The sequence below is a fragment of the Carettochelys insculpta genome, chromosome 29 (genome assembly GCF_033958435.1).
Source record: "Carettochelys insculpta isolate YL-2023 chromosome 29, ASM3395843v1, whole genome shotgun sequence".
NCBI lineage: Eukaryota > Metazoa > Chordata > Testudines > Carettochelyidae > Carettochelys > Carettochelys insculpta.
The window spans coordinates 3,528,933-3,658,094 of NC_134165.1; the positions used below are offsets into that span (position 1 = coordinate 3,528,933).

The 129,162-nt window shown below is 60.6% G+C and overlaps 4 protein-coding genes across 11 annotated transcripts; 1 reads left to right on the plus strand and 3 right to left on the minus strand.

Moving 5' to 3' along the window:
- Window positions 1–4,518: 4,518 nt before the first annotated feature.
- On the minus strand, window positions 4,519–31,369 carry SLC25A23 (solute carrier family 25 member 23). Of its 5 annotated transcripts, none has more exons than XM_074980345.1 (10): window positions 30,969–31,369; window positions 27,200–27,326; window positions 22,196–22,283; window positions 21,591–21,702; window positions 16,488–16,646; window positions 15,885–16,037; window positions 15,456–15,563; window positions 14,754–14,921; window positions 14,033–14,183; window positions 4,519–4,676 (listed from the first exon to the last, which is right to left on the minus strand). In XM_074980345.1, the coding sequence occupies exons 1-10, from the start codon at window positions 31,161–31,163 to the stop codon at window positions 4,624–4,626; spliced, it is 1,314 nt and encodes a 437-aa protein (XP_074836446.1). In that variant the 5' UTR covers window positions 31,164–31,369; the 3' UTR covers window positions 4,519–4,623. The 5 variants fall into 5 exon arrangements, with proteins under 5 accessions (XP_074836446.1, XP_074836447.1, XP_074836445.1 ...); XM_074980346.1 differs by lacking the exon at window positions 4,519–4,676 and adding an exon at window positions 11,548–12,838; XM_074980344.1 differs by lacking the exon at window positions 4,519–4,676 and adding an exon at window positions 11,548–13,411 and having other exon boundaries at window positions 30,969–31,368.
- Window positions 31,370–40,164: 8,795 nt separating this feature from the next.
- On the plus strand, window positions 40,165–50,472 carry CRB3 (crumbs cell polarity complex component 3). 3 transcript variants are annotated; one of them, XM_074980351.1, is made up of 5 exons: window positions 40,165–40,237; window positions 43,172–43,228; window positions 44,290–44,537; window positions 47,424–47,470; window positions 48,044–50,472. In XM_074980351.1, the coding sequence occupies exons 3-5, from the start codon at window positions 44,462–44,464 to the stop codon at window positions 48,245–48,247; spliced, it is 327 nt and encodes a 108-aa protein (XP_074836452.1). In that variant the 5' UTR covers window positions 40,165–40,237; window positions 43,172–43,228; window positions 44,290–44,461; the 3' UTR covers window positions 48,248–50,472. The 3 variants fall into 3 exon arrangements, with proteins under 3 accessions (XP_074836452.1, XP_074836453.1, XP_074836451.1); XM_074980352.1 differs by lacking the exon at window positions 43,172–43,228 and having other exon boundaries at window positions 40,208–40,237; window positions 48,044–48,130; window positions 48,916–50,472; XM_074980350.1 differs by lacking the exon at window positions 43,172–43,228 and having other exon boundaries at window positions 40,208–40,237.
- A 70-nt stretch (window positions 50,473–50,542) lies between these two features.
- DENND1C (DENN domain containing 1C) lies at window positions 50,543–72,569 on the minus strand. The gene is made up of 22 exons (XM_074980343.1): window positions 72,456–72,569; window positions 71,359–71,423; window positions 68,961–69,004; window positions 68,401–68,450; window positions 67,525–67,644; window positions 66,957–67,026; window positions 66,731–66,811; window positions 63,213–63,266; window positions 62,428–62,538; window positions 61,933–62,033; window positions 60,779–60,824; window positions 60,186–60,287; window positions 59,465–59,590; window positions 57,820–57,921; window positions 56,998–57,088; window positions 56,558–56,598; window positions 54,944–55,015; window positions 54,356–54,412; window positions 53,411–53,545; window positions 52,957–53,003; window positions 52,256–52,469; window positions 50,543–51,742 (listed from the first exon to the last, which is right to left on the minus strand). The coding sequence occupies exons 1-22, from the start codon at window positions 72,470–72,472 to the stop codon at window positions 50,795–50,797; spliced, it is 2,694 nt and encodes an 897-aa protein (XP_074836444.1). The 5' UTR covers window positions 72,473–72,569; the 3' UTR covers window positions 50,543–50,794.
- Window positions 72,570–80,113: 7,544 nt separating this feature from the next.
- Window positions 80,114–118,391, minus strand: TUBB4A (tubulin beta 4A class IVa). Of its 2 annotated transcripts, XM_074979442.1 has the most exons (9): window positions 118,252–118,391; window positions 116,596–116,955; window positions 110,350–110,507; window positions 109,399–109,679; window positions 107,064–107,121; window positions 105,514–105,690; window positions 85,241–85,349; window positions 84,492–84,602; window positions 80,114–81,759 (listed from the first exon to the last, which is right to left on the minus strand). In XM_074979442.1, the coding sequence occupies exons 2-9, from the start codon at window positions 116,789–116,791 to the stop codon at window positions 80,702–80,704; spliced, it is 2,148 nt and encodes a 715-aa protein (XP_074835543.1). In that variant the 5' UTR covers window positions 116,792–116,955; window positions 118,252–118,391; the 3' UTR covers window positions 80,114–80,701. The 2 variants fall into 2 exon arrangements, with proteins under 2 accessions (XP_074835543.1, XP_074835544.1); XM_074979443.1 differs by lacking the exons at window positions 105,514–105,690; window positions 107,064–107,121; window positions 109,399–109,679; ... (1 more) ...; window positions 116,596–116,955; window positions 118,252–118,391 and adding an exon at window positions 91,047–91,187.
- Between the last annotated feature and the right edge of the window lie 10,771 nt (window positions 118,392–129,162).

Consider the following 129,162-nt stretch of genomic DNA (forward strand, 5'->3'; position numbering starts at 1 on the left):
CTCAGTGCACCGAGACTTGTGTAGTGATTTCTTTGCACGGGTGTGTGCAGGGTGCGCACCAGTCGGGGTTGCATGGATGCTGCAGGGCGCTGGGGCATTGGACCAGTGGGGCTGAGGAGGGGGTAAGGAAGAGGGAGACTTTTCCCCTGATTGGGGGTTCCGGATCCAGGCTGGAGAGGGATTTGGCTGAGCGCTGGCGAGGGTGATGCAGGTGCTTGTTCTGGTGTCAAGGCCTCGGGCACCATCCCTCGGATGCAGCCAGAGGGCAGAGGAGACAGTGCTGTGCCCCCAGCCCCTCCTTAGAGCAGAGCCTCACAGGGCTGTGTTGCAGATCGAGGCTGAGCCCGGGGAGCTCCAGGCTGATGTTTCAGGGTGAGAGAGGCCCAGAGCCCCTTGCACCCTCCGTCTCGCTCAATAGCCCGGTTGACCCCAAAGATGCCTGTTGTGTGTCTAATGGAGCACCCTGTCAAAGCGTCTTCCACCAAGTGTTAGCTGGCAGAAGGGCCTTGCTTAACCCCCCTGGGAGAGGAAGTTCAGGGGCTGCCCCACCATGAGATTGCTATGTCAGGCCTAGACCAGACAGTCGGTTGCTCCCCGTGGCTGGGGTCATGCCTAGTTCCTGATGACAGCTAGAGCAGCCCCTAGGCTGCTCGAATTAATGCTCTATCCTCTGAGTCCCCCCCCAGCAGCATAGAATATCCATAAGGCAATACGTTCCTGCCCTGCCCTGCCCTGCCCTGCCCTGCTTAGGAGAGCTTCCCACCAGGTGGGTTAGGCCCTGCCACCTGCAGAGCGGAGCGGAGGCAGGAGTCTCAGAGGGGCTGTATCCACCCACTGTGTTCTGCCTTAAAGGGGCCTTAACTTAGAATCAGCCTCAGCCTTAGCTGGCCTGTACAGTACCAGGACTCAGATCCTTTGGAAAGGAGTTGGGTGTGTCTGGGGTGACGCTGAGCCCTCGCTGATGGCCCAGACGTGCTGTGCCACGGCTGCTCTCATTTGTAATGCTCAATCCCCCCCACCCCCCGCTGCAGGGAGAACTTCAGTCTCTCCCCTGCTGTGATTTCTCCCAGGGGAACGAGGTTCCATCTGCAGTAACTCAGCTCTCCTGGGGCCGCTCGCGTGGCTTTCTGGGTAGCAAGGTTGGGATTTGGCTGCAGGCAGCAGCACGCCATCCCTCCTCATTCCTGCAACGCAACGCTTGGCAGGTTGCTCCCCACCCCCGTGAGAGGTTTGGACTAGAGGCACCATGAAGTTGTTGCGAGGTGAAGGGGAAATGCAATCTTTAAAAGCTGAGCAGAGGCCAAGTTCTTACTTCAAAAAAAAAAAAAGTGCCTTTTGAAAAAGCCAAAATAGCGACTGATCACTTGCAATGCACCCCCGCCTTTTTCCTCCATCTACATGTGGAATAAATTTTGTTGCATGCACCAAGGCAGGTGGCTGCCCAAGTACACAGCTTACAGGGAATGCTCATCACCTGTCCATAGCTGAGCCCTAGCTATGAGAAATGGCTTGTTGAGCTCCATTCTCTATTCTTCTAATCCAGATCCCACAGATTCCTTCCCTGCCACTCCCTCCCAGAGGTGTTAGAGACAGGCCCTGAGTTCCAGGCCAGGAGGTCTCGTTAGATCGTTCGCTCTGACCCACTGAATAGCAGAGGCTGTGAAATTTCAGCTGGTTACCTGTCTTGAGCCAAAGGGACCCACGCCAGCTTTGATATTAAAAGCCCAAACGCAGAGGGATTTAGGCAGGATGGGGCCAGGGATGGCTTTTTTGTTCTGTGTTTGTATCGGCCTGGCCCACTGGATGCAGGACTGGGCTCCGAACCATGACCGTGATATGCCTAATAAAGAATCATAATGCCTTTGAAAATCACAACCCACCCGTCTTGTGCCTTTGATTAATATATACCCGGGTGGATCTTGGGCTCACCCCAGGATCTAGGCAGTCTGCTGTGTGCAGGCCATATGCAGCTCATTGGGGTTCTGTGGGGGGCCTCCGAGCCATTTGGTTTACCGGTGCCCATGGCAGGGTTGCCAGCTGTTGTCGATTTCTCTCTGCGTGGGGTTTTTCCCATCGGTGTTATTAAAGTGACCCACAACGTAACGCGAGGCCCTGTGAAGTGCGGTGTGTCTGGAACCACTGCCAGGCAGCCTCGCCTGCGGGAATGCGGGAGCCCAGTGCCGGTGCTTCTACAGTTTGAGCTACAAGCAAGCTGGCTCTCAGCTAATGCCATCGTGGAAACTCGTTCCTTCTCTCTGTCACTGGCCTAGGTGCCACGACAGCCACCAGCGACCCACGGGGCGTGAGTTACACACGCTGATTGCATGCAATGCTGTGTGCGCTTACAGGGAAATGCACGCGCCAGCAATTCTCGGCACGCCAGCCCAGTTAGCAAAACTACCCTGGCCCAGGAGCCCGGCCTGGTTACAACAGCCTGGTGGCCCACTGCCATGGAGGGCCATTCCTGGGGTCCTCTCAGGAGTCTAGCTTGTCCCTGACGGGGTTAGACAGTATATTTCTATGCTGGTGTAACTGTGACGGCCTCAAGCTCTGAGAGCCAATGGGGGAGGCTAACAAGAAGTCCTGCGGCATCTTATAGACTCACGGATATTTTAGAGCATGAGCTTTTGTGGGCAAAGAGACACTTCATCAGATGCATGAGTTGGAGGAGGGGGAAGGTTTCCAGAGGGGTATTTAAAGAGGGGAGTCCCAGGAGGAGGGGGGGCCAGAGCTGACAAGGTCTATTCAGCAAGGTGGAAATGGCCCAGTATCAACAGTAGGGAAGAAAGTCAGATCAGACGGGGGGATGTGAGCCTCTGTCAGAGTCTAATGGGAGAGGCGACCTCTTTTATCAGACCTACTTCCTTTGGTGAAAGAGAGGTGTCAGGCTCCACAGAGCTGTTCTGTGGACCCTGAATGCGCCCCAAGCTGCGGGCTGGTAGAAAGGTATGTCCATGTTTCTAGCATTTCACATCCACTTCTATTTTAAACACAGGTTTTGTTTTTTTAAACCCCATGTACATGTTCACAGTTGCACAGAAGAAGGGGTTTTAAGAATTGTTTTTTAGCTCTTGACTTTGTCACAGGGTGGGAAATTCAGCTGCTGGGCAGAGACCAGACGCAAAGTGTTTCCCGACAATTGCCTTTGAGGGGCAATCAATTAAAGCTTTGAAGCGCCCTCAGAGCACAAGCTGGCTAAATACAGAAGCAGCTTCCCCTCCCATGGTGTTCACACCTCCAGATCAACTGCTGGTAGTGAGCCTCATCCTTGCTGACTGAGCTAACCTTCTTATCCCCACCCTTGCTCTGGCTTATTTATACCTGGCCCTGCAGATTTCCAAGACCAGCCTCTGAAGAAGTGAGTCTGTGCTCACGAAAGCTCATGCCCAAAACTTTTCTGTTAGTCTATAAGGTGCCACAGGACCCTTTGTTGCTGTTACAAAGCACAAGCTGTCAACGTCACACAAACATCAAAAAAACCTTTCCCCTCAAGTGGAAGTGTCAGAAATGCTCAAGCAACATTTTTTTTAGATCACTTTGCCCCGCTGTAAGGTTCAATGTGCGAGGGGAAGAGTTTCTTTCCATTTCTCCAAGCAGCGCACAGTCAACCTGTGGAACTCCTCGCCGCAGGATGTTGTGACAACCAGGACTTTCACGGGGTTCAAAAAGGAGCTAGAAGATAACTCATGTTGGGTTGGTTTATCAATGGCTAGTAGCCAAGATGGGCAGGTCTGGCACGTATAAGGTGCCACAGGACTTCTTGTATTTGTGGATAAGGACTAACACGGAGACCCTGCTGATACTAACTGTTAGGGTGTTTAAGCACTGGAATAAATTGCCCAGGGAGGTTGTGAACTCGCCATTGGCGATTTTGAAGAAGAGCTTAGACAAGCGTCTGTCAGGGATGGTTTAGCTGGTGCTTGACCCTGCCAGACGGGCAGGGAACTGGCCTCAATGCCCTCTCGAGGTCCCTTCCAGTTCTAGTGTTCTGTGAGTTTAGTGTTAGCTTGCATGATGGCGTGCCCAGAAGGTAACAGCTCCATAAAACAACGGCCTTTTCCGATTAAAAATCCGGTCAAAATTCCCCTTGATTTTAAACAGAAAAAATCTCAGACCGATGTAAACCAACAGCCTGGTCCGTCAGTGGGCCCGGCCCAGCCTGCGTCTGCGGTGTTGTGCAAACGATGGAGGAAAAAAAAATCCATCACAGCTGGAAACACGATGGGTTGTCCTTCAAGGGTGGGATTGGCACCCACAGCGCCGGTGTTAATTCCTCCAGCCGGCTGCTTTTCTTTTTTCCCCTTTCCAAAGAGGGCAGCGTGCGGGAAGGGACGTACCAAACTTCTAATTCCCTGGGCGTGTGGGTTTCCTCCAAGCAACTGCTTCCAGAGGAGCTCTTTGCGGGAGGTGGGGCAGATCAGCAGGAAATCTGCTGGCAAGGTTGTGGTCATATTCATGGTCCCACGGGAAAAAAAGTGCTGTCTGCCAGGCTAATGATTTCTTGGTGTTTATTGTGCAGGGATGGGGCGGGGGTGGGGTCTAAGCTAATGAGGTGAGTTGTCAGTAGGATCAGGCTAATTAAAGATGGGCAGCGTTCCAGGAGCTGCTGCCTTTTTGTGCTGCTCACTTATGGCCAACGTCTTGGACTCTTTCCGCCGGGGACGCAAAGGATGTGTCTGAAAGAAAAAGCAAGACAGCCGGTTCCTTCAGAAGCCTAGAATCCCTGGGCTGGAAGGGACCTCAGGAGGTCACCGAGTCCAGCCCCCTGCCCAAAGCAGGATCAACCCCGACTAAATCAGCCCAGCCTGGGCTTTGTCATGCTGGGACTTAAAAACCTCCAGGGATGGAGATGCTACCACCTCTGTAGGTAACACATTCCAGGGCTTCACCACCTGCCTGGGGAAACAGTAACAGGGAGGGAGCTGTGCGAGTCTATACACTATCAAAACAAAAAGCAGTCAAGTAGCACTTTAAAGACCAGCAAAATAGTTTATTAGGTGAGCTTTCGTGGGACAGACCCACTTCTTCAGACCAGAGCCAGACCCGAACAGACTCAATATTTAAGGCACAGAGAACCAAAAACAGTCACTATAGGGGCTCATCTGCATACTTGGCTTAATCTAATTCTTGACCTTCCCCGCCACCCCTCCACTCTCTGATTTGCTCACCTTGATTATCTTTTTCTGATTTGTCCTCCTTGCTTACTGTTTTTGGTTCTCTGGCTTAAATATTGAGTCTGTTCTGGTCTGGCTATGGTCTGAAGAAATGGGTCTGTCCCACGAAAGCTCACCTAATAAACTATTTTGCAAGTCTTTAAAGTGCAACTTGACTGCTTTTTGCCTGAGGAAACAGTTTTTCTCTAGTATCCAACCTAGAGTTCCCTCCCCTGCCATAGCTTGAGCCTATTGCGCCTTGTTCTGCCATCCACCACTACTGAGAACAGCCGCTCGCCATCCTTAGGGAAATGAAACCCAGGAGAGCGCTAGCCTGAGCTCAGTTCCTCCCGCTCTGTGCCTCAGTTTCCCCAACCAAGGCTCTGCGAACCCTTCCCTTGGGCTTGTCTGTTTCGACTGGAAGCTAGAGCTTGGCTGATGAGGGTGTTTCTGCTTTGCTGCAAAATTAGCCCCCCGCCCCCCGCATTCAGGTTCATCGCTGTGAAGAAACCATTTCACAATTCTCAGCAGAGGCAGGCGGATGGGGCAGGGGTTTGCGTTGGCTCCATCAGGACGGTGGCTTATTTTAGCTGAGGGTTTTTTCAATTGTTAGGTGAAAAAAAAAACTTAAATGGAAGGAAGTAACGCAACACCCAGGCGGGACGTTGTGCCGTGTTCTGCCTTTTGTTTTTCTATGCAAAAAAAAAACACCCAGCCCCTGTGTGAACAGGAGAAAGGGTCCGGTGTCATGGAATCAGCGTGTGTGGCTGAAAAAAATATTCCAGCCCTAACAGTTCAACCAGCTTCATTGGAAAAGCTTTGGGGCAGAATGGTTCTTGACTAGGTAACTGGGCAGTGCCCGACACAACGGGGCCCTGATTGTGGTTGGGGTCTGGGCAGTGCCTGGCACAGTGGGACCCTGATCTCGGTTGGGGCCTGGGCAGCGCCTGGCACAACAGGGCCCTGATTTCGGTTGGGGACTGGGCAGTGCCTGGCACAGTGGGACCCTGATTCTGGACAGGATCTGTGCAGGGCCTGGCAGAACAGGGCCCTGAATCTCAGTCAGGGTCTGTGCATTGTCTTCCTTCCACCAAGCCAGGCCCTTGAGCAGGACAGAATTAACTCCCCTCATGTGCTCTCCCGCACAGCCCCTGCTCTGTGCAAATGACGCCACCACTTGTGAGTCAGTTAATAATTTCCAGTGCATCAATGTGGCCACTTTCCCAGCCGGGGGTTGGGGCGGGGGAGCCCACGTGCCCAGGACGGCGCCTGCTGTTAGAATTTCCTTTGGCAGGAACCTGGCTGAGCCGCCAATGCAAATGCAGCGGCAGCAGGCCCGGGAGCGCTGCTTGTCTCGCTCGGCAAAGGGGCAGGCAGGGGCGGCAAATATTCAGCAGTCTGCATGGCCGGGCACATGCTGGACCGTTCTCTGCAGCACACGCCGCTGCGCCTAGGTGTCCTGAGGGCCCCCCCCTTTTGCTGCAGGAGCTGCTGGGGGTGGGCTTGGCAATGGGGGGTGGGGGGTGACTGGGTGGGGGGTTGGGAAGCCCAGGTCGAAACCAATCAAAGAATTCCAGGCCAGGCCAGGGATCTGCAGAGGGTATCTAGGCCAGTCCTCTGCATTCATGGCCGGACCGAGCACCAGCCAGAGCACATCCCTGACAGGTGTTTGTCTAACCTGCTCGTCTCTGGGGGTTTTTTTCATCCACGGCTCTCAACGTGCCTTAACCGAAAAAAGGTCAGTGCCATTAAACCTACCTGTTAACACAGGGAAACTGAGGCACGGGACGGGCACATGACAGCCCCACTGTCATCCAGCCGACCAATTGCAGAGCTGGGCACACGGCATGGATTCTTATTTGGAAATGTTGCCCTCTTGCCTCAAGGAAGCGGAAGGCTGGTCATGGACGCCCCACCCCCCCTTTGCAAAATGAGGGCTCTGAGGAAATTGAACTACAATGCCCAAGAGGCACAGTGGTCAGTCTCCACTTTAAGGGAGACCGTGGTGCATCATGGGACATGTAGTCTGGCTCATAGAGGCAAACAGGAGCATGAAGAAGGTGAACTATAACTCCCATGATGCACCACAGCTGCAGTGCTATGTGGAAAACTTCACCTGGGCCTTTCTCCAGTTCAGTGAATCTTTTCCTCAAACAACCATCCAACCCCTTCTCTCCCCCCCCCCCCCGCCCCCCCGTCATTTTCTTTCATGCAGAGTCCAAGAAAAACTCTCTGGGGGCAAAACTTTCCAGTTTCAGCCAGGCAGAAACCCAGACAAGAGACCCGTTACTCTGTGACCACAACCAGTTGTATGAGCTGGACAGTTCCTTACACACGCGCCCCACCCCCTCCCCCGGCCCCCAGCGCTCATCCCCCCGAATTCCAAAACACAAACAAAAAAATCCTTTTGCAGGGAAAAATCAAAACCTGTGCCTGCCCTCGCTGGCTGTCAGCCAGCAAACGTGTGATGGCCTTTGGCGCATCATAAGAACGGCCACACTGGGTCAGACCAACAGCCCGGCAAGCCCAGTGTCCTGTCTTCCGGCCGTGGCTAATGCCAGATGCCCCAGAGGGAAAGAGCAAAACTGGTTGTCATTGAGTGACCCCCACGCCCGTCATCCATATCCAGCCTGTGACAGACAGAGGCTAAGGACGCCATTCCTACCCAGCCTGGCTAACAGCCATCGATAGACCGAACCTCTGTGACTTTATCGAGCCCTGGTCAAGCCCTGGTCTCCACAGCCACCTCTGGTGAGCGGATCCACATGGCACGGCCCTGGGTTGATCCGGGAAAAGTTCTCCGCTCAAGCTGGACCATGCCCAGCCCAGTAGTCCTGCAAACGGGGTCGCTGTGGCGGCACAGACTCTGGGGTGCATGTGCCGGGAGGGCGAGGGGCTTTGCTGTGTGAGTGGGGGTGGGGGGTGGGGGGGGGTGGTTTACCCTGCAGCAGCTCAACAGGGCCCGAGATGCCAGTGGAGAAGGCTGCCCCATTGCACCGGGCCACTGGGTGCCCTCGGGTGGCCACCCCCATGCTGGAATGCTAAACTGCTGGTGGGGTTGTGGCCCCATGGCGCTGCCAGTCTGCCCCGTGCTGGCTGCATTCATTTGGGCCTCTTTGTGCCTGGTCCCCGCTTGTTAAAGTGACACCGCCCCCCCCCCCCCCGGCAACAGGCCAGGCACCGTTCTGCTGAGCTGAGAGTCGCCAGGGACATGTGCCTACAGGGGGATGGCTCATGGGGGGGGGGGGGGGGGGCGCCCCCTCCTCCCTGTGGCTCTGCTTTGCACCAACATAGCCAACATTGCAAGGATGATGGGGGTTGTGCCTCAGTGGAGCTGCCATGGTGGGCTTGGCAAGGGGGTCACTGGGGGCTCATGGAGCACACCGTGCCAAGGATACTGCTTTGGGTGCCCACTGAGGGTCATGACTCCCGCCCCCCCCCCCGCACCACCACCCAGCTAATGGAAAGGGTAAGCGCTGAGTTGTAGCCTCATGGCAAAGCGATGCACTGCCTTACTGTGTGTCATAGCCCCTGTAGTGCTAACAGCCGAGGGAGAGTTCCCTGTGCGTGACAGGCCACATACCAGCTGTGCACTTGCTGAGATGTGCATGCGATGCCCAGCGTGCCCTTCGCATGCCCCTTTCGGGGGGGGGGGGGCTAACCACCCACACACAGTCTGGTGCACCTGGCTGGCACATAGGTGGCCTCGGCTTGACCCTACCTCAAGCCACGTCAGGGTTATTCCCCACCACCCCACTTTGCAGGCTGGGGGATACTGAGGCACGGTCCGAGCACAGCGATGCAACTCAAGGGCTCGGTGGCTGGAATCAAACCCTCATCTTGTTTCTTTCTCAGCCAGGCAATTGGATGGTCTCCGTGGGAGCAAACCTGGCAGGCTGGTGTGGGGCGGGGGGGGGGGGGGGCAGCCATCTCTAGCTCCTGTGCTAATTCAAATCTCAGCGGCTCCCAGGCACCCGAAGGAGCCTCCCCCGTAGCTGGACTGACAGAGGAGGCAGCTTGATTTCTCGCTCCCTGGTGCAGGAACACCCCTGGGTGTCACACTGCCCCCTACTGGCCTGACTGCCAGTGCTGGTACAAGCTCCACAGCCACACGGCCCCGGCCCTGTACAGACCTGTGGTGGTGCCACCCCATCGCCCCAGCTAAACAGACACCTAATGGGCGAAAGGAAAGGTAGCTCAGGGGAAACTGGGGCACGGACAGCCTGATTAGTCCAAGGGCTGGGACGGGGTGGCTGCCCCGGGAGGGGTGCTGGGGCCTTGCCAGTGAAGGGGGCTGCGCTGATCCATGGCTCTGTCCCCGCTCCCCCCCCAGTGATGGAAGGAAGAGGAAAGCTTAGAAAACTTTATTAGCTCGTTTCTCTTTAACGTGGCAGCGCCCGGGGTGCAGCGCCGAGCACGGGGGCAGAGCCCAGCCGAGCCGAGATGGGGCGGGCGTCCTGCAGGGGCCTGGCTCCGTTCGGGTGTCAGCCGTCCTCGGGGTGTCGCTGGGCGGCCAAACTCGCCCTCTGCCCCCACCCCCAAGGGCCCCGGGAGCTCACAGCGCCCTCTACTGACCAGGGAGCCGTTGCCCCGTGGGAAGCCTGTTTGCCCCCTCCCCTCTCCTTAACCCTTTGCAGCGCTCCTCACACCCACCTCGAGCGGGGCAAGGAGAGAGTAAATCAGAGTAAAAGGCTGCTCAGTCCCCCAACTCTACCAGCCGTGTCCTGCCCCCTGGGCTCCTTCCCCATCCCCGTCACACCTTTCCCAGGCCTCAGCACCTGCTCCTGCCTTCCCGCACCGGCTTTGGCGCAGCATTTTGCACCCGCCGCCCTGTGTACACATCCCCCCACTCTCAGTGCAAGGAGGGCGGGTGCCCTCCACCCCCCCATGCACCCTCTGCACCTAATTCCTGCGGCTGCCTCCCCCCGCCCCCCCCCGCCAAATGCTCGCTGATGCCATCTGTCAGGCAGACTGGGCACAGCACTTTGGGAGCCTGTAGTTAGCAAAGGGGCCTGGGTTTGGTGGCAGGTTTGGTCCCAGCCTATGATCAGGAGGAAGGTGCTTCACCCAGACTTCTCCCTGGGGTTGTGCTGGGAGGGCTCATTACTTAGATCTCTCTCCGCCTACCTTCCCAAGCACGAATGGATCCTCCCTGAGCTGGGACTGCGGGTGGGGCACTGGGGGGCCAGGCCCTGCTTCCTGCGTGCCAGGGCATGGTAGCCCCCTGCTCCAACGCCTCTGAGCTGCCCACATCAGTGCTAACAACCTGAGAGACTAACAGATTGTTTTGGAGCACAAGCTCTCCTGGGCAAAGACCTGCTTGGGCAGATGCAGCTGACGAAAGGGGTCTTCGCCCTCGTTTGTTCAGGGACAGACTGACACGGCCCCCCCCCCCCCGATACGCATCCGTATCAAGAGTAAATACATGGCTTGTGGCTCGGGATCAACTTCCCCTGAGCCCCGACACCTCTTCCATTGCAAACCAAAGCCCGAGGCCGGGCAGAGGGATCCCTCGCCAGTTTCCCTGGTCTGTTCGTTCCCTCGGAAGCACCTGGCACCAGGCAGGGCCGGACGACGGGATACTGGGCATGATGGACTGTAGGGCTCACCCAGTGTGGCTGTTCTTATGGGCTAATCAACCCATGTCCCTGTTCCGCCGGGGAGTCTAGGGCACCCCTACCTCTCGCAGGATTAATGCCGTTTGTAGCCCCTATCTCAACCCCTGCTCATTGCCTTGGCTCCGAGCTGGCGTCAGCAGGCCGGCCGAGGGGCAGGCCGGCCCAGGACGTGTGCAGAAAACATCCTCATCCAAGGCTGGAGCTGCGGGTAGATGCTTCTGCGGTGGGGTCCAAGCAGCTTCTGCAGGGCCCATGGCAAAGAAATGGTTGGACAGCCTGGTGCGGGCGGGGACCGAACACACACTAACAAAGGAATATTAGCCCTTGTACCTTCTGTCTGTAGCATCTCCCCTCCCTGGCATGGGGCGGGGGGATATTCCCTGCCTCAGTACATGGGGAGGAGGCGGCCAGAGAAAACCTGACAGAGTCCATCAGGACGCCAAGTTAAATCCATCCCGAAGCAAAACAGGCTGGTGCTTCCCAGAGGGGGAGCCCCACGGGGGGGGGGTGCTGCCCCACGGGCTGGATTCTTACTGCAGACTGTGGGGGCACAGTGAGGGATGCTGCCTTAGAACAGCTCATGCGCCTGGGGCTGGGGGGCAGAGGGGTGTGCGGGTGTGTGCAAAATGCTGCCCCCCGGCTGGACCCACTGTCTCTCCCACCAGCCATGTGCATGGGGGGAGCTGGGCTTGTATATGCTGCCCCCCCTGTGGAGAGAGGTGTGTAATGGGGGGAGGCTGCTGTGTGCCTGGCATGCTGCCCCCTGCTGGAGGGGAAGGTCAGAGAGGCTGGGGGGTGCGTGCCCCGCGCTGCCCCCTGCTGGAGGGGAAGGTCAGAGCGGCTGGGCGGTATGTGCCCCGCACTGCCCCCTGCTGGAGGGGAAGGTCAGAGCGGCTGGGCGGTGGGTGCCCTGCGCTGCCCCCCTGCTGGAGGGGAAGGTCAGAGCGGCTGGGCAGTGGGTGCCCCGCACTGCCCCCCTGCTGGAGGGGAAGGTCAGAGCGGCTGGGCGGTATGTGCCCCGCGCTGCCCCCCTGCTGGAGGGGAAGCTCCCCCAGCTGCCCTGGCATTGTTACCTGGGGTAATCCGGGGCCTGGCTTTGGCTCCATGGGGCCACGAGCTCTGGCTGAACCCCTCCGGCCAGTGAGCCTGGGAGGCTCCCAGCCTGACCCATCCCCCAGCACTCCTGCGCCCACACCACTCAGCTTTTAGCTAGGCCAGCCCAGCGGTGCTGCATTCATCATGCCACAGCCACGCCCTGCGCCAACCACCTGCCCCGGGCAGTTTGGTGTGTGCAGGGCTGACCGCTGAGGCTGTCTGGCTTCCCTGGACAGCTGCCAGGGCCAAGGCTCCTTGCCCCCCACCTAGGCAGCGGCACAGAAACAGGGGGCGGCAATTCACACGAGCTCAGGCTTGCTCTTGGGAATGGGTGTTTCAGGCTGCAGCGCCTTGCGGGGACCCAGTGCAGTGCCTGGGTTGGGGAGAGCTGCAGGGGTTTCAGCTGGGATCTAGTAACACTGCTTGGGGGTGTCCCTCTCTGCAGAAGGGGGGCCAGTGCGGTCCAGGGGCATGGCTAGGGAAGCGGGGTGGCTAGTGGAGGGCTCTCCGGGGGATGCAGTGACTGCACTGAATCAGGAGGTGCTGCTGGAGGGATCCAGTGTCCCTGCTAAGTTGGAAGTGCTGATTGGACGATTCTCCTTGGGGATCCAGTGCTGACTGGGGGAATCCAGTGTCGGTGCTGAGGCGGGAGTGTTGATTGGAGGAGTTTCCTTTGGGATCCAGTGTTGGTGCTGGGTGGGGAGTGCTGACTGGAGGAGTCTCTGCTGGGATCCAGTGTTGGTGCTGGGTGGGGAGTGCTGACTGCGTCTCTGCTGGGATCCAGTGCTGATCAGAGGGATCCAGTGTCGGTGCTGAGTGACAGATTCTCCATTGGGATCCAGTGCTGACTGGAAGGATCCTGGGTCAGGGCTGAGTCAGGGGTTCATTGGAGGAGTCTCCACTGGAATCCAGTGGCAGTACAATGTCAGCCAGTGCTCGGGGGCCTGACAGTGGCCGGGGGCAGCATCGCCCCTGGTGCAGGGAAAAAGTTGTGCATGGGTCACACGCCTCCAGGAGCGACGCCCCCTCAGCAGAGCTTGTGGGCGGGGGGTCTTGTCGAGTTTCCGCTTAAAATCAGCCTAAACCTCAGCCTTGTTCTAACCCCCCCAAGCCCCCCCGGGCTGCTCACTGCCCGCACACTGCACGGCAGAGCTCGGGGCAGGGGTTCCTCCAGGGTTTGGTCCTCTGGAGCGGCTCAGTCCTGCTGGCCTCAGATGGGCAGGGGTTGGGGTGCAGCTGAGCTCTCGCAGGGTCTCCCTTCACCCCCCTGCAATCCACGCCCCCCGGCCCCGCTCCACAGCGAGGGGCCTGGGGACGGGCCTGGGGTGCTGGCATCCTTTGCCACGCCGGGGCAGCGGGCTCATCTGGAGGTCACGCCCAGCGCCTGCTTCATGTTCTCGTAGACCACGTAGCTGATGCTGACGGCTGGGATCACCTTCATGAAGTTGGGGGCGATGCCCCGGTACAGGCCTAGCACCCCCTCCCGCAACAGGATGTGCCGGAAAAGCCCCAGCATGGTGGGCTGAGGGGCACCCTCAATGGAGGCTGGGGGAGAAAGGGTCCCGGTCAGGCCCTGTCAGAGTCACCCTCGCTGCACCCCCCTAGCAGGGTCGGCGGTCTGGTTGCACTCAGGCTAGGGAGGACCCCAAAGAATCTCCCTGGGGAAGAGACACCGCCCCCCATTTTTAGGGAACTTTGTCCCAGTCTGGCTCTCAGCACCACTGGGGGATAAAGCATGAATTAGAGCAGCCCCGAGGCTGCTCTCACTGACGCAGGGAGCCAGGTGGAGGGCCCCAAAGGCATGGTGCAGCAGGTGAGTACCAGCCGTGCAGCTAGCTGGCACAGGGACAGCTCACTCGGCATGGAAATGCAGCTGCCTCTGGGGAGAAGCATGACGGCCGGGCACGGAAACGTTGTACAGGGCTGGGGTGACCCCAGAGATGGAGAGGAGCCAGACCAGAACAGCGGCTGCTGGTGGTCCCTGACTGTCCCTTCCTGCCTGGTCCCCGCTGGTCCAAGGTGATGTGCTCCTAGCTCACAGAGCAGCTGCGTCAGCTAGGGGGTCTTGCCTGGGGATGCTCTGAGAGGCCTTAGGCTGTGCCCACCCCCATGGCATCTGCACCATGGCCCCATCCTTGCTCAGTGCAGGCCCCCCCCCGATCTCACCTTGGGCTTGCATCCGGGTCCTCACCAAGGCCAGGGGGTAGCTGGCTATCTGCCCACAGGTGCTGGATATTGTGCCGCAGGCCAGGAGCACCAGGATGCCTGGATCCACCGTGTTCTTGCTGTATTTCTGAAGCCACATGTTCTTCAGCGTCTGCAGGCAGGAGAACAGGAGAGCTGAGGAAGGGGTGGATGGGTGCTGGGGGCGGGGGGCTTCAGCAGAGGGACGGAATAATGGGTGGCTGCTGGAAGACTGGGTGGGAGGATCCCTGGGTTCTATTCCCAGCTCTGGGAAGGGAGTGGGGTCTAGTGGTTAGAGTGGGGGGGGGCGGGGCCAGCTGGGAGGCAGGACTCCTAGACACTGTGCCCAGTTCTGGGAAGGGAGTGGGGTCCAGGGGTTAGAGCTGGGGGGGGTTCTGTCTGGGAGGCAGGACTCCTAGACACTGCGCCCAGCTCTGGGAAGGGAGTGGGGTCCAGGGGTTAGAGCACAGGGGCAGGTCTGTCTGGGAGGCAGGAGTCCTAGACACTGTGCCCAGTTCTGGGAAGGGAGTGGGGTCTAGGGGTTAGAGCGGATAGGGGCGGGGCTGGGAGACAGGACTCCAGCGCATGACAAGTGTGTCCATTCTCAGCCGCCTCCATCCAGTAGTGGGGGGAGGAGCCTATGAGCAAACAAGCTCCGCCCCTCCCATCTGGTCCGGAGACCTGGGCACCTGTGGGCGCTGACCTCGTAGATAGCCAGGTCGATGCCGGCATAGGGGATAATGCCCAGCATGTTGGGCAGGTAACCCTTGTAAAAGGCCCGGATTCCCTCCTTCTGCAGGATCTTCTTGGCGCAGTCCGCCATCCCTGCGTACTGACCCGTCTTCCGCAGCGTCAGCCGGGTCTTCAGCACCTGGGGGAACAGGTTCCTCAGCAACAGCGGTGTAGGCCGGGGGCCTTGCCCACCTCTGAAACACAGCTGCCTCTGGGGTGGGGCGCAACCACTGGCAAGCAGCCACACAGCACTGGCTTGCCCAATATTGAAAGGCAGCCACCTCTGGGGTGGAGCAGGACCTCCACTGAGTCACTCCACTGAGTGCACAGGTACTTATCCCATGACTGCAGACTCTGATCTTTCCTGGTCTTCAGTGGGTTTATCCTCAGGCAGGACACAGCGCCTGCTTCTATTATCCCCATTGTACAGCTAGAGAAACTGAAGCAGAGAGGCTGAGGAACATGCCCAAGGTCACACGGCTGGTCAGTAGCAGAGCTGGGGCCAGCTATCAGGTCCATTGAACGGCAGGTCTGTCCTTTAACCATTCCTCTGAGGACTCCCTGCAGGCCCTGCTTTCATACAGGACAGGAGAGCTATCAAGGTGGCAGGGCTGTAGCTGCCACCCTGGATTTGTGCCTCCTGGAGGTGCCTCTGCTTCTGTGGGAGCCTTACCTCCATGGGGTAGATGATTGTCTGAGCCGTGGCACCAGCCAGGGAGCCGGCCACAAATCTTTCCTGCACCCGCAACGTTTCCTGCTGCCCACGAATCGCTCGCTTGATCTGGGACAAGAAACAGCAGAACAATCGCTGGTGCCTGGAGGACTTTTCTAGTTTCCAATCCCCACCCCACCTTCTAGTGGGCAAAAAGTCCCAGGCTGGAGGTACTGGAGCGGTGGGCAGGCGGAGGCTGTCTGCATTTCGATGTGCTTGGACATAGGCCTGGGAGCCAGGACTCCTGGGTTCTGCCCCCAGCACTGGAGTCTAGTGGATTAGGCTTGGGGAGCTGGGAGCCAGGACTTCTGGGTTGCCTCCCTAGCTGGGGGAGAGTGTGGACACCCTGGCGTCCCCCTGCAGGTCCATGCCCCCACCCCCAGCACCCACCTGCTCATAGGCCATGAACTTGATGGCAGACTCAGGTGCAATCTTCAGTACGTTGATCCCGTTGCCACGCCACAGCGAGCGGATACCCCCTTCCTGGATCATCCCTTTCAGCCCCCCAAACACATTCATGTTGTTGGTCTTGGAGGCATGGACCTGTGCCAGAGAGGCTGCAGCATCAGTGCCTGGGGAAGATACTCTGTCTGGGGCGGGCTGGAAGCCCAGCTTCATGGAATGCAGCTGCTTCTGGGGTGGGGCCCAGCAGCTGGTTAAGAGCTGCACAGCGATGTTGTACCAAGCCTGCGGATTCGGAGCTGCAAGGCAGCCACCTCTCAGGTGGGGCCATCAATTGGGCTCACCACCTATCTCTAAGCTTCCATCCTTTTGCAATGGGGTGCTCAGAACTGCATGCAGAATTAGGGGCTGCATCTCTGTCCCCTGCCCCTGCAGTGGCAGCCTTCAGCCCAGGGGCTGTTATATTCCATGCCTGCAGAGGCCCACTGGCGCCACTACATGGTGAGGCCAGGCCAGGCCAGGCTGGTGCATAAGGCCCCTTCCCAAGAGCGGCAACCAGAACAAGGACTTGGGAGCCTTTGGTTTACTTGCCTGCATGAAAACTTTCAGCCGGTCCAGGGGGGCAGTTCCGGTTCTGGAGACGGCCCCCGCCATGGCGCCGGCGAGGAGCTGCTTCCACCACATCCCCGTCTTTTTCTCCTTTTCGGAGAACTCGTCAGGCACTGTAAGGCACTCGCCGATGTCCAGGACCTGCCCAGAGAGGTGGGGTGTGGGGCAGTGGATCAGAACCCAAACCCCAAGGACAGTACAGAGCCTTGGAAGGAAACACCCAAAGGGCAGCACCATTGAGCTGTTATCAGCTGACCTCAAAGCATTTTACAGGAGGCCAGTAACCTTACCTGCCTTCTGCAGGTGGGGAAACTGAGGCACAGCAGAAGTGTGCGCGGGTGACTTGCCGAATGCCACCCAGCGAGCCAGCAGTAAAGCCAGAAACAGAGCCCGGGGGCCTGCGTCCCTGCCAGGGCTCCAGGCACTGAGCTAGGGTACAATTCAGCAGGGTATGATCCCTCAAGGGACCTGCTGCCTGGTGCCTGGCACGGCCGCTAGAGCTGGGCTGATGCCACTTGAAGGCAACAGCAGGAGCTGAGAACCAGCCAACTCCTTTCACGCCTGCCAGCGGATGGCGATGCTGCTTGGGCCTGAAAGCCTGGAGCTGGATTGGAACGGGCGCACCCTAGCGGGGAAAAGCCCCATGGACAATTCCCTGCCCCCCCCAGTTACTGGGCCCAGCCAAGGAGAAGCACCCACACGCTCTGGCTCTGTGCTCCCTGGCAGCCACCCCCAGGCCAATGGCGGCTGATGGGAAGCCATCTACACCTGGTGGGGACCAGGGTGGCAGGTGTGATGGAGTGGGGGGGTGCGTGTGAGAGAGTCAGGCTGGATGTGCTAAGGGTGACCCCCTGGGGCTGTAACCTAAGCTGGCAGGTAACACCTCTGATCCCAACAAAGAGAAGGGAGGAGCTGAGCTGGGTTTGAATCAGAAGTGGCAGTTAGAAGCGGGGAGAGAGAGGGAAGGCAGCCAGCCAGGCGAGGGGGGAAGCTACACCCCAGAGGGGCACCCCTGGGGCTCCTCTCCGCAGGGCGGGTTGGAATGACCGTCTCTGCCGGCTGCACTGACACCTCTGTGCTGAGCTGGGCCACTGGCGCCTCATAAGCTTCCTGTTCTACCTGCTGAGTGAGAGTCACTCCTGCCTGCGGACAGGGCGCAGAGCTTGGGGACCCTGAACCCCATCACACAGGGGAATCTGTGGCCTGATTGCATTACAGGGGCTTGGACCCTCGAGCAGCAGGTGAGTCCAGGGAGTTCGGCGTTCCCTGTAAGCTGAGCGCTTGTGTGGCTGTCCTGGGGGGATTCAGGTACCGTCCAGCTGATTGGCAGAGCGCCCCCAGCTGGCAGTGAGCATGTCTACAGGTGGTGCAGCGCTGCACACTCGTCGGTGCACAGAACAAAATTTATTCTACCCAGTGATGGAAGCTATTAGCCAGAACCCTGCCTTTGACCTTTGACTCGTGGCCATTGGCTTCTGGGCCTTCCTTGGGAGTTACGGGTCCCTAGGCAGCACTATTAATCTGGCACCTCTGTGCCGACAGCAGCCGGGGAGAGCCCCCGAGATCTTAGAGATGGGATTTTACAGCCTTCGGCAACCCCCCAGCAAACCCGTTTTAAAACTGAGATCTTTAACTACGCTCCCGTCGATGAACGCGAGTGAATTCGGAAAGTGACAGCGTAGACCTGGCCTTGGCAAATGCAGTTCAGTGGCTCTGTTCCCGCTCGACTGGAGCTTGCAGGGGCTCAGGGTCTGCTAAGACGTCCGGCAGCTTTTCCACTTTTCGCTTAACTGGATCCTCTCGGGAGGAAGCCGAGCTGCAGAGCAGGGAGAGGCCGATTGGCGGGCGGATATTAAGACCCGGGGGTGCCCCAAGTTTTCGGGTGCCCTACCAGCTGTGTCTGTCTGGGTAAGCACAGGGGCAACACGTTGGGGTGCCCAGGGGGTCACATGTACCGCCCCAGCAGCGTGGCACTTTCGGGGGCAGAGGTCTGCAGGGGCGGAGCAGAGGAGGGGACGGAGCAGGGGTGGGGCAAGGGTGGGGGTGGGCAGAGCAGGGGAGGGGGCAGGGCAGAGGTGTGGGGCCAGTGCCCCCTAGAAGCCCCATCAGTCACCACTGGGTGCTTCCCTCCCCATACTGCTGTGCCCCAAAGCCGGACTCTGACTGGTAGCCGACATAATTCACCGGCGCGATGTGGCTGTGAGAAAGCGAAGCCGGGCCTGTGGGGTAGGAAGAGGAGCATTGGGGGCAAGACACAGGACGGGATTCTCACTTGCAGGGCTGGTTCCACCTCGGTGGGAGCACAGGACCCGGTTCTGGGCCCCACGTTGCAGGAAAGAGGCAGGGCAACCGGAGAGGGGTCAAAGAGCGATGCAAATATGAATGTGCTGGAGAGCATGAGCTGCGGGGGATGACAGAGAACTGGGAAGGGGCTCCCCGTTTAGAAGTACTGCAGAAAGGGATCTCACGGCCATAGCAGCACACGAGCTGCGTATGAATGAACAGTGTGACGCTGTTGCAAACTAAAAATCAAACCTGATTCTGGGCTGCACTAACAGGAGTGTCCGGAGCAAGACACGAGAAATAATTCTTCTGCTTTACTCTGTGCCGCTCAGACCTCAGTTGGAGCCCTCGGAACAGTTCTGGGCTCCACGTTTTACGAAAGATGTGGAGAAACTAGCAAGGGGCTACAGAAGAGCAACTCAGGTAATTAAAGGTCTAGAACCTACGACCTGCGAGAGAAGATTCAAAGAATTTGGTTTTGTTTAGTTTGGAAACAAGGAGGCCGAGGGGGGACGTGAGGGCAGCTTTCAAGTACCTAAAAGGGTGTTGCAAGGAGGAGGGAGACAAATTGTTCCCCTTGGGCTCCGAGGATGGATGAGGAGCAATGGCTTTAAACTGCAGCCAGGGAGGTTTAGGTTGGACGTTGGGAAAAGCTCTCAACCTGTCTGGAATAAATTGCCCGGGGAGGTTGTGGAATCTCCAACGCTGGAGATATCGAAGAGCAGGTTGGGTAAATATCACTCAAGAAGGGTCTAGGTGGTGCTCGGTCCCACCGGGAGGGCAGGGAACTGGAGTCGATGACCTCTCAAGGTCCCTTCCAGTTCTGGGATTCTACAAGCATGGAAGGATTTAAGCTGTCTCTATTCCTAGAAGCAGGAGTCTGCTCTGGGCCCCAGAGGGGGGCCCCATTATATACGACGGAGCCCCCTCCAGTGGGATTAAAGAGCCAGGTGTACCCAGCCCTTGGGAGGTCCGTGTGGCTGTCTTGTGCCCTGGTAACGCATCTTCCCAGGACCAAGGGGGCGTGCCAAGTGCCTTGCAAATGGCTGGTGCCATCCCCATTATATACGGGGCATAGGCAGCTGGTGCCTGGGGGAGTAGGCCAGGGAGGGCCACCCAGAGGAGAAGGGAGGTGGCATGCAGGGGCACCCCAGTTAGCAATTGAATTTTGGCAGGTGCACCCCCAGAGTGCTACCACACGTCACCTGTCATGTGGGGAAACTGAGGCACGGAGCAAGGGTGGGTCTCACCCCCCTACTTCGAACCCATTAAAGTCCCAAAGATCCTCACAGCCACACACATAGAACCAGGAACCCTGGCACCAGGCTCCCTTCTCTAACCACTAGACCACCACTCCCCTCTCAGAGCCAGAGACAATGGCAGAGCTGGGAATAGAACCCTGAATTCCAGCCTCTCCCTGCTCCAATTCACTAGACTCCCGCTCCCAGCTCTCAGAGGGGCATGGGAGATCAAACCCAGGAGCTGGGACTCCCGACCCCCCACCTCTAACCACTAGACCCACTTGCCTTCCCAGGGCTGGGAACTCAAGAGTCCAGCCTCCCAGCAAGCCAGGGAGTAATGTGTAATGAAGGAGAAAGATGACGCTGCGTGAAAATAACCATGTCCTACCCTTTGGGGATGCCCCAGGATACACTCCAAGCCCGGGAGGTGCCTCTGTTCAGCCTCCCACATCCGGGCCACCACCCGGAGCCCGCTGACGGCAGACCGGCTCACATCCACTGCATCCCCTGCAGCCGACGAGGGCTCCTCCATGGCTGGGCGAGTGGCAGAAGGGGAGAGTGGGTGGGGAGGGCAGGCAGGCCATAAAGCCACCTGGAAATCCTTCTAATGAGATTAGGGGGCTCGGAGGTGGAGGAGGGACTTGGACAGATGCCTGTAGCTCAACCCTCCTTTTGCTGTTATTGGGAGGGTAAACTGAGGCACGGGGGTGCACCTGCCAAAGGTGACTCATAGCAGCATTTGGGAGGTGCGCTGCCCCCCCCACGTCCCCACTAAAATTCCCCCCTGCCTTCCCCCTCCCTGCATCGCCTCCCCCGCCAGCACCAGTCACCGCTGGAAACAGACACAGGGAGGGGCAGGGCTGCCCCGCCCCCTCGCCGCTCTAACCACTGGACACCGCTTCTCTCCCGCTGCTGGGGGCAGAACCCAGGAGTCCTGAGTCCCAGCCTTTAGCTCCTGTGCTGGTGTGACCCACCCTTGGCTGCCGCCTGTAAATCAGGTTTAAATATAAACGGCAAATCTCAACCTGTGCTGATCACTGGCGGAGATTAGCCCTGCAGTGAGAGAGCTCTGCCTGCACCCGCCTCCTCCCAGCTGCCCTGGCCTCCGAGTGCCAGCTAAGAAGGGGGCAGGTCCGCTGTGGGGCTGGGGCAAAGGGATGGGTTGGGTCCCGGCTCCCTGGGGAGAAGGTGGGGGTGTGGAGCTCCATTCCCTGCCCCCTAGTTCTAACCCACTAAACCCCACACCCGTCACGGACACACAAACAGAACCCAGGCACCCCAGCTCCCAGCACACGCCGCACAGAGCCAGGGGTAACACCCAGCAGCCCAGATTCCCAGCTGCTCTCCCCTCCCTCCCCTGGTTGGGATCCAGCTTGCCGGCCGGTCCCAGCCCTGCCTCCTGGCCTCCGGGGAGGCTGTGGGGCTCAGCCAAGGGCCTGGAGATACATCGCAGCCCATTGCTGGAGCGGCGAGAGGCCCTGGTGGCGAGCGAGGGAGACCTGGGACTGTCCGGGGCAGGGTCTGGGGTCCCAGCCGGGGGCTGGCGCGTGCCCCTCCTCACCATGGAGTGTTTCCAGTAGTGGACGACCTCCTCCATGTTCTCCAGCGGGTTGAGGATGAAGTGGTCTCGCCACTCGTGCCAGTCGATGGTCATGGTGCCGTCCCTGTCCATGCTGGCAAGCGGGCGAGAGCCACAGCCGGGGTGAAGGTCACTTCCCATGCCCCGTCTCCCACCCCCCGCCCTGCGCCAGCGCTAGGGCATGGGCGGCTGGGCAGACGCTCAGCCACCGAGACGGGAAACAGGTTTTATTCTCACAAGGTCACAGGCAGGGGGAGCTGAAGCAGGGAATTATTTCCCCCATCCCCAAATCAATGGCAGAGCTGGGACTAGAACCCAGGAGTCCTGGCACCCGACCCCTTAACCATTAGGCACCACTGCCCTCCCAGAGCTGGGCACAGAACCCAGGAGCCCTGGCGCCCGGCCCCTTTAGCCACTAGAGCCCACTGCCCTCCCAGAGCTGGGCACAGAACCCAGGAGTCCTGGCACCCAGCAGCTCCCACCTGCTCTGCCCCACCCCGGATCTTAGCACTGCCCCCCACAGGCTGTTTGGCCCAGCCGAGGCGGCGAGTGGGGCTTGGGGGTGCCCGGGCAGCCCCTGCTCTCACCTGTGCAGGATTTTCTCTGCTTGCTGCAGAGAGATGTAGACGCCAAGGGTGTGGAATGTCTGCTGGATCTCGGACACGTCGATCTGGCCTGGGTACAAGCACAGGGACGGTGCAGGTCAGCAGGCACAGTGCGGGGGGAGGTGAGGAAGCTGCGGGTGGGGGCTCCTACCAGGCTACAGAGCTGCACACAAGGAGCATCCATGGAACAGCAGGCGGGGGTGGGGGGCGGTGACAAGGTGGGGAGGGTCTGTTCTATCCCCCCCCGCCCCCCTCGCCGGCCCAGGGAGATCAGACTGGGACGGCTGGGTTGGGGAGTGCATGCTGTAAGTGGGGGAGGGGAGAGGAATCTGCCTACCCCACACTTAGGTTCCCGCAATGAGCCCCCCGGAGGGGGTGCCGGTGTCCCACCTGGAAGAGAGAGAGAGAGAAGGGGCTGGAGTGGTGATCTGGGTGCAGGGCCAACCTTGGGGGCCAAACGCCACTGGAGCCGAGGGCCGGGTGCTCCTTAAAGCACCAGAGCCGCCCAGTGGGGGAGGAAGGGGGATCCCTGTCGCTCAGGGCTGGGGGGGCCTCCAGCCAGCTGTTGTGCAGCCCCCAGAGCCTCTGCCCCCCAGCACAAGTCTTTAGGGTGGGTGGGACAGGCCAGGGTGGGAGGGGACAGCTGGACTCCAGCTGTGGAAGCAGGAACACGGCACCATGCACCAACGTGGGCACAAGCCTGTGCGTGCTCAAGCATCGTGAACGTGCGTGTCTCTGACCCGGCACGGTGATCCACCGCTCTGTGTCGTGCATGAACGGGCTTCTTTCAGTGCACCTGTGCCAGCGTGAGCGAGCACACCCCCGCTGCCCGTGCAGGGTCCCCCCCAGCTGCCTCTGGGGCCAGCACAGAGGCGGGCGAGGAGGTGAAAGAATCGGGCTCCGGGTGGAGGAAAAAGGCAACAGGAAACGGGAGGGAGAGAAACGCATTCAGCTGGGCCGGAGATTGAAGCCTCCTGCTCCGTCAGCTGGTGCCCTTGGAAGCTGCCAGAGCGGGTGGCCAGCTGCTGCCGTCTCAGCTGAGCACAACCTATGCCCCTGGCGGGCCGGCTGCTGCAGCCGGCTGGGGCTGGCCCGCTCCATCCAGCAGGGGGCAGTGCGTTCATACCCACTCCCTCAGTGCCAGCCCCCCTGCATCTGTGCTCCTCATGGGGATCCCTGGCCAGGTGAGGGGGAGAGGGGCCCTGGGGCCCCTCACCTGGGCCAGGCTCTCCACGCTCAGACAACCTCAGGCCTCCACGAGCCGTCTCCGCACGCTGCCGCCAGTGCCTCTTACATAAGGGGCTCAGCTCACGGAGGAGAATTAAGGCCCTTCGTGTTAATTCCCGGTTCATTCCCTTGCTGGGCCCTTGGCTGGAGGCTGGGGACGGCTAGCGGCAGGGAGCCTGGTGGGGGACAGGCTGTGATCCCTGGGGTCTGGGGATCTGACCCCAGGAAGTCCTTGGTCTGAGTGGCACAAGGCAGAGAAGGCTCGGAGCTGCCTGCTGTGTCTGCCTCTGTCGCTCCCATCCACCCCCCCTGCACCAGCCAACCCCATTCGCTCACCCCACCGTTGCTGCTCCCACCCTTGCATCCATGCAGTGCCAGCCCCACACGCCCACAGAATCCCAGGGCTGGAAGGGACCTCAGGAGGTCATCTAGTCCAGCCCCCTGCTTCGAGCAGGATCAACCCCCACTAAGTCATCTCAACCAGGACCTTGTCCAGCCGGGACTTAAAAACCACAAGGGATGGAGAATCCACCACCTCTCTAGGCAACGCATTCCAGCGCTTCACCACCCGCCTGGGGAAGTAGTTTTTCCTAATATCCAACCTACTCCTCCCTCTGTAACTTGAGACCGTTACTCCTTGTTCTGCCATCTGCCACCACTGAGAACAGTTTCTCCCTCTCCTTTTTAGAGCTCCCATTCAGGAAGTTGAAGGCTGCTATTAAATCACCTCTAAGTCTTCTCTTCTGTAAACTAAACAAGTCCAAATCCCTCAGCCTCTCCTCATAGGTCTTGTGCTCCAGCCCCTGAATCATTTTTGTTCCCCAGAGTACCACTCCTATCCCAAGAGCCTTCCTTTATCCTATACTGTCCCGGTGACCCCTGAGCCAGAGAGACAGCACTTAACCTATCTCCATCCATCCACAGCATCCCCCCGCATGGGCAGGCTGGATGGCCCAGTGGTTAGAGCTGCTCACTGCAGGACAGCATGGAACACCAGGGACTCGGCGGGGCTGGGTTTAATTCAGACTCCTGTTGTGCTCTGTGCCTCAGTTTCCCAAGCAGGAAGAGTGGGCTTATGAGGCACTCAGGTGCTATGGTAACGAGAATGATAATTAACACCCAGGCTAGATCTCCGTCTCTCATTAATTCTAATATCCCCGTTACCATGGTAGCTTAGCGCGAGATACAATCTGCAAGCGACTTTCAACTCAAACTGCTTCTGAACAGGGCAGCCACAGGGGACACCTGCTCTGGGGATGCGGCTACTTCTGGGGTGGGGGGCAGCGGCCGTCTGCCCGCACTGAACTGCAGCACAGGGTGCGAAGCAGAATCCCGCACCGAGAAGAAACCGCCGTGGGGAGCGGCGGTCAGTGGAATTTCACTCAAGGATGGAGGCCAATAACGCACTTGGAAAAGTGCTACAGTAAAGGCCGCTGCTGCCCCGACCGTCACTGTAACACAGCGCCTCCCCCTGGGGCGTTGGGGCCAGTCCTGACTGGGATGGGGGAGTGGCCCCACACTGCGGCACAGCGCCCCCAACCAGGCCCTGCCCTGCCCCCTGGGGCACAGCGCCCCCTAGTGCCAGGCTGGGGGGAGCACCGTGTGCTGGGGAGAGCGCCCCCTAGTGAGCCCCCACCCTGCTCCCTGCAGCACAGCTCCCCCTAGTGCCAGGCTGGGGCTGGCACTGAGAGCCAGGGGAGAGCGCCCCCTAGCGAGCTCGGACCCCCCCCCTGCACAGCGCCCCCTGGTGCCGCCTTCGGGCAGCTCTGAGCGCCGGGGGCAGCGCCTCTCTCCGAGCTGTCAGCGTCAGCGTGGGGAGGATTAAAAAGCCACCCACCCGCCAGCCTAAAAATTGCCAGGGCGTGACGCCAGCTGTGCCTGCTTCTCATCTCCCTGCTGCCCACACACGGAATGGCCCCTGCCGCCGCTCCAGGGGACCCAGCCAAAGGGGCACAGTAGGGAGCCAGGCGCCGGCTTCACCCTGGGGGGGAGGGGCTGGGGGAATAACCCCCCCAAGTTCCCAGCTGGTGGGGGGAGTAAAAAGAGCCAGGTTGAGGGTGTACTGAGTGACTTGGAGATATTTAATTCCCTGGCACCAGCTCAGCTCCATCCCTGTCTCCGTTTGGAAGCTGCTTCTAATCTAGCTGCCTGCTCCCCACCAGCTCAGCACATGAACCGAGTTGGCTGGGTCTCAGCTGGGTGCATGACAGGTCCCAGGGCCCCGACAAGGGTCCCGTGGGCTGGACGTCCCAGCAAGGCTGCCAGGGCCAAGAACCTCCCAGCTGTAACCATGAGACCCACTTCCCTTCCATGGTAAGGCGTCCTGACTCTCAGCTCCCCTCCCCGCTCTAACCACTAGACTCACTGGGACGTATTCCTGTCCCACTCCCTCCAGTTATGTGCAGAGTTGTCCCATTGATTTCACTAGGACCCCTTTGGATTTACACCCCAGCTACCTGAGCCCCCCCATATTTACACCGCAGGCTTGACTGGACTCGACCCTGAACCCCATCTTTCTAGGGGACCAGCTCCCCTTGTGGCTGTCACTGAAGGGCACTGCGTCAGGCCTGCGCAGCCCCAAGCCCAGCACCCCCAGGCACAGGAAACACTGGTCACCTGCCATTGCCGAACACAGCAGGAAATCCACCAGCCGGTACCCGTGGTGGCGGGGGGAGTGGGGAGACAGGCAGGCAGCCCCTCTCCCAAGCTGGGGACAGAACCCAGGAGCCCTGACTGCTGCCCCACCCGCAGCCTAACCCCTCCCAAAACCCGGCAGAGAACCCAGGAGTCCCGACTGCCACCCCACCCCCACCCTAACCCCTCCCAAAACCCGGCAGAGAACCCAGGAGCCCTGACTGCTGCCCCACCCCCAGCCTAACCCCTCCCAGAATCCAGCAGAGAACCCAGGAGTCCGGCTCTAACTACTCAAGTCCCTGGGCTGGGGTGTCCGGTTGGGGCACAATGAGCAGACTAGGGTGTTGCCGCCAAGGGCTCGTCACCTGTGAGCAGGGGTGGGAGCAGCCTCAGGAGGTTCTGAGCCTGGCATTGGTCCCCTCTCATCCACCATCGTCCCTCCAAACACAGCAGCAGCTCCTGGACGGAGCAGCCCAGGGACCAGGTGGGGTTGGGGCCTGCGGCAGCCGGGGAAGGCCCTGCTCTCCTTCACTCCAGCCCTGCAAAGGGGGCCCCGAAGCTTCACCCCCGGCTCCCAGGGGGTCCTGGCAGGTGTGGAGTTGGCATACAGGCCCTGCTTCCAGCCCCAGGTGCAGGGCTCAGATCTGAGCACCATGCCCAGACTGACAGATTGGCACAGCCTCAGGAGTTGGGTGGGGGGAGGACTAGGTGGCCCTGGGGAGTAGGAGGGGGCAGGGCTGGGGAGCAGGAGGGGGCAGGGCACGGTGGCCCTGGGGAGCTGGAGGGGGCTGATTTCACTGCTCCCCGGCTACTCTCTGCCCCCAGGGGCTGCTGGGAACCCACACAAGGAGCCTAACCCAGATCCCCAGGCTCAAGCTCTCCTGTCCCCCTTCACTCCCAAACACTGAGTGCAGGGCCTGCGGCAATGTGGGGTGGGGAGAAGGTGGATGGGAGCCAAAGGGGGTCGAGATGTGGGGGGAGGAGACAGCGAAAAGAAGGGACGGGGAAGGAGGGGGTGGGGTGGAGGAATGGGGGGATTTAAAGGGAGGCAGTGGGGCAGGGAGGCTGGGAGGGCAGGTGGGGATGAGGCAGGGAGGGGGCGTGGCGGGGGGGCGGGTCTCCTACCATCATTGTTGCGGTCCAGGCTGTGAAACATGAGCAGCAGTTTGTGCTCTCGCTCCTGCAGGTAGCGTGTGAACTCCTCGAAGTCCAACTTGCCGTCCTGGTCTGTGTCGCCCCCACGCAGGATCTCCTGTGGGGAGGCGCAATGGCTGTGAGGAAGGGCCAGCCCCCCACGCCTGGGACCGGGCACCCGCGTGCCGCCTCGACTGCTGAGAGGGGAGCGGGGCCTAGCGGCTAGAGCAGGGGAGCATCCTGGGGGCGGTGTGCTCTGGGTTGTGGGAGCACGCACATGCATTCGGGGGAGGGAGGAGGGCGGGTGTCCTGTGTTACTGTGTGAGAGCGCCGGCACGCAGGAGGGCAGTTGTGTGAGTGGCAAAGGTGCAAGGGTGCGTGTGAACTGTAATAGTGTTTGTGCGAGTGCTCGTGGAACCATTTTCAGCCCAGATTCCTGTGCATTCCGGTGCCAACTGCAGGGAACCGCCCCCAGCTGGAGGGAGCCTTGGGCAGCTCCATCCAGCCCTCGGAGGCCGGGACAGGCGGGTGGACCAGGGCCGTGCTGGAAAAGCCAAGGCCGTGTGCTCCTGGGAACGTCTGCCCTGACAATGTCAGAGCTGTTGTTTATTGTGCCTCATCTGAGGCTGCTGCTCACACAATGGGCTCCTGGCCAGCCCATGTGTGAAGCTCCCAGTGTCACAGGACAAGCTTCCACCAGCCTGCAAAACCCAGCTCTGCAAAGTACCCTTACTTCCACCGGGGGAAACTGAGGCACGACGCAGGGCAGGGACTTGCTCCAGGAATAGAACCCAGGCGTCCTGACTCCCTGGCGTCCCTCCTCTAATCAATGGTCCTGACACAGCCCCTTGCCCTAACCCCCGCCCAGGACTCCAGAACTAGGCTGGGCTTGGGTCTGGGCTCCACCAGGCCTCACCCACTAGTGGCCAAAGCGAGCTTTGGGTAAGAACCCTCTGTGTCCTCCCCACATCCCACGGGACCTCGTGGTGGGAGGGGTCCGTGGCAGTGTTCCTGTGAGCTGAGCACTGTGACGGCCACCCAGGAGAAAGTCAGGTGCTGCCGAGTGGATTAGCAGAGGCCCCCAGTGGGCAGCATGTCTGTCTATTGGTTGTGCACATGCCTCGGTACACATAAAATTTATTCCGCCCATGGATGTTAAAATTAGAGGGAACCCTTGTCCACCCCAGGCCAGCTTGTCGGGCTCTGCCACGTGTCCCTTGTGAGTAGGGGATGGTTCAGGCCTGGATCAGGCCCGGCTATTTTCGGCTTGCTCTGTTTACATTTCACATGCCGGCCCAGCTCACACGCACATCCCAGCCGCTCACATGAGAGGATGAGAAGGAGGTGGGGTTGGGGCGGCAGGATGGATATGAGGGCGCATCTCGGGCACTTGCTCTGCGAGCCATTTCCAGGCATCTGCGATCGTGACAGGCTGGAAAACAGCTAATTGAGGGCTTGGAGTAAGGAGACGGAGAGTCAGGACTCCTGAGTTCTTTTCCTAGCTTCGTGAGGGGAGTAGGACCTAATGGTTAGAGCAGGATGGGGTGGGAGAGCTGGGAGTCAGGACTCCCGGGTTCTTTTCCCAGCTTTGCAAGAGAAGCAGGAGCGGGTGGTTAGAGCGAGGCAGGGAAGAACTGGGAAGCAGGGCTCCTGGGTTCTTTTCCCAGTTGTGCAAGGGGAGCAAGAGCTACTGGTTAGAGCAGGGGTCAGCTCAGGGCTCCATCACAAGCCCAGGGAAAGAGGCAGGGGGCGGGGATTGGGAGTCAGGACACCTGGGTTCTAGTTCTGTCACTCCCTGTGCAGGAGTGTAGGTCTAGAGGCAGGCGATGGCCCGGGGCGGATCCCTTCCTGCCCCAGCCTCTGCGATTCTGTGATAACAGGCCACGGGCTAAAAATAAGGCCAGAGCCATGAGTCGTGGCCTATTTATACCTCCCCACGCTTGCAGGTTTCATTCTGCCCCCCCGCCACCAGCTCCGTCCCACCCCGGCTCTCGGCTTCCTAAGCAGAGGGATCCCCACCACTCCGCCTTGGCTGGAGTCCTCCCAAACCAATTGGCTGGGGCTGGTGGGCGGAACTGGGGGTGCAGAACGGACGCAGCTTGCCAGAGTCAGTCCAAACTGCAAAAGTCCTACCGGCCGCTCCTCACCAGCCCCAGCCTCTGCAGGCTGGGCCTGGCAGAGGTGGCACACGAGCCAACGTGCACGTGTTTGTGAATGTGAAAACAGCCACGGGCTGCATGGACGTGAGACTGCACAGGAGCAGGTGAGCCCGTGCATATTGGCACACGACCATGCACACACCTGCCTAAAGGCTGAGGCATGGGCACATGCACGCCTGAGGGCACACCCAGGTAGGCCCACAAAGCACGCCCAGGCTTGCACGTCCCCGTGCTCATGTGTGCAAAGGGTCCCAGCAACGCATGCATACCAAGTCCCACTCACAGACCAGGGCATGCCCATGCACAGGGATGTGCATCCAGGCACATGAGGGGGCACACCCAGCAGTACGTGCACATGCAGTTTCGAGTGCGTGCACGGCTACACAAGAGCCCACATATGCACAGACACAGGCTTGCACGTGGAGAAATAGGCAGATACGTCTATGGGTTGCAGCCATGCCTGGGAAGGGTAGAGGCCTGCTGTGGGATTGGAGGGGCACACCCACGGATATTTACACACCAGGGTGTCTGAGATTGGTGAACGCACCCCTCCCTCTCGTGCTTTCTGGACAAATGGCTAGCAAGGGGGCTGGGAGGCTTCCAGGACGCCTGGGTTCCTTCTGCTCCCGCCTTTAGCAGGGGAGGGGCACCCAGTGGGTAGAAGCAGGGGAGGCGGGAAGCCAGGACTCTTGGCTGTGCACAAGTGAGTGTGGGCTCACGTCCCCTCGTGGCGACACCTGTGGGCACGCCCAGGTTCAGGTACACTTGCAGGCGTGCTCACGTGGGCCGTGCACGTTTGCACGCGTACAGCTGTGCTGGTGCATGCTATCACGCGTGTGTGCCCATGCAGCCATGTGTGCGCTCGTGGCCGGGGTGCGTGCGCCCCCGCCGTGTGTGTCCTCAGTTGAGAGTGTCACCAAAATGGGGGAACCATCTTCCCACTCACTGAGCTGCAGGGGAGGGGACCCAGCAGTTCCTCCTTCCTCAGCACAGGGCACAAAAGGGGGTCCTGGTGGCATGCACAGCCCAAAGCAACTCTCCCAGCCAGGGAGCCCAGGCCGGTGGCTGAGGGGTCCCCACTGCTGCCAGACACTGGGGCCCCCTGAATATCACTGTGGCACAGGGAGTGGGGTTCCTGCCTCACCCCTTCAGCAATGCACCTGGGGGCCAGAGGGCAGGAGCTCCCATGGCCACTGCCTGTCCCCAGCTCTGCCTGCTGCTCCTGCTGCCCTGGGCAGGGGAGGGTCTGCCAGCCCCGGCCCCACCAGCCCCCCGGCAGAGCCCCTGGCTCAGGCAGTACCCAAACCAGGAAGCAGTGGGGTCTAGTGGTTAGAGCCGGCCGCTGGGAGCCAGGACGCCTGGGTTCTACTCTGAGTTTGGGGCGGGGTCCGGTGGGCTAGAGGAAAGTGGGGGGGGGGGGCTGGGAGCCAGGACTCCTGGGCTCTTTTCTCAGCTCTGCCACTGAGTCACTGCGGGTAAATCCCTTCTCCCGCCCCCGGGCCGTGCCTCAGTTTCCCCGCTGCAAGGCTAAGCCGTGACCGGCCCCCACCTCCCTGGCTGCCCCCGCGGCAGGGCCCACCCCCCAGCCCAGCCCAGCTCACCTGCTCGGCATGGGAGCTGGCGCTCATGCCCATCCGCGCCAGGCCCTCCCGCAGCTCGTTGATGTCCACCCGCCCGTCCTTGTTGGTGTCCAGCTGGTCGAAGAGCTCGGCCCAGTGCTTCTGGCGCTCGGGGTCCCGGCTGTCCTGGCACAGCGCCCGCCACGGCGCCGGCCCCCCATCCCGGGCCCCCCGCATGGCGGGGCCCCCCGCTAAGCCCCAGGGCTGGGGGGGACCCCACCTGCCAGACTGCAGGGCTGGGGTGCTAGAGAGCCCGGCGCCCCCGCATGCCGGCTGGGGACAGCCCTTCACTGGGGGGTGGAGCGGCTGGGACAGCAGGGTCCCCGCCAGGCTCCGGGAAAAAGCGCCGCTGGCAGCGCAAGGGCATTGCAGGATGCGCTGGTTGCTGTCGCCTCCCACGGAGATTGTTTCCTCCTCCCCCAAAACCTTCGCTCCGCCCCCGCCGGGTCTCCCCTCGGCACCCGCGGGGGCGGGCTCCTGGGGGCGGCGCGGGTGGGCGCGTGGAACCCAGGCGTCCTGGGCCCCTGAGAGGCTGCAGCCTTTCCCGTTCCGCCAGCAGGGCTCCGCTGCCAGGGGAAGCTGCCAAAAGAAAGGGAGCCGGGACTCCTGGGTCCTCTTCCCAGCTCGGGAGGGGAGTGGGGTCTAGTGGTTAGAGTGGGGGTTGGGAGCCAGGACTCCTGGGTCCTCTTCCCAGCTCGGGAGGGGAGTGGGGTCTAGTGGTTAGAGTGGGGGGGAGGTGGGAGCCAGGACTCCTGGGTTTTATTCCCAACTCAGGTGGGGAGTGGGGTCTAGTGGTTGTGGTGGGTTGGAAGCCAGAACTCCTGGGTTACCTTCCTGGCTCTGGCCCCATGGCCCTATACGACCCCAGCACGTGACCCTTGGACGAAGAGTTGCTCACCTCCAGGCTACTTGTAGGGTGCAGAATTGTTCCCCACCCACAACTGCTCAGCAGCCTGCATGTGGAACAAGCCTGCACGTCTCACCCACAGCACCCCAGTGACCCACCCCCAGGAGCTAGCCAGTCTCTGCCTGGGCAGCCGCAGCAGAGGCCCCAGACCTGCTGGCTCAGGGGCAGCAGAGCCCAGCTTCCCCCAAACAGGGCCCCTTAGGGCATGAACCCCCCAGGGAAGGGGGGGAACGGCATGAGGCTGGGTTGGTTACTGCTACGCAGATGTCCCTGCTCTGCAAACTCCCTGCATACCATGGGGCGCCTGGGCTGGAGGCGCTGGGCCAAGTCAGCCAAGCCTCACTGAAAGCAGCAGCACCATCTCAGCTGATCCCAAGCAGGGATCCCCCCCACTCACTGCCCTTTGACAGTGGCACCGGAACAGTGTTGGCAGCACGCTGCCCCCAGGCCCCTCCCCGCCTGGGGCTGGCACCTGGCACCCCTCACGTGAAGCTGGTGGTTGGGAGCCCGGGCTCGGCACCCTGCATGTGGGACCTGGCAGCGGAGCCCCTGGCAAGTGGGTCCAGTGGACGAGACCCTCAATTGATACCCCAAACTTGCAGCACCCCTGTGCTCCTACTTCCTCTGCCTAGGCCCATTTACATTGGTGAGGGATGCGGCCCACTGTGGGGATGTGGCTTCTGCCTGCCCCCTGGGCCTTGTGGCTGGTGTTTAATCTCCAGCCTCCCACGCTAGGAAATGCAGAATCTCCCCAGACTGGGAACACCTCACCTTCTTGTTGGGGACCCACCGTGGGGCCTATAACCTAGGGATGAGTGGCCCAGATCTGCACTGCCTGCGTATCCCCCCAGCCTGGGGGAAAACCCCTAGGGCCTATCCCAGAACTGGCTGGGTGACTTTTGTTGGTTGGTCTGATACCTCCATCAGGAACAGCCGAGTTGTCGTGTGCCCTGGGAATGTCACACTCCACCCCCCGGCACTTTGCACAAGCAAAATGAGTCACAGAGAGCATCACACTCACCTTGGAAATGCAGCCACCTCTGGGGTGCGGCACAGCTGCAGTTTAACCCCTACATAGCAACACAACAGAGAGATGACGCCAATGCTGAAATCCAACCCTTTGTGGGCTGGTGGATGGCAGCTGCGTAGGGGTCGCTCGCTTAGTGTTGAATGCAGCCACTTCTGGGGTGAGACGTGGAAGCTGCTTAATAGTCAAACAGTGTCAATGCTCAGCTCTAAGATGCAGCCTGTTCTGGGGTGGGATGTGACAGCTAATTAGCAAGTGCACAGCCAAGCAGGTGCATGGGGATCACTTGCCCTACGCTGAAATGCAGCCACCTCTGTGGTGGGGCACAACAGTTCTCTAACAGATTCCCAGAAATGCAGCCACCTCTGGGTCCGGGGCGAAGGGGGAAAAGCACAGCAGCTGCATAAGAGCCATACAGGAACACTTCCCAGCGATCCCTCACTTAGCACTGAAATGCAGCCACTCTGGGGTGGGGTACAACAACTATTTAACAGTCACGCAGCCGTGCTACCTGGAGATCCCTCACTCAGCACTGACTTGCAGCCACCTCTGGGGTGGAGCACAACAGCGGCGCTGAAGCGCCAGGCTAAAGGCTCCACGTCCGCCTGGCTCCACCTGCTTTGGCACAGACTCAGCCCGAAAGCTACCCCTGGCTTCGTAGGGCTTGAGCCTGTTACGGGGGCCGTGATGTTTCTCCACGCCCGCTGCTGGGGCCCTAATTTCGGAAACGGGGCTAATCCCTGAATGGGCCGTTTTGTTCCCCCTGCGTGGCGCTCTGGCAGGACCCAGATGGGAGAAGGGAGACTCGGGTGCCATTGGAATCACGCATCTGCACCCTCCCGCTTCAATCCGGCGTCCCATGGGAGGCATGAACCCAAATATCATCCCTGCGGGCTGCTTCCTCTCCGCTCCTGATTGGTGGAGTCACCTCCTGCCCCCCTCGCAGCTGTTCGCAGCCGTAAAGAGCCGGGCCTGCGGCGAGCCGCTGTTAACCCTTCGGCCGCCGAGCGGGGAGAGCGGCCGGGGCAGCAAGACGCAGAGGGGTCTTAAAGCTGCAGGGACCCTCATTTAGGTCTCTCCCCGCCCCAGAAATCGGAGCGGGGGGCAGCCTCTTAGCACCAGGATCCTACACGCATGGCAGCCCTTGCTTGAGCAGCTTGGCTGCCCTCGTTCTACAGGTGGGGAAACTGAGGCGCGGGAAGGCTCTGCCAAGGGTCATGAAGGAAGATGTTGCGGCCACCTCTGGGGTGGAGCACAGGAGCTACTTAGCAGCCACGGAGCAATGCTTCATGGAGATCCCTCGCTCAGCACTGACAAGCAGCCACCTCTGGGGTGGAGTCCTGGCACCCCTCCCTGCACGCTGCTCTAACCACTAGACCCTGTTCCGCTCCCTGAGCTGGGAATGTAACTGGGCTCCCCCCACCACCACTACACCCCACCTCCCCGTACTGGGAATAGAACCCAACCATCCTGACATTTAACCACACACACTTCCTATTTTACACAACAACCTCTGGGCGCTTCAGTGTGGCACATCAGGTGAGGGGGGCAGGGGGCAGGCTGCTGTCCTGGGTATGAGGTAACTCTCAGTATCACCTTCCTTTGCACATGCTAAAATCTTGGCCCAGAGCAATCCCCCAGGGGCGCAGCTTATGGTGGCTTTGCTTGGCAGAAAGCCTGGGCTTAGCACTGCAGTGCTCTGATGTTCCCATAGCGCCAACCACATCTTATTACACCAATTATTTCCTGGTCATCTCCTTTGGCCAGTGCCCGCCTCCAATCAGGTGGTGACGACAGCCTGCCTCGCCTGCTTGCTGCAGTTTGCAACCTGACCTGGTGGCCTCGAACTGCACAGCAATTTAGGTGCTGGATGCTCGGGACAGTTGAATATTTTCAAGGCTCTGGGCCTTTGTGCGGGCTCCCCTGCTCCCCCTCGTGAAATATCTGCCAAGCCACCCCATCAGCCGACTTGAAACGCCTCCTGAAAACCTGGGATGCCTGCAGACATCCAGACAGAGGTGAGGCTGCAGGCACGCTGACGGTACTGAATGTGCTCCCCATACAACAAGAAGTCTTGTGGCGCCTTATAGACTAACAGGTATTTTGGCGCATAAGCTTTCGTGGGCAAAGACTCACTTTATCAGGTGCATCTGACGAAGTGGGTCTTTGCCCACGAAAGCTGACGCTCCAAAATATCTGTTAGTCTATAAGGTGCCACAAGACTTCTTCTTGTTCTCGAAGCTACAGACTAACACGGCTCCCTCTCTGATACTGTGCTCCCCATGTCTGTCTGTCTGTCTGTCTGTATGTGTGATCTCTTGTCTTAGACTGGTAGCTCTGTGGAGCAGGGACTGTTTCTGTGTTCTGTGTACAGTGACTAACACAGTAGGATGGTGGGCCATGTCTGGGGCTCCTAGGAGCTACTATAATACACCTAATAAATAATGTACAGTGCCTGGCACAGTGGGGTGCAATACAGCTTATGTTGATAGCTCCTTGTGGCACAAAGCTGCTTCTCCAGAGCCCAGCTGAGATCAGAGCCCTATGATGCAGGGAGCTGCACATTCACATAGGTCCAATCTTCACATGGAAGAAAGGTGTGCTCTTGGCGAGGCAGTGCAGCCTAGCAGATGATGCTCTGGAGCTTCTGACAATTGGGTTCTGTTCTTGGACATGTGGGGTTCCCTGGGACATGGCTGCTCTGTGCCTCAGTTTTCCCATCTGTAAAATGGGGGGAATGCTCCTGCTTTCCTTTGTAAAGCACCCTGAGGTCCGTTATAGGAGAGCGAAGCATAACTTTTAGCTAACACATGGCAACACAAGTGCAGAGAGGACAGTTTGTAGTTTAACCATGAGACAGCAGGGCAAGGGAAACCCCAGGAAACTCTCCTGCAACGTCTCACTCGTGACTTCCTACTAGCTGATGCTAACCTTATTTTAGTTGAAAGTGTGTAACCCGTAGCTCAAACTGTAGGCTCTCACGCAGTCTAGAGGCCACATGTTCGCATCCACCTCAAGGCAATTACAAATGCACTCGGGGTAATTGGTCAGGGTGGTCATCTCCTAAGACTTTACAATCTGATGAGACTAAGGATGGATTACCCACCTTTGATGGGGCAAAACTGAGTTAGAGCACAAGGCCATGACTTACCCAAAGAGTCTGCAGCAGAGCTGGGACTGGAAACCAGCTCTCTTGAGGGCTTGGCTCACACTTCACTCTCCAAACCACACTTCCGGTGTCGTCCACCAGCATGTTCACCCTTCACTCAGTGTGTGGAAATCGAGAAATGAGCCAGCCCCCGAGGAGCAGCCAGCTCCCTGCAGGTCACCGCATGGGGACTGTAGGAGGAGTGAATTAGGAGCAGGGAGGTCCCAGGTCACTCAGGCTGCTGGGAAGGAGGGACAAAACCCTTCATAGCTTGGTGGGCCCAGCCCTGGCCAGACCGCAAGGAAACGGCTGAATGTACCACCAGCTTCTGTTCACAGCAACAGCAGTGGGAGGGTTAAAGAGGAAAGGCCTAATGAGGTTGGTGTGATTCTGGAGTCACCACAATGGATGTCTGCTGGGTCTACTGTCAGAGCAGGATTAGACCCAGAGAGCAAACGGTCCCTTATCTCAGACTCTGCGGGTCGCAGTAGGGAAACACGGACAGGGCACAATCAGGCCCCTTCTGAGACCTGTCCTGCATCTTCCCCAGGTCGCAAAGCAGTTCACGTAGAAGGCTCATCATGAGCATTGGTTTACAGAGGGGGAAACTGAGGCACTGACAGGGGACATTGCTTGCAGAAAGAAAATCAGTAGCAGAGCTGGGATTAGATGCCCTGACATATATTTTCCCCTGCTTTAGCTGCTAGAGCTAGGAAGAGAACCCAGGGGTCCTGCCTCCAGCCCTGCCCCCTCCAAACCTAACTGAGGTGGGGTTAGACCCCAGAAGCAATGTTCCCTTTAATCCTTTTAATCCACACACAGAATAAATTTTGTTATGTGCCCCAGGCATGTGCGGATGGGCACCACCCGTAGAAAGCAAACCAGCTGTGCATGCTCTGCTAATCAGCTGGGCAGCTTGGGACTCTCTCCAGTTGACAGGGAACGCTGCTCGCCAGGAGTGCTGGCTTCTAATCCCTCCCTCCCCCACTCTAACTAGCTCGCACTCCCCTCCCCAGGCTGACAACAAGCCCCAGGGCTAAAGACTTCCCTCGCTCGCCCATTAGGCCACCCTGCCTGTCACCCAACCATCCCCCGAGTCCAAAGGACACTGTCACCTTGAACCCACTTTGCGCTGTGCGTGCCCCCTCCCCGTGTCTGACAGACTCAGAGAAGTGCCCGCACAAGCAGGGAAACTGAGGCATAAAGCGCCCGTGCCCTAGTGGATGGTTGGCTCTTAGTCTCCTGCCTCGCAAGTCAAGGGGGTAATCACTGCTCCATGTTGTCACCACAGCCCAGGGAAGGGTGGTGGGGAGGAATGGATCTAGCAGCAAGGAGGGATTCCGGGAGTCCTCGTCCGGGGGCTGCAAGGGGCTTTGGGAGCAAACAGCAGGACCTGGCCCCCTGCCCGGCCCCAGGGGAGAGATCAGCTCCAGGCCCAGGCTCAGGCGCGTCCCAGCGGGTTTGAGCCCTGATTTAAATTCCATTCCGGCCGCGACAGCAGCAGCGCTCACACCCAGGAATGCAGCGGGGCGGGCGGCCAGGGGAGGGTTGGCAGGGGGCTGCCCCACGTTGGTGCCTGGCACCGGTTGCCCCCTTCGGCCTGGGGGCTGCGGGCTAGGGAATCTCCTCCAGCAGGGGGCGCGCTTCCCTTAGGAATCGCAGCACTCCCCTGCCCACGCCTCACCTTGGATGATCTCAGAAGCTAAGCAGGGCCAGTCCCGGTTAGTACTTGGATGGGAGACACCTGAGCTCCTCAGGTGCCAGGTCGGACGGTGGGGTGGGGTGGGGTGGGGGCAGCCTGTGTCTGGGGAGAGGCAGGTTAGCGACTGGAGAGCAGGAGGTAATAAAAGATCAAGGCTTCAGCAGTCTGTTCTGGAGGGGAGTAGTTGTTAGAAGTGGGGTTAGGGATCAGAACTGGCTCGTTCTACCCACAGCTTTGGAAATTAGCAGAACTTGTGGCTTCTGTCCTGCGAGCGAGGAGGGATCGAGGTAGGATAACTGGTTTCAGGGTTCTGGTCTCACCTCTGCTGCTGAGTGATCCCATGCCTCGGTTTCCCCCTCTATAAAATGGGGGTTCCAGGGCTTCCCTAACTTGGGGGGGGGGGTGAGGCCTTTCCCCATTAACATGGGCACAGCACTATGAGCTTTAAGGACCTGGTCATTGTTACTAGTGTCCAGCAAAGGTGATGCGAAGCTCCTGCTGGCATGCAGAGAGGTGGTCTGTGCTGCTGGGGAGGAGGAAGAGGCTAGATTCCAGCAGTCCCTCCTGGGCTACCACTTGATGAAGGAGCGGGCAGCCAGTTCCCAGGTGGGCAGTGGGGGAGTGGCTGTGCCATAAATGGGGACATGCCCAGGTAAAGGGACTGATGCTCCCAGATGCACTAGCCAACCCTCCAGGCTCAGGTCTCCTCACCTGTTGGACCAGCCTGTCTAACCACCGCCCCTGCTTCACCTCCTGGGCTGCTTACAGGAGCAAAGCTTCCTGGAGACACCGGTGTGTGTGAGGCTGGGTGTCAGGAGAGCTGAATTCTACTCTCAGCTCAGCCATTGACCTTGGGCAAGTCACATCCCCCCACCTCAGTTTCCCTCCCACTTTGCATATTTCACCTCTGAGCTCGCGGAGGGAGGGATTCTCACTCTGCGTCCACACAGCACGTGGCACAATAAGCATCCCAATCGCCATCAGGAAGGGGTCGCAGTGGGGCCCTGATCAATGTTCCCTCTAACCGTTTCCATTCATGTGTAGAAAAAAATTATGTGCACTGTGATATGCGCAGCTGTGTGCTACCCATAGAAACACAAACCCCAGCTGCGGGCGCCCGGCTCCTCAGCTGGGTGGCATCTGAATCTCTCCTGACCAGCCGCTTAAGGGCACGATGGGGAAAATGCGTCCTGTCGGCTGCATCCAATCCACCAAGGAACCAAATCCAGTCCATGGCCCAGTGGGACCCTCCCTGCGTTCCACTCCCCGCCCACTGCTCACACCCACCAGCTGTGATCTCTGCAGGCCATGTGCCTGAAGACGCAGCCCTCCCTGGGGCTGGGGGCACACAGAGAATGCGTGGCCGGGCAGGGGCAGAGCAGGCAGGGAGCCTGCCTGAGGATCCCACTAGGCTGCTAGCCAGGAGTAGCCGAGGTAACTGCCACCTGGCTGGACGTTGGCTCTGGCAGCCCAGCTGGGGCATCCTTAGGGGTCATGGGGCCTAGGGCACCCCACCCCCTAGTGTCCCACGAGCAAGGCCCTGCCCCCTCCACCCTAGGTCCTGTTCCATGCCACCCACCTCTGCTTCCCACTCCCCCCTTTCCTAAGCCCAGCCCCTGCTCTGCCCCCTTGCAGAACCCCCTGCCCCTGAGGTAGCCAAGGGGTTAATTGGGAGAGGGCAGGCAGGGGGAGCTGACCCCTCCTGCCACCCACCACCAGGCTCCTTCCCCCAGGGAGTCCCCTGGGCTGCCCTGGGACCTGCCCACAGGATGGTTGCAGTGGCCACTGCAGGGCCCCCAAAGCATGGGGCCTGGACAGGACAGTCCTGTACCCCAGCCCCTTCCTGCCTCCCGCCCTCCGCTCCTCTTCCGGCCTCTGACCCAGGTGGCATCACAAACCCTCAGCTCCCCCGCAGCCCTCCCAGACCCTGGCCCAGGTCACAACCCCTCCTTCACCCTAAATCCCTCCCACACCCCAATCTCTTACCTCCATCCCACACCCCCCCATTAATGTCAGGGAAGAGGCCAGCCCTTGGCCACCAGCCAAATTCTGGGAGTGGCCCCTCATCAAAACTTATTGCGCACCAGTTACAGGGAACACAGGCCCTGATCTGGGCCGGGGTCTGGGCAGCTCATGACTCTGGGTTGTGTTGGAAGGAAAGGGCCCATCCTGTCCTGGGGGTCTTGGGGAGCTGCCCCAGAGGTTGGCTGGGGTGGGCCTGGCAGGAGCTGAGTCTTTCGGGGGGGCGGGGGCTCCCCTAGAGCAGGTGACCCCCAGCTCCCGGGTGTCCTGGGCTTGTTGGCAGCCAGAGCCCCTCCCGCCGGCGGATGCAGCTGAGGCTCGGGGAGCGCCCAGGTGAGCAGGGGGGCGGGGCCAGCCTCAGGTGTGGGCGGGGGCAGGCACCTGCCTGTCCCGGGTCACATGAGCGCGAGGGGAGGCGGAGCGGGGCCGGAGCGGACGCGGCCGGGTAAGTGCAGGAACGGCCCCCCCCCCCCCCACCGCTCTGGCTCTTTAAGAGAACCTGACCCCCCCCCCCCTTTCCGAGAGGGGGGGCTGCTACCCGGGGCAGGGGGCGTTCGCTCCCCCCCCCCCCGGGGAATTTAACCCTCCCCTTCCCGTGGGACCTGTTGCTGCGGCGGCGGGCTGGGCGGTTTCTCCCTCCGCGCTGTGCCCTAGGTCAGGGGGACAGAGCAGCTTAGGGGTCCCCCAGCCCGGGGAGGAGGCCGGGAACCCAGGCGATCGGGTGCCCGCGGCCCCGCCTGCTGCTTCCCGGCCGGCGGGGGCGCTCCGGGCCGAGTCCGGCGCACGCAGGGTTAACCAGCCCGGGTGACTTTCCCCGGCTTCTGCTGCGGCCGCCGGGTTAAAGATTGACCCGCGAGGCCCGGCTGGAGGGGGAGCCGGGGCGCCCCCAGTTCTCTGTGCCCTCCCCCGAGACGGACGGGGCAGGGCCTGGCACGGGGTGGGGGGTCCCGCTGCAGGGGGGCAGAAAGGGGACTGTAATCTGGGCTCGTGTTTGGGGGCGGGGCTGAGCCCTGGCTGGGGGTGGGGAGGGTTATGTCCTGAGCTGAGTTCATGGCATGTGCCAGGCGTGGCTTGTGACCCCTCTTCTTTTCTGCCCCCCCTTCAGATTCTTGCCCCCCCCACGCCAGGGTCTCTGTGTGCCCCTCAGACCCTCCTGCCCTCCATGGCAAAGCCCCTTTGCTGGTGGCATAATGCCCTCTTCCAGCTCTCTGCTCCATGCCCCTGACGGTCCTTTTCCCTGGTCCCCTCCTGCCCCACACCAGTGTCTCTGTATCCCATTTCCCCTCCCCCATAGCAGGGGCTCTGTGGGCTCCCACTTCCACCTCTTCATGCCCAGGTCCCCCATGGACCCTTACGCCCTCTCTGTGTATGCCAGGGGCTCTCCCAACAGACAGGTGGACCCTGCCCAGACAGCTCCAAGCCAGGGGCTTGTCTGCAGACCTTGGTAGCTGCTGTGGGGTGTATGTGGTAATGTAGCTGCTAGCATCAGCCTGGGCTCCTTCCTGTGAGTGCAGTGCAGTGCCCTGGGTGCATGGGGGAGAAATCAACTCCTTAGTGCCGTGGGGCAGGGAGCCCAAATAGACAGAGGAAACTGGAGCACATAGCAGTGGGGAAACTGAGGCACGGGGCAGGCAAGCAATTGGTTTGAGGAGGCTCGGGAAGTCGAGCAGAGCGGGGAATGGATCCCTGGCTTGTGTCATAGCCACTGCACCATGCTCCCTCAAGAAGGGGGAATAGCTCCTTACCCCAGCTCCCTGGCAAAACAGCTTACTCTGTGATGGAGCTGGGCCCTCCTGCGCCAGGTGCTGTACAGCCCTGAGCAAGTGGCAACCACTGGCCTGAGGCCCAAAGAGGTGGGTGGGAAAATTAAGGCACAGTGAGTTGTCAAAGGGCAGTGACCCTGCTGGGAAGGGGAACTCCGCTCACCTGGTTTCCAATCCAGAGCCCTGGCCACTAGGCCGTACTGCCTGCCGGGTTCTCTGCAGGCCCTGCTGAGTTCTCGGGGTGGGGTGAGCTGACCTGGCTGTTGTGGGTGCATGCAGAGGCCACTGGCTCATTTGAAAACCCTGGCGACAGCATTTCTGAGGGCAGCTGGAAGAAATGTGGGTTTGGTTCCTTGGGCTGTGGAGTTGTCAGTGCCTGGGTGGCTCTCTGTCTGTGCCAACTGTTGGACATCATGGCTGATGGAGTGGGGGAAGGGGCCAGGTTTGTTCTGAGCCAGGCAAAGGGGAATCACAAGGAGTTTGGAGCAGTGGATAGGGCAGGGAGGGCTGGGGCAGGAGCCAGGACTCCTGGGTTCCCTCCCAAACCTGAGAACAGTGTCTTTCCTTGGTTAGAGCTGACAGCCAGGGCTCCTGGGTTCTCGTCATTGCTCTGTTGCTGATTCACTGTCTGGACTCTTGTTAGCTGTGCACTGGGCCTGCACCCTGCTTCCCTCTCACTTGGGCAAGTCCCTTCCCTGCTGAGAGCCTCAGTTTCCCCATGTGTCACACTCGCCTTCCTCTCGGGGGTGTTGTGAGGTTGGATTTGGCCAGGGCCTGTGCTCCACTTTGGTGTCCTGGCTGCTTGTCCGGAAGATGCAGCAGCAGGTCACATGTGACTGGGGTGAGGATCTGCTGGGAGCAGCGCTGGGGACCAGTCTGTGCTGGGCTGGAGAGATGGTGCCCTAGCAGGGGATGTGGGAGTATGCGTCTCCTGCATCCCCTCAGCTTTGGCATTCATGATTTGGAGGTCTCAGGCCCAGGCCAGAAATCCTCTTCCTGATTTGCATCTCCAAAGGGCTGGATCACTAGAATTCAACAGGTGCATCCAACTGTGTCCCCCCTCATGCCCTGCCAAGGGCTCTGTGTGCCCCATTTCAGGGTCCCCGATCCTGTCCAGCCCCCACCCTCACCTCCTACCAAGGGCTTCCATCCCTCCTTCCCCACTATTAGCTCTCCGACTGCCTTTGGGTGTCATTGACTCATTCTTTGACTGGTGCCAGTTCAACCCTGATCAGAGGTCAGGGATCTATCCACTGGCTGTGGGGGGGGACGGACTCCATATGTCCCCTGCCCCCCCTGCAGTTTTGACTGTCCCCCAAATCAACAGGGCACTGCCTGGGAATATCCCTGGTGGTCTGGCAGTGATTTCATGGGCTGTGCTGATCTTACTGGGTTGCAGGCCATGCAGAAGGGTTGCCAAGTCCATGCCACGCTTGGGCAGTAATGGGTGGGGCCTGTGGCACTCTTACCTGGCCCCCTCTTGCTATGATCCCCAGTCTTCACAAACTTGCATAGATTTAGCCCCATGATTTCTCCCCCTGGTTCCCCACTCATTGGCAGATCAGTTCAAAACACAGAGGTCGCCTCGGTGAACATATTCTTCTAATCTTTTCCAGCCACGTGTGGAATATATTTTTACGTGCATGTGCGAAGGTGCACCACAGAACCGCGAGGTGGGTGGCACTGGCACCCCGCATGCAGGGAACGCCGCTTGGGGGTGCCTCTGTCCGGGGCTGTGCTGTGCTAGCTCTGGGATGCCGCGGGGGGCCTCTTGCAGAAAGTTCCAAGCACCCTGGGGGCATCCGATAGCTTTGGGGAGAAAGGGGCAGATTGCACTGGAGGGGGAGAAGGGCACATCCAGCTGTGGGGTGCCCAGTTGGCACGGCAGATGGAGGACCTCCCCGGCAGGGACAGGTACTAGACAGCCACTTAATAAGCTGTACACGCTCTGGGGTGGGTAGCTGAGGCTGCCTCTGCAGCCCCCCTGTTTTATCTGGGTGGGGCTGGCCTGAGAATGAGAGGGGCTCCCCAGTGGGTGAAGTGCTGGGCAGAGACCGAACGAGCCAGTCCCTGCCCTGCAGAGCCTAAATGGACTCTCCCCACCCTTGCTGGGAGACAGGTCTGTCTCATTTTCCTTTGTTGCACACATGGGGAAACTGAGGCACTGAATAGGGAAATGATTACCCAAGGTCTCCTGGAGGGTTACAACTGGGAACAGAGCCTGGGGCTCCGTATGCTAAGCCGACATGGTGACGTCTCTTTCCCGCTTCATTGGGGCTAGATTCGAACCTAGAAGCAGCCCCGGGAGGCCCGGCGTCACCATTGCTAGCATGGTGCTGAGGGCTGCTGCAGGATCACTAGGGTGGCAGTGCGGCCTAGTGAAGCGAGCCCTGGGTTGGGACTGTGCTCTAGTCCCAGCTTTGCCCACTGGGTGACAGCAGGGATGTGATGCACCTGGGCGGTGCCTCAGTTTTCCCATCCACAGCATGGGGGCAATGATTCTGATCACCCTGGCGAAGCACTTTGGGATTGGCTAGATAAGCGCCTGGGGTTCTTAGTTCTGCACTTGCTCAGTTCCAGTCTTAGACAACAGCTGGCGCTCGGAGTCCTCACATAACCCTTTAATGCCTTCTCCAGTGGAACCCCCCTGGAGGGGCAGGTGTGGGTCAGAAGAGGGGGAGAGGCAGGGCGTTGCCCGTGGCTCTGACCCCCTTTCTCTCTGTCCCTTTCCCAGGAGGTGACCAGGCTTGGGGGCTGCTGGTTCCTGGTTCCACACCCAATGGGCTAAGGATGCTGCATTGTTAGGGGACTGTGTGATTGTTGCACCATCAGGATTGTGACCTCGCAGAGAGAGGGGGAGTGCCCCCCGCAGGTCTCCCCTTCCCTCCCAGACACCCGGGGGAGTGATGGCAGGTTGCGGCGTCCTGGTTTTGCTGCTGGCTATGGCCCTGCAGTCCCTGTTAGAGCCGGCCCTGGGCCAAGGTAGGTGGTGCATTGAGTACATTTCTTTCATGCTCGGGCGAGGCTGGGAGTCAGGACTCCTGGGTCCTATTCCCAGCTCTGGGAGGGCAGTGGGGTCTGGTGGTTAGAGCGGGTGGGCTGGAAGCCAGGACTCCTGTGTTCTCTCCCTGGCTCTGGGTGGGCAGTGGGGGCTGATGGTTAGAGCAGGGGGCTGGGGACCAGGACTCTTGGGTTCACTCCCCAGCTCCAAGTGGGGAGTGGAGGCTGGTGGTTAGAGCAGGGTGTGGGGGCTGGGAGTCAGGGATCCTGGGTCCGATTCCCAGCTCTGGGAGGGGAGTGGCGTCTGGTGGTTAGCTCAAGGTGGAGTGGTCATCCCTTTCCCTGTATGCAGTATAGGGTCTATGACACACCCTAGCAGTTCCGAACTCATGCAGCAGCATCCTCATGGGATGCAATAAAGCGGACAGGCTCTTTTGCCGGAGCACAGCTCTAGCAAGGTTTGCTGTGGGAAGTCGCCCTGGCAGGAGGCTGCCCTGTACCTGGACTGGAGTGGCTAGAAGCAGGGACTCCACAGCTTTGGAGTCCTGTTACCAGGAACGCAAACCTCAGCAGCGCCAAGGTCCACTCGGCATTGCCTGGGTCAGACCAGAACACCGAGCGCTCCCGCTCCTGTGTGCTTCCCAGCACTGTTAGTCCCTGCCCGTGCCCCGCCCCAGAAGCAGCTGCATTTTAGCATTGCTGGGGTGATGCATGTGAACTGGCCAGTACCCCAGAAGTGGCTGCATTTCTGTGGTAGGGAGAGAGATCCTTGTATTTGTCATGCAGGGCTCAGATAGGCAGGTCTGATTTTATTTTTCTTCTTGTGCCCCTAAACATTCCCCTGGTCGTATGAAGTGGGGGAAGGCCCTTCTCTGTTCGCTTGACCCCGCGGAGATCTGGGGGAGCGGGCGAGGTGGGGAAGGTGGTTTCGGCCCTCCAGGGGCTGGGTTCAGAGTCTGGCACCACTGGCTCTCTGCCCCGGGGCTGGGAGAGGCTTGGGGGCTTGACTGCCTGGAACAGTGGGGTGAGTCAGCTCCCAGCAGGAGAGATCCTGGGTCTGGCTGAGCCCCACCCTCGGCTTGTGCCTGTTCACAGGTCGCACGTCACCAGCTCAGGAGATTTGAGACACACCCCAGGCTGACTTACTGCTTTGGGCTGAGGGTGTGTGTGCAGGGGGGATGTTCCTTACCCAGCAAGGACTCCACCTGCCTTGGAATCTGTATCCACATTTCTCAGTAAGGGTTAGTGGTTAGTGCAGGGGGCTGGGAGCCGTTCCCAATAGTGGTGGGATCTAGGGCTTGTGGGTGGAGGCTGGTTGTAGGGACGGCTGGATTCCCAGCCCTGGGAGGGGAGTGGTTTAGAGCAGGAGGGGCTGGGGGCCTGGACTCCTGGGTTCTGCCCCTGGCTCTGGCAGGATCTGGGAGCCCGGACTCCTGGGTTCTATTGACAGCTCTGCCATTGACTAGCAAAACAGGTGACTTGCGACCAGCTCTCCCACCCAGTGCATGGCCCGTCTCGCCCCGCCCCGCCCCTGTGCTGGGCGGGGTTTGAGCCTCTCCCAGCTGCCTGTTCAGGCCCGACCTGCTCTCTCTGGGTTGCAGAGCCGCCCGGGAGCTGGAAGTGTGGCTGAAGGCCAGGCTGGGACAGGGGGACACCCTGGGAGCTGTAGTTCCCTGCCACCGTAACAGTGGCTGCACTGGCAGGCTGGATAGTGCATGGGGGACCAGTGCTGGAAGTGCCGGGTGAGCCCAGCAGCACATGCCCGGGGACACCCACCGGGGTGTGCGGGTTTCTCCAGCAGCCGCCTTTCTGGGGCTGGCCAGGCTGGGACATCCACGGAAGGGCTCAGTACAAGCTGGCAGTCTGGCCATCCCCTTGGACTCAGGAGCAGCCCAGCTGGCCATCGGGGGGGGGCAGCCCTAGCGCAGACCCAGGCAACCCCCGATACGAGTCATTCGCCTTCCACCCAAGCTCTGCGGGGCTCTGAGTCAGACCATCTATGCTGGGCAGGTCTAGTGGTTAGAGCTGGCAATCAGGCAGTGGGGTTGAGTGGTTAGAGCCGGGGCGTGGGGGGTACACACTGGGAGTCAGATGTCCTTGGTTCTTTCCCTTTGGGAAGGGAGAAATGTCTAGGGGATGGGAGAGGGGTGGGGGCTGGGAGCCAGGACGCTTGGGGGCATGGGGGCCTAGTGGTTAGAGTGGAGGGACTGGGTGGGATGAATGGAGGGGCAGGCCTGTGAGCCACTCCCCAGTTACAGCTGTGCCAGGAGCGCTGGGGGTTGATGCTTTTCTCTAGCTGCCCGGCCCAGGGCTGAGCCAAGCGGACTTGGGCCAGGTTGCCGTTGCAGGGGCGGAGAAGCCGAGGTTTTAGCTGGGAGCAATCCTGTTGGCTGCGTGAAGGGCCCCTCCCAGGCAGAACCCGACACCCCCCGAGGGTGGTGCTGGGGGGCGCTGATCCCAATGCCCTGGCATGGCACTAGGGGGCAGGATCTGGGCAGGGTTGGGGGCACTGTCCCATTGAGGTCATTAAGGCCACTCCACGTGAGCCTTCCCCAAAACAGGGGCGCTGACCCCAGTCCTCCGCCCCCAGTCCTCTGCCCCCTTAAATAGCCCTTCCCTGCCCCAGAACACTTGAAACTGGGAACCCCCTTCAACTCCATTCCTAAACTGCTGCCTTCCTCTGCAGTGGGTACTCAGCCGCTCCGCCCCACCCCAGAGGTGGCTGCATGTTGGCTCTGGTGTCTCAGTGCCAGGGCTGCACCTGGCGAGCTGCTCAGCTCTCTGGCTGCGGGGGGTGGGACGGCGTCTCCGGCAGAGCATGGGATCCCCACCCTGACACACCTTCTTTGTCTCTCTTTCCGACTCAAGGTGGGAGCACAAGCACTGTCATACCCACCACTGCATCGGGGCTGACGGTAAGTAGGCTGGGGGGGGCTTATCCCAGTGTGCATCGGGGCGGATGGATATTGTAGGGAGGGGTCCAGTTTGGGGCGGGGGGATCTGGGGCGTGCTGCTGGGGTCTCTCTTCCTCCTGTGCTGCAGGCTGGCCCCGGAGCTAAATGTGCCCCCCCCGGTTCTTGGGGGAACATCTGCCTCAGTTCTCCGTGTTTCCAAAGTGAGTGACAAAGCATTTTAAAGTTGCTTGCAGTTCCCCGGCTTTTACACTCCGAGCGCCGGACTGGGGAGCAGCCTCAGCACAGCTATGGCCCTTCTGGAAACATTCATTCTTGGCATCCAGTATGGTCCCAACAGCTTTTTCCAACTGCCTAGCTAGAAAGGGAGGGATGCGTGTCCTCTGGAACCTGCCGCAGGCTGCGGCTTTCTGCAGTCAAACTTGTTGCAGAAAATAAGCAAAAAATTTGCCAGCAAAAATACCTGCTGCTTGTGCAAGGTGTTTTTGGGTCTCAGAAGCCCCCGGCTCCCTTCTGCCTCCCCCCATATTGGGATGGGTATGATACCGGTTCTGTCTCCCCTCCCCACCACGGCAGGAGTCGGAGCGGCTGGCAGCAATCATCGTCCCATCCCTGGTCGGGGGTCTCCTGCTTATCGGACTGTTGATCTTCGGGGCGCTGAAGGTGCGGGAGCGGCGGCAGACGGAGGGCACCTACCGTCCCAGCAGCGAGGAGCAGGCGGGGGCTCGGGTGGTGACGAATGCTAACCTCCAGCTGCCCCCCGAGGAGCGGCTGATCTGACCCGGGGGAGGGGGTCGTTCCCCCGGACTGCATCCCAGTTCCACACCAGCCGCGGGTGGGTCTGGGGGGGGCCTGGCTGGCTGGACGGAGCCGTCTTCCTCGCTGGAGGGAGCAGATTGGCACCAGTGTCATCCTGGCAGGGTGTGGCCAGCCCGGTCAGTGACAACTGGCGGGACAGCAGCTGCTGGGCTGGGATACAGGGGGCCTCTCCCCTCTTCCGCTGGACTATAACCTCCGACCCCCGTGGTGACTCTGGCTTGTGCTGACACCTGCCCCCCACTCCGCCTCTGGCTGCGGCCAGCTGGAGGGGCGTTTGTGCTGGAATCTGCCAAGACAGCCCGCCAGGGGGCAGGGTGTGAGGGGGGTGTGTGACTGCATCGCCCCCCAGCTGGTGAAGGTGAGATGGGGGCAGCTGTAACCTCTGGCTCTCGCCTCCAGGGAAGGTCCTGGCTTAAAGTGAAAACTCGCTGAAGGGATACCGCTGTGTGCGAGTGTCCTTTAAAAGGAAACGACCCTGCCTTTGTTAAGAGGCATCAGCCCAGCCGGAGCCCAAGGGGCAGATGGCCAATAGGGGTAGAGAGGCTGGCCCTAAGTCCCCGAACCAGTGTGCCTCAGTTTCCCCATCTGTCACTCCTACCCCTCACCTGCTGCTCTCATGTCCCCTGCAGGTGAATGTGTGGGGATAAAAGCCTCCTGCTGCTGTCAGCTGAGGAAGCTGCTCTTTGGACTGGTTAAACCTGGGCTGTGATGAAGTCATTTCTCGCGGGGCGGGGTGTGTGTGTGTGAAATACACGAATTAGCAAAGCAAGGGGGGGGTAGCTTTGGTTTTGCTGGCCCAGCTGTGAGGAGTGTAAGCCCTCTGCCCCCAGCTTGTCTGAACCCTCCAGCCTGTCATCGGGCAGGGCCAGCTTCCATCCATCCCATGGGACCCTCTCTTTCTCCAGGTTTTCAGCAAGCAGGTGCCTTTACATCTCCCCTGCCTCATCCTCCTGCAAGGCTGGCACAGCAGTGACCACCCCTCCGCCTGCTGTGCCCACACACAGCTGCAGCAGAAACAGTTCAGGGTCTTTAACGCCCCGGCCTGTAGGTTTGGAGCTCTTTAACTGAAAGAGCTTTTCTCCCACCTGTGCCTTGGTCATTTGAGTGATGCTTAATGCACGCAGTCAATGAGCTTTAAAGGGGCCTGGTCCTGCCCCTGCGTTTGTACCATCCTGGGGCTGTTGCTGTGACCACCTTTAGCCTCTGACCGTAGCTCTGATACAGTTGCAGGGAGAACTACAGGCTCCCAAGGGGGGAGAATTGGGGGGCGTGAGAAAAGACCGCTTAGCTCTGTGAGCCATCCAGCATCCCGGGCTGCTTGGAACCCCCAGTTCCCCAGCCGCCTGCTTTCCTGTAGCCCAGTTCTTGGATCACACCCCCCACCTTAACTCTGGTCATTGGACTTCCAGCCCCACATTTGCCGGTGCTAAACTTGCTGCTAAACTTCACTCAGCTGCTGGTAGAAAGCAGCCCTGGTCCTTGAGCCGTGTCCTCCATCACCTCTGCTCTCCTTTCAGCCCTCCTGGGCAGGCCTGAAATTAACCACCCTGAGAGGCAGGAGCGACTGTGGCCAGAGCATGGCCCCTCCCCTCTGAGACTGGCGGAGCTGAGATCTCCCTGCCCTGTGGCCCCTTGAGGGTCCATTCCTAGAGGGCCCTCCACTCTCGCTCGCTCACACTGTCCTGTTTTCACACTGCCTTCTCCTGCAGTCTCTCTCATCCCCAGCGCAGGGAGAGGGGCTTTTTGCTGGCTCAGGTTTCTGGGGCCAGTCAGGAGCCCTGCTGGGGGCCAGTTCACAGCTCAGCAGGGGCCCCCCAGCACCTGTCCTCCCCTCTGCCCCCCAACTTCAACTATCACCTCTTATGCAGGGCTGGGAGGCAGGCAAGACTTAGGTGCCTCTAGCCCTTCAAGGATCTGGGCCTCAGACCCAGGGGATTTAGGTACTGAAGTAGGTACTCTTATCCCTTCTCTGCATCCAATTATGCAGCAGTTTCACTGACCCCCAGTTGCGATGCTTGGCTAGAGAGTGAGGCTGGTTGTGCCAGGTAGGTTCTGCCTCAGCCAGGTTCTGTCGCTTCTTGTGCCTCAGTTTCCCTGCAATGGGGAGCCAGCCCTACCGTGCCCGCGAGGAGCAGGGCCTGCTGGGGATGGGATGGGGGGCGGGGTTCAGCTGGGTTCATACAGTGTTTTCCCCTCCTGTGTGCAAAGGCAACTTTTATTTTTTTGTAAAATAAACTCACTTTGGGACTGATAGAAAACGGGGGCCTGGCTGCCCGCCCGGCCGCCCTCCGTGACTTGTGTGTGTGCAGGGCTGGGAGCTGGTCTGCCCGAGGTGGGAGGGAGCATGAGAACCGACCAGCACCCCCCATCCCCACAAGAAGCATTTCCTGGGCCCTGCTGCGGCCACCGCAGCCAGGCAGGGCCTGGGCAGCTCTGTCCATCGCTCAGCGTGGGCCTCCTGGGGCAGCCCCCAGTTCGGCGCAGGCCCCCCGGGGCAGGTCTCTCCTCCTAGGCCTCAAACCTCTTCTTCAGCTCTGCTACCTTGGGCAGGGCGGGGGGCTGGGAGGTGGGTTCCAGCTCCAGGGGGGAGGAGCTGGGCGGGGTGGCCCCTGCACCCATAGGGGGGACCCCTCCCGTGAAGTCAGTTTGCTTGCTGGCCTTAGCCTGGAACAGGGCCACTGCTGATTGGACCCTTGGGCAGGAGGGGCAAGCCTGGGGGAGGCGGGGCTCTGATGAAGGGGCGGAGCTATCCTGTGGGAGGCGGGGCTCTGCTTGAGAGGCGGGGCTATCATCTGGGGGGTGAGGCTCTGATGAAGGGGCGGAGTGATGCTGTGGGAGGAAGGGCTCTGCCTGAGGGGTGGAGCTGTTCTGTGGGAGGCGGGGCTCCGCCAGAGAAGTGGAGCTATCCTGTGGGGGGTGGGGCTCTGATGAAGGGGCGGAGCTATCCTGTGGGGGGTGGGGCTCTGATGAAGGGGCGGAGCTAGCCTGTGGGAGGCGGGGCTCTGTCCCTGGTACCCCCTGCCCAGAATCTGGCCCTGTAGTGGCTGTTTCATGGGGGCCTCCTGCCCCTGCTTCCTCGGGGGCCTCCGGAGAGCTGGTGCTTGGGGTTAGCTCTGCCCCAGCCCCTCCTGCCCAGCCCCCCAGCTCTTCCCCAAGCTGGGCGGGCTGATGCCAGGGGACCCTAGGCACCACGGCCCTCTCAGCCAGCTGGCCAGGGCCCTCCTCCTCCTCATTGATCCCCCGGTCCCACAGCCCGCTGGCCGGGCGTGTGGCTTTGGTGAGGAGCGGCAAAGCCGGCTGGGCATCCCCGGCCTCCTCCTCGGCCAGCGAGGTCTCCTCCGAAGAGGCGAGGGCGAACTCGAGGGACGAGTCATCCTCCTCCGCCAGCAGCCAGCGCTCGTGCTCTCGGGCCAGGTGCCCGCTCAGGTTCTCCTCGCTGGGGTTCATGGGCCTCAGCTGGCGGGACAAGGAGGCAGGGTCGGTGCGGCAGAGGGAGAGGGCCAGGCTAGAGGGGGAGGAGCTAGAAGAGGGGTGGGGCTTGGAGAGGGGAAAGGGGTGGGGCTGGTACAAGGAGGTGGAGTGGGAGCAGAAGGGGAGTGAGGGGCTGGCCCCAGGGGGAGGGGGCACAGGGAGGTGCCCATGGGGTGTCTGTGGGGGAGGGGCATGGGGGTGCCCTTAGGGGAGATGCCCACAGGGGTGCCCTTGGGGGAGGGGGCACAGGGAGGTGCCTGTGGGAGTGCCCACGGGGGGAAGGGGTATGGGGCGCCCATGGGGGGAGGGGGCATGGGGAGATGCCCACAGGGGTGCCCTTGGGAAGAGGGCATGGGGGCAACCTTTGGGGGGGGGAGGAGACACAGGGAGGGGCCCTGGGGGAGGGGGCACAGAGAGATACAGAGGGAGGTGCGCATGGGGGAAGGGGGCGCAGGGAGGGGCCCGGGGGGAGGGGGCCCTGGGGGAGGGGGCGCTCACCCTGGTGAAGCTGCCCCCCTCCTCCAGGCTGCAGAAGTCCAGGCTGCGGGTGCCGTAGAGCAGCCCCCCCGCGGGCGCCGTCAGGCTGAGCGTCTCGAAGATCTCGCCCAGCAGGTCCAACTCGCCTGTCTCCAGGAAGCCCGTGTCCGGCTCCCCCATGTCAGCGCCGGCCTCAGGGCGGGGGGAGGCCTCCGGGCCCTCAGCCGGGGCGGCCCTGGGCGAGGACCACAGTCAGCGGACGCACACCCGGGCAACACGGCAGTGAGGCCGTGCGCAAAAGCAACGTCCCCGTGTCGACACGAGACACTGGGTGTGAACACCCAGGAGCTCGGCCCGTGCACGTCCCAGCTCACCACTGGGGCACACGCCCGAGCCGGGCACTCACGAGAGCTGCCGGACACGCTCACCCATGCACCAGGCATGCAGCCGCCGGCTTCCCCTCCCTCTGTGCACCAAGCCATGCAGGGAGAAAGGCTGGTGGCGCTGACACGCCAGCACACGCCTGGACACGCCAGCACACGCCATGACCTGGGAGCACCTTCTGCAGTTCAGCGCGTGGGAAGGGTGAGGCAGGAGCCCCAGCCAGGGAGCCCCGCAGGGCACGGTAAGAGGTATGTGTGTGTGGGGGAGGGATCTAAGGTGGGGGCCCACCCGTGCTCTGCAGACCCCCCCAGGCCTTCTCCACACCCTCCCCCACTTACCTTCGGGCCTCCAGCTCTGTCCGTTTATTGGGGCGCAGGGGCCGGGACTGCAAGGAAAGATGGGTCAAAGCAGTTGTATGTGATCCTCAGGCTCCCTCCAGGGAAGTGCAGGAGGGAGTCAGGGGCAAGGCCCCCCCAACCCCCTCTTGCCTTTCCATGCCCAGGGCTCCCCGAGCTGAGCCTGCCTGTCCCCACGCAGGGCTAGGGGTTGTTATCCAGGCCCAGGAGTGAGGGCAGTAGGGAGGAGAGACCCCCCCAGCCAGGCCCTACGCCCTCCAGCTGTCACTCAGATAAGTAAGGGCTGCCTGGGGCGGGGGATTTACTTCCCAAACTGCTGGATCCAGACGAGCATGGGAATTAACTCCTCCAGTGTTTGCTTCCAGCAGTACCACCTCTGGGGCAGGATGCTCTGTGCCCCCCCTCCCTGGCCCCCACAGGCTACGCCATCTCTGACCTTCCCAAAGTGCTGGGTGATGGGGAGCCGGCTCTGCAAGCACTCGGACTGGCTGCTCCGGGGTAGGATGGTCCCCAAGGGCTGGTCACACCGCAGGGAGCCCGCCCGCTGCAGCAGGGAAGCCTGGCCCAAGTCCTGGAGAGGGGAGCAAGCGCTGGGTGGGAGGTTGGTGAGCAGACACCCAGCAGGAGCCAGGGCCGCCTTCCTCCGTCTGCTTGGATGAGCTGCCCTTGAGGCGCTCTGCCAGGGGGCTGGTTGGGCAGCTGGGGGGCACCAAGTGTCCCTTATGGCGAGACGCTCGTGCCATATCTGAGCTGGGAGTAAGGGTGGGATTCGAACCTGCGGCCGCTCCAGACCCCAATGCTAATGTTAGGGGCTGCGTGCTATTCCAATGGGCCAGGTCATGTCTGGAGCCCAATTCATCTTGCAGGACAGGCAGGGGGAGGCGAGGCTTTCACCCCATCCTCGTGGGGCAAGCGCTGGGAGCCGACGGCTATGGGAGGCCCCCATCTCAGCACCTCCCTGATGAGCTTGGAGGAAAACCTGCTGCAGAGAGGTCGGGGGAAGCGGTGGAGATGGGGGTTGCTGGCTCTAGCCTCCTTGAGCCAAGGAGTCTTTTCCCCTGGGCCAAGGGGAATCTCCAGGCAGAGCGTGATGGGAATCCGGGCAGAACGTGCCCTTAGCCTGCTTAGGTTCCACTGCCCCGACCGGCGCCCTTAGCCCTCCGTGGTCTCCGACCACCAACCTGACACCCATTCCCAATCTACGCCACCGCCCGCCTTACGCGCTGCTGCCCCAGCTCCCGTGCCAGCCGCGCCCCCAGCAAACAGCTGATCGGGGCGGGGTTCCACCGGCAAGGGGGGGGTCCCTGGCTCGGGGGGCAGGGGCTAAGGGGGTCTGGGCAGGATCCCCCAGCCCAGAGAGGACTGGCAGTGGGCATCTTACCCTGTACCTCAAGCGACTTCGCATCTCCTTCAGCCTGTCTCGGGCCTGGCTCTTGGCCTGCAGAAAACAGTGGGGATGAGGCGGCAGGAGGCCCCTTGCAGCTCTCTATTGTCTAACACAGCTGGCCATGCAGAGCTCCCTGCATGGAGATGTGAGGGCACCTCCTGCGATGCCCCCGCCCTGGGAGCCCTTCCCCTGCAGAGACACCGTTAGAGGGGCACACACGGGGCAGATGGGGAACCATTAGAGGTGAGCACATGGGGCAGATGGGGAGGGGGAACCATTAGAGGTGAGCACAAGGGGCAGATGGGGAGGGGGAACTGTAGGACAGGAGCACACAGCAGGGGCAGATGAAGAGGGGAACCATAAGAGAGGGAATGTTACAGGGAGAGCACATTAGGGGAGCACGTCCCTGCAACACCTCCTCCTCGGCTGTCCCCCTGCAAAGGAGACATGACTGTGCCCCCCCGCCCCCCGTGATACCCCGGCCCCACAGCATCCCCTCCTCCCGCAGGGAGACATGACCGCTTCTCCCCGCTGTTAGGGCCCAGTGAGCGGGAAGCCCGTGGAGCTGGCAGGCAGCCTTACGTATCTGTACATGTTCCTGACGGCTGGGTTCGCCTTGCTCTTCACTGTGTGGATCAGAGCCCCTCCACCTTTCTGGCAAGACAAACGGAGACATTGCTTTGGAGGGACCCCAGGGTGTCACCTGGTGCCTCCCGCTGTCCTTACAGGCTTGGTCCTTTCCCCTGAGACCAGTAACCCTAACCTTCCTGGCACTAGGACCTGGCAGGTGGATACTGTTACAGCAGCAGTCACCAGGTGGTGCTGTTACGCATCATCTCTTAGCATTCAAGATACCCCTCAGAGTCGTTTTTTTTCGGGGTGGGATCTGCTACAAGGAGTGTGTGTGTGTGGCGGGGGGGGGGGGTTGCTCTGTTCCATGTGCCCACTAACTAGAATCAGCGGAAGGCTGGTGCTGTGACGTTGTGGTCGCCAAGTCTGGTTTCTTCTCGGTGCGTGAGCAAGAGGGCAGTTCCAGGAAGACACCCAACGCACAGGGCAGTTAAGAGGGGACAGAATCTGTTTGGTTTGCTCTATCTTGGTCTCCAATTGGCTTCAATTCCTGAGGCAGCGTTGCACCCTGGGAAGTGGGTCTTGCAATGGATTGGGATTCTGAACAAGGGGATTAGCTTGGATGCTGTTGGTGCCGCCTCTGTTCCAGGACTGGTGGACAGAGTGTTAATAAACAAATCACAAATATGGCTAAATTTTGCCTCACTGATTCCCCCTCCAGCTGGAAGCTGGTACGCAAGGGCTCAGGCACCTGCCACCTCTCAAGAGAAAGGCAAGAGCAGAACCTAACATTGTCAGTGCATCTAAGCACTGATGGTCCCTAAGGAGAAATGAAAAAACGTAGGTTTGAGGTGCTTAATCCACTAAGGGCACCCCATTTGTGAAAGTCACGTCTGATTGGATTCTAATGGGATCAGAAGTAAGGTGCTAATTTGCAGGTGGAAGTTACATGCCCCAGGGGAATTAATTTACACAGTGAGCAGGGAATTAAAGCCAGGTGGCGATACTTTCATTCACCTCCGCTGTGACTTATTCACTGTCTCTTTCCAAGCCCCCAGAATTGCAGGGGTCAGATCTCGGCCTCTCTGTTGTCAATGGGACTAAGCTGATTTACACCAATCAAGGAACCCACGGTGTAAATTGCACCAGTTAATGTCAGATCCGATTCCCCCTGACGTCAATAGCAAAATTCCCCTTGATTTCCAGGGGATCTGATTCTGGGGCCTGTTTGACTCCTGTGCTGCCAGGGATCTTAACAGGCTGCCTCAGAATAATGTGGCCCTTTGCCACTAGCCGGTGAACAAGAAGCTTCAGGTAAGTTGGCTGGGTGACCATTTTGTAGAAGGGATAAGCTGAGGCACAGAAAGGGACAGGGACTCCCCTCTGCCCTCCCAGGTTCCATTGCAAGTTAGTGGCAGAACTGAATAGAACCCAGGCATCCGGGCTCCCCCTTTCCTCCCAGAGCTGAGAATGGAACTCAGCTGCTCTAACCACTGTACCTCTTTCTCCACCCCCCACGGTGGCATTGTAACTTGTATCACTTCAGAGTCCGCTCCGGTGGACCCCCCCCCCTGTTGCTATCAGGCCTCAACCCCCTATACGTGGGTCAAGTAGGCAGCTCCCTACCTTGAGGCCTTCCACCCACAGCTGGTATGACCTCAGGTTACCTGCAAGGGGATAGGAAAAGGAGAGGGGTAAATTCCCAGGCTGTTAGAGACTCAGGGCCCCAGGTGGGGTCCCCACCCTTCCCCTCCCTTTGAGCCTGGCACACCCCCCCACTCTACTGTCAGCGTCAAGCCCGGTGCATTGTGGGGGACCTTTGGTGGCACCACCCTTAAAGGGTCACATCTGCAGGAGCACAAGTCACAGGGATGGACAGACCTGCGGGGGGCGGGGGGAGGGGGGAGCAGATGGACATAATGGGGCTGCAGAGGAGCTGAGCCAGGCCAAGCAAACCCAAAGCCCTGGCTCCCTGGGGCTGCTGGAAGGGTTGCGCAAAAGGCAGAGGGGTTCATACCCCTACTGCCCCACCCCAGGGGAGGTGCATCAGCAGCTGCGCTCCTTACCCGCCGCCAGCCCGCCGCTGGTGATCTCCTGCTCAAACACATCGGAAAAGCCCACGCCGGCGTTCAGCTTCTCCAGGCGCTCGTCGATGAACTGAAAAGTGGGGAATGGGGTGTGGCGGGGACGGGATGCGGGATCACGCAGACAAAAGGGAACCATTAGAGCAGATTGCAAAGGGCAGGGGCAGACGGAGAGGGGACCATTGGAAGAGGGCTCATGGCGGAGAGATGGAGAAGGGGGAGCCATTAGAGGGGAGCACATGGCGGGGAGAGATGCAGGGGGTAACCATAGGAGAGGAGCACACGGGGACAGATGCAGAAGGGGGAACCATTAGAGGGAAGCACACAAGGGTGGCAGATGGAGGAGGGGAACCATTAGAGGAGCACACAAGGGGCAGATGGAGGGGGAACCATTAGAGAGGAGCACACAAGGGGGCAGATGGACGGGGGAACCATAGGCCGCGAGCACAGGGGGGGGCAGATGGAGAGGGGGACGTTATAGGGAGAGCACACGATACAGTGGGGACACACATTACAAGGGGGACAGGGCCATTCATTAATGGCTCGGATGGTGACAGATAACTTTAAAGCCCTGGAAAACATGACCCAGCACGGGGTGACCCAACCAACCCCCCCATCCCAGGCGCCCGCCACCCCCAAACGATCCTAGTGGAAGCCTCCCCCTTCCCAGGCAGAAGGTCACACGCACGGGGGGCAGGGTCTGGGCCGAGCACTCTCTAGACAGGGGCTGCCAATGGCACGGGGGGGCGGGGGTTCAGGATTCCTGCCCCCCCCCCACTTAAAGCTGCCCCCACCCCTGCTTACCTGCTTGAAGAGCTGCAGGTGCACAGCATTCTGCAGGAATTCCCGCATGGTGCTGGACTTGTGACTGAGGAAAGACTCTTGGCAGAAAGTGATGGGCTGGCCCTGAAGGAGAAGGAGCCCAAAGAGGGTCGGGGACGGGGCGGTGTTTCCCTTGTAGGAGGTTTCGGCCCCGCCTCAGAGCCCCACTTTGTGGGGCTGGGAGGTTTGGAATGGGGCAAAGCCAGGCTGCTCTCTGCCCTGGGGATTGGCAGCTAGCCCAAAGCACAAGACCACCGGCCTGCAGGGATCTGCCCTGCGGGCACTGACTAAGGGGGGTAGTTCTCAGGCCAGCCTGGCACTTCAGCTGTCCTGGCTGGTTCTTCAGCCTTTATGAAGAAACCCTCCCCTGCCCCCCACGGGCGTAAGGCAGGCTGCTGCTTTGCAACGTGAAGTCCTAGGGGGCTCTCAGGCCTAACGTCTCCCCTGGCACAGAGAAACCCACAGCGGCCACTGGGTTTCCAGGAAGTCTTGCCTGTGAGGGGGCCATTAGGAGGGGACAGAGCGGGGAGGGTTTGGGGGTTTCCCCTGCAGATCCACCCCGGCAATGTTCCCACTAATTTTTTCTATCTATGTGCAGAATAAATTTTATGCACTCAGAGGCTGGTGCGAATGTGCACCACCAAGAGAAACACAAAAACTGGCGGTGAGCGCTCTGCCGGTCAGCTGGGTGGAACCGGACTCTCTCCTGTCTGGCTGCACAAACACACAGCTTAGAGGGACCCCAGCTCTCTGGGGAAGGAACCCCCCAACGGGGTGAAGATGACACTTAGAGGGCTGGTGCCTCCTACACTTCTCTGCAGGTCTGCTTACGGCAGCACCATGTGTGGACATTCGCAGGGCAGGGTTTGTAAAAATGGGGAAATGCACAGCCTGCCACACCGCACGGGGGCACCCTGGGAAAGGAGCATATGGGGCATGTGGGAAGAAGGGACGCATTGTAGGGAGTGTGGACCATCCTTTTGTTCTGTGTCTGTAACAGCACCTGGCACAGTGGGGTCCTGCCTTGGCTGGGGTTCCCAGGGTTAGTGTAGTATACCTAATAAATAATGTACAGCACCTGGCACAGTGGGGTCCTGCCTTGGCTGGGGTTCCCAGGGTTACTGTAATATACCTAATAACTACTGTACTGCACCGGACACACTGGCATTCTGCCCTTGGCTGGGATTCTCAGCTGTTACCATAATACACCTAATAAGTAATGCACAGCACCTGGCACAATGAGGTCCTGCCCTTGGCTGGAGTTCCCAGGGTTACCGTAACATACCTAATAATTAACGTACAGCAGCTGGCACAAGGGGGTCATGCCCTTGCCTGGGTTTCCCCGGGTTACCGTAATATACCTAATAAATAATGTACAGCACCCAACCCAATGGCGTTCTGCCCTTGGCTGGGATTCTCAGCTGTTACTGTAAAACATCTAATAAACAACACAGAGTGCTCAGCTCTGGGTTCCCGGGCCAGCACGGGGGGCCACAGTGCCCCTGCACCAGGAACAAACACCTAGTCACGAGGGGGTGACACCGACCCACCCGGCTCTGCCCCATCCCAAGCTGCACGCCCCGCTCCCCTGAGCGCCTCCGTGGGCAGGACAGGAAGTCAGCCTCACCGGGGTGCATCGCAGCGCGTCGCGGTAGCTGCCAAAGAGCTGCGCCTGAGCCTGGAGGAAGGCTCGGGCCACCCCGTCCCCGGTGGTGGCCGACTGCTTCTTCAGCTGCAGCTTCAGCAGGGACACCTGGGAGAAGAGGACCCCACGGGGTGAATGTGGGTCAGGGTCATTCCTGGGTTGAGGGGCTTGTGAGGGGGGACAGTAGTGGGGCTTGTGCCTGGACCTCAGGCTCAGCTCAGCAGGGCTGGATTAGATGGGGGGAGTCCATGAGCTCGAGGACGGAGGGAGATTCCATAGGATCCCTGCAGCTCTCACTCCTCCCACCTCCCCTCTGGAAAGGGATGGAGGGATCTGTCCCTGGGACCACCAGAGCTCACATGTCTACTGCAGAAGGAAGCAGACCAGCTCTGGCTGGGGACCTTCCTCGCTCAGCTGAAGGAAGTCATCTGCACCAGGGGGTGAGACCTCCAAGCTGCCAGGTCGTAAGGTGCCAGCGGGCGCTCATGACCACCCCATCCCCTGGGCACTAGGCAGGGGCATAAACAGGAGAGAAGGGGCCTCTGGGGAGATCTTGGCCATGAGACACCAGGTTGGCATCCAGTCCAGTGTGGGGCTTGTGAAACGAGGTTGAATGTGGCCTGGGGTGTGGAGTGGGAGGAGTTCACCCAGCTGCTGGTGCTGGCGACAGGGGACGGCTGCAGGGGTTGAGCTGGGGACTGACCACGTCACTCGGGAGGTTCTCCAGGTCCTGGAAGGGCGACTCCAGTGTGTTGGTGTCGATGTTGAGGATCACCACGTCCTCCAGGGCTTTGCTCCGCACCCTCTGCCAGGACAGGACACATCCAGAGGGGAAGGGTTTGAGACGGTGCCCGCTTCGGTGTTCTGCCTCTCCCCTCCAGGCAGCAGAGCTCAGTGACCCCAGCACCTTCCAGCCCCCAAGATGGCCTTTTGCCTAGGGAAGCCTGTTCCAGCAGCCCTCCCGTACTGGGCCAGAACCTGTGGCTGGGCACCTGGCTTTGCTCCAGCTGTAGGACCCCAGCAGCTCCTTGCAGATAATGAGCAGCTTTGACCTGAAATCCAAATTAAACCTGCAGGGGATCAGACCCACCCCGTGTGCAAAGGCCTCCCCAGAACCGTGGACCCCCCTTCCCCACATGTCCCTGCCTCCTGCTCCAGATCGCCCCTTGGGAACAGGCAGAGCTCCCTGATGCGTCCTGGGTTATCGCCCGCACTTGGGCCTCCTGCAGTGCCAGCTTGCTCTGGGTCTCGGCCCCAGGCAGCACTCTCCAGTGGCACCAGGAGGGCAGGACTCACCTCCATGAGGCTGGAGTGGATGCCGATGAGGTAGGGCATTGGGGCGCTGTGAAGGAGTGTGACGGGTGGGGACGGAGGGAGAGAGAGAGGCTGATGAGTTGCAGGCGAATGAAGCATAAACTGCACAGCCACAGTAGCCCCTGCAGCTCAGAGCAGAGACTATAGGGATCAATGCAGCCAATCAGCCCAGCAAACCACCTCCCTGCAGCACAGCACCCCCTAAAGCCACCCTGGGACACTGGGTCAGCACTGCATGCAAGGGGAGAGCGCCCCCTAGTGCCACCTTGGGACACTGGGTCAGCACTGCGCATAAGGGGAAAGCGCCCCCTAGTGCCACCCTGGGACACTGGGTCAGCACTGCGCATAAGGGGATAGCGCCCCCTAGTGCCACCCTGGGACACTGAGTCAGCACTGCACGTAAGGGGAAAGCGCCCCCTAGTGCCACCCTGGGACACCGGGTCAGCACTGCATGCAAGGGGAAAGGACTGCCTAGTGCCACCCTGGGACACCGCATCAGCACTGCATGCAAGGGGAGAGCACCCCCTAGTGCCACCTTGGGACACTGCATCAGCACTGCATGCAAGGGGAGAGCGCCCCCTAGTGCCACCCTGGGACACTGGGTCAGCACTGCACATAAGGGGAAAGCGCCCCCTAGTGCCACCCTGGGACACTGAGTCAGCACTGCATGCAAGGGGAAAGCGCCCCCTAGTGCCACCCTGGGACACCGCATCAGCACTGCATGCAAGGGGAAAGCAGTCCCTCATGCCACCCTGGGACACTGGGTCAGCACTGTGCGCAAGGGGAGAGCGCCCCCTAGTGCCACCCTGGGACACTGGGTCAGCACTGCGCATAAGGGGAAAGCGCCCCCTAGTGCCACCCTGGGACACTGGGTCAGCACTGCACATAAGGGGAAAGCGCCCCCTAGTGCCACCCTGGGACACTGGGTCAGCACTGCTGCAAGGGGAGCGTGCCCCCTAGTGGCCCCCAGCCCTGCTCCCTGCAGCACAGCACCCCCTAGCACCTTGTCTGCATGCTGAGGCCAGCAAAGAGAGAGAGCCCCCTCCTGCCTCCCTGCAGCCCACTGGCTGGTTCCCCCAACACCCACGCTGAGCAGGCCAACCCCTGCTTAGCCCACCGAGGCCCAGCGCCCTTACCAGCAGTAGTCGAGCAGGTGTGGGGGCAGCGTGGGGATGTAGATGTGCTGCCAGTACATGGGGTAGAGCATGGTGGAGGAGGCCTGGACGCAGGCGGTGAGCTGGAGACGCACAGGGACAGGACTGAGACTCTGTGCTGGGGGGGGGTCTGAGTTGGGGGGACGGACGGATCTGGGGGAGGCAGAACCCCAAGAAATGGCCCGGGTTGGTGGATAGGAGGGTCACGAGTCATCATGGCCCTTTGCCACAGTAGGTTGTGTGTAGGTACTAGGGCACCTCCCCAACCCCTCCAGGTGTGTGTGTGCCAGGGCTTGTCCCCTGACCCCTCCAGGTGTGTGTGTGCCAGGGCTTGTCCCCTGACCCCTCCAGGTGTGCGTGTGCCAGGGCTCGTCCCCTGACCCCTCCAGGTGTGCGTGTGCCAGGCCACGTCCCTGCCCCCGCCACCAGCATACGTGTGTCTATGAACCTCTCAGGTGCCTGCCCGGCTCCCCTCACCGTGCTGAGCTTGCTGGAGGTGAGCAGGATGCGCCGCTCGTACAGCATGCTCCCGTACAGCTGCAGCATGTTGGGCACGTCCACGGCCACCACAAACTCCGTCAGGTTCCTCTGCGGGCAGCGGCCGGGCAGAAGTTAGAGGTGCCAGATTCCCTCCCTCCCCTTCATGTCATCTGCCCCTTCACCCCAACACAACACAGGACACTACCATCCCCCGTGCAGTGCACTGTGCGCTCCTCTTCCATTCCGCAGTGCACTGCACTTCCCTCTCTCACCTCTGAAGTGGGGTGAGCACCTGCTCCTCCTCCTGCAGTGCACTGCACTCCCCCTACAGTGCAGTGTGCACCTGCTTCTCCTCCTGCAGTGCACTGCAGCCTCCCTGCAGTGCAGTGTGCACCTGCTCCTCCTCTTGCAGTGCACTGCACTGCACTCCCCCTACAGCACAGGGTGCACCTGCTCCTCCTCCTGTGGTGCACTGCACTCTTCCCCATGCAGTGGTGGGGGCTCCCACACCCCTCCCGCTTCTGCAGTGTGGCAGGATCTCCCCTCCCCCGCTCTGCAGCAGACTGTGCTCTCGCCCCATCTCCCCCTGCACTGCTCACATTCCGTTTCCCCACAGCGCCCCCTCTCGATATCAGGATGCCTCCCCATTCCACTGCCTCCAAGGCTGTACTGGAAACGTGTACGTCGTAATTATTATAAATGTAATGTGTGCCTCGGCACAGGGTCCATGCACCCCCTAATCAGCCCCGGGCCCCCATTCCAAACCAGCCGCAGGGACTTACACTCTCCGGGATGGTGGGCAGGCTGCCGAGGTCGGGAGCAATGAAGTAGGAGGGCTGCAAGGAAGGAGAGGGTGGGGTTAGCACAGCCCTGCTGCCCAGGGGTGCCCGGCTCCGGAGTTAGTGCTGTTCACCAAAGCCACACCAGGTTAAGGTTGCAATGAGCTGGCAGCCAAGTTTGTTCCCCCGGCTGGAGAGGGGAGACTCTTTGGGGGTCTTCTCCCTCCAGCTGCCCTGTCTGCCCCTTTCCCACCCGCCCCTTCTTGATCACACCGCCCAAGGTAGGGGATCATGCACTTTCAGGGATCGCTCGGTTAGTCGGCACACTCCGGCTGGTTAAAATCGGGCGGAGGATCCCGACTCACCGACTCCGTCCCGCCCGCCGGATCCTGGCTCCGGTCTCTTTGTCGGCCCTTCAGAAAGTTGCCGCTGGTTATTTTCAGTTTGTTCAACTTCTGGTCCTTGTGGGACAACGAGGGGATAAAAGTATAGAGACCAACACCCACAGCAGGACACAACCAGGCACCTTTTAGTGCGATCTGGGGGCTTTGGTTAACGGGGAGGGGCTCCAGAGGACTGAGAGATTTTAATGATCAAATGCCAGAAAACATCCCCAGAATAATTTCTTGCACATTGGTGGAAAATCAACCAATGAGATCATAAGAACTGCCTGGCTGGGCCCACCAGTGGCCAGAGATTTGAAGCAACTTACAAAACAGTGCTGTTTTTGGGGGCGGCATGCACCCTCAGTGTCTCCTCCCTCTTTCTGGTCACCCCAGACATAGGACTACATCCCTGACCTTGGCTCAGCTCGATCCTCCAGCCACTTAGCCAGTTCTCTTCTAAAGCCACGTACGTTTGTGGCCGTCACAACCTCCTGAGGCAGTGAGTTCCGCAGGTTAACTGAACATTGCATGCGGAAAAGTACTTCCTTTTTCGTGGTCAATCTGCTGCCTCTCCATTTCATGGGCAACCCCTGGGTTTTGTACGGCGGGAGAGGGCAAATAACCACCCTCCAGTCAGTTGGTTCCATGCCAGTCAGAATTTTATAGATCTTATCATTTCTACATCTCCTCCTGCCTTGGGTTCTCTCTCTTCTAACATGAACAGCCCGAGTCTTTTGAGACTCTTGATCTAAAACTGGCCAGTGCTGGAGAACTTGTTCCAATGGTTAATTAACCCACGTATCTTACTAGCCCTTTGGCCACGAAATTGCAGAGCCATGAGTTTTCAATGAAAAACGGAGGTTTTGACTCAGTGGATTTCCCCCATCCCAGAAAGCATCTGCTGCCCCCAGAAATTGAAGCTATCTCATCAAAGTACCCCAAACTGACACATTTTGGCCCCAAACCAGAATCTGTTCATTCAAAATGGCACCTTGGTGTCTCATGGGACTTGTAGTTTGAGTGTCTCATGCTGCAGTTCTCCTCTGTGGGAAGGGGTTTGACTGCATCTCCCATGATGCACCACAACCAGGGATTCTGGGGGGTCTCACCCTTGCCCTTCAGTGAGGGGAGAAAGTGGTGCATCTTGGGATATGTAGTCCAAACAGGCAGCTGGCCCATACGGAATGGGTGTCTGAGGGATAGGGTGACCATCCATCCTGCATTGGGCAGGACGGTCCCATATTTAGGATGCCAAAAAGGCATCCCGACTTATTTTTTGAAAGGGACTCATTGTACCGTATTTGGGACAGAGAGATATGGTTGCCCAACTGAGGCACTTAAACTACAACCCCCACAAGGCCCCACAGCACCAGCTTGAATTGAAATATTTTGCCAAACAGTCAAATATTTTCTGCAGAAAGTTTCCAGGAAGAGTTAAAAGGCTTTGAATGGCAAAAATTTGCTAAGGGGGAAAAATAGCAAATTACTTTTCAGCTGGCTGCAACTTATGCCCTGCTCCACAGCTTAGCCAGGCAGAAGGTGGGAATCCCAGAATCTGTATGTTTGATTCCCACCTCTCCAGAGTCTGGCCCGAGCCAGATTTCAGCCCCACAACAGGTTTCACATTCATTTCAGGAACTGGTTCACAATCCTGGTCCTCCCTCTAGGTCTCTTGTCACAATATCACCAACATAGGGCCCTGCCCAATTCCTGGCTGTGAAAAATGCACCCCAGAGTGGGAAAAGTAGACTCCCTGGTGGAATATGGCTATTTTAAGGGGGACATACAAAAGTACCCACTTCCTCTCTAGCTGGGGAAAGGGAGGTGGTTGCTCCCACTCCACCTTTTCCCCGAAGTCCCTGCCCCACTGCTGGGAAATGCTGCTGGTGGTGGCAGGTGCTGGGAAGGAGGGGGAGGCGTTAGTTAGCAGGGCCCCTGGAGGGCAGGAGGTGTTGGGGAGAAGAGAGCCAGCTGACAGTGGGGTGCTGAGTACTTATTAATTTTTCTCAGTGGGTGCAAGTTGGTGCCTACAAGCCCCAGCCTTGCCACCCTTTTCTCTGTACTGCTTTCAGAGCTGGGTGGCCACAGAGCGGCGGCTGTTGGCTGGGAGCCCAGCTCTGAAGGCAGCTTCGTTGCCAGCAGCAGCACAGCAGGAGAATGGCCGGGTGTGTGTATGTGTGTCAATTTTCGGAGAGGGCAGGAGTAGTCTACGGGTGAGTGACGTGGGCATCCACCAATGAGATCGTCAACAGGGGCAGGGACCCATGTCAGACACACACACAGCCAGCCCAAGGCCCCTTTAATCCTTGAGTGTTGGGCTCGGGAGGGCTAGGGAGGGGGAGCTCTGGCTGGGGGCTGCTAGTCCTGGCCCGGCTGGGGAAGGTTGGTCCTGCTTTGGGCAGGGGGCCGGAGTCGATGATCTCCTGAGGTCTTGTCCAGCCCCAGGATTCTCTGATTCTGTGACTCAACTTCCCCTTCCTTTGCAAGGGCCACGTCAGACTCTCCTCCGGGGGAGGGAGCTCTGGGGCTGCTGGCTGGGAGTCCAGCTTTGCAGGCTGCACCATGATCAGCAGCAGCACAGACGTGAGGCTGGCAATACCACCCCCAGGCCACCCTCACATCTCTGCTGCTTCAGTGCTGGGCTCCCAGCCAGCAGCTGCTGCTGCCCAGCTCTAAAGGCAGCACCACCAGCAGTGCAGAAATAATGGTAGTGACCCCATGACAATAGCCTTGCAACCCCCTCTAGCCCCACACCCCCCACTTCTGGGTCAGGACCCGCAGAGTTACACCATCATGAAATCTCAGCTTAGAGTATCTGCAAGGTGAAATGTAAAATTTTTTTTAAATCTGATGACTGAAATTTGCCAGGCTGGGTCATGAATTTGGCAGAGGCCTACGTAGCCACCCACAGGTGGACTGGAACCCCGGACCTCAGTGCAGGAGCCTCTGCAGTTTGAGCTAAAAGCCGGCTGTGGCTTAGCGAAGGAGGTTGTCTGTGCCTCTGAAAGTGGTGTAGGTGCGACTCCATGGGACATGAACCACCTCCAGGTGTGTGGGTTACACCTGTACACCCTGGTAATGGCCCCGAGAGGGAAGGTAGCACCCCCGAGTGAGGCAGACCCGGCTGATACTTACAAACTCTAGGTTGACTGGGCTGTTCGGCTGGGGCACCGGGTGACGATACAGCGTGGAGAGAAGCTCGGCCAGTTCATTGGTCTGACGGGGAGAGAGAAAGGATGAAACTGGTGTGTTAAAAAGGAGCTGAGATGGGGAGAGCACCAAGGTGGCTGGGATGGAGTGAGACGGAGGCGGGGGGTGGGGAGAAATGCCACCCGAAAGGACCCAGGAGTCCTGGGCTCACCTGCTTCTTAGCTAAGAGGTCTGCAATGTTGTTGAGGATCTTGTAGAAAACTTCGAACCACGGCAGGTAGCTGAAGGAAGGAGAAGGGGGGGCGGTTTATTGTTTGGTACCGGAGCCACTAGGGGACATGGAAGAGGAGAGCTCAGGTGGGGAAAGTGAGGCACCGAGCCATAACGTGGCTGAAATACAGTGGCCTCTGGGGGAGGCGTAGGGGCTGTTTATACAGAGATCCCTGGCCCAGTGCTGAGATGCAGCTGCTTCTGGGGTGAGGCACGGTGACTGTTTAACAGCTGCACTAGGCAAGAGTATCAGACAGAAGTGAAGAAGCCCAGATCCAGCCGATACAGCGGGCGGGGGTGCTGCACAGGGGAGCCCCTGGATAGAAATAATCGACTGAGCAGGAATTTAGTGGGGCGTAGGGGTCCGAGGTTTACGGCTGCTCTGAAACACGGCGCCTGCAGCAACCTGGCGCCCCCTGGTGCTCCTCGGCTGCACCAGGCGGGCGCTAACAGGAAGGGGAGGGCACCCCCTGGCAGAGCCCCCCACGCCCTGCAGCGCCGTGGGGTACCTGAGGATGCAGAGGCAGGTCCGGAAGCCTCCTGCCAGGCGGCAGAACCCGAAGCGCTGGTTCCCCTCCAGGTCAGTCAGGGCGAAGGTGAAGTTCTGCACCACCGAGCTCTCCTTTACCCTGCCAGGGGGCACCAGGGGAGCCCCATGAAAGAGGGGGAAGTTAATGGCCAACCCCAGTGGCTGACATCCACTCTGGCCCAAAGCAAAGAGCCGGGGGCTGGAAGCAGCGTTCCCTGGAAGCAGCGCGCAGGGGCGGCCACCCAGGAGGGGGCCAGGTGCCACCCAGCTGATGAGCCGAGCACCCCGGCCACCAGCTTGGGTTCCTACTGGTGGTGCGCATATGCGTGCACCTCGGCGCGCAGAACAAAATTTATCCTGCACGTGGATGGAACAGATTAGCGGGAACAGCGGCTGGGAGCCAGGATTCCTGGGTCATACCCCAGATCTGGGAGGGGAGAGCGGCCTCATGGTTTGAGTACCGCTTGTCCCAGTCATGGTGCACTGGGCTCACTGGGTCTCAGTCCTGCCAGGTACTCAGCACCTTCCTCTCCCTTTGGCACTCAGTGTGCCCAGAGGCCTTTTATGTGCCTCCTGCGGAGGGCAGGACTCAGCCCTGTGCCCACAGCCTGACCCCGGCTATTCCCCCGACACCCCTACCCTGTGAGCCACGAGTCTCTGGCCAGGGGGTGGACTGGCCAGTGTCACACAGACCAAGGGAAGTACGAGCACCAGCTCAGATCCGCCCAACTGCCCCAGGATCACAGCCCTCACCCCGCCCATCAGCCCCCTGGGACTGTAAACTGGGGCGATTCGGTGGGAGCCGGAGCCCCCCAGGCCCGATCTCAGCCACGGTGCTGCGCACGCAGCCGCCTACCTCTCCACGTCGAAGGGGAAGCAGAACCTTGACAGCATCTGGATGGATTCCTGGGGAAGGGAGGGTGAAAATCACACACGCTGCCGGCTGCTGAGATTACAAGCGCCCGGCGCACCATGGCGGGAGCGGGGCGCCAGACCCGCTCGGTTTCCTTCTGCTCTGCCTGCACCTGCGGGGCCGGTCCCCTGGAGCCAAATGCAGGGCCAACAACCCCATCAAACACCCCGGCCCTGGCAACAGACAAGGCACCAGGACTGAGGAATTGGAGGGGGATCTTTGATCCAGGCAGACGGGCCTTGCTGGGGGACAGGCCTGAGGGTGCGATCAAGAGGGCAGTGAGGGGAGACAGCAGGCTAGCTGGCCCACGGGTGTGATCTCTAGGCAGGGGGATGCCAGGATGGATGAATGTGGGGCAGATCAAGGCCAGCCCTATAGCTCTGGGCCCACCCGCCCTCGCTGCCCCCATTGCAGTGGGGCGGGGGTGGCTGATGCTCAGCAGGCTGTGCCCGAGCACCCGCTGGCACAGGGGGAACCACAATGCACAGGAGAGGTGCACAGACCTGGTCATCCAACTCCTCCGGGAACTGCCTCAGCACCTGGGGGCCTGTGGGGAAAGCAGAGAGAGCGCAGCGATGACAGCCTGGCCCCCCAAAGCTCCCCCCCACCTCCTCTCAGCCCCACAACCACTTTCACCAGTGGGGAACAGGGAGAGAAAATGGTGTCTCTAAAGCAGCCAGGAGGAGGACCCCGGCTCCAACCACTAGCCTGCTCTCTCCTCCTGGAGGCGGGATTAGAACCCAGGAGTCCTGGCTCCCAGCACCAATCAGCATTCAGGGTGGGGTAATGGCTTGGGATGCTACTGCTGAAATGCCCTCTGAGCCTATTCCCTGGCACTGCCGTGGGCTGGGCACCCCCCCTGCCAGGGACCAACTCAGAGCTGGTGTCCCCCAGGGAAGAGTGTTCCTCCCCCGGCCCAGCTCAGGGCAGCCAGCCAGGAGCCGGATCAGCCTCTGAGCTGGAAAAGGTCTCAGATCCCCTTCCCCAGCCCCCTGGAGTCAGTCGGGCCCACACACCAGCTCCTGGAGGAGGAATACCCAAGAGCTGGGGCGGCAGGGAGGCAGGTACCAGGCTGGGTTTGCGCCATGGGCGTGGCTGGGGCGGCAGGGAGGCGGGTTCCAGGCTGGGTGGTGCCGTGGGCGTGGCTGGGGTGGAAGGTTCCAGGCTGGGTGGTGCCGTGGGCGTGGCTGGGGTGGAAGGTTCCAGGCTGGGTGGTGCTGTGGGCGTGGCTGGGGCGGCAGGGAGGCAGGTACCAGGCTGGGTTTGCGCCATGGGCGTGGCTGGGGCGGCAGGGAGGCGGGTTCCAGGCTGGGTGGTGCCGTGGGCGTGGCTGGGGTGGTAGGTTCCAGGCTGGGTGGTGCTGTGGGTGTGGCTGGGGCGGTAGGGAGACAGGTTCCAGGCTGGGTGGGCCCCTGATTCTGGTCTGGGACTTGGGGGACTCTGCTCTGCACGGGCTGGGCTGGGGGGCAGTGCACAGGATGGGATTCAGGTGGGGTGGGGCCACCCCAGGCTCTGCATTTGGATTCATTAGTGGCCCATCCCTCAGCCTCTCACTGGGATGCTCCCTCCCTGGGCTACCAATGCCCCCCCCCGCTTACTGGTGCTCAGGACTGTGGGTTCCCGCACACCTGTGCAGGGTGGATTCTCCCCCTCCTCATGTTACTTGCCAGACTTGCTATCTGCCTCCATCTCCTGCCTTGCCACTTCCTGTGCTGCTGATTGCTGCCCAGATGGAAAGGCCTTTTAGCACTGCTGGGGTGGGGGTGGCGGTGTGCAGAACCCTGGCCTGGCACTGCCTTTGGGCTCAGCTCCCTCTCCATGGGCAGGAAGGGGAGGAGGGTTCTGCTTCCCCAGCACCTCCCAGGAACCCCCACTGGAAGCTGGGCTGTAATGCTTGCAAAGGCTGCTTGCATTGAAGTTCTTCACCCAGTGCCAAGGTGCAACCGCCTCTGGGGTGCAGCTTGCCAGATCTTTTCCTGGGAATCCCCCCCTGCCTTCCCCGGCACTGAGATGCAGCTGCCTCTGGGGTGCGACTCAGGAGGCTGTTTCTAAAGGGAGCCCTCGCCCAATGTGGAGAAGCAGCCTTTGCTGGGGTGGGATGTAGTCGGTAGCGAACAGCCGCACTGTTCACACTTCAGGACAGGAAGCGAATAACCTGGTTACCAGGGCAATGCACAGGCTGGAGGGCGCAGGGAGGCAGAACAGAATGAGCTCACGCTACAGACAGGATGTGAGACAAAGACCTCAGCTCTTGCAGCACCTAAAAAGTGCTAGGGAAGCTTTGCACTCTTGTCACAGGCTGGGGCATTGGCGTAGGGTGGTCGGTGAGGGCACAGTGCCCCCTCCGGAGCTCCCCACCCCAATTCCCGCAGCACAGCGCCCCCAAGCGCCTGGCTGGAGCATTGGGGTTATACTGACTCCAAGGGAGGTGGGCCCCTTACTGGTCCCTTGCTACCCATGGAGTTTTGCTGGCCCTGAGTGAATGCCAATGTGAGATCAGACAGCCGGAGGCTCCACTCGTCTCCCCTGAACTGCGGGTACCCCCCAAACACTGTCCTTACGAGCACAACCCCCCCCCCCAAATGCCATGGGCTAACCCTTGTGTCCATGGGTCTTTAGGCTTGCAGGACAATATGAAAGGACACACAGCACAACCTGTCTACCCACTAGACTTCATTGCCCCGCCAAAGTTAGGAAAGAACCTGACTCCCAGTCCCCTCCCCCACCCCCACCGCTTAGACAAACCCTCCCAGCGGTAGGGCTAGACCCCAGGAGCCCTGACTCACACCAGAGATCCACTTGGGAACACAGGATGGAGGCAAACCAGCGACCTGAAGCCTCTCTGCCTCTAAGAACACCGCTAAACCTGCCCTGGCGCTGGCCTCTTGGGTTAGGACTTACCGTCATCTGCGGATTTGGGGCGGGCTGCTTCGAAGAACAGATCGAATGTCTTCTGGGGATTTTCCCTGGTGGTGGGAGAAGAGAGGAGTCTCTTGCGACTGGCCAGGCCACTGGCTGAGAACGCACGAGCTCAGCACACAGGCGGCAAGCCTGGGAGCCTGACGACTTGCTCCCTGATCGCAGGCCCATGGGCACTGGGGGTAAACAGTCCAGGCTCTCCTGGGGAAAGGCAGCCGGGGGGGCAGGGGAAGGGAGTTTTTAATGCACAGGCCAGGCCCAGGTGGAGACCCTGGTGATCTAGAATCCACATGGAATGGGACCCCTGTCACCTGGAGATAAGACACAGTATTGAGCTATTATCCCCAGCCCTGGTTGGGTCGAGTGGGGCCAGCAAGGAGCAGGGATTCTGGACTCCTGCGTTCTACTTCACTCCTGCTCCCCCGACCTGGGAAAGTCACTCCCTTTCTCCGTGCCTCGGTTTCCCCCAGTAACAGTGGACGGTAGCGCCAGCCTGGCTCTCCGAGGCAAGGCTGAATTTATCCGTAAGCAGGAGGAATCTTGGCCAAAGGACAGCAACAGACCTGACAGAGTTCATGGGTGGGCTACCACCCTGCCCCCGTGTGCCCCATATTCCCACCTGCCCCTGAAGACAGAGGAGAACCCCCCCGCACCGCTGCAAACAACCCCTCCACCCGGTGCTTCCTGCTCACCTGTCTGGCTAACTCAAACCTGCAAGCGATCGCCCTCCTGGCGAACAAGGTTGGCAAGAGATGGGCTCTGAAACTGGTGCAGCCTATAGGGCAGCAGCCTCCCAAGTTATGGAGCCCTGGCCCTGCCACCCCTTCGCAGAGATCCCCAACCGGTTCTCCAAGGTGTCCCCCACCCAAGCAAGAGAGAAATCTTCCAGCCCCTCTGTCCCTCTCCTGGGTCACTGAAACCGGCAGAAAGGGCCTGGCTGGCCGCCCAGGATCAAAGGTCAATTTCACTCACTCCGCTGACCAGGTGAGATTTCAGGGGAATCTCGTGGCTGGGGCAGCTCGGCTGATGGGCAGAGAACCCCTTCTGCCGGCGCCCAGAGACAATCCCCGGGGTCTTACTTTATCCGCGAGCCCATGGTGCTTGCTCTTGGTCATTCCTCTTCAGCCGCTCATCCTGGGAGGCTGCCTCCGACCGGGGTGGGGCCTGCAGCACCTCCGGAGGGTAGATTTCAAGGCCTGGCTGGGTATTGGAAAAAAAAAAAAAAAAAAAAAAATCCTAGCTCCAATTTTTTTTTGCACGGTGCATCTAAAAAAGTACGAAAAATCGCTCCCTTCTTGCTTCAGTGCTTCCTGTGTGGCTTTTCGTTAGAGGAAGTCTGAGTGCCGTGACACCCAATGAGGGCCTGGCGGGCTGGGGTGGCTGGGGGAGGGTGTGTCATGTGGCCTGATGGGGAGGTGGGGAAGCGGGGGGCAGTTTTGGCCTCAGTTTGCCCTCTGATAGGCTGCCCTGCTCTTTGGGGGGGGTCCCATGCACCCAGAGCTTCTGTGGGAAGGGGGCTCAGGAGGGGCATTCACTGGTCTGGTCAGTGCTGGGCCGAGGGGATGCTGTGCTCCCGGCAGTGGAGGGAGGGGGTCACAAGATGGGGCCCTGGCTATCAGGGCTGACTCCAACGCCCCAGCCTGGAGCTAGGGGGCACTGTGATGCAGGGGGGCGGGGTGGTCAGTTGCGGGGGGTTCTTCCCCGCTCCCATAGCACTGGCTCTGGTGTCCCAGCACAAGTAGGTGCTGTGCTGCAGGGAGCAGGGAGGCACAGTAGGGGGCACTCATATCAGTGCTGACTGCAATGCCCGAGGGTGGCACTGGGGGCACTGTGCTGCAGGGGCACAGTAGGGGGCGCTCATATCAGTGCCTACTGCAATGCGCGAGGGTGGCACTAGGGGGCGCTGTGCTGCAGGGGGCACAGTAGGAGGCGCACATATCAGTGCTGACTGCAATGCCCGAGGGTGGCACTAGGGGGCGCTGTGCTGCAGGGAACAGTTTGGGGGGCTCTGTAGGGGGTGCTGTACTCCTAGATCAGTGCTGACCCCGCTGACCCTTGGTGGAGCTGTGCCAGCTCTCCCCCGTCCGTCCTGGAGCAGAGCCGACAGCAGGTAGGTTTGACTTCAAAGTAGCAAGGCAAAGCTAACCCCATCCAGAGCCCCCCTCCCACCCGCTTGATTGAACCCCACTACCGCCGGGTGAAACTATGGGGTCTCCACCGGGGTTGAACCCACGTGAGGCTCGGAGGTGTGCCTGGGCAGACGGCTTGCTGTAGGGGCCACTGAGAACACCCAGCTCTCGGGGGGAAACTGAGGCACAGAGCGGCAACATGCCCGAGGTCCTCCAGTGGGCCAGTGGCAGAGTCAGGAATCCAAGCTGGGCCGTCTGCATAGCCTCCAAACCCACTGAAAGAGCACTGACTCCAGGGCTGGGCTGGGCCTCTTTTGCCAGCTGAATCCTTCCCTTCCCCGTGGCAGGTCAGCAGGGCGCATACCTGGGGTGAGGGGAGTGCAGGGGAGCCCGATCCTGGTCAGCACGTTTGGGAGCAGAGGAGTCGCCCCCCACCCCCAGCCCCTACAGCTCAGTCCCTAGGTCCCTGACATACAATCTTGTGGGTAATTCAGGGTTAACTTAAAGGGACACTGCCTTTTCACTTCTGCTTGGGACTCTAGCCCCGTCAGTTTCATTTTCAGTGCCTAGACAGAAAATTTATTTCTTGGAATTGTGGCCTAGCGGTTAGAGTCGTGGGGCGGGGAGGTGCTGAGAGTCAGGACTCCTGGGTTCTGTTGGGAGGGAGTGGGGGGGAAGGGGCAGGGAGGCAGAACTCCTGGGTCCTTTCCCCAGGTCCGGGTGGGAAGCGGCTGTTAGAGCAAAGACACTGGGAGTGGTGCCTTGTGATTAAAGCAGGGCAAATGGGAATCTGGTCTCCTGGGTTCTCACTCCAGCCCTGGGAAGGGAAGAGATTCAGGATTCCAAGGTATGGGCCATTTACAGGGTATTATACCACCCCCCAGTCCACACAAGAAGCCTCAATCTGCACTGAGTTCATCAGGGGCTTGACATCTGGTGCACACTGGGGCTTGAGCCACAGCTTTAGCCGCACTGTTACAAGACTCTGTCCCAGTTTGTGCTGATGCAGCTAAGCTGGTGCCCTTGAGCCAGAACTGGAACCGAGGAGTCCTGAAAGCTTAGGCACTGATAAATGTGTTCGTCTCTAAGGTGCCACAGGACTTATCGTCGGTTTTACAGAAATCGGTAATGTTAATGGTGTGACCCATCCACCCAGACCTGAGATAACTTTTATCTGCAAGCACCAGACAGACTCCACTTATATAGAATAAACTCCGCCCCCTGTGGGCGGGGTGAGGCCAGGACAGGGGCGGAGCTAAGGCCCAGTGTATATATACAGCTGTGGAGCAGCAGGATGGAGCCTTAGCTGAGGGTCACTGCAAGGGTTTTATGGTGCTTATAGTTAATTCGCTTTTGTCTGGCTGGTTTATTTACTTGTAGTGGCCAATTGTATGCAGGAATTAACTCCCTTGTCAGTGTATGCGTCACCCTCCCTAAAATTGGTACAGGGCTTATTGGGGGAGGTGTATCTCTGCGGTTAGTGCATTGGCCTTGTAAACTGAAAGTTAGGAGTTCAACCCTCCAGGGAGCCCTGTAAGGGCCTGGTGCAAACAGATCTCTAAAAGAAATCTATTTGGGCTGGTGCTTGGCCCTGCCAAGGGGCCAGGCGACTGGACTTGAGGTCCTTTCCAGCTCTATGAGACAGGTAGAGATCTCCACTTATTGTTCACTGTGGTAGCCTAAGACTTAAAGGAACGAGATTGGGGGGGGACGCAGGACAGTTGTAGGGTGCTCAGAGGAGTCTCAGGCTGCCCAGCTGAGTCCCCAGAGCAGGGTTTTCCAGGGGGACTTCTTGGGACTTCTCCTGGGCTGTACCTTCAGCTCTGGAAGGAGAAGGGGGAGTTAGTTATCTCGTTACACCCCCCTCCTCTCACACACCCTAACCACACCCCCCACCCAAAAGCTAGCCCTAAAAGTCAGGAATCCCAATTCCCAGCCCCCTCAGCTCTAACCCTCTTCCCCCCCACCCGAGCTGAGAAGAGAACCCAGGCGTCCTGATTGTCACCCCACCCCCAGCTGTGGGCCGACTCCATGGGAGCCGGCATTCCCACACCCGCTCCCTTCCCGGTTGGCCTGGAACAACCCCAGATCAGCTCAGGCTGCCTGGGCCCTGTGCACCACTGCCAGGGAATCCCATAGGAGTGGAGTGAACGTCTTCCCCCGGCATGCATGGGGGACCCTCCTTCCAGCTACACCACTGACCTAGATTGCTTTCTCCCAGCACCAATGCCATGCACGAGCCAGCCTCTCACCCACCCTTGCAGCACTCAGGGGTGTCTCCGCTGCCCTCGTGTGCAGTGCACCTCACGGGGGGCTGTGTGAGTCGTTCAGCCACGTCTGTGCCTTGCACTCAGGCATTCTGTGCGAGAGCCGGGTTGGAGCAGTGGGTCTGGGGCACGTCAGTCTGAGGCGAGCAGGGGGCACAGCTCTGTGTGTGGTATCAAGGTGTATATTTTCTGTGCGTGACAGGCGTGCCGCGGCTGCGTGCGAGGGGGCTCACGCGGGTTGCCTGTGTGCAGCGGGCGTTCTGTACCAGGGCAGGAACGTCGCTTGTGTTGGCACACTGCCGCTGGGTGGGGGGATAGGGCGAGTGTGTCTCCGTGGTGAAAATGTGCAAATCTGCGTGTGGGTTTGTGCATCGCCAGCCCCTCCTTCCTTGCTGGAATGGGGATGAGCACACAACAGTCCAGGAGCCCCACCGCCAACGACTGAGTGATCCCCATGTCCCTCAGCACAATTCAGAATGCCGGCCACGCTGCCTGCTCTAACCACTAGACATCACTCCCTCCTCAGAGCTAGGAAGCATCCTGAGTCCCAGCTCTTGCCATAACTGCTAGATCCCCCTCCCCTTCCAGGGTGGGGCGTAGAACCCAGGAGTCCTGCTGCCCAGCTCACTGCTTTAACCCCCCACCCACATTCCAGAGACGGTAGGCAGTGAGAGAGAGAGAGTGAGTGTGAGTGTGTGTGTGTGTGTGTGTGTGCATGCGTGCAAGGGCACAGGCTCCCCAGGGAAGTGCAGGGCAGGACAACATTGGCTGAACATCCAGCCCCTGGCATGGGTGGCTGGCTGCTAGCCCAGCTTGTTATTGACCCGTCAGTCATGTGGGGTCAGAGTCACGCCAACTTTCTCCAAGCTGGGCGGTTTTTTCTCACGTGCATTTAGGAATAAACGCCCCCAGCCTAAAAGCGATGTAGGTGCCTAAACTCACTGGGTTACCATGGGAGTTAGGTGCCTACCTACAGCTGTACAGCCCCAATCTCCTCTCCCTTTGCCTACAATTACTATGTTGATTTATTTGTACTGCCTGCGGGCAACAGGCAAAAATCCAGGTACCTATCAACAGAGGTGCTGGATCAACCCAGAGCAACCTGGTAGCAAGCCGTGCAGCCCAACGTTTCTGGGTGAAGACTTACAATAGCACTGGAAGGCCCCATTGGAGCTGGGCAAACAGTTTTCTCCTTGGTGAGAAATTCCAACAGCTTTCCTCCCGAGGGAGCCTCTTCCCGCCAAACCGAATCCCGACCCCTCGGGAATGATCGGTTCCTGGATACGAGTCGCAGGCTTGAATCCATTCCCAACTGAGCAAACCCTCCCGGCTTGATGCAATAACTGCCAGGGCTGGACAATCGGCTTCCACCCTTTGAGGTTATTCCAATGGATAATTCTGTCCTACACCTAACTTGCAGTGGGAGTGGGCTGGCTTATCACCCCAAACTCAGTGGCGAGGAAGCTTTTTTCACGGCTGGCTTCACTTTGCGCCTGCCCCGTAACCTCATGTAAACCAACCCGATGGAAACGTCCATCACGTTCGTCTGAAAAAAAACAAAACCCCAAAACTTTCGGCAGGTGTAAGAAAATGTCTGTAGAATGTAAAAACATTCTAAACGTACTGGACACGTGAACACACAGACATCAAAACTAACAGATTTCAATGTTTTTTAATGAGATGGCTGCAACTGAGAGCCAGCAGCCAATTGTTCTGTGACCTCTTATGTAATTTCACCCCCCATCCAGGGTGCCCCTCACTTGCACCCCCGGCCCTAACAGTGTCCTTCGCTTGAGTATGCTCCTGCAGCCTTGTATAAGGCCTGTTTGCAAGGCCTTTTACCAGCCCCTTTCTTCTCTTCGTCAGAAAACTTTCAGCCCATGCAAGGCTCCAGCTGAGATCACAGCTGCTGGGGCGCTGCTCAGACGCACAGTGAGAGCCAGACCCTGCCCCAGCTGAGCGCCAAACCCTGTTGCATCAGGTGCTGCTGCAGATGCCCCATGATACTGATAGACAGCTGCTCTGGCTGGTTTTGCGCTGCCTGAGGGGCCGTGAGCCTTGCTCTTGGGCTCACCCTCTGTTTAAAGGGATGCCACCATGTTCCTTTGGGCTACAATAACTGCCCAAAAATTTACAGCCTAGCTGGACTCATGCGGCAGGCCCAGGAGCCCAGCCTGACCCTCAAAGCAAGGCACGTCAGAGGCCCTGATCTCATTGGGGGTACTGGGCAGTGCCCAGGGAAGCCTGGCCCTAGGACAGCCCAGGTCCTGGGACAGTCCCTTGGCCTCTGGAGGCAGGGTAGCAGCACCACCCTGCTGGCAGAGACCAGGCACCGCCCGAAGCAAACTGCAGAGAACTGCGTCCACCTGCTGGCACACAGCAGCCCAGCCAGCCAAGCTTGCACCTCAAGTTGGCTCTCCAGGCCCTGCTGCGGCTAGACGAGGACTAGCACATCCTCCCACCGGGGGGCGCCGGCAGCCCCCTTCACTTGCCCCCAGCAGTCCAGTGGGGCAGCCAAAGAGGCTGTGGCAGCAGCAGCTCTGCCAGTGCGTGGCCCTTGCAGGGCAAGGGGGGCCCAGGAGATAAGTGGAGTGGAACCCCGACTGGCAGCTGGCAGGAATGGAGCATTTCTAGGGTGCAGCACCCAGACCTTGCTGAGCTGCCAGGCAGACATGGGGCCTGCAAGCCCAGCAGGGGTCCTGGGAGGAGGAAAAACAAAAAGAACAAATCAGTGCAATGACCCAGCCAGAGTGGGCAGGGGAGGGAACCAGCCCTGGAAGCCAGACACGCTCTGAGCCTTTGCAGCTGGCTGGCACGCAGGCCCCTGCCACCCCCATCTCTCCTGCTCCACCATGGGGCTAGCCAGGCACCTGCCCGTTTCACTGCCCGTGCCTAGTGGCAAGAGATTCTGCCCTGCCAGCAGCCCAGGGGGAGTGCAACTCAGGGGGCACTGAAGCCTGGAGTGAGGTCAGGTGCCACCTAACCCCTTGCTGCACCCCATACCTGTGGGGCTCTGCCATGACCGCAGGGGGGTGATCTATTGGTTAAGGCCCACAGCTGCTTGCTCTGCCAGGCTCCCCTGACAGCAGCCGGGGGTGATATCTGCCTCCTCTTACAATGGTGTTTGAGCACCTAAGAGAACATGGTTCAATTAGGGGGTGCTGCATGGGGGAGGGGTAGCTCAGTGGTTTGAGCATCAGCCTGCTAACCCCAGTGTTGAGAGCTCACTCCTCGAGGGGGCTAGCTGGTTAGATTAAAGAAGGGCTGGTGCTTGGTCCTACCAAGAGGGCAGGGGACTGGACTCGACCTCCCAAGGTCCCTTCCCCATCCATGAGATGGACGGTAGCTCAGACTCAGGGGTAATGGGGGTGGGAGGGTGGATTTGAGCCTGTGGCCTTAGCTCCAGCCACTTTCTGCCCTCCAGCACAGAGGTTCAGGGAGTTGGTGGCACAGCTGCCAGAGGAGTGGGGCTCTTACCACACCCAGGGCTGGTAAACTGCACTCCAGCTGGGTGCCTGCTGAACAGAACAGTTAGCAGGTCAGTCTGCATCCTGCAGCTCCTGGGGGGTGGGAAGGGCAGCTGTGGGTGCAAGGGGCTGTAAAATAGAGTGTGGCAAACCACAGCTGGGCTGCCTCTGAGACCTTGCTGTGGACAAATCAGCATATTCCCAATGAAAATGGACATTCTGACACCCAAACAGTGCTGGTTATTTATGGGTTTATAGCAGGGGGAGTGTGCATGTCTGGGAAGCAACCTGCAGTCCAGCAGGGATTTGGGTGCAGCCCACAGGACATTGTGTTTACAGTTGCCCCCACACAGTTTGCCAGAGGGCTTGTGGCAGCTTAGTTTCGTTCCTACAGGTATCGCTGAAGGGACAGACGCATAAAGCAAAGCCCCAGTAAGGGAGCATCCTCTTACTGGCCTGTAACTTGGAGTATGGTTCAACAGGCACATCCAGCAAGTTCTAGGCACAACCCTTTTGTGGCCCCAGGAGGAAAGCAGGCCACTCCTACGGCCCACTCGCTAGTCTGGGCTGCCCATTTCCGTTACGCATGGTCACAGCCACTCAGTCCTCATTTTTTGCCATCCATGTGGGGAATAAATTTTGTTCTGAGATGCACAGGTGTGCACCACCTACAGAAACCCAGCCCGCCGGTGCTCTGCTCATGAGCTGGGTGGCCCCTCTATGCTGTGCGCTTAGGTGAACAGTGCCTCAGTTGTGTTGTGTGGTCAAAAATAGCTCCCCCCCAGCCAAGTTTCCTGCAAGCAACCACAAATAGGAGCACCTTTGCAGGGCAGGGGGAGAGAGAAAGAAAGAGACACACCCCAGCACACTGGTGTGTAGTATTATTCAATATTTTATTGTGGAAACACACAGCCGGACTGCTTCAAGAGCAGAAAGATTGGGGGGCGGGGAGGGGAGGGGAAAGATTCCCCCCCAGAGATTTAATTCCTCCCCCTGCCCCTTCCCTCAGAACCAGGCCCTGAGTTCCATGATCCTCTAGTTTTCAGTATAAGCTCAGCACAACCACCACAAAAAACAAAACCACCACAAAAACGACAGACTTAGCGCACACTCTTCTCTAGAAATAAAGAGAAAAACCACACGACTGTACAGGACACAAAGACAATGCACTGTGGGAGAGCTGTGTTTCTGGAGGGGCAGGAGCAGGGGGATGAAAAAGGAAGGGACTAAATGTTTTTACCTAGACCTATTACCACCTGCTGCCGGCCCCGAACAAGGCCGGAAATTCTCCCACCTTGAACTTCCCCATCCAGTAGGGGCAGGGTTGGCATTAAGCAGGTGTTGGCTTCCAGCTGGGTGGAGAACGTTCCAGCCTACGCCGGCAGGGGCAACGTGGTCCGTTGGTTCAGTAGGACAGGCAGACACAAGGCGCGTGTGTCGGGGACAGGAGGAGCGGGAGGGTCTATGCCACTTCTTCCTCTGCTTCCTCTTCAAACTCGCCTTCCTCGGCCGTGGCGTCCTGGTACTGCTGGTACTCGGAGACCAGGTCGTTCATGTTGCTCTCAGCCTCGGTGAACTCCATCTCGTCCATGCCCTCGCCGGTGTACCAGTGCAGGAAGGCCTTGCGGCGGAACATGGCGGTGAACTGCTCCGAGATGCGTTTGAAGAGCTCCTGGATGGCCGTGCTGTTGCCGATGAAGGTGGCGGCCATCTTGAGCCCGCGGGGTGGGATGTCGCACACGGCCGTCTTGACGTTGTTGGGGATCCACTCCACGAAGTAGCTGCTGTTCTTGTTTTGCACGTTCAGCATCTGCTCGTCCACCTCCTTCATGGACATGCGCCCGCGGAAGACGGCCGCCACTGTCAGGTAGCGCCCGTGGCGGGGGTCGCAAGCCGCCATCATGTTCTTGGCGTCAAACATCTGCTGGGTCAACTCCGGCACGGTCAGGGCCCGGTACTGCTGGCTGCCGCGGCTGGTCAGGGGGGCAAAGCCGGGCATGAAGAAGTGGAGGCGAGGGAAGGGCACCATGTTGACGGCCAGCTTGCGGAGGTCGGCGTTGAGCTGCCCGGGGAAGCGGAGGCAGGTGGTGACGCCGCTCATGGTGGCCGAGACCAGGTGGTTGAGGTCGCCGTAGGTGGGGGTGGTCAGCTTGAGGGTGCGGAAGCAGATGTCGTAGAGGGCCTCGTTGTCGATGCAGTAGGTCTCGTCCGTGTTCTCCACCAGCTGGTGGACGGAGAGGGTGGCGTTGTAGGGCTCCACCACTGTGTCCGAGACCTTGGGCGAGGGCACCACGCTGAAGGTGTTCATGATGCGGTCGGGGTACTCCTCCCGGATCTTGCTGATCAGCAGCGTGCCCATGCCCGAGCCGGTGCCGCCGCCCAGCGAGTGGGTCAGCTGGAAGCCCTGCAGGCAGTCGCAGCTCTCCGCCTCCTTCCTCACCACGTCCAGCACCGAGTCCACCAGCTCGGCCCCCTCCGTGTAGTGCCCCTTGGCCCAGTTGTTACCAGCTCCGCTCTGACCTAGGCAATGAGAGGAGGGGGTAGGGTCCAGTTACATCCCAGGTTCCACCCTCCACCAAGCCAACCCTAGACAGAAGGGCCCTGTACCCTTTGAAGGCCTGTGCGTTGAGTTTCAGTTCTCAGCCTTGGAGGCTCTTTGGTTGATCCCAGGACTGATGGCAGCCGAACTTGACACACCTGGGGAGCTCATTGTGCGCCCACACACACCAGACACAGGTGGCCCTTTCAGCAGGGCACCAAGGAGAGGTTTTGCCAGGGGTAGGCACAGGGGATGCAGATTGGAGGTGGTGGGGGGGCCACATAACACCCCCATCTGGGACTGCAGCCTCACAACCGCACACCAGCTTCTCCAGCCAAAACTGACTCCGGGGCTTCAACTGGCGCATCCCAAAGGTCCAAATCAGAGAGCACCAAGCACCCACCCCCTGGGGCACCAACCCCTTCCAGGTGCCACCAAGGCTGGGCCTGCAGAAACAGGGCTGACAGGCAGCGCCCATTCTCTGCTCAGGGCCTGGTCCCCTGCTCTAACATACGGATATGCTGCTCCAAGAGCCTGCTCTCTCATGGGGGGCTGGGAGTGGGGCGTGCCCACGCAGCAAACCCTGCAGCTTTCAGATCCTGCACCATCTGCTCCCACCCGGACACTGGCAAAAACCCCAAGCTGAACGACTCAGCCAAGGCCCTGGGGCTCTCCAGTTACTTCCTGAAGATGCAGATGCGGGGGTGGGGTAGTTTAATTAACATGCCTTGCCCAGTAATTAAAAGCAATAAACCAAGTGCCCTGTGCTGCTTCTGCAAGATCCACCCCACCCAGAGCCTTGTTCTCCTGGGTTCTCAGAAAACAGCTTCTTCCCCGGAGTCCAGGCTCACTGCCTTCCCCGCAGCTGCCACTCACCACTAGGCCGCACTGCTCCCCACAGAGTCCCCCTGCTCGAGCCCACCCTCCTGCCACTGGACCCCCCAGAACTGGGGAGAGGGCCCAGGAATCCTGACTCCCCCAGGCAAAGCTCCGAGGCTCTGCAGCCCTGGACCCCCGGCTCTGTGCAGCCGGCGGGAAGGGACCTGGGGACTGCAGAAATGGAATGGGACATTGGTTCTCTCTGCTCTCCTGGGGGGGGGGGGGGGGGGACACAGACGGGGACACCCCAAGTGCCACCTGTCCAAGCACCCACCCCATCGTCGCCCCCTTCCGGGTGAGAAGGGGACAGGGAGAGCAGGACGAGCGGGCCCCTCCAGCTGGGAGAAGACAGGAATAAACTGCACTCCCCAACCCCGCTCCCCTCCAGCCTTGGGGGGACGGCCAGCTCCCCTGCAGGGCCAGGGCATTCCCGTACGCCCGAGGGTGGGGGCGAGGCACCTACGGCTGCAGGGCAGAGCTGGCCCACGGCTGCCCCAGAAACGGGGGGCTCACACCACTGCAAGGGGAGGGCAGAAGGAGCCCTGATGCATGGGGCCCGATCCAGCCCGCACAGGGGAGGGGAGCACCTAAAGGGAAGTGATCTGTGCCCCTCACTTCTATTGGCTGAATCGCAGCCAACGGGAGAGGTGGCGGGTGATGACGGGGGGTGGGGGGGGGGGCAGAGCCACAAGGAGATGTGTCTCCCTCCCACCCCCTCCAGGGTGCCACTTAGGTGCTAGTGTCCCCTTTCCCTGCCCCCGCCAGTCCAGGCCCCCCCTTGCCCATCCACCCCCCCACATCTCCTGTTCCAGACCCCACACCTGCATCCAGACCCTCAGCCCCAACCGCTCCACTGGAACCCCCTCCTGCGCCCTGCACCCCTTGGTTTTGGGCCCACCCAATGGGGCCGTTGGCCACTGGGGTGGGGGGTGCGGCAAGGCAGGAGGGGGCGGCCTGTGAAATATGGGGCCCAGAGCAGCTGCCCCTCCCCTGCCCCCCTGCTAGCTGCAGGCCTGGCCGCACCCCAGAGCTGTGGGGGGCCCCCCAAAACCTACCACCCCAGTCCTCTAGGCAGTGGGGTGGGGCTTGAGGGTAAGGAGGTGAAGGTCTTGTTCCTGCCCGCGGCCCATGTCGGGGGGGGGAGGGGGGGGGGGGCTCCTCACTGGCACATGGCCTGGGACTGATTTTTCTGTGGGACGGCAGCTCCCCCTGGCCCCCAAAAGTAACCCACCCCCCGCTCCAGCGACTGCCCCGGCCCAATGGCAGCAAAGCTGCAGACAGAGCTGCTGGGGTGGGGGGTGGGGGGCAACATGCTGGGGGGCTTCAGCTCTTCCCGCACTGCCGGGGATGGAGCTGTCCTGCCCCAGACCCTCCTGGGGAATGGCCCCAGGCCTGGCAGGACCCAGGGCAGCTTGGGGCACCAGCAGGGACCTGCCACAGGGGTCAGGTCCCGTTGCCAACGGTGGGTGTGGAGCTGGAAGGGGGTGATGGGGCCCCAGGGCTCTCAGTTCCATAGCTTGGCTTCCCGCTGCTGGTGTGTGGTGGGGGGCAGTGCCACGCATCCTCCCCCCAAGTGACATGGCTGGGAGCTGGGGGAGCAGTGCAGGCTGGGCTGGGTCACTGCTCCCCACTGTCCCCCTGTGAAGAGCAGGGAGGACACTGACAGCTGCTCCTGGCCCCGGGGCCCCCTTGAAACACATTGCGGGGGGCGGGGAAGGAAGAGGGGTGCAGGGGATGAGGGAGTTGCCCTGGGTGCCACACCCCCTTGGGGGCAGCCCTGGCTGGAGATCTGCCCCTCCCAACCACACCACCCCCTCGGCGCTGTCCGCCTTACCGAAAACAAAGTTGTCAGGCCTGAAGATCTGCCCAAAAGGCCCGGATCGGACGGAGTCCATGGTCCCGGGCTCCAGGTCCACCAGGACTGCCCTGGGCACATACTTCCCGCCTGGAGGGGAGAGAGACAGGAAGCTTTCAGATGCTGGGCAGCGTCCCTGCGGGCGGCTTTGGGATCTGCCCTGGGCGCTATTAGCTGCCAGGTGGGCTAAGCCTGGCCTGAGACCCAGAACTGGTGGCGGGGGGAGGGAAGAAGGGGTTCCCTCTTCTCCCCCAGAGAAGGCGCACGTGCTCCTGCCCACATGCCGTCCCCCGGCCAGAGCTGCTGCTCCCAGCGTTTTGCAAGCTGGACCAGCTCCCCAGAAGGGCCCAGGCAAAGCACCGGCCACACGTCAGAGGCTCCTGAAGTGCGTCAAGAAGTGTGCTCCACGAAACCTCCTGGAGCAGCGCCAGGAGAGGAAACGAGCGCTCCCCGAGCCATGGCAGCAGAGAGAACCCAGGAATCCTGCCTCTCAGCCCCCTGCCACAAAAGCCACCGGCCCCTACTCCCATCCCAAAGCTGGGGATAGGACACCGGAGAAATCCCAGCTCCCTGGTCCACCCACTAGGCTGCACTGCCCACCAGGCCACCTCCTTCCCAGTGTGGCATTAGCAAACGAACAAGCCTGACAGCTTTAGGCACCATCTGGGAAGGGGAAAGATCCCTCCAGACCCACCACCTACAGCAGGGACCACCCCCAGGCTCTGTACCTGAAGCCTCATTGTAGTAAACGTTGATTCTCTCCAGCTGCAGGTCGCTGTCTCCATGGTAGGTACCGGTGGGGTCTATGCCATGCTCATCACTGATGACTTCCCAGAACTGCAGGGGGAAAGAAGAAACCCAAAGCTCAAACCTAGCCCTGGCTGGGCTGGGCGGATTTCTCTGCAGCTCAGCATTTGCAACACCCAGACTCATAGCCCACTAGAAGCAGATGGGACCTCGAGTGGTCATCAAGTCCAGGCTTGTGCCCTCACAGCAGGGCCAAGCACCGACTTCGGACCATCGCCCTTAGGCGTCCGTCTAACCTGCGCCAGCGACGGAGATTCCACAACCTCCCCAGGAAATTTATTCCAGTGTTTAACCAGCCTGACAATCAGGAGGTTTTTCCTAATGTCCAACCTAAACCTCCCTGGCTGCAGCTTAAGCCCATTGCTCCTCATCTGGTCCTCAGAGGCCGAGGGGAACAAGTTTTCTCCCTCTTCCTTATAATCCTCTTTGAGGTACCTGAAAACTGCTGTCATGTCCCCTTTCAGTCTTCTCTTTCCTAAGCTAAGCCAGCCCAGTTCTTTCAGCCTTCCCTCACAGCTCATGTTCTCTAGACCTTTGATCATTCTTGTTGCTCTTCTCTGGACCCTCTCCAATTTCTCCACATCTTTCTTGAAAGGTGGTCCCCAGAATTGGACACGATACTCCACCTACAACCTAACGAGCGCCGAGGAGAGCGGAAGAAGGGCTTCTTGTGGTTGCCCTCAACACTCCTGTTAATGCAGCCCAGAGTCACATTTACTTTCTTTTTTTTTTGGCAACAGCACCACAACATTGACTCATATTTAGCTTGTGGTCCACCATGACTCCTAAATCCCTCTCTGCGGTACTCTTTCCTAGACAGTCACTTCACACATCCAAGGGAGGAGGGGGGGGGGGGGGGGAAATGATAGCTCAGTGGTTTGAGCATCAGCCTGCTAAACCCAGGGTTGTGAACTCAATCCTTGAGGAGACCATTTAGGGATTGGGGCAAACAGATGCCTGGGATGGTGCTTGGCAAGTGAGTGGACTAGGTGACCTCCCAAGGTTCCTTCCAGTTCTAGGAGATGTGTATCTCCAATCATCATTCATTATTCCCATCCTGTACATAAGAAGCTAACATGTCACAAAGGAGATGAACTTCCTGACCTCTGATGGGTGTGTGTGCCCTGAAGCATGATGATTAAACCAATTCTATCCCTGGCTAAGTCAGCTTGATAGCTGCTGTGCAACCTTCTCCAGGCAGGGGGAGAACTAGGTATCTGTCCCCGCCCTTCTCCCCAAAGTTGTTAGCATCCACTGGTTCCAGAGACTTTTGGAAAACTGACCCAGGGCCTGGGTCTAAGCTGCCTTCCCCTGTTGTATCTGCTTTCAGTTGTCACTGCAGCTTAGCAGGGGAGACAGCCATGTCATTTATTTATTGAGCTCTCATCTGAGCTAGGCTAACTGCAGCTGGCATTTGTGCCAGTTTGAGGGATGCTGGCAGTTTTAGTCTCAACATCTGCTGGCTGGGGTGACAGTGTATGTGGAAGGGGCAGAAATTGGCTCACCCCATTTTCCTAAGACAAGTGGCTGACATTTAAAATTGCAGAAGCGCAAGCACACATACATCCAGCCTCAAAACACAAGCTAGAATGGACACAGCAGATGGGGAAACTGAGGCAGGGAGCTTGAAGGGCCCAGTGCTCATGCAAACTCCAGCTGGGCAAGAGAATTTCCTGCCCCTTGTGGCTAGACTGGGAGACCTCAGACCAGAGCTGAAGCCAGATCATGCTAATCCGAGCCTGTTCGGTGGCACCGGATGCCTGGGTTAAACACTTCTGAAGCCCGGGGGTGGACTTGCTCTGTCACAGCTCAATCTGTCAACCAGGGCAACAGCTTTTAACTGGCTGACTCCTTCTCCCACCCACCCACAATAAGGGGATCAACCCACCAGTGATCCCTGTCACCTGAGTGCTTGGGCATGCCCAGGAGAGATTCAGGTGCTGCCCACGTAATGGGCCATGCACCCACACCAGCCATAGAAATGCTGGCTGCACACCCCCATGCGCTGGCGCAGGTAACAAAATTTATTCCACCCCGGGTGGAAAACATCGAGGGGGAAACTCGCAGCCCACTTACACTCCCACACAGAACCGGGGGAGGAGAGGCCTGGAGGACCCAGGAGTCCTGGCTTCTCCCCCTCTAGAATGCTTCCAAGACAAGGACACAGGGGCCCCACTCCCGTTCCGCAGCCATGAAACCAGGTTCCTCCCAGTTAGAGAGCGCAGAACCCAGGAACCCCAATTCTCAGGCCTCACCCCTTATGGAGCTGAAATTGGAACCCAGCCGGCCTCACCCCCCCTCCTCCAGGGCACGGGGGTGGGAGAGCAGGCGAGGTTAAGACCCCAGGAGTCCTGCCTCCCAGCTGCTCCTGCCCCGACAGCTCACGCCCGCGCACCCGGGGCACCAGGTGAGACTGCAACCGTGAAGTGAGCCTGGACGTAACCCGGCGCCATTGCCCGGCGGAGAACCTGCCACGCCGCAGCCCCGCTGGCGGCCGGCCAGCTCGGTCCCTGCCATTCTGCAGCGCGGCTCTAAAATGGAGCTGCGGCAGGTCCCTCGCCTCTGCCAGCCGCACCCTCTGCGGCAGCCGCCGGTGGGTCTATTTATATCCGGTGCAGGCTAGGAAGGAAGTGAGGGCGGGAGGGGGCAGGGCAGGGAACCTGGTGAGGCAGAACCGGGGGGGTGGGGGGAGCAGACACGTTCCACCCCCTTCAAAAATAAAAGCCTCTAGGGCAGCTGGTACACCCGTTTCCCACTTACCACACACCCCCTCTATGCTGCAGGAAGGGGTCCCCCCCACCCGGCTTCCAGAGTTAGCAACAGAATCCAAGCAGCCCCCCCTCCCACTAAAGTGCAGACTACAACCCACACTTGGGGGAGCTGCCCGAGTCAGGGAAGGGGGAAACTGTCCCTGACCATCTCCCTCCTGAAGGGCAAACATTGCCGGGGTCTCAGAGCCCTGCTGGTTGAAAGTGGGGCACAAAGAAGGAGCTGGAGCCAAGCTTTGCCTAGAACCGGGGCGCATGGGGCCTAGCTCCCTGCTGGGATACAGGGCTGCAGAGGGCCTGGCGGGGGCTGCCAAGAATCCCCCCCAAACCAAGGGAGCAACGCGAGCCAGTCAGCTAAGATCAGTCTCCATCCCCCACCCAGGTTCCACCCAACACCAGCGGGGATCCAAAAATAACACCCCCCCCCCCACGCAGATTCTCCGCCTGCACCCCCCCCCATGCTGGACAGGTTGGGCTTTTTAAAAGAGACAGGCAATCAAACAGGGGGAGGGGCCACCCCCTTTCCACAAGCTGCAGGGCGGTTTCATGCCCAGCTTTGTTCTGGCTGTGGGAGGCACGTGGGAACCAGCGCCTGGGCCCTATTACCATACAGGGCCTGGCTTCCAGCACAGAACCCCCCCAGCCCGGCCTTCTGCATGGACTCGCCCATCCCCCAGCGAAGGTGGGGGGCAGGGCAAACATTGGCGTAAGACCCCCAGCAGCTCACACCCCTTTCCCCCCCAGCATTTGCTTTTGTTGTTTTCATAAGCTTTGACCTGCTTCAATGTTGGGGGAGGGGACCACAAACCTCAGTTGGGGTCGAGTAAATCCCTTCAGATCCCGGTGGAGTTGGTGGGCATCTGGGACAGGGCAATACAGGGGGGCTGGATCCCCCCAGGCACCCCCAGCAGCTGGGGGGAGGGGCACCCGACAGGCAAGCAGGGCAATGACAGGCTTTTGGGCTGCCCCTGCAGACCAGGTGAGGAGGAGGGTGATCCTAGGACACCCCAGTGCAGGCTGAGTAACCTGCTTCCCTCCCCCCCCAGCCCCTTCCACAGGGAGCAGGCCAAGTCCGCCCCGCCCCGCCCCACCCCCGCCGGCTTGGCACGATCCGGGCCCAATGCACCACCTCTGGCAGCTAAGCAGCATCCAGCAGCCAGGCCAGCCAGCAGCGAAGCCGGCAACAAGAAACGCAGGGCCCAGACCACTCACAGCTCTAAACACCAGCCTTATCCGAGGCCGGGGGGTGGGGGGCAACCTCCCTGTTTGCCAGGGTCACTCCCCCGAGCCAGAGCCACCATCTCCAGGCAGCGTTCCAGCCCAGCTCGGTGGCCTTTGTTCCCTTTGCTCCAGAACCCGGAAAGCAGCCGGGGAAGCTGCCCTTGGAGCTGTGCGGTGGCAGGTGACTTATTCTGGGTGGAGAGATTTCACCCCCGGTTTGCCACGCTGATGCAATGCCAGGCAGGCGAGCCAGCAACTCAGCGGATAGCGTCCCCCCCCCCGCCCTCCGGTGCATGCCGGGAAGGCCCCCGCCTAAGCGCAGCTTCAGGATCCGTCATGCAGCTACTGCGCTGGGAGACAGGGTGCTGAGCACGGCCAGCCGTGTGGCTGTGGGGAGATCCAGGCAGCCCAGGGCCAGGAGGGGTTCTCCAGCCCGGAAGCCCTCCACAAGTGCAGCCCTGCTGGGGTGTTCCTGCCCCAATGCTCAGTGCCAGGGCTGTCCCACCCCAAAGCCAGCAGCCTTGCAAAAAGCCAGGTGCCCTCCACCACTAGCCACTAAACAGGTCCAGCAGCTGCTCCACTTGCCAGCAGGATCAGAGCTGGGCTCCAAGCCCCCCGGGGGCGGCCAGCAAGGATGTGGGGGCTGCAGAGCTTTAACACCCCTGTCCCTGGCGGGATGGGCCCAGAGACAAGTGGAACAAGCAGCCAACCTGGTCCAGGACCCTGGAACTGAGCCAATTAAACAGGTGCATCCTGGCCACCCAGAGGCAGCTCTGCCCTCCGAGCTCCCTTCCACTCCAGCCAACTGGGCCCATAAGAGAAATGGGCCTTTCCAGCCCCTGCCAACGTGGGTAGGGATCCGGGGGGCGGGAGGGGGCGCCTGTCTGCAGAGCGCTGGGGCGGATGCGCAGCACGCCAGTGGTGGGGGTTTACATGGGTGGTGCACCCACACCTGGGTGCAGGAAATAAAATTCATTCTGCCCCAGGGTGATAAAATATGGGGGGGGGCCACAGCCACCACCTGTGTCAGGCATCAGCCTGCAACTGACCCGACAGGGGAGGGGGACAGCACAGGCAGCCCCACCCCAGCTGCCCAGCTTCTCCCCCAAACCGGGCTGGGTGAGGGGGTTGCTCTGGCACCCAAGGGAGCAGCTCTGCCGTGTTCTCGCCTGGACTGGATCCCGAGCCCCGCACCCCGGCGGGGCCTGACTCACACGTGGGCCGGTGACTCACCGCGGGGAGCAGGAGGAGCCAGACAGATCCAGCACCCCCTCTCCCCCCCCCCCCCACCCACCCCCGCAGCGGGTCAGTCCCGGGCTAAGGCCGCTGCAGACCCCGCCCCGCCCCGCGCCCTCCGCGAGGGGGGCGCTGCAGTTCGCCCCGGGAGGGGCGGCAGCTGATTCTCCCCCCCCCCCCACGTGGGTCCGCAGCAATTTCAGGGACGGGAACGGGGGGAGCCAGCACTGCTCCCCCCCGCCCCCTCCACGGCAGCAGGCAGGGGCGGGCGCGGACGAGCCTGGGGTGGGTAAAGGGGGCCCCCCGCCAGCCCCCCCGACTGCGGGCAGCAATACAACGCAGCCGAGCAGCGCCACCCCCCAGCAGGGCTCTGGGGCGCATTGGGGCGGGAAAGAAAATCACAGCCCAGAATAAGGGGCGGGGGGGGCAGAGCCGCCCCGGCAGCTTCAGGGCGGAGACCCCGGGGCCCCTCCCAGCCCCCTCGGGGCCCCCCCGCCCTGACCTTGGCCCCGATCTGGTTGCCGCATTGCCCGGCCTGGAGGTGCACAATCTCCCGCATGGTCGCGTCGCGTCTCGCCCCAACTGCGGCTTCTCCCCTCGGCCTTAAGCGGCTCGCGTGCGCCTTTAAAGGGAGCCGGGGGCGGGCGGAGCCGCGGCGCGCTGTGCGCATGGGCCGGAGCGGCGGCCGGGCTGCTCCCCCTCCCGGGGGCGTGGCGCACCTCCGTGCGAGGGGCTGCACCCCATTGCACCGAGCGCCCGCGCCCCCGGCCCCAATGCACCGAGGGGCTGCACCCCACTGCACCGAGCGCCCCCGCCCCCCAGACACCCCGGCCCCAATGCACCGAGCGCCCCCGCCCCTGAGACACCCCGGCCCCACTGCACCGAGCGCACCTGCCCCCGAGACACCCCGGTCCCCCAGACATCCCTGCCCCAGTGCACCGAGCGCCCCCAACCCCCCAGACACCCCGGCTCCAATGCACTGAGTGCCCCCAACCCCCAGACACCCCGGTCCCCCAGACACCTCTGCCCCAATGCACTGAGAGCCCCCAAGACACCCCAGCCCCAATGCACCGAGCGCCCGCGACCCCGAGACACCTTGGCCCCAATGCACTGAGCGCCCCTGCCACCCAGACACCCCGGCCTCACTGCACTGAGCGCCCCCGCCCCCCGAGACACCCCGGCCCCACTGCACCGAGCGCCCCCGCTCCCCAGACACCCTGGCCCCAATGCACCGAGCACCCCCGTCCCCGAGACACCCCGGCTCCAATGCACCGAGCGCCCCCGCCCCCCGAGACACCCCGGCCCCACTGCACCGAGCGCCTCCGCTCCCCAGACACCCTGGCCCCAATGCACCGAGCGCCCCTGCCCCCGAGACACTCCGGTCCCCCAGACATCCCTGCCCCAGGGCACCGAGCACCCCCAACCCCCCAGACACCCCGGCTCCAATGCACTGAGTGCCCCCAACCCCCAGACACCCCGGTGCCCCAGACACCTCTGCCCCAATGCACTGAGAGCCCCCAAGACACCCCAGCCCCAATGCACCGAGCGCCCGAGACACCTTGGCCCCAATGCACTGAGCGCCCCTGCCCCCCAGACACCCTGGCCCCAATGCACCGAGCGTCTGTGCCCCCGAGACACCCCGGCCCCACTGCACTGAGCGCCCCCGCCCCCCGAGACACCCTGGCCCCAATGCACCGAGCACCCCCATCCCCGAGACACCCCGGCTCCAATGCACCGAGCGCCTTTGCCCCCCAGACACCCCGGCCCCAATGCACCGAGCACCCCCGTCCTTGAGGCACCCTGGCTCCAATGCACCAAGCGCCCCCAATCCCCAGACACCCCAGCCCCCCAGACACCCCGCCCCAATGCACCGAGTGCCCCCACCCTGTTGACACCCCTGCCCCAATGCACCGAGAGCCCCCGAGACACCCTTGCTCCAATGCACCGAGCTGGTGTTACTGCAGGACAGTAGGAAACACCTGTGGCCTAGCCAGGGGAATAAATCCTCCCAGGCCCCACTTCTGCGCAAGGGCTGAGCTGGAAAACCGGGTGCCCAGCAGGGGAGATGGGGAGCTGCAGCATAACAGGCCTGGCTGGGGAAGAGGCAAACTGAACCCAAAGCCGTGTTCCCTGTAAGCCGAGCGCTGGGGCAGCCACCCAGGAGTCGGGTGCCGCCCAGCTGATCAGCAAAGCGCTGACGGTGGGCCACACACAATTCCAGGGGTGGTGCTTCTCTGCACATGCCACGGTGCACAGGAAAAAAAATTATTCTGCACATGGACAGCAAGTGAGTGAACTCTGGGCAAAGGTACCAGGTTTCCCTGAGCAGTGTGCGCTGGAGGAAAGTGATACGCTGCAGGGGAACAGCCCCAGACCCCTGGGCTTCCCGCCCACGTGAGCCCACCAGAAAATCCACAGCTCCTTCACCTTCAGGGCTGCCAGGGTAGATCAACCCAGAAACGGGCTCAGCTGGGTCTGGGTCCGGCCCCTGCTACTGCAGGTCCCAGCCCAGGTTCGCCTAAATCAGCCTCGCCAGGGGATGGGGGAAGGACCTGGCACCTTAGAGGAGAGAGGCCCCAGATCCACCCCTGGCCACCAGCCAGCCACTTCCCCAGCTCAGCATGCCCAGCGCCCCCTTCCAGTCACGACCCCCCAGGGCATGCTGGGAATTGCCCTACCCACCATGCCTGGTATCCGGGTGGTCTGTTCACTCCCACATGCATGATGGGAACCTCTCACCACAGCCCAGCCCCACACGGTCTGCCCCCAACTCTCCCTCCAGCCCTGACCTCCCAGCCCAGCCCCACACGGCCTGCCCCCAACCCTCCTTCCAGCCCCGACCTCCCAGCCCAGCCCCTCCCTTGCCCATGCCCGCTTCCAGCGTCTTCTCCCCACTGTTCTCCCCAGCTCCCCATGTACTCAGGCCTCCCCTGCTTTCTGCCTCCCCCTCCCTCTGGACCTTTCTCCTCCCCCTTTTCCCTGCTTCCCCCGCCCCTGGCGCTCTCCTGTGTGCCCTTTGCTCTCATTTACCCCCTGTGCCAAGCTGGCTCTGGGAGCTCAGGGTGCAGGCTACACTCTGTGCCGCCCCGGCTCGGGGGCGCGTGTTGGGGGGGCAGGCAGGGAGAGGGGACCCCGGGGGATTTTAGGGTGGGGAGCACAGGGGAAGACACTGGCTGCTCCCCACCAATTGTCTCAGGGCTGGGACACATCTACATCTCCTGAGTGGTTGGCCTGGGCCATGCAGCTCTGCAACTCCATGGCATGTTTGGCCGGTTGTCCTGGAGGCCTCACCAGGCACAGAGGGACCATCCGGGCCTCCTGCCTCAGCAGGTCTGGCCAGGGAAGCCCGTACAGATGCCAGGTGGGGTCAGGGCCAAGGCGCCCTCTAATTTTTGCCAGCCCCCCCCAAGCGGAATAAATTTAGTTCTGTGCACAGAGGCCTGGGCAGATGTGCACCACCCTAGCACCATGGTGCCAGGCGCTGCCCAGCTCCAGGCCCAGATCTGGAGCTCCCCGTTGCGCCAGGGACAGCAGACACCCGGACTGAGATCAGGGCCCCTCCTGTGCCAGGAGCTGGACACACACCGACACCCTAGCCCAGCCCTGCTCTGGGGATGCCAGAATGGCCTGGGGCCAATGACCCACTCACAAGTCTGGCCAGCTGCTTTGCCTCCAATGGTCCCAGCAGCACCAGGTCTGACAGCCAGAGCGGCTGGGTTCAGCCCTGCTTGAGGGGATGGGGTGGAGAGCAGCCCCCCCACGAGTCTATTGTCTGGGTGAGTTATTTCTGTTTCTACCCACAAGCATCTGGGCCTGGGCTAGGAAGACGTGATGGGCAGGGGAGGGGAAGGGAGGTGGTGGCCACCCCCTGGGCTGAGCCCGCCTGCATTCGGTGCACCTTCAGCTGACGGGTTTACCCTGGGACGGGGCCTCTCGCCCCCTTGGGGGGGCCTTGAGCTGTCAGGACACCCTGGGCTGATCAGAGCCTTTTGTCCAGGCAGGAGCTCACTTATTAAGACTGGGAGGTTCTCAAAGCGACTTCACGATTACTTAATGTTAATTATTGTTGATTAATGGCGTAGTAATAGTAATTAGGGAGGGCCACTCCCCAGACACCACAAACAGCAGGACAGGGCTTGTCTGCACAAGCCAGGCACTGGGCTCATCTCTTTTAACTCAACTCTCTCTCAGCTTCCACACTGTGGCCGCTGCTGGCTGCTTCCCAGCCCCTGCCCATGTGGCTACTGGCCTTTGTTGCCCCCTGGCCTGGGTAGCGCCCAGCGTTCCTGCTGTTTTTTGCCCCTCACTGTGCAGAATAAATTTTCTTCTGCGCGCTGAAGCCTGCATGGACGTGCGCCACCACACGATACACCCAATGGCCACAGTGGGTGCTCTGCTAATTGGCCCGGGGGGAACCTGACTCCCTCTTGGGTGGCCACCCCAACGCTCTGCTTACAGGGAGGCTGGTGTGCCCTCAGCTCAGGTTAGTACGGTCCCAGCCTGTCCCAGTCCCAGAGCTCCAGGGAGCATCCGGGCCCCCCACCTCCCCTGGCCCTGGAGAGCTGCATTCGGTACAGCCCCCAGCCTCCCCAGGTCCTGCCTGCCAGCTGGACCCCCCCCAGGTAGGTAACCCCCGCTTCCCTGCAGCTGAGCTGCTGGACCCAGCACTGCTCAGAACGGGCCCTGTACCAGGAAGACAGACAGCGCAGAGTCCCAGCCTCCCTGCCCCACAGCAGGCCGAGGACGGGGGGATGCTGGTGGACCATGGGCCGGACCAGATGAGGCTGTTTGCGGGGCACTGCCCTCCCCTGCCCTTGGAGCCGTGGAGCCGGGTAGATTAGCCAGGTCGAGCTGTGTGTCTAGAGAAGGCTGGACGGAGGTATGCCCAGGCAGACAGACGCCCTTGCCCCAGAAGCCCTCCTCTAGCTGGCAGTGCCCATCACCGTGGCATCGGAGCCTGTTGCCCTCTGTGGACTGGTCCCTTGTGGCCAAGTCCCACTCCCCAGGCCTGGGAACAGGGGGCGGATGGGGGCCGGGCTGGGAGCCAGCTGCATTTGCTGTGTCCTGGGGCCCTCTAGTGGCAGGGGAGAGGTTCGGCCTGCAGGGAGGCCAGCCCCAGAGCACTGGGGTGGTGGGGGGTGTATGGAGGGGAGGCCCCACAGATGGGGGGTCCCCAGAAGGCTTCCAGCCCCCCGCAGCCCCAGTTGCTGCTGAAGAGCTGCAAGCGAGGCAGACTGTGCCCGCCCCGAGGCTGTGCTGCAGGGAGTCAGGGGCTGTTCCTGCAGTGTCGGGGCTGGGCCCGGGCCCTGTCACCCAGCCAGGAGGCTCAGAGCCCTGGAAAGGGGCTGGCTGCTGGGATGAGCACAGCATTTAAACTGCTGAGGACCCAGGGAGGAGTCTGGGCCTCCCCTGGCTGTCCAGGGAACGAGCGCCCCAGCCCCAGCCCTGGCCCCAGGTGATACCTGAGCCCCGCGGTCGGGGAACTGGAGCCTCCTTTGGGGTATTTTTAGGGCTGAGCCGTCCTGCCTCCACCTCCATCCGGCCGGTTGCAGGCCAGGCATGACCCGACCCCCCCACGCCCAGTTACCTGTGTCCTATCACCTCTGGGGCAGATGCCGGCTCCACCTGACAGAAAGCCGGGGGGACTGGGGGGGCAGGGAGTGGGGCGAGGGCAGGATGTTAGTGCGGGGGGGGGGGCATCCCCAGCTGCAGTACCGCTTGCAGCCACAAGGTGGCGCTTTAGACCGTGCTAATTTCTTCCGCCAGCGGCAAGCCTGCAGGGTGACCCCCCAACTCCTCCTTCCCCCCCATTCCCCCCCTTTTTGTTTGCTTGGGCCAGTTCCTGTCAGCTCAGGGCCCCAGGACCAGCCAGGTCTGTCCCTGCAGGGAGAGGAGTCCCCCACATAGATCCACATACTTGGGGGAGGGTAGATCTCCATTACACACTAGCACTACGGGGGCTATGACACAGAGCTGGGTAGGGCGGTACCCATCCAGCAGGGGCCGGTGAGGCACAAGTGTGGGACTGTGAGAGCCCAGCGCCTCCCAACTGGCCCCCCAGCCTGCATCACAGAGCCCCCTACCGCTGCACTAGGGTGAGGGATGCCTGTTCAGAGGCCCCTACTGGCTCGCCATGGCTGGTCTGGGGGTGCGGCAGCCCCTCCCTGGTGCTAGAACCCTCCCCTCCCGGCGCTGACTTTGAGCCCACCCAGGGTCTGGGGAAAGCCCCTGTTTAGAGCTGCCCACTGGGCCTGTCTCAGGGCTGCACTGAAGGGGTGGACGGCTTCAAGTGCGGGTACATCCGGGGTAAGGTGCGAATCACCCCCCCTTTCCAGACATGGGCACAGCCCCCCTCCAGCTGAGCCAAATACCCCTTCTTCCCAATGCACCGCCCTGCCCCCACTCACCCAGGGGCCCCATGCAAAGGGGGATCAAAAGGGGGGTCTGCAGCATGCCCCCCCTTTCTGCTGCCTCTCCCCCCCGCCGCTAGCTCTGGGCCTGGCAATGCTCCCCAACGGGGAGAGCGCCCCCTGTTGAGCCCTCTGTGCCCCCAACACCACCCTGACTGCCAGGAGAGCACCCCCCCGCCATAACCTCCCCACGGAGCCCTGGCTCTTAGCACTGGCCCCCTCCATCATCCCCGCACACAGCTTCTTGTGCAATGTGAATGCAAAGGCCGGCCCCGGGAGGGGCACACAGCACTGGCCCCGAAATGCAGGGAACAAATCCAGCTCCCCTCCCATCCTGGAAGGCAGGCAGGCTGACCCCCACCAGCCCTCTCCCTGAATCCAAACACGTTGGCTGTTAGTGTTCTGCCGGCCAGGCAGGACACACCCTGCAGTCCCCCCAGAACTGCCAGGCTGTGGCAGTAGAGCTGGGGCTGAGCCCGGCTCTCTGAACCAGCACTCTCACGCTGCTGTCGGCTTGTCTGGTCCCAGCCTGCTCTGTCTGGCGCATCTGAATCCTGGCCGGAAGACGCAGCTGACGTGATCTGAACTCTGGCCCTGCAGAAGGGAGGGCAGGGAATACCCCAGCCTATCCCCTTGGGCGGTGTTGCAGTGGTCTGTTACCCGCTGCTGTGCCCCACCCCAGAGGTGGCTGCATTTCAGCGCCGGAAGCACCTTTCCTATGCAGCATTGCGGGGTGGCTGAGAAACAACTGGCTCACCCCACCCCAGAAGTGGGCGCATTCAAGCAGGGCTGCGCCTGTTAGCGTTGGGGCTCCACCAGCTGCAAGAAGTGCCCCCAGGGCAAGGCAGAGGGGCTCCCTCCGCCCCTACCCAATGCCATAGACTCCCTCCAGGCCTGGCTCCCAGCCAGGCTGGGAAGAGACTGTTCCCATTCCGAGCCAGCAAGTTACACAATGAGATAAACAACCAGGAAATTAACATCCAGATGGGGGTGGGCACACACGCACGCCCAGTACGGCTGCATCGGGTGCCTGCCAGCACTGAGCCTCCGAGGGGGCTGCTGCCAGGGCAGGTTGGGGCTCCGTTCCCAGGCCTCCACCCTCAGCCATTTGCAGGTTGGTGCCTTTCTCCCAGGGCAAGCCCAGGCTGGTCCCATAGAGCTGAGAGGGTGGGGCCATCTCAGCCACCTGGTGCACCGGGGAGTCAAGCCTGGGAGCTGGCAAAGGTGTGCCTCAGAACCCAGGGCCTTAAGCTACAGGTGTCACACTACAGGTCAGGCTGTCCCTGCTCTAACCATTAGCCCCCACTCCCTTTCCAGGGCTGGGGCTAGAACCCAGGCCCCCTGGCTCCAAGCCACTCTGTGCTAACCACTAGATGCTGCTCCCCTGGCAGAGGCTGGGGCTGGAACACAGGTATCCTGGCTCTCAGCTCTAACCACTAGACTCCATTCCCTTCCCAGATCTGAGGCGCTAACCCAGGTGCCATACCGCTCCATGCTCCAACCATAAACCTCACTGCACTGCAGGCATTCTGGCTCTAACCACCACACTCCACTCTCCTCCCAGGGCTGGGGCTAGAACCCAGGCACCCCGTTTCCAAGTCCAGCGCCTTTCTTGCAGGCCTTTGCTCTGTGCAGGACTGTGGGGGGAAGCTCAGAAGGTGGCACTGTCCTTTCACAATCTGCTGAGCCCCAGCACCCCAGCAGGGCCCTAGCTGCAGGGAGCAGGATGAGGCCCAGGGATTGAGCTTCTCTGTCTATCCACGCACCCCTTGCCGAGAGCCTGGGGGTGCCCCAGCCAGGGCTGAGCGCAAAGGGCCAGGCCCTGCCAAGGGACCCGATCCCACCAGCCCAGCTTTTGCCCTCGGCTTTGTGTCTGTCCGTCCCCTCCTGGAACTGTAGCTCGAAAACAGCCACAGGCCCATGGGAGTGCGTGACTGGGTCCGGCTTCTCTGGAACTTGGCACACTGGTTCTGCCTCCCAGCTGGGGAGTCCCAAGCTAACAGCTGTGCTTTGTTAAGGACAGCTGGGTGGGCCTTCTCCCCGCATCTCTTCTGCTCACAGCTGTTGGCTGGTGCGAAGCTCTCCCAACCCCACTTCTTTGCATCTGCAAGGCCTGAGTCAAACTCTTTGGCTGCCATTTATTCTGGGCAGTCTGGGAGGTATTAGAAGAACCTGTTCCACCTTGGATCTATCGCCAGGGAGAACGGACGCCAACTGCATCAGTTTGGGGTCCCATCCAGAGCTGGCTTCACCTTGGGAAAGGGCAAGGGGGTAGGTGCCCATTTTTCCTCAGCACGGGCCACGTTTCAAATGCAGAACCAGTCTCCTGGGACACGGTACCTGGCATTGTTCTGTCTTCGCAATGGGAGTCCTTCAGCAGCACTAGGGCGTGCTGACGCCCAGGTTCTTAGTGTGCGAGCGAATGTTCAGTCCTTGAAGATACACTGTGAGGTGGTAGTCCTGGAAATGATGCACCAGTGGGGTCCTTATGTCGTGGGAGTTGTGGCAAGCCTCAGGGGCCAGCCCCTAACCACAGTCAATTATTGGAGCAGAATTGACCCAGCAGGGAAAAGCATCCGAGGGGTAGCCCTGTTAGCTTGTTTCTGCCAAACCCGTGTGGAGCCCTGGGGCAGCGTAGAAGCTAACAGATTTATTTGGGCATCAGCTTTCACGGCCTGTGGGTTTTCACCCACAGGACCCCTCATTGTTTTTGTTTTTGGGGTAGGTATTAGCATTTGCGCTGCAATTTTGGTTTTCTCTGGCTGTTGTATGCGCCCACCTCTGCTCCAGGCCTGGCATACAATTGCTTAAATAAACAAGCCGCAGCAACCGTATATTTTAGACTGCACATCAGTGGTTCCTCCTCTGCTTTCCTTCTAGAGTCCTGAGCCGCTTTGCTCTAACCACGACACCTCATTCTGCTGTCAGAGCCACCCTGTTCTTATGCTGCTGTGGCTTCTCGATTGAAGCATCTGGCACCATGGTGGGAGCCGTGGGATTAGAACCCACATCTCCACCACAGCTCTTAGCAACCATCTCCCCTCCTAATGGGACAGCTCCCTGTTCCTCCGGCTTTCATGAGCATCCAGCAACTGCCATAGACATTAGGAGGAAGGAGCCTTCACGTGGGATCACAGAACGGACAGGGTGGTCTAGTGGTTAGAGCAGGGGCAGCTCGGCAGGGGTCAGGGTCCCCTGTAAGCTGGGTACGTGGGCAGTCGCTCAGGAGAGAGCAGAGTGCTGCCCAGCTGATTAGCAAAGCACTCACAGCGTTTTTTGTCTGTCTGTTTCTTCTTGTGGTGCACATTCACACAGGACTTGGTGCACAAAGAAAAAAATATTCCACACATGGCTGGAGAAAAATCCACACGTGGCTGGAAAGGGTTAGTGGGAATATTGGTGGCACTTGGAGAAAGGAGCCCAGACTGTTCGCTGCCCTGCTGGTGGACTGTAGTCAGATCACAGCCTCGCTCTGTGCCTCAGTTTCCCCAGTACACAAAGGACTTGTTCTCCCTTCTCTCCTGAGGCTGGTTGCCGGCTTTCCTGGGTTACCATCCACCCTGGGGCGATGACAGGCTCCCGCTATTGTTCCCTTGAGCCTAGCGCTGGGAGTCACACGGCCCCCGTCTCCCACTGGGGTATAAAGGAGTCATTCATGGCAGCTTTGAAAGGAACATGCAGCCGTGGAGCCAGGACGACAAACAGAGGCCCGAGCTGGATTCCTCCTGGGGGGCTTGATCACTGGGACTGCTGATAAAAATCCTGCCTTCCTACAGGGGCCAAAGCACCCGAGGAGCTCTGCAGGGCTGCCTTGCTGGGCTCTGAGATGCAGCCACCTCTGGGGCACGGCAGCTGGTGAGCAGCCACACCGGAGCACTGCCCAGCGGTGGGTCACCCAACCCTGAGGTGCAGCCCCCCCACCCCAGGGTCTACTCCAGCTCCCTGCAGCACAGCAAGGGGAGAGAGCCCCCTACTGCCCCACCGACTCCATGCAGCACAGCGCCCCCTAGTGGCATGGGGTGGGCACTGAGACCCCCGCCCCCCATGGCTCAGCTCTTTGGCTGCAGTCAAACAGGCCTCCCCAAAGCCACCAGTGGGGCTGCAGCGGCTGCCCACAGACCTGCCTCCACCTCGGCTCCTCTCAGCCAGACCCTCCTGCCGGCCCCCAGCCCAGCTCCCCCCCCAGCGACTGCTCCAGGGTCAAGGATGGCCCAGGAATGTCTCCCAGCGCCAGGCCTACCGCAGCTTCCACCTTGGCTAGAGCCGCTCGCTCAGGGCAGGGCAGGGCAGGGCAGCCGCCTTCCCCCAAGGCTGCAGCAGCAGCTGTTTCCCTGGGTTAGAGACATCGCTCTGCATCCCGGCCTCCCCCAAGCCTCTAATACGCCAGGCCTGGGCTCCCCCAGCTCTGCCCGCACCCCTCACTCCCCCCCGCAGCTCCCCCGGCCCTGCCCGCGCCCCTCACTCCCCCCCGCAGCTCCCCCGGCCCTGCCCGCGCCCCTCACTCCCACCCGCAGCTCCCCCGGCCCTGCCCGCGCCCCTCACTCCCCCCCGCAGCTCCCCCGGCCCTGCCCGCGCCCCTCACTCCCCCCCGCAGCTCCCCCCGGCCCTGCCCGCGCCCCTCACTCCCACCCGCAGCTCCCCCGGCCCTGCCCGCGCCCCTCACTCCCCCCCGCAGCTCCCCCCGGCCCTGCCCGCGCCCCTCACTCCCCCCCGCAGCTCCCCCCGGCCCTGCCCGCGCCCCTCACTCCCCCCCGCAGCTCCCCCGGCTCTGCCCAGGCCCCTCACTCCCCCCCGCAGCTCCCCCCAGCCCTGCCCACGCCCCTCACTCCCCCCCGCAGCTCCCCCCGGCCCTGCCCGCGCCCCTCACTCCCACCTGCAGCCCCCCCCGCCGGCCCTGCCCGCGCCCCTCACTCCCCCCCGCAGATCCCCCCGGCCCTGCCCGCGCCCCTCACTCCCCCCCGCAGCCTCCCCCCCCGGCCCTGCCTGCACCCCTCACTCCCACCCGCAGCCCCCCTCCCAGCTCTGCCCGCGCCCCTCACTCCCCCCCGCAGCTCCCCCCGGCCCTGCCCGCGCCCCTCACTCCCATCCGCAGCCCCCCCGGCCCTGCCCGCGCCCCTCACTCCCCCCCGCAGCTCCCCCGGCCCTGCCCGCGCCCCTCACTCCCACCCGCAGCTCCCCCTGGCTCTGCCCGGGCCCCTCACTCCCCCCCGCAGCTCCCCCCGGCCCTGCCCGCGCCCCTCACTCCCACCCGCAGCTCCCCCCGGCTCTGCCCGCGCCCCTCACTCCCACCCGCAGCCCCCCCCGGCTCTGCCCGCGCCCCTCACTCCCCCCCGCAGCTCCCCCCGGCCCTGCCCGCGCCCCTCACTCCCACCCGCAGCCCCCCCCGGCTCTGCCCGCGCCCCTCACTCCCCCCCGCAGCTCCCCCCGGCCCTTCCCGCGCCCCTCACTCCCACCCGCAGCCCCCCCCGGCTCTGCCCGCGCCCCTCACTCCCCCCCGCAGCTCCGCCCGGCCCCGCCCGCGCCCCTCACTCCCCCCCGCAGCTCCCCCCGGCCCCGCCCGCGCCCCTCACTCCCCCCCACAGCTCCCCCCATGGGACCTGCCCGCGCCCCTCACTCCCCCCCGCAGCTCCCCCCGGCCCTGCCCGCGCCCCTCACTCCCACCCGCAGCTCCCCCCATGGGACCTGCCCCAGCTTTGGCAGGAGCCCAACCCTGACTCTCAGCTCTCTGTTGTTCTATTCCTGGGGGCTCCCCCTCCACCCCCCGGCTCTGCAGGTGCCCCTCAGTCCCATACTGCAACCCCCAGATATCCCAGCCTTCTAGGCTACTGCCCCTCAAGCTTCACAGGCAGCCCTTGGGCCCAGCCCACAGCCCCCCGAACCCAGCCCTGGACCCCTCCGATCAGCAGGCTGGAGGATGGAATGAAACGAGCCCCTGTCTGGGGCTGGGCCGGGGGGTAGGGATGGGAGTTTGTATAGGGAATTGACTCCTCCATGGCTCACAGCGCCCCCCAGCAGCCCCTCCCTCCCACCCCACCTGATCCCATGCTTGCACTGGGGCAGCAGCTGGGCAGGGGTCCCAGGGGGAGGAAAGCCCCTTTCCTGGGAGCCTATCCACGTCCCGCCCGCAGCAGAGCCAGTGTGGCCCCAGCGCCAGCCTGGCCAACCGTCTGTACCATTTATTATAAAAATACCATTCACATTAGAGGCCCGGCTGGGCATGGGGGGCACAGTCCAGCCACCAGGCTTGGGGGAGTCCTGGAAGCATCTGAGAACTGTAGCCGCTCACGGCACAGATGTGAGCTGTCCCCATAGGCCCCAGTTCTATGGCCCAGCCGCCTGTGGGTCATCCTTCATGTTCAACCGTTTGCAGCCCTCCCATTCACCAATCACAGCCCTCCTTCCCCGGGGGCCGAGGAGAGGAGCAGGCTCATTGGAGAGGCAGGTAGCGGAGTCTGGGTAGGTGGCCAAAGCATAAGATGCAAATCATGGTCCTAATCCTTCAGTAAGCTGAGAAATCCCAATGTGTGTGTTGGGGGGGTGGGACTTCCTGTAATGCCCAGGTGAAAAGAAGGTGTGACTTCCTGCAGCGTTCCTGCGAGGTCCACGCCACAGGCAGGTGGGACTTCCTGCAATGCCCTTGTCACAGGAAGGTGGGACTTCCTGAAATGCTCCTTTGATGCCCATTCTAGTGAAAGGTGGGACTTCCTGCTACGCGCCTGCCAGAGGAAGGTGGGTCTTCCTGTGAGGTCCGCGCCAGAGGCAGGCCAAACATCCCGCCATGAACCCTGTCACAGGAAGTTGGAACTTCCTGTAACGTCCACAGTAGAGGAAGGTGGGACTTCCTGTGATAGCCATTCTGGAAGAGGGTGCGACTTCCTGCGATGCCCTGGCCAGGAGAAGGCGGGACTTCCTGCGATGGACAGAGGAGAACCTCGCCCGATAGGAAGCCTTTCCAGAGGCGGTGACGGCCTGACCCAGGGCAGGCATCCAAGAGGAAATTAAAGTGCTTGGAAAGAGCCAGCGGCGACCAGAGCGACACAGGAAAGCCCAGCCCTGCTGGAGGGGAAGCTCACAGACTGGGGGACGTGCTCTGTGGCCCAGCTGCTGTCTCCCCGCAGCCCTACGTTCCATCACCGTGCCTAGCAGTTGGTGTGGCAGCTGGAGTCCGGGCTATCGGGGCAAAGCGGGGGCAGGTGGGAGGCTGGGGGCTTGGGGTGGAACATGCCCGAGATGTGGAAGGCCTGGAAGGAAGAGGAGAGAGAACAATGGGGTGTGAGAAGGGGAAGGCGATCGCAGGCACCTGACCCTTCCGCCACAGCGGAGTGGAGGGATTTAGTCCACAGCTGGGAGGGAAACTGAGGCACGCTCCACTTCATCCACTGGCCTGCGGTTCTCAGGGGAGTCAGTACGTAAGGCGGGAATAGGACCCAGGAGTCCTGACTCTGTGGACCCCACCAGCTCCCCTTCCTGGAGCTGGAGGTGGGACGCAGGAGCCTGGACGCTAGCTCCTTGGGTTCCCTATTCCATGCTCCCAGGCAGGGGGCTGCCCCCTGTCATGCCTCAGTTTCCCCTGTAGTACCAGGAAGCTACTGCTGGACTGTGGGGTTTGCGTGCTCAGTACCCCTGGGCTATGCGGGGGAGGGGAGATGGGCCAGGAGCCCTGGGAAGAGGGAAGGTTTCCTCCGTGTTTGCCTGTTATAATAGTGAAGCCGGAGGCATTTCCTGTGCTGTTTCCTGGCTGCCCGCGGCTCTGGCCCTGTGGGGGACAGTGATTCTGCACTTCAGCTCCTGGCTGGCTGCATGGCCCCCACTTCTCTGGCCCTGCCCTGGGGTGGGGAGAGCCCCAGTCTCGGCTTCAGCGCCCGCTGCCCAAGAGGGTCAAAGCATTTGCCCCACGGTCTCTCCGTGGGAGAGGGAAAGGGATCGGCCCAAGGTCAAAAAAGCCAGCAGCAAGGCCACAAGTCCTAGGGTCTGGCCCCTGCACGGATCTAACTGCTGGGCACCGCTCCCGTCCCAGAGCTGGGGAGAGAACTCAGGAGTCCTGGCGCCCAGCCCCCCCCGCCATGCCAATTCTAGCCACTTGAGCGCCTCCCTTCCCAGGGAACGGAACCCAGGAGACCTGACTCCACTCCAGCTGCTCCGATCCACTCCTCTGCCAGAGCTAAGAATAGAACCCAGGAGTCCTGGCTCCAAGACTCCAGCTCCCCTCACCCGCCTTAACCTCTACACCCCAGAGCTGGGGGAAGAACCCAGGAGTCCTGGCTCCTAGATCTCCCCTCCCTCACCCACTGTAACCCACTAGATCCCAGGGCTGGGGAAAGAACCCAGGAGTCCTGGCTCCCAGATCCCCACTCCCCTTACCTGCCTTAACCCACTACACCCCAGAGCTGGGGAAAGAACCCTGGAGTCCTGGTAGCTCATGGCATGGGCTGGGCTTGGACCGGATGTTTGAAGAAACCAGACGGACTCGGCTGCTGACCTGGGAAGCTCTGATCTGCCTGGGCTGGACGGACACAGGGCCAAAAGCGGGGAGACAGGCAGACAGAGGCTCTGACTTACCACCCAGTAGGCGACCAGTGCCCCCTGCAGGAAGCCCACCGCCACGTCAGCGGGGTGGTGCCGGTAGTCGGAGATGCGGGTGAGGCCGGTGTACAGCGCCAGTAGCATCAGGACAAACTGCACCAGGGGGCGCAGCAGCCGGGCGCCCCGCCAGGTGAACCGCGCCTGCAGGTAGAACTTGGGGGAGGAGGCGGGGGTCAGGCATGCTCCCAGCCCCCCCATTATGGCTGATCCCACCCTAGGCCACTGCCAGCCCCTCCTTCATGCTCTGATCCCTGCCCCATGCGCTGGCCTGAGCCCCCAAACCCCACAGCCCTGGCACAGCATGAATTACAAAGGGCATCCGAGCTGGGGGCTGCTTGCGGTCGTGCGTCACAACGGCCCCCGCCCGAGCCGTGTTCCCAACCCTCCCCGCCCCCCACCCGCGCCCACCAGCCGGGGATGCATAAAGGGCCTGTTTGTGCCTCTCCCCAAGGAAACAATAGGGCCTTCTCCATCGCCAGCCTCGGACCCAGGCATCCGGGAGGGAGCGGGGAGGCGGCCATTCGGGCGCACTGGTGATGGGGGGGAAGTTGAGCCGCTTTGGGGAGGAGGGAGATCAGTGGGGTGCAGGGAGCGGATTAGTGGGACAAGGGCTGGGAGCAGGGTCAGGACGCCTGGGTTCTATCCCCAGCTCTGGGGAATGGGGCCTAGTGGTTACAGCGGGAGCCTGGGAAGCAGGTATTGCCCCACGGTCTAGCTCAGTGCGCCCATCTGGAGAGAGGCCGGGCTCATGCAGCAGAGAGTTAACACCTCTCCCGTTCTCACAGGGTGAGCTGCACCACGCACGCTTCACCCATTGGGCCACGCTACCCTCCAGCCTGGGCAGCCGTGCAGTGGCTTCACCTCAGACCACTGGCAGCTTGGGGAACGGATGAACCTCTGGGGCACAGAACCACCCTTCTGTCCATGCACCCACCTGCCGTGGGAAGAGAACCCAAGCGGCCTGCTCCCCTTGCTCTAACCAATAGACCCCACTCCCCTCCCACAGCTGGGGACAGTCCTGACTCCCAGCCCCCCCGGCTCTAAGCCACAAGGAGCAGGAGGAATAGAGCCAGGAATAGAACCCAGGAGTCCTGCCGCCCCACCCGGCTGCTCTGGCTGAAAATCCCAGCCCCCACGCTAACAAGTGCCCTCTGGCAGGCAGTGCCTGGCACGGAGGGCCCCTCTGCTGGGTTATTCTGGGCTCCTGGCTCTGCTCCCTGCTGAGTTGATTGCAGGAGCCACTCTGCTTGGGTGGGCCCTGGGATGGGGCTGGCTGGCTAAGGTGGGCAATCAGGTCCCCCAGCCCAACTCTACAGGGAGACCTCTCTCCAGGGATCACCCCCAGTGACCTCCCACAGCCTGGCTCTGTGGGGAGACCCTGCCACGCATCCTGGCTCTGGGAGTCCACGGGCCGGGAACCAACCCCTGGGGCATTCCAGCTTGCCCAGGAGGAGGGTGGAGGGATGGGGGATGCACTGCCAGTGGGGGGTTCTGGAGCTGGTCAGTGCCAGGGGCCGGGCACTTACCACCAGGTAGGTCATGCTGTACATGGCGAAGGAGGCATGCCCAGAGTAGAAGGATTTCCTAGATGGGGGCAAATAAATGCCTGTTACAGCCAGCAGCAGCATCCAGCAGCACCTCCACCTGCCACCTCCTCCGCTGCCTTGCATCCCAAGCCGTCGCCACGGCTGCCTGGGGCATCAGTGCAGCAAGACGGGGCAGCCTGCATGGGACCCGACTCCCTCGGCCGCAGACCCTGCAGCAGGGCAACCACCACAAGAGCCTGGCGGGTGATAGAGACACACGGCGCCCTGGAGCTGGCTGTCCCGGCCTCGTGACCTGCAAGGGTGCGAGCCCAGGGCTGCGTTCTGCCCCACCCCGGGCGGTGACGGGCATTTTCTGCAGTGGGCACAGACTGGGTTGCACCAGAGGGCAGGTGGCGTCAAGAGCTCCGGGCAGTGGGGATTTTGCTTTCATCCGAGCCGGGGCCCTTTAACCAAGAGGTTGCACCTGCCGAGGAGTCGGACGGATGGGGGCCCCCTGCAGACCCCCGGGGGGACGTGGGTTATGTGCCAAGTGGGGAATGATTGGTCTGAAGCCGGCGCGTGCTTCAGTTTCCCAGGTACGCTGCACCGCTCCCGGGAAGGGGTGGATTGCTCTCAGGGCAGGCTCGCAGACCAAGGTAGGCCTGGGACTTTCCCACCTGGCCAGCACAAACAGACCTTCCAGGACTGGTTGAAATCCACCCCGATCAACGAGGGGGCCAAAGCAGCACTTCCTGTAACCTGGGCGGCTGCCCAGGAGAGATTCAGCAGCTGCCCGCAGCCTCCCACAGTGTGTCTCTCTCTAGTGGTGGTGCACATCCCCACATGCTGTGGTGCATGGGGAAAAATTTATTCCACACGTGGAGGGGGAAAAATTCGAGGGACCCTGGCCCAGAGAGACGCCGCCAGCCCAGTGACTCACGGACATGCAGCAGGGCCAGAGCGGAGATCTGGAAAAGGTCCTGAAGGGGTGTGGTGGGGGCTAAGTTAGCTTGGGAACCCCAGAGAGCCTCTCACATGGGAGCTGAGGAAGTCCCAGACCCACGGGCCTGCGAATGGGGGTTGCTAGAACTACAGGCTGAGCAGACTCTCCATCTCTCTACATGAACCTGAGGCCTGCCCTGGGCCTTGGCTGAGGGATGAACCCATTGCTGGAACACCACCAGGACTCCTCAGTCCCCAGGAGCAGACACACCTCCAGCAGGGTCTGGCCCAGCCGGCTTGGGCATGAAGTGGGAGGGTTAGAACCCCAGAGGTCCACTCTCAGGAGGCACATGATGCTCGGAGGGTTTACCGGGGTTGTCTCCAGCAGCCGGGCTCTGCGAATGCCAGCCTGACCCCCAGGGACACAGAACTGCAGGGGCAGAGCTAAGGTTGTGAGGGGGCACAAACACCAGTGAAATCTGGGGGGGCTGCAGACCGTGATTGTGGGGAGGCAGAGAGCGTGGAAGGCTGAACCCTGGCAGGGCACCCACCAGGCCTGGCCCAGCGGCGGAGTAACCCAGAAGCTGGGTAAGGGATCTCCAATCTCCCCAGATGCTGCGGAGGGGGAAAATTCTGCACCTTTCATGGGGACTCCCTGCATACCAGGACAGGGTGTGATGGAGTGGGGGGAGTGCATGTGTGAGTCAGGCTGGATGTGAGAGACAAGCAGAGCAGTTCCCAGTGGCTAAGGATGACCCTGGGGCTACAACTGGCAGGTAACACCTCTGCCCTGAACAAAGAGGAGGGAGGAGCCGAGCTGGGTTTTTGAATCGGGGGCTGCAGTTAGAGGCTGGGGGAGAGAGAGCTGGAAGGCAGCCAGTCGGAGGAGGGGGAAAGCTACACCCCAGAGGGGCACCCCTCGGGGTCCTCTCCCCAGGACGGGTTGGAAGGACGTCTCTGACTGCTGCACTGACGCTTCTGTGAGAAACTGGGCATCTGTTGCCTAATAAACCTCCTGTTGTACCTGCTGAGTGAGAGTCACTCCTGCCAGCAGACGGGGTGCAGTGCAGGGGGACCCCTGAACCCCATCACACAGGGCACCCAGCCTGGGGGCAGGACAGTGGCCAGGAAAAGTCTCACTATCAGAACCGCCCCCCCCAGGTACCCCATAACTTCACAACGATTTCAGTGGGAGGAGCTGGGCTGGCTCCGTGGGGGGGACTGGACCCAGGATGGACCCTGCGGTTCTCCCACGGCTGTTGGGCTGGGTGTCCCCCCAAGCCCGAGCCTGCGCTCTGCAGCTGGCTTCTCTAGAGGGGGACCCTCCCTTTCCCCAGCCCCCAAGAGCCGGCCCCTCCCCTGCCGCAGAGGAACGGCGCTCCCGGGAACTCACCTGGCCTCCTGCTCCTCCGACGGCCGCGCAGTGCAGGAATATTCCTCCACGTAGCCGTGGGAGCAGTTGAGGAGGGCCAGGTCGGGCCGGCAGACGGCCAGGAAGTGGGGGCGGAGGCGGCCCACGGTGATCTTGGCGATGTTCGTGAGGGACTGACCCACGGTGCAGCCAAAGAGGAAGGTGCCGATCTCCTTGTAGAGGACGGCCACGTAGGGGTTGGCGACGAAGGAGCGGGAGCCCAGGCGCAGGGAGTAGATGCAGTAGCTCTCGCCCAGGGCGATCTGCAGGGGAAGAGGTGCGCTGGGACGGCCGCTTACGAGGTGCCGGGGTCGGAAGCCCGGGGAGCCTCTGGGAGGGGGAACGCCCTTCGCCAGGCAGCCGGGTTCACTCCCCAGTTCCCCCTCCCAGCACCTTGGAGATCCCCTGTACCCTCATCCCACCCAACCTCCCTTCTAAGGCCTGCCCTGTCTCCTGCACCTGCCCTACCCCACAGCCTGCAGCAGGGAGCTCCACAGGGCAGGCAGCCTGCTGGCGTGGGCCAAAGGCTCTGCTCCGAGAGGCCTGGCTGGCATTTGGTAAGGGGTGCTGCGGGGTGAGCTACCCAGATTCCCCCCTCCTCTCTCTCTAACCAAGGCCCTGCCCTCCTGCATGGACTATGGGGCGGGGTGGGGCTCTCCCCTGGCACTCGGTGCCGGCCCCAGTGCGGCACTAGGGGCGCTCTCCCCTGGCACTCGGTGCCGGCCCCAGTGCGGCACTAGGGGCGCTCTCCCTGGCACACGGTGCCAGCCCCAGTGCGGCACTAGGGGCGCTCTCCCTGGCACTCGGTGCCGGCCCCAGTGCGGCACTAGGGGCGCTCTCCCCTGGCACTTGGTGCCAGCACCAGTGGGGCACTAGGGGCGCTGTATGGCATCGGGCTCAGCAGGGGGCGCTCTCCCGCTCCCATTGACTCACTGTGGCGGAGGTGATGAGGATCCCCACCGAGATCAGCACCGTGTCGCTGACGGTCTCCGCCTGCTTGAGCGGGTAGCGGATGCTGCTGTCGTCGCAGAAGAAGCCGCGGCGCATGGGCGGGACCAGGCCAACCTCACAGACCAAGAATGGGACGGAGGCTGCGGCAGGAAGAGAGGGGGGCTAAGCCAGCCCCTCGAGCAGCTCTGAGACCCCCCGATCCCTTCTCCCACAGGGGCTGGGCTCAGGAGACCCCAGGCTGAGATCCCTCTGCTCTCCCACAGCCTCACTGCCTCTCCCATGCCCTGCGCCTCCTCATGGCTCCCTGCCCCCTCCCCGGGAAAACCCCCAATGCTGACACCCCCGAGATCACCCCGTAACCCCTGCAGCCCACCGCCCCTCCGCACGGGGACAATGCCCTCGTTTGCATCAGCTCCGGTCCATGACTCATCCCACCTCCTCCTGCTCCCCCGCCCCAGCTCAGGAACCAGCCTCTTTGCTTCGGTGGGGCTCTCCCCTATCCCCTCTGCTCCCCACCCCCAGGGCAGGGTGCATGGGTCAGACCCGCAGGTGGCAGGCCCCCCACCTCCGACGTGGGAGAAGAAAGGGGAACCCCCCCCGAAGCAGGAGCTGCCTGCAGCCCTCTGCTGCCAGGCCAGGGCACAATCTGCTTCGCATTAGAGCTGCTGGCAGGAGCCAGTGGAGGGGTGTGGGGAGGGGGGGACCAGGGCCGGGAGGGGCAACTTCCTGATTCCGAAAAGCCACGTCTCCGCCTGGTTCTTAAAGGGGCAGTAAAGCCACATCCCCCCACCTCAAAGTGAGAAATGCCCACGTGGCCCAGTTGTGCCCCCTTTGCCATGAACCCTGCCCCCAGCAGAGACCCCTGCCGCACTGGGGCCTGGCAGCACCAGGCTGGGCCATGGTGACCAGACTCCGGTGAGCTGGGAGCAGACCCTGGTGCCCATGCACGGAGCCCATCGTACACGAGGGGTGGCTACAAATGTGAAATTGAGCAAGCCGTGTGGATCCCATGGGGCCTGCCCAGCTGTGACGCCTGCTGGGTGGGCCCCATGGCACATCAGGCTGGGACAGAAAGTCTGGCAGCTGGTTGCTTGGCCACCGGCCTGAGGTCAGAAGCTGGGAAGGAAACCCACACTACTAGTGCCCTCACAGGTGTGATCTGGGGTTGCAAATCCCAGCACTAGGATGCTGGTGAGCTGGGTGTGCATGTCCTGCCACTTGTGTGCTGGCACAAGGATCCTGGTGAGCTCAGTGTGAAAAACCTGGCACTAGTGCCCCAGCACAAGCATCCTGGTGAGTTCAATGTGAAAAACCTGGCACTAGTGCCCCAGCACAAGGATCCTGGTGAGCTCAGTATGAAAAACCTGGCACTAGTGCCGTGGCACGAGGATCCTGGTGCACTCAGGCCAAGCATGAAGCGATGGAAGAAGATCCCAGTGAGGTCGACATGGAGGGGGAAAGGGAGTGCACTTTCTGCTTCAGTTAGATAGGATTCAAGTCCTGGCGGGACCCAGGCGTCCGAGGCTGCAGTGCCTCCGCTGTCACTTTAAGAGACCATGAGGTTGCATCTCCCTCCCGGGGGGCACGGGGCTGGTTTTCGGGGCTGACAAGGATGTTTCCATGATTGGTTCCCAGGTTCCCTCCCTTCCCGTCTCACTTGGCAAACGAGTTTTCTCAGGATCCCTTTTCCGATGGGCCAGGCTGCCCGCCACGAGCCAGGGCAACGCCTGCAGAGCCCCTCGGGAGTGGGGTGCCGGACTCCACCCTGCCAGCCGGGGGTGGCACCAGCAGGCACCAGCCTCGCGCTGGGCAGGGGGAAAGCGAGGGCTGCGATTGCCCAGAGGGGGCACTGCCAGCACGGGGCAGGAGCACCAGAGGGGTTTGCGGGGGGCGCTTTCCGAGAGGAACCCGGCCACGACGGGCGCAGCTCTGCACCCCCCGGGCAGGCTGGCGTGCAAACCAGCCCCTCCCAGGGACTCCCCCGCCCCACAGATACCGAGGTCCCAGGAACTGGCTTGGGGCCGGCTCCACATTTCCATCCTTCCGGGGCTGCCCCCAGCCCTGCGCTGCGTGCTGCGTACTTACACACAGAGCCGCCGGCCGCTCCGGCCCGGCCAGGACCCCAACCAGTGGGGCCAGACCCCCAGGTGGTGTAAATCAACCCCACTGCACTGGGGGCAATGGGGCCAGACCCCCAGGTGGTGCAAATCAGCACCACTCCAGAGGGGCCGGGGGGCCTTTGGCCAGAAGAAGAGTCCAGACCCCCCAGAATCCAGGCGGCTGAGAGGCACGTGCCCATCCCAGCCCCGGCACCAACCCCAGAGGGGGTGGGGGGAAGTGTGTGCACAGGGGGGTTCCGGGGCATGGGTCAGCCCCAGGCCTGTCCACCGGGGGGTGCTGCCAGGAGACGGGGGGGTGCCCTGTGTGCCAAGGGGGCACCACCATGTCAGCGAAGGAGGGGCACCGGCTCAGCCCCATGCCCTGGTCTCCAGCTGCGCTCTCCACACCAGCCCAATGCCCACAGGCCCCTGGCTCCCCTTGTCCCAGCCCAGCCCGGCCACCGCACACACGCCAACCCTCCCGGCTATTTGCAGAGGGCTGGGCTATTAATACCCAATCTCCCGGCCATGTGCTCACGTCCCACCCTTGCCTTGGCTGGCTGCCCAGGGCCAGGGGTTCCCAGCTGGTCTGGCCAAGCTGGGAGGGTGAACGGGGCCGTGGAGAGGGTACTGTGCCAGGCTGTGGGGAAGGGTGATCTTGGGGCGAAGGCTCTGGTGCACAGAGCCCATGGTAGGCAGTGCACGAGCACATGAGGCTGGTCACAAGCATCCTTTGCACGAGGGACAGGCGTGCCAGCCCTAACGCCAGCAGCACCCTCCCACCGGCCCCCAGGAAGGGGGATAAAACCAGAAACTCCCCCACACTCCTGGTTGGGTTCACCAGGCACCAGCTTGCCCAGGGCTGGACCCACTCCCAGTCTCTGCCCCATCCCTGCGGAAGCCAGACCCCTGGTGCCCTGGGGGACATGCGGACCGGAGCTGAGCAGGGGGCACTAGAAGCTGCCCAAGGCAGGGTCCTGATCCTGGGGAGGGTTGCACTGGTGGTGGAACAGAAGCCGCAGATGTGGGGGATCCTGGGGATTGAGGGGGCAGCCTGCGCATCTCTGGCATAGGGGGATCGTGGGGATGTGGGCAGAGCCCTGGCGAGGGTGGGGTCGCCCCTTCATAGCCCTCCCGCCCCACTGCTTTAGCAGAGCTTTCTGGAGCCAGCTGGGCAATGCCCAGCCAGGCCCCTTCCCCACAGCCCAGCAAGCCCCAGGCCCCACCCTGTCCCGCCCCCCATTTAACACCCCCCTGCCCCCCGGGCCCAAACTGGCCCTGCTAGAATCCAGCCCCACCCACCTTGGCCCAGCCCCACAATCCACCCTAGCAATCTGCCCCCCTTGAAAACCCCCCAGCCATGCTCATATGTCTGACTGCTCCTTGCCAGCTCTACCCCTCCGAGCCCAGTGGCCGGCCAGCCGTGCCGCTGGGCCACAGGTCTCACGGAGAGGAAAGGGCAGCCTAGTGGTTAGCATGCCGGCCCCGGACCTGGAAGACCTGCGCTCAGTTGCCACCTCTGTCACAGACTGTGGGCAAGTCATGTGCCCCCCGTGCCTCAGTTTCCCCAGCGGGTCCTGACGCAAAGAGGGGCTGCGAGGCACCAAACATGAAAGATGGTAAAGGGCCGGAGCCCAGCGCATGAGATTTCCGTGCGAGATCTGGCTGGGCCCTGCTCCTGTTTGGCCGCGGCAGCGTCTGTGGGGTTGCAGTGGTTTGGAAACAGACACAGCAGGGACTCCCTTCCTCGGGTTCCGTTTGTAATCGGCTCCAATGAAACCCATCCTGGCTCTTGTCCACACAGCCCCAATCAATCCAAATCAGCTCCCGAGCCAACGAGGAGCTAACGCAGGGTCTGCAAAATGCTGCTTCAATGGAGAAGCTGCCCCCCGTCCTGCCCGTCAAGGCAGCTCCATTGACTGCGCACCCAGAAGTCAAACAAAGCCAAAGCGCTCTGAGTTCTCAGCTTCCAGCTACTATTTTCTTTCCACAATTTCCTCTCGTTTTACTTACCCCCCCCCAGCGCCCGCCTGTCTGAGGTCTGAAAACACCTGCAGACAAGCTGAACCCTTTTGATTTTTGTCGGACTGAGCTACGTCGTCCGACCCAAAACGATCATTTTCCTTTGCAGATACGGTGCAACAAACAAACTAAACAAACCCAGTTCTCCTTCAGCACCCCGAATAGACCCCACCCTAGATCGGGGTGAGAAAAGTTGGGGGCGGACCCCCATCAGGCATGAGAGAGCACAGCACGATTGGCTGCTGGGTCTCAGGTTTATCCATCTCGTTAAAAAAATCATAGAATCCTAGGGCTGGAAGAGACCTCAGGAGTAGATCGAGTCCAGTCCCCTGCCCAAAGCAGGAGCAACCCCGACTAAATCAGCCCAGCCAGGGCTTGTCAAGCCGGGACTTAAAAACCTCTGAGGATGGAGAATCCACCACCTCTCTAGGTAACACATTCCAGTGCTGCACCATCCTCCTGGGGAAATAGTTTTTCCTAATATCCAACCTACACCTCTCCCTCTGTAACTTTAGACCTTGTTCTGCCATCTGTCACCACTGAGAACAGCCTCTCTCCATTCTCTGTAGAGCCCCCTTTCAGGAAGTCGAAGGCTGCTCTCGAATTGCCCCTCACTGTTTTTGTGTCTGTGTGCTCACATTTACACTTGGCATCTGACAAAGTGGGTCTTTCCCCATGAAAGCTCATGCTCCAAAATATCTGTCAGTCTATAAGGGCCCACAGGACTTCTTGTTTTTCTCAAAGCTGCAGACTATCACAGCTACCTCTCTGATACTGACTTAATACAGTTTTTACATTCGCCAGACCTGTTTTCTTACACGCGCCAAAAGTTTTTCTTTTTCACGTGACTATAACTGAAATCTCCGTCGGTTTGCCTGGCATTAGACAGGGTGGCGGGTGTGGGGCGGCTAACGGCAGGGATGAAAAGCGAAGCCTGACGTAAAAAGTTTGCTCACCCCTGCCCTAGATTATCCAAGGCTATTTCTGTCTATATATAACCGGAGAGACGTCAGACGTGGTCCTGTAATGGGCTGGGGGATGTTTCCCTGTTCCTGAGAGCAGCTGGTGCCAGAGAATCAGCAATTACGAGACAATACCTGTTAGCCTCCAAGAGTCGAAGGTTGATTGATGCCCCAAACAGGCCCTATCAAGTGCTTTCAAACCTCCTGCCTCTTATTTTTAGCCTCTAACTCCACATTAGTCCTTCCGCTTTTTCCTGCCGACGCCAAGGATGTCTGGCAGCGAGGAGTTCCCCAGGCCACAGACCCACGCTGGGTGTGTGGAATCTATTTCCTTTGCTCTGTTCCAAAGGGGCCAACTTTTAGCTTCCTCCGGTGTCTCCTTGTAGCAGGAGGCACCGTGAGCAGATTAACCCCAACGACCACCTTCCTTTCTCGGTAACTCTCCCACAAGCCAAATGCCTCCGCACGGAAAGGCCATGCGCCCAACGGCCAGCTGCAGACAACTCTGGACTGCGCCCAGCACCCCTGGGGTTTCTGGCCTGCTGACGCCACTATAATATTTTCCATTCTATTCTCCTGCCTGGAGTCACCTTTTTTCCCTGAATGACACCAGCAGTAGAGCGAGGAACAGCCTCTGAAAGCTCAGTCCCCTCCGGGGAGATCCCAGCTGGCACAGGGCCATCAACTATTCCCTCCTGTGGAGGTGTCTGGGGTGTAATGGTGGCAGGGGACAGACCCTGGACTCTCAAGATTTGCACAGCTCAGGGCATTTCCAACAACGCCTAACAGACCGGCACAATTCTGTGCCATTTATAGCACAGGGACGACCAACCTGAAAAGGCCCCGGAGCGGAGGCAGCGCTTCTGCCTACAGGGTTTTTGCCTCTATGGGGCAGCTAGTAATCCCGCTCCTTCCCACAGGCCACCTGGCATCACTCCCCCTCTACCTCTGGCAGACAGGATCCAGCTGACATGTATCGGCCTAAGCTTCCTCCCCAGAGGTGGCTGCATTTCAGGGCTGCGGCTCAGCTTAGGGACCTACAGCACTACATTAAAGGGGGCTGGAGTCCCAGGCTGGGAGGAGACCCAGGTGTCCCAGGGAAGGGGGATACACAATGGATGGGGCTCTGCCGGCCCCTCACTCACCCACGAGCAGACAGACGATATCCAGGACGACTAAGGTCTTTCTCTGCCCCAGTCCCGAGGCAGCATAATCCTCAGGCTGGGAGCTGGGAGCCCGGACGGTCACCCGGACATCTCCATGGCCTCCAGGCCAGGCCTGGGGCTCCACCGAGAGCCTCCGGGGCAGGTCGGGGAGGAGTTCGCACCTGCTCTTGTCCATGGCCTTCGGGCGGGAGAGGGGCAATTCGGATCCCTAGAGCCGGAGCAGAGGCTCTGGCTTTGCAGCCCCGGAATCCAGATTCCCGGCCTGGCCCGGCGCTGGGACAGAGCGGTCGGGGGCTGGTGTCCTTCCTTCTCCTCTCTCCGCAGAGGGGGTCAGGCAGCCTGGAAAGCAGCAAAACGGCCCTTTCTGAGCAAGAGGCTGCGGCGGCGCGGGCAGGCGGGGTGGGCGTAGCAGGGAGGGGGACGCCATGGAACTGTGCACCAGGGATGGTGGCATCCTAAGGGCTGTGGACGGAGACTCCCAGCTGCAGGAGGTGCCTGCCCGGGGCCAGGAACATGGGCACAGATGGCAGCTGCCCTGGGGCTGGGGCAGTGCAGAAATCCCAGCTCCCCCCAGCCAGCCCCCTCTTTCCAGCCCCCTGGCCTCCCTGAACCGCCCTTTCTGGGACCTCTGCAGCAGGGCGGGGCGACCCATTGGGAAAGGGCCCAGCTCTCCCTGTGGGTGGGAGGGGATCCAGGGGGCCTGGTTAGGGGAGATTTAGGGTCCCAGCTCCCACAAGGGGCAGTGGGGGGGAGTTTCAGGGTGGCAAGAGGCCCAGTAACGGGTCCTAGAAGGGGGGACAGGGAGGGGCCCAGCTCCCCCCAGGGAGGAGGGCTTTGGGGGTAAGAGGTGGAGGAACTGGGGGATCCCACCAGGGTCCCAGTGCAGAGGGGTCTGGAGGGCAGAAGGAGGAAGAAGACAAGTCTGACCCAGGGGTCCCAGCTCCCCCCAGGAAAGGACAGTTTCAGAGGGGCAGGAGATCCAGAAATGGGAGTCCAGGGTGCCAGGACAAGGGGGATGTTCAGGGTCCCAGCTGCCCCCCAAGGAAGGGGAGTTTTGGGAGGGCAAGTGGTGCAGAAAGGGAGGGGACCCAGGGGTGCTGGGAAAGGGGGTCTAGCTCGGGGTGCCAGCTGCCTGAGGAAGGGGGTGGTGGGGGTCCCAGGAAAGGGGGTCCAGGGGTAGCAGGAAGGGGGGACAGCCAGGGTCCCAGCTGCCCCCAGTGGCAGAGGAGGTTGGGGGGCAGGGGAGGGCAAAGGGGGCTCCCATCTCCCCAGGGCAGGGGATAGTGGAGGTCTCAGAAAGGGGGTCCAGGGGTGCCAGGAAGGGGGAACAGCCATGGCCCCAGCTGCCCCCAAAGAAGGGGAGGTTCAGAGGAGCAAGTGGCTCATGAAGAGGGGGACGCAGGGTGCTGGGAAGGGGGGTCCAGCTCAGGGTCCCAGCTCCCCAGGGAAGGGGGTGGTGGGGGTCTCAGAAAGGGGGTCCGGGGGTACCCGGTAGGGGGGACAGCCAGGGGCCCACCTACCCCCGTGGAGGAGGGGGCTGGGGGGCGGGGGAGGGCGAAGGGGGCTCCCAGCTCCCCGGGGCAGGGGACGGTGGGGCTCTCGGAAAGGGGGTCCCAGGAGGGGGCTCCCGGGTACCTGTTGCCCGCTGTCGGGCTCACGGCGCTGGGCGCCCCCCGGGCGCTGCCGGCTCGCTGGGGCCGGTGACTCCCCGCAGCCGGGCCGAGCCGGGGCGCTCGCTGCCCGGGCTCCTGCTCAGCCCGGCGCCGGAGCGAGGCGGGCGCAGGCTGCTCCCTCCACCTCCAGCACTGGGACTGAGCTCCTCCCTCCGCGCCCTGCCCCGGGCTTCCCCGCGGCGGGCGGGGCCGGCCGGGGCCCTGGAGGAGGGAGAGGGGCGGGGGCAGAGGGATCCGGGTGCCTGGGACCCTCCTGTGCGCCCACCGGGATGGCGCCCCCCCCACTCTGGGGGTCCCAGCCCCCAGCCCCAGCAGCAGGGGGGGGTGGAGAGGACTGAGATGGGGGTAAAAGAGGGGGTCCCGCTAAGCTGGGGGGCAGGGAGGGGGCTCCCCAAAGCCCTGCTGGAAGAGGCTGGCACAGGGAGGAAGGTTAAAGCCTCCGCCCTGGTGTCTGCTCCCTGCCGTGACCCTGGGTCTCAGCTCACTGCGGTGTGCCTCAGTTTCCCCGTCTGTACCGTGGGGATGAACAGCCTGGCCCTCCCTCAGCAGGGGCGGAGGGCTGTGAGGTTAAGCTGAGAGGTTCTCACTCATATACTACCATGAGGCGCCCAAATAAAATCCGTGCTAGCTCCCCGGCCAGATACGGGCTGGGGCCCTGGCATCTGTGGCACATGCGAGGCAGGGGGTCTGCAAGCCCCCTGTGGCTGGCTTCCTCTCCGGAAAGAGGAAAAGCCAGGCACGCAAGAGCTGGAAAACACAAATCCCTTGCCCGCCACCAGGCGCAGGGTGGGTTCTCACCACAGCTGAAGGCGGGGGAGCCAATGGCTTTGGGCACCCCACTCTGCAATGTCACGGCCTTGGGGTGTGTCTGAGCACCTGGCCTTTCCCAGACCCTTGCTGGCTGGGAGCGGGGTGCTGCTTAAATCCTGGCTAGATGGGGGAGAGATTTCTAGATGGACCGGGGGTCCCATGAGGCAAAGGCCCTGGCCGCTTTCCTTTCCTCTTCGTGCACCTCCATGTGCACACCTCTCTCTGGCCAGCTACTCCTGCAGGGACCTGTCTATCCCCTCCCTGCCCTGCAGACACCGCAGTCCCTGCAGGGTTACACCGGCCTTTGCCTACCTGCACAATGGCCCCTTCTGAAGTTATTCACAGGCCTGCGCTGGGAATTTCCAGGCCCTTGTCTCCTGCAGGGAACACCTACAGCTGAGGGATGCCTGGCTGGGAGAGCAGACGGCATTGCTAGGCCTGTCCCCCCGACCACCCAAAAGGCAACTGGAGCACTCCCACTGAGTTCGGTGGATTTTTTTCCCCACTTCTCCAGCAGGGTTCCTGCTAATTTTTCCCAAAAGAAGAATATTGGCATTGGAAAGGAGCTGTTATAGAAAGATTCTGAGAATAGGATGGCTGCAGAAGGTCACCAATGAGGAATTCTGTAGAAAGATACAGCTGAAAGAGAACCTGCTGCAGAAGGTTATAAATCGGAAGCTACAGCTATTTGGGCAGATTTGCAGAATGAACGACGAATGAAAAATCAAGCCCCTGGTATTCGGCATAATGGGCGGTTCGAATAGAAGAGGCAGACCCCACAGAAAATGGATAGATGATTTAGTAGATTGGTGCGGAGCTAGTCTACAGAAACTAAGCCACTCTGCACTGGCCAGAGAAAGGTGGAAGGAAATAGCGAGAGAGGCATCGGACACCAACGGGCGCTGAGCCCCCGGTTATTGATGATGATGTGCAGAATGCATTTTGTTATGCATGCCGAGGCCTGTGCGGATGTACACCTCCAGTAGAAACACAGACTGCCGCTGTGGGCGTGCTGGTCATCAGCCGGGGTCATCTGAATGTCACCTGGACAGCCTCCCAAGAGCAGTGCTTTCAGGGAATGCTGGCCCAGCCCCATGGCCGGTGCAAAGCAAACCCTCTGAAGCAGCCGGGGCACATCCTTTTTGCAGGGATGGGTTGACGGCGTATCTGATTTTGCACCCCAGGATCTGGCCCCCAGGACGCAGGGGGGCACAGTGCCACCTTGTGGCATTAACGGAAGTAATCCCCAAATAGGGGCAGGGAGATTTGGGTGTCAGGGTGGGAGAAGAGGGAGCTGCTTCGCAAAAGGAAACAAGAAAGGCAGCGTGTGTGTTAGGTGTGGGGCTGGTCGAATCACTCCTCTGTGCTGTCTACCAATAATTCATCCTCTCCCCCAGGGACTGAGCTGGTACATTTCTGGAGGGTGGGGGGATGATGGAATAATTTAGGTACATTGCTGGCCTGTGACTGCCAGCTTAATGCCAGTAGGCGCCAGACAGCATCGAACCTGTGACCTCTGGATCTTAGGATGTGAGCCACCATTGCATGAGCCAAAAACCTGCTGCCTTTTATCTAGATCAGCCTGGTTATTCTCATGGCTAGTGGTATCAGGTCACCACCACCCCCAGGAGGCGTGCGGGTTACGCTAGCTGATGCCGGGATGCTAGCGGGAGAGGGCTTTGAGGGTGCATCTACCCTTGCCAGGAGATTGATTGGTGGCAGTTGATCTTCCGGGTGCACCCAGTGGGGCCACGCTTAATCTCGCAGTGGAGGTTCCACCCAGCCAGGGCTCCACCAGCCATGAAGGGGAGTCGACGTGAGAGTTTCCTGAGCCAGCAGGAAAAATCCATCTCGGCTCCATCCCCTCCAGCTCTGCAATCCACGGACATGGAGCTGCCTCTCTGATGTTCCCCCTAGTGTAGACCTGGCCTCAGTTACTCCAGAGAACGCTTTGCAAAGGGTCTGGTTGGTGGGTCTCCCCCACCTGGTCAGGGTAGAACCGATCGCCAGGGCTGGGGTCAGAAAAGTATTTTCCTCTGCTCTGATTGGGATGGGGAATCGTCCCCTGCAGCGTGGAGCCCAGGGAGGTGCAGGTTTCAATTCCAGTCGGTGGCGGAGTCCCTGTAACTTGCACTATGGTTTGCGGCCGTCGGCCAGACGCTCGGGTCGATGCCCGGAGCGGGTGGGTGAGCTGTGGCCTGCTACATGCAGAGGATCCGCTGAGGTGGTTCCCAGGTTCCCTTCTAACCTCCGGGCCCGAGTCTGTGTTCACACCCCAGCCGGGGGCAGAAGTTGTTGTAGGGCTGCTGGCCCCATAGCTTGTGCACTGGTGTAACCGCACCCCTCGGCACTGGAGCGGGGGTTGCGGGTACACGCAGGGTCACAGGCTTCCTGCAGGTTGGCCAGGCTCTGGGTGTTATGCAACTTTTGAAAGTGCTCAAGGAGGCTCAGATGGGGGCTGGAAAGAAGGAGAGTGGGGAGAAGGGCCCAGCTGGGGGCCGGGCCCTGATCAGGATGTCTGGATAACACTAGAGCTGTAAAAGCTGCTTCACGCAATATCTCTTATCCCCCTTCCCGGACTGGGATCCGCCAGCCTGGAACAATCCCCTTCGCCCTGCTAGCACAGGGTGGCTGGTGGGGTTCTAGGACTTTAGCCCCCACCTGTTCAGTCCAAGCAGCTGGTATCATCTGAGCTCAGCCAAGAGCTCTGTCGGGCAGGGACGGCCACTCGCTGGGTCTCTGCAGCTCCTGGTGCAGACACGATGCATAGTCGCAAACCGGGTCTGTACCCTGCCAGGGGACCTGGGCCGCAGCTGAGGCTGCTGGATGGTGTAAAAATAAACAGCTGAAAGCTCTGTTTTAAGGTTGCAAAGCCAAACTCTTGCCACCTAGTAAACACCAGGCCACAGGCTGCCTGCGTGACCTCACCCCAGCCAGCTTCTCAAGGTCTCACGTGGCAGCTGAGAGGCCAAGCGAACCCAGGAGCCCTGACTCCCTGGGCAGCGTGGGTGAACCCAGGAGTCCTGACTCCCCGGCCAGGGCCCACCTGCCCCCCAGGTCCCTCTAACAATCCACGGATGAAAGGCACGGAAATGACAATCACAGCCGGAACTTCTGTTGTTAAACTTCTTCCAAAGGGGGTGTGGGGCGGGTGGGGGGATGAGAAATGGGTTGGCTGTGAGAGGGTTAAATAGCTTGGCAGCTGGCTGGGAACAGTAGGGAAGGTCACAGCCTCTGGGGACAATGTTGCCTGGCCTCCTGGGGGTGGAGCAAGCAAACAGCGATGGCTTTGAACCCCCCTGTAGATTGCCCAGGGGGTGGAGAGGCAGATTGATAACAGACCCCCAGCAGCCTTTCATCTCCAAGTCACCAGCTGGGCAGGGAGGGGCCTCCCCCTTAAACCCCACTCAGTCCGGAGTCCCTCTGAATCCTGGCTGGGGGCCCCCAGCTGCTGAAGGTGACCATTAGGTGAACTGAGTTGTGTGGGGTCTCAGCCCAGTTCGTCCATTTACACTGTAATTACCCACAAAATGGAGCCGGATTCCCCCTCTCTGCTGCCCAAGACGTGGGCTCCCTGCTTCCCCCAGGGCAGGGGGCGAATGGCAGCAGCAGGGGGTGGCGTGGGGGAAGCTTTTCAGTACGTATGTGCAGAAGTTCGGGTCACGCAGGGTCTCAACGTCACACCCCCAGCCAATGGCCATAGCAGGCTCTGGAACGGAGAAGCAGTGCGGGGTCATGGCTGGACTGGGCCTCAGGACACCTGGGTTCTATTCCCGGCTAAGTCGCTTCCTCCCCGTGTTTCCTGTTTGCCTTGTCTGCTTGGCTTGCAAGATGCTTGGGGCAGGCGGCCATCTCTCACTGGACAGCAACTAGCACGATGGGAGTGCGATCTAGGCCAGGGGTGTGCAGCGCCTAGTGCAACGGGGCCCTGATCCTGGTGGCGGTCTGGGCAGCGCCTGGCACAATGGGGCCCTGATCCTGGTCAGGGTTTGTGCAGCACCTGGCGCAACGGGTCCCTGACCTCAGTTGGGGTCCGGGCTGCTCCCATCATGCCTGGGCTCCGATCTGAACTGGGCTCTTCTCAAGCTCGGCAGTCATACAAAAACCAACAACCCGCAGCTGATCTGGAGGCAGCCCCAGGCTGTTTCCATTGCTGTTCCCTCCCTTGGCACGCACACCTGGGTGCTGAATTGTAACAGACGCACGCCTGTGTGTGTTCGGATGGGGGGAGTGCAGGAGGGAACAGCTGCGGAGGGGCCTCTTGGAGGGGCTCTGTCCATCCTATGTCATCCCCTCCTGCCCCGGGGTCACCAGGTGGTTCCTCAGAGGCAGGGAGCGCCCCCTGCTGGGGAGACTGGACAGCGCCTCAGAGGGCAAGGGCAGCTTGGCCACTGACGTGCCCGGATGGGGCCTGGCAGGTGGAGGTGTGGGGAGATGCATGGGGGCTGAGCTCCCCCTGCTGGTGAGTTTGAGAAAGGCTCCTCAGTGCCTCCCTGTAGAGAACAGGCTGGCGTGGACGGTGCTGGGCTGGGGGCGCTGGTTTGTTATTGTAGGGTTGCTCGTGATGTGGGGCCTGCCAAGCTCAGTTGGTTATCGTAGGGTTGTACATGAACACTGGGCTGCACACCATGGCTGCTCCACACACAGGCTGACTTCCCCACAGCAAGCTGCAGGCCCCACAAAGAACCTGAGCACAGAGATGCTCTGCTGGGGGGTTAAATAGCATGTGGGTAGGTCTGGACAGGAGATCCAGCAATGGGAAGGTGGGAGTAGTTGTCAGGGAAGAACATGGGCAAGTCCCTTTCTGTGCCTCAGTTTCCCCAGCTGTAAAATGGGTCTAACAGTGCCATGCATCTCACATTCCTCTTCCATAGCTCTGTACCATCCATCCAACAGCCCCGTCCCTCCTTCCCCAGAAGGCTGGAGAGCCTGGCTCCAGATCAGCATCTGAACTTGATGGTCAGCCCCATGCAATGTGAAGAACCTCTACGGGATTCCCTGTCCTTGGTCTTTGCTCTCCAGTATCCTCCCACTTTCCCTCCCCAGCAGTGACCGAAGGGAGCAGAGGTGCTGGGAGCAGAGGGGGCTGGGGCTGGAGGAGGGAAGTCCTGTTTGTTGCCACTAGGTGGTGCCAAGTGGACAGAGTGTAAAAGCCGGGGGGGGGAGGGGTTGAGCTGCACTGGGAGTGGGGACACCAGGGTGAGCTGAACACAAGATCCAGGACAATTTCTAGTGGCTCCTTGGATCCCATCATTGGCTTGACCCCCACCCTTCTGAACTCTAACCACTAGACACCACTGTCCTAGCTGGAATACAGCTCAGGGGTCCTGACTCCCTATCTCTAACGACTAGCCTGCCCCGCTCCCCTCCCACAATGCCAGGCACTGCCCTGACCCCAGCTGAGCTCTCGACCCCATTGCGCTGGGGGCTGCAGTCGCAGAGTAAGAGCCAGACCCTGCCCCAAAGAGCTCACGACGGGGGTTGATCCTGCTTGAAGCAGGGGTCTGGACCAGATGACCTCCTGAGGTCCCTTCCAGCCCTGGGATTCTATGAGTCTATGACATCAGACAGAAAAGGAAACATGAGCATCTTTGTTTTACAGGTGGCGAAACTGAGGCACGGGGGGGCAGAGCTTGCCTGAGGTCACAGGTGGAGATAGAACCCAGCAGTCCTGCTCCCTGGGCTGCCCTGCTCTAAGCACTAGAATGCACTCCCCTCCCAGAGCATTTCTTCTCCAGCCAGGAAAGTGGTCCCCTTCGTGCTTTGGGATTCGCGCTCCCCGTCCACCCACTGCATCCATTTCATTCCCCCCTATCCTGTCCCTTGGCACAAGGACAGGCCAGGAAGGTTGAAAAATTGGCGTGGGAGGCACTGGGAGTCAGGACACCTGGCTTCTCTCCCCAGCTCTGGTAGGGGAGTGGAGCCCAGTGGTTAAAGCGAGTGGCGTCTGCGACTCACAGATTCCAAGCTCAGAAGCGTCCATTGGGATCATCTCACCTGACTGTGGGGTATCACACAGCCCCAAGACAATCCCCAGAGGAGAGCGGTTAGAGACTCCCGCACCCATCATTTAGACATTGCCCATGAAAGAGACCTTGGGTTAGTGACTCTCACCACTCAGGATTTGTGTCCTAGTTCAGTCTGAGTTTGTCTAGCTTCACTTTCCAGCTGTTGGTTCCTGGGATGTCTTGATAAGTCCTTGTTCCCCAGCTACATCCTTACAGACTGAAGCTTCTGCTTGTCACGCTGACTGAATCCAGCTCCTGGAGTCTGGCCCAGCAGGGCTGCTTTCCCCACTCTTTGATGGTGGCTTTTCTGAGGCCTTGTCTTTTTGTCAACTTCCTTTGTGAGTTGTGGGCAGCAGAACCAGCTGCAGGATTCCAGCAGTGGCCACACCAGTGCCAGAAACAGCAATAAACTCACTTCTCTGCCTCCAGTTGTGTAGCTACATCTCTGCGTTAATTCCTTTACAATGTGTTAGTCATTGTCAAAGGAGTGTAGATCATCTGCAGAGAACATCCGCCTTAAGTGTCTCCACATTCATCCTTCCTTTTCTTATAACACATGGTTTGAACAGAGATTGGAATTTTCTGAGTCACTATAGGGGCTCGTTTGCATACTTGGCTTAATCTAATTCTTGTCTTCCCCCCCACCCCCCTTCTGCCCCTCTACTCTCTGATTTGCTCACCTTGATCATTTTTTTTCTGATTTGTCCACCTTGATTACTGTTTATGGTTCTCTGGGCCTTAAATATGGAGTCTGTTCTGGTACAGCTGTGGTCTGAAGAAGTGGGTCTGTCCCAGGAAAGCTCATCACCTAATAAATTATTTTGTTAGTCTTTAAAGTGCTACTGGATGGCTTTTTTCTTTTCATATAACTTTACATTAAGTCTTATGCTGTAAATCTGCTGTATTAACTCCTCTTCCATCCAAACTTTTTATGACTTTGTATTGTCTTTTGTGGTATGTCTCTGCACTAATATTGTATTTATATCATATTGCATTAAGTCTTTGGTATTAAGTAAGGTAAAGAAAATGTCTTTTTACCAGACCAGATCTCTCCCCTTTCACTTAATTGATTGCCCTGGTGAGTGAATGAGGTGCGAACGGATAAAACCTGACAGGCAAGCATCCCCCCCAGCAACAGCTGCAATGGTTGGAGGAGGCTGAAAGAGCAGCCTGTAAAGTGGGCCCATAAAAAGAAGACTGGACGTAGCCACAGCCTGAGGACCCAGCAGAAAGTGGCAGTATTAAGACAACACCCAGAAGAAGGTTCCCTAGATTCTGCAGATGCAGGACTTGACCTATGACTAAACAAAAAAGCCGTCCTGTAGCTCTTTAAAGACTAGCAATGTAATTGATTGGGTGATGAGTTTTTTGTCGAGCAGACCCACTGCTCCAGATCTGGAAAATTCTGATCAATGATAACTGAGTCAAAGAGAAATGAACAGAAATATAGAAAAATAAAGAAACAAAAACTGACAAGTCAGCTAGATAGGACAGAAGGAGGGATGGGGAAAGGGGGAAGAACAGTATTTCTGCAAGTGTCTATTAAGTTGGCTGCCTGCGAACATCAAAGGTGGGGAAATTGTCCTTGTAATGTGTAAGGTAATTGATATCTTTGTTGAGTCCAAGGTGAAAAGTACCAAAGGAGAATGAACTCCAATGCAGATCTCTCCCTTTGTAACCTGGGGTTAAATCTCTTTTAAGTTTTGAATGCTATGACCTGCAGATTGCATCTGACGAAGCGGGTTTTTGCCCACGAGAACTTGTGCTGCAAAACATCTGTTAGTCAGTAAGGTGCCACAGGCCTGCTTATTGGTTTTGAAGATACAGACTAACTCAGCTACCTCTCTGGTACACGACCTGCCGATTGAAATCCTCACTGACAGGAATGTATATTCAGATTCCTAATGTCTGATTTGTGTCCATTCACTCTTTGGCCAGCCTGGAGAGAAGGGATGGTGTGGAGGCGGGGCTTGGGGAGAAGGGGCGGGGCTTGGTGAGGAAGAGGGGCCACAGGTCAGGCTTTGGTGCTCCCCACGCTAAGGGACTTTCTTTAGGCGGTCTTGCTGGCAGATGGCTTAGCCAGACGCTGGGCTCACGACACTGGGGGCTGTGTGGCATGGGCTAGAGTGCAGGGCCGGTGACGTGACCTGAGGATCTCTTCTGGCCTTGCCCTGGTTGTCGTACATCTCTGAGGGAGCAAAGCCGGGGTCCAGTCCCCCACCCCTGGAACAACAGTGGTCCCATCACCCATCATCAAAGACAAGGAAGGGGGGTGTACAGGACAGCTCAGCGCATCCAGTCCCATAGGAACATCTGGAGGGAAGGGGACCCCCCCCAAGTTGTCCATGAATCCAGCCCCCTGCGCTGACGCAGGGCAAGGACTCCTGTCCCTGGTTGGTGTTTGTCTGGCTCATTAACAGCGCCTGGGCCTGGGGGGCGGGGGCGTCTGTGAGCTCCCAGAGATGCCTGTAACAGGCTGAACTCCCCAAAGAGACAGAAAATTTTCCCTAATTCTAAGCTATGTCTGCAACCCGGTGCTTCTTGCCCTGCTTCCTGGCACATGGAGAACAATGGAGCCCGGACGCCTTGTAACAGCCCTGCATGCACGGTCCCCAAATTGCAGGACACATCTGCTTAGGGGAACGTTTGGGGTCAACCCCCACAGGCTGCCTAACCCTGCTGTGGGTTCAGCCACAGCTCCTTTCCAGCTTCCAGAGGTGGCCTGTGGCTCCTACCCATGGGCCCCAGCTCCTGTTCTTGGCCCTGGGCAGCGTTCCCTGTAAGATGAGTGCTTGAGTGGCCACTCCTCTGGTTAGCAGAGCACCCACAGCAGGCAGTGTGTGTTTCTACTGGTGGTGCACATCCAAACGTGTTGGTGCATGCAACAAAATTTATTCCACAAAATTTATGGGAGAAAGTTAGCGGGAACAGTGGCTGTGGCCTCTGGTTCCTGGCCCCAATTCAGGCCCCCTAGTCCGGACTCAGACCACAGCTTTGGCGCCAGTCCTGGCCACACATCACTGCTTGTGCCTCCAGTCCAGCTCCCCGCCTCCGGTCCTGGTGTGGGGGACAGGCCCAGTAAAGGGGGCATTGGACTGAAGAAGTTTGAGGCCCACTGCAGACTTCCAGTCGCACGTGGAGGCCGGGCACTGGAGGAGCATGGGGTTTTCACATCCCTGGCAGCAGCGTCAATAAAGAGGGGGACACCGATGCTGACGGGAGAGTAAGGACTGGGAAAGTGAGAACAGCTTGTCTTCTCCTGACAAACATCTGCGATTCCGAGCAGCTCAGAACTCAGACTAAGATCAGGTTATTCAGCTCCAATGTTGGATCCGCCCTACTGTCTGGAAGAGGAGCTTGGGGAGCAAAGAGGACCGTTCAAAAAAAATCCAGACTTTTTTCAATGGTGGCCTCCATAAAGTCTTCCAGATCCACCAGCCATACACCACCCACTGCCAAGACCTGCAGTAACTGCCTCACCAACTTCCTGCCGAAGAAGAAATCAGGAAGAGAAGATGGCAATGGATTGGATGGGCCCTCGAGGAAAAAACAACCACCACCAGCACAAGAACAACGAGCAGTCCTGTGGCACCTTATAGACGAACGGATTTTTTGGAGCATGAGCTTTCACCGGCAAAGACCCGCGTCGCCAGATCTGCTGAAGCGGGTCTTTGCCCACGAAAGCTTATGCACCAAAAAATCTGTTTGTCTGAAAGATGCCACAGGACTTCTCATTGTTTTTGCGGATACAGACTAACACGGTGACCTGTCTGTCAACGTCACAAGTCGGGCCTTCAGATGGAACCCACAAGGGAAAAGAGACCTAAAGGTAGACACTAAAAAGATGGGAAACACCTGGCCAGGACTGGATCATAGAGTCATAGAACCATAGAGCTGGAAGAGACCTAAAAAACCCATCGAGTCCAGCCCCCTGCTTTAAGCAGGACCAAACCCATCAGATCAGCCCAGCCAGGGCTTTGTCGAGCCGAGACTTAAACACCTCCAGGGATGGAGACTCCACCACTTCCCTGGGGAGACCAGTCCAATGCTTCACC

Excerpts from the sequence above, each read along its gene's own strand:
- SLC25A23 (XM_074980344.1), bottom strand. The coding sequence starts at position 31,163 with ATGCGGGGGGCCCGGGATGGGGGGCCGGCGCCGTGGCGGGCGCTGTGC. Across the intron at positions 14,184-14,753 it reads TCGACCTGGCTATCTACGAG|ACGCTGAAGAACATGTGGCT; the intron begins GTCAGCGCCCAC and ends TCCTGCCTGCAG. Across the intron at positions 13,412-14,032 it reads GACCCGGATGCAAGCCCAAG|CCTCCATTGAGGGTGCCCCT; the intron begins GTGAGATCGGGG and ends TTTCTCCCCCAG.
- CRB3 (XM_074980351.1), top strand. The coding sequence starts at position 44,462 with ATGGCAGGTTGCGGCGTCCTGGTTTTGCTGCTGGCTATGGCCCTGCAG. Across the intron at positions 44,538-47,423 it reads AGAGCCGGCCCTGGGCCAAG|GTGGGAGCACAAGCACTGTC; the intron begins GTAGGTGGTGCA and ends TTCCGACTCAAG. Across the intron at positions 47,471-48,043 it reads CCACTGCATCGGGGCTGACG|GAGTCGGAGCGGCTGGCAGC; the intron begins GTAAGTAGGCTG and ends CCACCACGGCAG.
- DENND1C (XM_074980343.1), bottom strand. Across the intron at positions 67,645-68,400 it reads TTCCCCTTCGACGTGGAGAG|GGTAAAGGAGAGCTCGGTGG; the intron begins GTAGGCGGCTGC and ends GCCCCCTGGCAG. Across the intron at positions 56,599-56,997 it reads CAGCGGCGGGCTGGCGGCGG|GTAACCTGAGGTCATACCAG; the intron begins GTAAGGAGCGCA and ends ATCCCCTTGCAG.
- TUBB4A (XM_074979442.1), bottom strand. The coding sequence starts at position 116,791 with ATGGACAAGAGCAGGTGCGAACTCCTCCCCGACCTGCCCCGGAGGCTC. Across the intron at positions 107,122-109,398 it reads TCGGAGGAGCAGGAGGCCAG|GAAATCCTTCTACTCTGGGC; the intron begins GTGAGTTCCCGG and ends GCCCCCATCTAG. Across the intron at positions 81,760-84,491 it reads GCCTGACAACTTTGTTTTCG|GTCAGAGCGGAGCTGGTAAC; the intron begins GTAAGGCGGACA and ends CTCATTGCCTAG.